We start from the raw sequence: 144,179 nt of genomic DNA, 5'->3' as shown, positions 1-144,179 counted from the left end.
TCTGGGGCTCAGCTTTCTGCACAGCTAAATTGCCCCAGAGGCCTCGGCTCCCTGCCTTCCTCCTAGAGCTGTTGTGGGAATCAAAAGTGGGCAAGGCTGGGAAAGTGCTTTTCCGGGTCTACAGCCCAAGTCAAAGGTCAGAGGTTGGGGGCCCCTCTGGGAAGGGACCAGGTTTGAGTGCCTGCACGTGGTCATGTGTGTATGTGAACACGTGGGACAGGGGCTCCAACTCACCAAATCCACACGTTTCCTCACCTGCCTGGGGAGGTCATTTGTAGAGGTCAGCCAGGGCCTCCAAAGAGAAGCTCCTCTAGGACAAAGAGGAGAGATTAGTTGGTGGAGGAGAAAGAGTCTGGCTTCCCTGAAATAAGAAAAGAAGCCCTCCAAAAACTTGACTTGGATTCCATCTCCTGCCGGAAGACTTTCCTAAGGACCCTGAGTCCAGGTCAAGACAGATGGCCCTCCTCTGCTTCAACAATGTTATCATACCTGTTGGATGATTATCTGTTTAGTTACCTTAGAACTTCTTAAGGGCAGATTTATGTTTGATGGTATCTGAATCCCCAACACCAAAGCATAATGCCTGGTACACAGTAGGTGTTTTGGTCAGTGTTTAGCGAATGGTTAAACGTTTGGAGGAATGCGTGAGGGTTGGGTAGAAACTATCTTGCCCCCTACCTCCTGCCCCCAAAAGTAGAGCTCACAGTTCTGCCCTCTTCCTGGGATGGGGAAAGGGGCCAAATATATTTCTGGGTCCACTGCTTCCTCACTAGACTTCAAAAGGTAAGAAAAAAAGCAAATGGAAAGCTTATGGTGTGGTCAGGAAAGAGACAGTCCCTTGGTCATCAGCCTCTTGGCACTTTGAACCTCGTTCCCTGCTCTTCAGCCTAGGTCCTGTCCAATCCAGATTTCCTGGTAGTCTCCCCTTTGCCCCTCAGTGGACTGAGCAACTTGGCACATTGAGGGCCTGGCTGCTTAGTTTTCAGCTTTGGCAATGCCTACTGTCCCCAAGCCTCCTCCCGTCAGTCAGAGGGATTAGTGAGGTGAAGAGCCAGCTGAGATATTAGAGTCTGAGCTGTGGAGGGAGCACAGAGAACAGGGGGGGCCTGGACTTCTCGTTTCCTTTGTTGTCCCAGTAACCCCATTAAGCTTGAGTTCAAATGACCAAGGCCAAGTTCCACTTACCGTTCATATTTATTTACTTCTTGTCCAGAGGAGAGAAGGGGCGATGGGTTTCCCAGGTAGGGCAGTGCCAGGGAGCCCTGTGCTAGGGCTGGAGCTGAGGCCAGAGCCAGGGCAGGGGTGGCAGCAGCGGGAGCAGGAGGGTCCATCCTTAGGGTGTAAAGGCCAGGCAGGCTGTGGGGGCTGCGATTCTTCAGTGTCCCGCACTTTTCTGGCTTTTCCTCAGAGACCTTTTTATAAGGTCTGCCTGGACTCATAAATTATTCAGGGACATGCCAGGATGAGATACCTGGGGAGCAGTGGGGGTGTGTGTGTGTGTGTGAAGATTTAGGAAAAGGGGCTTGGGAAGGGATACCCGTGTTCCTGGGTGTGAAATTTCTCCCAGTTGAATAAACAGAGAGTCAATAGGCAGGAGGGGGTGTGGTTCTTTATCTCCAAGTCAGAAAGGAAAACACAAAAGGGGCAAATCGAACACCATTTGTGCGAATTCCCCAGGTGGTAGCAAGGCCTGAGGGAAGGGAACAAGGGAAGCGCCTTAGAAACCACAGAAAGTTGTCAGGCGCTGGGGAGAGAGACCAGTAGCAAAGCTGGTTTCCAGTGAGAAGGGACAACTGAGGCCAGTGAGACTCACGTTATTTCAGTTCAAACTCCAAATAGATTGGCCAGGTGGACCGGATATGGGGTGACCACTATGAAGCATACCCCCCAGGTTAGAGAAAAATGGAGCATCTGGGTGGGGCTGGTCTGACTGCCTGTGGGTTGGACCTCAAGTCTTCTTTCCATGCCCACCCCTTTACTGGGCAGTACATTTGCAGAAGTGCCTGACTGAATCCCCTCTCCAGCCTCAGCCATCAGTGGTTTGAGAAGGGAGTGCAGGCAGCATTTGCGGGGGTTTCCAGGTAGGATTGCTGATCTCAAAGCTCAGCTTCCAGTCCGGGCGCCAGGGTGCTGGAGGAGGTCTGCTGAAAGACCATCTCTGACCCTGGCACCTGGATTCCCGGCGCCTCGGTTCCCTCTAGTGTGAGAGGAGGATGCAAGCCCAGTGGTTCCAAAGGGCCCCGTCAGGCTGAACACTCTGTGACGGGCGCTGGGTAAATGGGTACTGACCCCGGCAAGCCCAGCACCTGGGTCACAATCCTCTCAGCCTCAGACAGTCTTCTGGGCCTTTGCCAAAATGTTTGCAGTTACAACTACTGGCAGGTTCCTTATGCTTCAGAGGTTTGAAAATATGACTACTGACCTCAGTGTCGAGCACCGGTGCAGGTTTATTCAGCTCCTTGGATATTCATCACAGCCAGGCGTGTAATCGTCAAAAATTAGAAACCACCTCAATGTCCAATGATAGGAAACAAGTTAGATTATTTAGGGTAAGTCCTTACCACCGAATACTAAGCAGGCACTCATAATCATGTTCTAGGAAGTATAATTATCAACACAGAAGGTTTAGAAAAAAAGAAAGATGCGAAAAGTGTGAATAATTTGATCCCAGTGCTGTTTTTCTCTCTGTTCACAAAACCCCCATTTCCAATTTCAACCCCACTGTGTTCTTTGTAGCAAAGGAAAACTGGAAAGAAGCCAAATGTCTTACTTTAGAAAGGCAGTTAAATAAATCATTGAACAGTTATACAGGTTCATATTAAAACTGGCATGGTAGAAGACCGGGGAAAGGTTAATATATTGAAGAGTGAAAAAAAGAAGCCTGTACCACATAATTTGGAGGATGATCCTGTTTTGGTAAGAAAAAAAAGAAGAGTAGAATATACAGTGTGCAGGGGGGAAAAAAGAGTCTGGTTAGAAGAAAGGAGAAAGTTACAATGCTTTCTGGGAATAAGATTATGGTAGACTTTTATTTCCTTCTTTCGGCTTTTCTGAGTTTTCCCAAAAGTTCCACAAGCCCTGATACTGTTTGGGTAATAAAAAGCAAAGACACAAAATTAAAAAGAAAGAAAGAAATGTGTATCCACAGAGGAGAGAAAACTTCTGGGGAAATGACAGCCATTTTTAAATGTCTGAGGATTTGACTGAAATGGAATTACACTTGTTCTGTGTGACTTCAAAGGGCAGGACTGAGGCCCACGGGTAGAAGCTACAAAGAGATACATTTTGGCTCAGTCAAAGGAAAACTTTGTAACAGCCCAGCCGCCACCTAACCCAGAGACCTGGCACTGTACCGCTTCTCCATAAACAGAGCTTTATTACATGTGGTGAAATGAGTGGAGTCTTGGACTGGGCTAAGTCCTCTGGCCCTGAACTGCGTAAGTGCAGGCTGGATCAGGGATCCTGGATCTTGGAGTGGAAAATCTAGAGGGAGGGGGGAGTGGGGGATGGCGAGCAGAGCGGATGGGAAGCCTGAGTTTCCCTCAGTCTCTGAGGGTTCTTGCTAAATTTACCTCCAGGAGATGAAAATGTGCCTGTATTGTGCCACTGGCTCAAAGGAGGGGCGAGACTGAGAGGGAGCCTGGATGAAGAGGCTGGGCTGGAAGGAGGAAGAAGCAGACCTATTGTCAAACCTGGGGATATTTTTGACTTCTAGGGGCCCTGAAAATGGTCAGGAGCGGGGAAAGAGAGAAGAAATAGATATTCCTCCAGAGCCCAGGGAACATGCCCAGCCATCTTGAACTTGTGTTCATTCAGCCACAATCTCACAATCAGGGCCATCCAGCTCCTTCACTCCCCTGAGCTGCAGACCTGAGGGTTCCCCTCATGCCAGCTCCTGGCATCTTCTCCTAGAGCTCAGGTGGCATTCAGGCCTATGTCTGTGGATCTTTCTGTCTCACGACCTCTCTAAGAATTGCCTCAGCCTCATATAGCTTGTGGGAGATGAAGCCACTGGCCCCTCTTGAGGACCTCTCCTCAGTCGGAAGGATTTAAGACCCACAAGGCTTGCTGGGTAAGAATGGGAACCTGGCTGTTCTCCTTTGCCCTCAGCACATAAAAGGAGTGAGGTGGCTAGCAAGGTGGCACGAAAGGTCTGGAACAATCAAAACGAAGAACTTCCTGTCACAGCAGTTATGATCCTACCTCCCTTACCCCTAACAGCCTTATGGTGCCTCTGGGTTTTGTCAGTGATTGCTTTGCCAGAACATTCAGAGAGGGCTTGGTGCCTCCTCTGGGCCAGACACTTCTGGACCTTGCCAGGCAAGAGAATGAACTATAAAGAGGAACAGACCGCCTCACGGTGCTGACAGCTAGGGAGGGAGACAAGACCTGTACGGGACAGGCTCAGTCAATGTCAGTGGGGCCTGGTTCCCCCTACCACCCTGGAGCACGTTCCCTTGTCCACTCCTCAGCTCTCCCCAGCTCGAGTGTCCCTGTCCCCTGGGCCACATTCCAAAGTTGCTTCAACTCCTACCACGTTCCTGCCCCTCCCCTCTACCCACAGAACAACCTCTCCTCCCACTTCCCTGAGAAAACACGGGCTTTGAAGCGTGAATTACCTCAGTGCCCTGCCCCACTCCCCCCAAACTGGCCTGCCTCTCCAACTTCCTTCCCCTCCAGCCCTCCCTTCTCAGGGCACAAGGTGCCCCTCTCGTTAAAGACTAATCTGTTCACCCGGGCCTTGGCCTTATCCGCCCTCCTTCTCTGGGGCCTTCCTCCGGGCATTATGACCCTTCTCTTCAGGAAACTGCGGCTTCTTTATACCAGCTCTTTCCCTCCTGATTATAAAGTACCTGTCTCTGTTATCCCCCAGAATTAAGCCCCTCCTTTCCTAAATGTATTCTCTTGCTCCCCGCACTCTCAATATCTTTCTCTCTCTTCCCCTCCTCCTTTTCTCTCTTTTCTTTCCTTCATCCTCAAATTCGTTGAATGTAGAGTCTATACTTTTCTCAACTTCACATTCATACTTCAACTTACTGCATTTTGGCTTCAGGCGCATCTTCCTTGTGAAAGGACACTACCAAAGGTCACCAATGACCACCTAAGTGCCATGTTCAATGATCTCTTTGAACTCTGGGGCCAAAGGCACTCTTGACCAAGTCCTCTTTTCTGAGGCTCTCCTTTCTTTCTTGGTCACTATCTCCCTCCTACTTCTGGAACTACCCCCCTGTGTATCTTTTGCTGACTTTTCTTCTGCTCAGTTCTCAAATATGTGGCTGTCAATTACAATCCACAAACAAAGCTGATACACAGTAATGTTTTTAACGGGTCATGGCAAAAAGGGAAAAACATCAAAAGTAGAGTTTTTCGATAATCTCAATGTATCTAATTATAAACAATTGTCCTTTATTCTGACATTCTGCCTTTTTAAAACTTTTTGGTGGCAAAATATTCTCTCTTTCCTGAAATGATGGCAATGGTGGATATTAATTTATTTCTTTAACGTCCCTATTTGTCAAGATAGAAATGTCCAGTCCCATTAATGTGTTATTCAATGAATGAAAAATTGAGACATATTTCCAGCCTGAAATGTTCCTGATAGGTGTCTCAAACCTGTTCCAAAACTGAACTGATTTTGTTCCCACCAACCTCCTCTGTACCTGCCTCGATAACCAGTATCACATTGGCCCAGTCACTCAAGCTAAAAGCCTCAGCCGCCAAGTCCTATTGATTTGGAGCTTGAGAAAATGAGAAAACCATTTCTCACGTTTGTCTCCTCTGTGCTCACCATTCTCCTGGTTGTTTCTTCAGTTACGGTCTCATCCATCCTCTCTCACATGGATAGATAGATTCCCCCATTCTTGACTTGGTCTTTCCAATCATCCTCCTCCCAGCTCATCCTGTGATCTTCCTATAACATGGGACGAACTTTGCTCTTTCTGGGCTTAAACACTTACAGTGATTCCCAGTTGCCTATGGAAAGTGTCCAATCTCTTTTGTGTGGCAGTTGAAGCCCTTTGCTGCCTAAGCCCAGCCTTCCTCTCCAGCCTTCTGCCTCCAAGCCCCTCCATGCGCCCTCCGCTGCAGCTCCCCTTTAGAGACCTCCACTCTGTAAACAGGTCACGCCTTTCACCTGTAATCTTTTCATGGTTTAGAGCCTCTGAAGGTCTCAGTCCCATCTCATATAGGGTTAATCACAGGGAACACTGTGGGTCACAACCAGTGGCAGAGCTTAAAATTGATTGAGTGGGTTGCAGCCAGCATTTAACAAATTGACTGAACAGCAAATGGAAGAGTGAAACACATGAGGTAAGGGCATATATTATTCTGTGAGGCTTTTGCTTTAGTCATATATCTCTAGATCTAGATTGAAAGATATATAAATGCATGTCCTGGTTTATGCCATAACAAACATTTCCTACTGTGGGTCCCAGTCATAAAATTTGACCACACTTGAGGGACTAGATTGGAGCAGGAAATGGCAACACACTCCAGTACTCTTACCTGGAGAATTCCATGGACAGAGGAGCCTGGGGAGCTGTGGTCCATGGGGTTACAAAGAATTGGACATGACTGAACAACTAAGCACAGTACACACACACACACACGCACACACACACACACACGTGTGTGTGTGTGTGTTTGTGTATTGCTTGCTGATGCCTATCTTCTGAGATGAGCACGACTAAGCAGGCATGCAAGGGACTATATGTTATTCTGGGACTCATAATTAGTGCTGTTCATGCCAGAGTCCTTGCTTTCGCTGGGGAGTGTAATAGAGGTCAGGAGAACAGGTGGTGCCAGGGAGGCCTCATGGAAGAGGGATGATTGAGCAGGGTGGGGCTTATGTGGGCAGACAGAAGAGGGAATGTAATCCTGGCACAAGAGTGGATAGTAACAGGACAGAACATTTGTTAAACATTTATATAGCAGGCACTGTTCTAAGCATTTTGCATGGATTAACTGGTCTCACAAACAACCTTGTGAAGAAAATGCTATTTCCAGCCTCATTTATTGGTGAGATTAACACATTATTGACCAGGGGTTGGGGGGGGGGGACGGGTTGCAGAAACTGATGTCTGTGGCATTGAAATGCCTCTTGTGAATAACGTGTTAAGGTGCTTGCCTAAGGTCACTTCGCAGCTCCCCTGGTGGCTCAGTGGTAAAGAATCCGACTGTGCATGCAGGAGACATCGGTTTGACCCCTGGGTGGGGAAGATTCCCCTGGAGGAGGGCATGGCAACCCACTCCAGTATTCTTGCCTGGAGAATCCCATAGACAGAGAAGCCTGGTGGGCTTCAAGTCCAAGGGGTGGCAAAGAGTCAGACACAATTGTGTGACTGAACAACAACAAGGTCACAGAAACAAAAGTGACTAGGCTGAACTTTGAACTCAGGTGGTCCCTGTTCTCTTAACCACTGAGCTACCTGCCCTGCTACTGGGGATCTGGTGTGGAAAGGGGGCCAAGCAGGGTAAAAGGAGAGCCTAGGCCAGCCGGAAACTAGAGGAGGACTTAGAATGCCAGGTAGAAAAGTCCAGAAAAGGCTCTGCTCTCACCTCGGGAAAGGAGATGTTACTTGTTCCCTGTAGCCTTTGCCTCTTGGCCCAGGGTCCCTGGGTTCGCGGGGCAGGAAGCCTAGAAACCAGAAGGCGGGCCTCATGGAGGCGAGAAACAAGACAGCCTCTGCTCTGAGAGAGGAGGGACGGGGGCGATTCTCTTCCCACCCAAGCCTGTCGCCAGAGCAAAACTAGCAAATGGCTCCTGGGGCCTCTGCCCTCAAGTCCAAATGTCCCAAATGTGCCAAGCCTTGGACCCAGCCCCTTGGGTGCCTGGGATGGGGGTCCCCTCTGGAGAACAGTTTGTTGCTGGGTCAGCTCTCCTCCTACACTTTTTTCCCTCTTGGCTGCCATCCAGTCCAGGGCCTGTGGCCCATGTGGTGCTGGGCTCTCTGGGCAGAGCCCCTCGCAGCTCCCCATTTGCTCCTCATTTGGATGGCAGGGGCTTAGAAAAACAGAGCACTGAGGAAGCAGGAGGGTGGGAGGGAGGGTGCCTGGGAACGTCACTCCCTCCTCTATAATCTGTCCAGCCCTGGCTCCTCTGGCCAGCCTCCTTTCCCAGCCTGGCCTGAGGCCTGGGAAAGATGCAGTGATGCTGAATTGTCAGTAGTACTGAATTCTCAGTAGTGCAGTCTCTTCTCCTTTCTTTTTAGTCTTGGCATCCTGCAGATCCTGCCTAGGTAAATAACACATACTGGTAACCAGCGGCAGATATCTTCTTGGGAGGTGGGTCCTGACAAACTAGTGAGAATAATCACCACCACAACAAAAATGTTCTGTTCTGTGCTCAGTTGTGTCTGACTCTTTGTGACCCTGTGGCTTGTAGCCCACCAGGCTCCTCTGTCCATGGGATTCTCCCAGCAAGAATATTGGAGTGGGTTGCCATTTCCTTCTCCAGGGGATCTTCCCCACTCAGAGACCGAACCTGCGTCTCCTACATTGCAGGTTTCTTTACTGCAATTCTTTACTGCAAACCTGCATTGCAGGATTCTTTACTGCTGGAGAAGGCAATGGCAACCCACTCCTGTATTCTTGCCTGGAGAATTCCACAGGCAGGGGAGCCTTGTGGGCTACAGTCCATAGGATCCCAAAAGTTGGACAAGACTGAGCAAATAACACTACTACTATGGAGCACTTGTGATGTGCCAGGCACTGTGCTAAGCACTTTATTGCTTTATTATTTCATTTGCTCCTATGGAAGTCTTAGGAGGTGGATACTATGATTCCTCCCATTTAAAGACATGCAGGAAACGGGCACAAAAGATTAAGTGACTTAGCAAATAGCTAGTGGGGAAAAGATCTGAGATTGAGATTTAAGTCTGTTTTGTTTCAGTGCTGTCTGAGACTTTAGCATCCATCCGTGTAGGGTATGGTCCTTGTGACAGTTGCCCCGGGTGCCCTACTTTGAGGCCCCTGTGCTGCTATGGAGTTAAGCAGATGGCAGAGGGCGCCCAAGGAGGTGGGTGACTGGTGCCACAAGCCGAATACAACTCCACCATGACCATCACCAGTGCTCTGAGACTCGACCTGACCTGTCAACAGCACCACTTCTTGACTAGGAAATGGGGACCACCGGAAGTGCTGTCATTGCTTGCTTCATGATAGCTCTGTACTCAGCCTTCAGTAGGCACTGTTATAGAATGTTTGGTTACCACTCTAGCTCAGGCCCTTATCCTCTAATGTCAGTATTTTTGCAGTAGACCTTAAAGTGGAAAAGTTTGGGCTTTAGAGTTAGATCAATTTAGTGTGTGTCCCAGCTCTGGCACTTAGCTGTATGGCCTGGGGCAAACAACTTTTCATATCTCAATTTCCCCATCTGTGAAATGAGATAATAATGGTGCCTATCTCACAGGGCTGTAGTGAAGGCTGAATGAAAGAATGTGTCGTTTGTTCAACCAGACACATCTTTAGGATCCAGTATATGTTGGCTGTAATCAGTTATTGTAATCATTCTGTTTTTCTCCTCATCACTGTAGTTATTCAGAACATCGGCTTCAGAAGCCGGCCTGGGTTGGAATGCCTCCTCTGTAGTTTACCATCCAGGTGGTCATGGGTAAATCTCTCTGGGCCTCAACTTCCTGGAGATGAAAACAATAGTACCCATCTCACAGGGCTGGAGTGAGGATAGAATGAAATCGTATAGGTAAACTGGTATTAATTCTTTTTCTCCCACACACTTTCAGGTGTTTTCTGCACACATGGGCAGACTTAGTTTTCTAAAATACACCTTCCAGGCTGCTCGTACATCTGCCCTGGCAACCCATGACCAGATAAGTCAGGCATTCACAATTTCCCCTGTAACTTCAGCCTCACTTCCAATTCCACCCAGTTCCTCCTCTCACTTCCAGCAGGCTTGTTACTACACTCGCCCTGCACACGGCCATCTCTGCTCCTGCCTGCCTGCGTCTGGAATGCCTTCTCTCTTCCCCATGTCTCATATTCTACCTCTCCGTGCCCCTTTGAGCCACAGTTACTCCAGGACATGCCAATATCCACCTACTTCCATGGCTTATCATCCAAGCTCCCTTCTCAGATGTGAAGCAAGGCATCCTATTGAAGTGTCACTGTCGTCTCCCCACACCCCCTATCAGCACCCGGCATAGGACTGGGTACACAGAGGACACTCATTCCCTGTGACTGGGGAGCCATGCAACACAGGGTAATTGGTCCAAGAAGACAAATTTTAGTCAGCCTAGCAGAGCCTTAGGGGCTCTAGGGAAGGGGGACAAACAGCCATGACAGGTGCACAGGCCAGGATGGGTTTCTCTGTTTGTATTTTGGCCTTGTAAGACAGTATCCATGATCCCAGGATGGGGGAGTCCAGAGGGTAGCTGTTGACTTGGTTGGGACAGCTCAGGAGCAAGGCAGGTCAGAAGTAAAAGGAGCACAGCAGAGGTCCTTGGAGGGAAGGAATCGAGAAATTCTCTCCACCTTATCTCCAGTTGTCTCGTCTATTGACAGAACATTTCTAAGCATGTTTAAAGTTTCATCTTCACCTTCCTTCTTTCCCTCTCCTGTAGCCTCAGCCTAGACCAGCAGGCCTAAAAGTGTGATCCAAAGACATCTGGGGGCTCCCCGTATCAGGGGGTTCAGTCAAAACTATTTGCTTGGTAATACCGAGACATTATTTGCCGTTTTTATTGTGTTGACATTTGCACTGATGGAATAAAAGCAATAATGGGTCAAAGTACCTAAGCATGGATCAAGGCAGTGGCACTAAACTGCATTCACGTTATTCTTCATCATCAATATATTCCTGGTAGAAGAAATGTGAGTTTCACTTAAGAATGTTCTAGGGGACTTCCATGGCAGTCCAGTGGTTAAGACTCTGACTTCCAATGCAGGGGTTGAGTTTGATCCCAGCATAGGGACCTAAGATCCTCATGCCACAAGGTCTGACCAAAAAGGTAAAAAAATAAAAATAAAAAAAAAGCTTTGATTGAACAGTGAAATTTCATTTTTAATATAATAAATCTCAATCCTTTGAGTATATTTTGTTTTTAACAGTTTGTGTGACAAATAGGAAGGATATCTAAGGCACTTCTACTTCATATTGCAGTATGATGTTGGCATGAGGAAAAGCACTTGTTTGATTGAATTGCAAGCTAAACTAGCCAGTTTTTCATGGAACATTTTTTTTTTTAACTTGAAAGAACAATTGACAGGAAAACTATGGTTATTTAGACTTCAGTATTTGGCCAACATTTTGAAAATGAATCAAGTGATCCTGTCATCTCAAGGGAAATAACTGATAGTATTTGTTGTCAATGATAAACTCTAAGCTTTCAAGTAAGAAGTCAAATTTTGGAATACCTGCAACTGTTACTGTAAGCTTGAGAATTTCTCAATACCCTAAGACATTTTTGATAAGATTAATAGTTATATTAATGAATGTGAGTGTTTATATAGTATAATCACAAAATGAGTCAACAATTGGAAGATCTGTATAACTGGGTGAGTCATTTTCCAAATGACTAATGTATGATGTTACAAAATCATGGATAATAGGTCCATTCAAAGTGCAAGCTAGACCAATGGATTTTAATTTAACAGAGTGCAAAAGGTTCATTGATATGGTTTCAGATTCAACATTGCCAATAAACGTTAAGATATTACCACCTGTGAAGTTTAGATGTAGCATCAAAGAAGAATATTCACAGTGTATTAGTTTTCAATTACTGCCATAACAAGGTACCACAAACTTAACAACTTAATATGATAACCATTTATTATTTCATACTTCTGTAGGTCAGAAGTCCAGGGGGTTTCACCTGAGTTCTCTGCTTAGCCAAGTTGTCAGCTGGGCTGGATTTTTACCTAGAAGCTCTTGGGGGGAAATTTCTGCTTCCAAGCTCACTCAGAACATTAGAAAAGTTTAGTTCCTTCAGGTTGTAGGTTTGAGGTCCTTGTTGCCTTGCTGGCTTGTCATCTAAAAGCCACTCTCTGCTCCCAGAGGCTGCCCACATTTCCTCTCATGTGGCCCCTTCCATGTTCAAACCATCAATGGCATGTTGTCATGCTTCCAATCTCTCTTCCTTCTCTGCCCCTAGCCAGAGAAAGCAATCTGCTTTTAAAGGATTCATATGATTAGATGAGTCCCACTGAAAATCTCTCTTTGCCAAATAACTAACATAATCATGGGAGTGATAAACATCGTTAACACTCACTCTCAAAGGAGAGGACATTTATACACAGGTGAGGGTCATTTTGGGGATCATTCTTAGAATTCTACCTAAAAACTGTTAAAAACTCCCTTCTCTAATTACATATCTTTGTGAAGCTATATTCTCCTCATATACTTTAACCAAAACAACATATTGCAACAGACTGAATGCAAAAGCAGGTATGAGAATCCAGCTGTTTTTTATACCATCGGATATTAAAAAGAGATTTGGAAAAATGTAGTACAATGCCAGTTTTCTTGCTAATATTTTTTGTTCTGGAAAATAGTAATTTTTCATTAAATCAGTTCAGTTCAGTCACTCAGTCGTGTCCGACTCTTTTAGATCCCATGGACTGCAGCACACCGGGCCTCCCTGTCCATTACCAACTCTTGGAGCTTGCTCAAATTCATGTCCATTGAGTCAGTGATGCCATCCAGCCATCTCATCCTCTGTTGTCCCCTTTTCCTCCTGCCTTCAATCTTTCCCAGCATCAGGGTCTTTTCCAATGAGTCAGTTTTTCGCATCAGGTGACCAAAGTATTGGAGTTTCAGCTTCAGCATCAGTCCTTCCAATGAACACCCAGGACTGATCTCCTTTAGGATGGACTGGTTGGATCTCCTTTCAGTCCAAGGGACTCTCAAGAGTCTTCTCCAACACCACAATTCAAAAGCATCAGTTCTTTGGTGCTCAGCTTTCTTTATAGTCCAAGTCTCACATCCATACATGACTACTGGAAAAACCATAGCTTTGACTAGAAAGACCTTTGTTGGCAAAGTAATGTCTTTGCTTTTTAATATGCTATCTAGGTTGGTCATAACTTTTCTTCCAAAGAGTAGGCATCTTTTAATTTCATGGCTGCAATCACCATCTGCAATGATTTTGGAGCCCCCCCAAATAAAGTCTCTCACCATTTCCATTGCTTCTCTGTCCATTTGCCATGAAGTAATGGGACCAGATGCCAACATCTTAGTTTTCTGAATGTTGAATTTTAAGCCAACTTTCACTCTCCTCTTTCACTTTCATCAAGAAGCTCTTTCGTTCTTCACTTTCTGCCATAAGGGTGGTGTTATCTGCATATCTGAGGTTATTGCTATTTCTCCTGGCAATCTTGATTCCAGCTTGTGCTTCATCCAGCCCAGCGTTTCTCATGATGTACTCTGCATATAAGTTAAATAAGCAGGGTGACAATATACAGCCTTGACGTACTCCTTTCCTGATTTATTAAATATATGTTAACATGCAATAGGTTTATTATTGTGATTTTGAATTAAAAAGTTTTAAAATTTATCCATTTTAATTTCCATTATGTTAAATATCAAATGATATAACCCATTAAAAGTAAAGTCTTCTTAGAGTCTTTAATAATTTTTTTCAAACTTTAAACTTTTTATTTTGTATTGGGGTATAGCTGATTAACAATGTTGTGGTAGTTTCAGATGAACAGAAAAGGGAATCAGCCATACATATACATGTATCCATTCTCCCTCAAACTCCTCTCCCATCTAGGCTGGCATGTAACATGGAATCTTTAATAGGTTATTTATTTATTGTTAAATTGACATACATGTCATTCTATATTGTGTGACCAAATGTGAAAAGATACTTAAAATTCATTCTTTTGGGTGTACAGTTCCTTGAATTATAGACTTATGCAACGATCTTTACAGTTACAACATCCAAAACAATTCCCTGTGCCACATCATTGTAGTCAACCTCTGTCCCTACTCCCAGTCCCAGGCAACCACTAATCTGTGCTCCATTTCAATAGCCTTGTCATTTGAAGAATGTCATATAAATGGAACCACACAGTAAGAGGCCTTTTGAATATAGCTTCTTTCACTCAGCATAATACATATGAGCTTCATGCATGTGGTTGCCTGTATCAGTGGTATTAATACATCCTTTTTATTGCTGAGTAGTAATCCGTTGTGGGGTTCCCTGGTGGCACAATGGTAAAGAATCTGCCCGTCAATGCAGGAGATGCTAGAGACACAGGTTCAATCCCTGGGTTGGGAAGATCCCCTGGAGGAAGAAATGGCAACTCACTCCAGTATTCTTGCCTGGAAAATTACACGGACAGAGGAGCCTGGCAGGCTACAGTTGGAGGGGGAGGTTACAAAGAATCAGACTCGACTAAGAATGCAGACACATACATGGAGTATTCCATTGTACAGATGTGCCATAGTTTATTTATCCATTCAGTAGCTGAAAGAGATTGTGTTGTTTCCTAAATAGTTTTTAAAACTTTAAAGTGGTCTTATATGTGGAATCTAAAAAGAAATGATGCAAATGAATTTACTTACAAAACATAGATGGATTATCTAAGGAGAACAGACTTATGAATGCCAGAAGGAAGGATGGGGAGAAGGGATAGTTAGGGAGTTTGGGATGGATATGTGTGTATGTGCTTAGCCACTCAGTAATGTCCAACTGTTTGTGACTCCATGGACTGTAACCTGCCAGGCTCCTCCGTCCATGGGATTCTCCAGGCAAGAATACTGGAGCGAATAGCCATTCCCTTCTCCAGGCGATCTTCGCGACCCAGGAATCGAACCTGGGTCTCCTGCATTGCAGGCAGATCCCTGGGTCAGGAAGATCCCCTGGAGAAGGGAATGGCTATTTGCTCCAGTATTCTTGCCTGGAGAATCCCATGGACAGAACAGCCTGGCGTGCTACAGTCCATGGGATTGCAGAGAGTCAGACATGACTGAAGCGACTTAGCACACACACACACACACACGCACATCAGTAGTATATAAGGGTCTGGATTTCAGAGGGGATAAGATTGGAAGGATTTAAAGATCAGATGCAATGGGGTGTGGAGGGTCAGAGAAAGAGAAAAGAGTGAGATTAACTCTGAGGCTTCTGGCTTAAACAGCTAGCTTTTTCAAAAGGAAAAAACTGAGGGAGGATTGGTTTTAGTTCAAGGGCAATCCAGGATACAATTTTGAACATGCTGATTTTGAGATGCTTTTGAGGTATTTAAATGGAGATGTTTCCAGGTGGCATGGGCTTCCCAGGTGGTGTTGGTGGTAAAGAACCTACCTGCCAATGCTGGAGACACAAGAGACCTGGGTCTGATCCCTGGGTGGGGAAGATCCCCTGGAGAAGACAATGGCTACCCACTCCAGTATTGTTGCCTGGAGAATCCCCATGGACTGAGGAGCCTGGCAAGCTACAGTTCATGAAATCGCAAAGAATCAGTTGTGAATAAGTTGTGAAGCAACTTAGCACACAAACACAGATGCACATCAGTATATAGGGGTCTGGATTTCAGAGAAGTCTGGGCTAAAAGTGATGATTGGAAGTCATGAGACTGCAGAGGGTCATTGAAACCATAAGAGATAAATGAGAATTCCAAGAGTGGAGATGCAGAGTGAGAGGGGAAGAAGTCCTAGGTCAGACTCCTGAGAAACACATATATAAGGGAGGAGGAATCAATGAAGTAGCCAGAGAGATAGGAGGGGTATCAGGGGAAAGTTATATTACAGAGGCCAGGAGAAGAAAACATTTCAAGAAGGGCAAAGTTGACATTGAATTCTGCATGAAAGTCAAGAAATTAAGAATTGAGATGTGGCCTTCGGATTTGATGACTTTAGGGGTCATTCATGAACTTGATGAGAATTTCTTGGTTTGGTATGTGTCTGACCCTCTCTGCCATCAGCTGTGATTCCTCCCATGGTCTTTTCATGCCTCCCTCTTTGTCCCTAGAACCACTCTTTAAAAAAAAAAGTATTTGTTCATTTGGCTGGGTCTTAGTTGTGGCATGTGGGATCTTAGTTCCCTGACAAGAGACTGAGCCCGAGTCCCCTGCACTGGCAGGTGAATTGTTAAGCACTGGGCTACCAGGGAAGTCCCCGTAGAATCTTTTTTTATTTCTCATTGTTGCTCAGCTGCTAAATTGTGTCTGATTATTTGTGATCCCATGGACTGGAGCATGCCAGTCTTCTCTGTCTTTCACTATCTCCCAGAGTTTGCTCAAACTCATGTCCATTGAATTGGTGATGCTATCCAACCATTTCATCCTCAGCCACCCACTTCTCCTGCCCTCAATCTTTCCCAGCATCAGGGTCTTTTCCAGTGAGTCGGCTCTTTGCCTAACATGGACAAAGTATTAGAGCTTCAGTTTCAGCACCAGTCTTTCTAATGAATATTCAGGACTGATTTCCTTTAGGATTGACTGGTTTGATCTTCTTGCTGTCCAAGGGACTCTCAAGAGTCTTCCACCACCACAGTTCGAAAGCATCAATTCTTGGGCACTCAGCCTTCTGTACAGTCCAGCTGTCACATCCGTACATGACTACTGGAAAAACCATAGCTTTAGCTAGACAGACCTTGTTGGCAAAGTGATATCTCTGCTTTTTAATACGCTGTCTAGGTTTGTCATCGTTTTTCTCCTTCTAGACTCCTATTTTTATAGCACCATCTCCTCCCTCTCCCTCAAGACCTCACTTTATGCAGATCTCTCTTAGATTTTCTTTCTCAAAATCTCCACTCTTGCCTCTTCTCCTGCCGTCTTCCCTAAGCCATCTCTTCCCAGATCTAATGTTCCTCCTTTTATTCTTTCACCAAGGACTCCTCTCCTTCAACAGATACTTCTTTTCTCAGACTGCTCTTCTTTTTCCTTTCAGACTCATCTCTGTTCCCGTATATCTAGGCTCCCTGGATCTCAGCAGGTGTCCTAGCACATATAGCCTCCTAGCCTTAACACTGATGAATCAGAGCTTGGCACGATTCCATCAGGATCTGACAGTGCCGACCTGGAGGAAATGCAGCATTAGAACTTAGTCCTTGTGTGGTTGCCAATCGGCTAACCACATCCTGCCCTCATCCGCCCTGGCACTTGCCCCTAAGGTTCTGCCTTTTCCTCTCCTCAGTTGCATAGAATCACTGTGAGCTGATAAGGTGCCCTTCCACTACAAATTCTATCATGATTCAACCAGCATTTTCTACATATCAAAATATCTTCCTCTATGTAAGCTTCTTCAGCAGACTTGAGAAGTCAGCAGGAGAAAGATAGGAAGACTTGCCCCAGGTCACACAGCTGGGTCGAGGATGAGCACGTTCTCCCTCCTACCGCTTCGGTCTTGCTTGCTTTCATGCCCACAGGCCTCCTCAGGCCTGGCCTCAGGCATGGCTGCCCTTTTAGCTTGTCCCAGCCTGCCATAGGGTAGCCCCCTGGAGAGGCCCTGGCTCAGGAACATCATCTCAGGAACACCTGGAAGACAGTTATAGGCCACCTTTGGAAGAAAGATGGTTTCTGATTTGCTTTGTTGAATTCACACTAGGCAGCAAATCTCTTTGCTTTGATATTGCTTCCAAAATGGAGTTGAGAGTGACGATTAAGAGTCAGGCTCCAAGGTGGGCTCTTAATGCCCACACGTGGTTCTGCTCTGCAGTAGCTCAGTGAGATGGTGCACATGAAGCCCTGAGCACAGTGCCTGACACCTTGAAAGTGTTCAGTGAATAGTGGCCATTGGCCCTATCATTTTTACTGAGGAATTCTTGGTAGGGAGTCAGTGTGATGCACTGGCAAGTTTACTGAACCAGACACGGAGAGCCTTAGATTCCAGGTCTACCTATTACCGCTCAGCTTGAGTTTCTGGGTGAGTCATTCATTTCATCTCAGTGGGTCCAGGGTTTCTCATCTGGAAATATTAATAGCAGCCCTACTTCTGTAATATGCTATATAAGCCTTTAAAGCATTCATAATCTTTGACCTAGCAATTCTATTCATAGGAAATTGTTAGTATTACATGCAAAGATGCTAGGTTATAATAGTAAAAAATGGAAATTAAAAAATGTCTAATAGTTAATGGTTTAATTATATTCCTATATGATAGAGGGTAGCATATCCATAAGTGAAGTGAAAGTGAAGTCGCTCAGTCGTGTCCGACTCTTTGTGACCCATGGACTGTAGCCCACCAAGCTCTTCTGTCCATGGGATTCTTCAAGCAAGAATACTGGAGTGGGCTGCCATTTGAATAATGCAGATCTGATTTTCAACTGACATGAAAATAGGGCCATGTCAATGGATCCTGTCAATGTCATATTATTATATTATTTAGAAATGATAGCAGATTACAGAATTACAAAGAATAAAGTGATTCTGTTGTGGAAAAAATTATTTTCATGTCTTCTATAGTACATCAAAGTGTTATCAGTGATTAAAACTATGTTTCTTGCCTGTGATAGTACAGAGACCTCTATTTTTCTCTTTATACTTTTAAAAATTCTTTGCAATCACATCTAGCATGTTTCTAATCAGAAAAAGATAATAAGAAAGCTTTTTATTTTCCATTTGGAGAGGAAACCCATGGCCGTACTCCACTCCACAAAACTTTGGAGAGACTGAAGTGACATAGAGAGTGATACAAAGGGGAGGCCCATCATGATCATGGCCGCCTCACTCCCACCTTGTAGGGACCAGGACCTCCTCTTTGAAGCCACCAGAGTTTGACCCTACAGTTCACATGTCTGCCCTTGGAGTCAGTTTTAGGGGTGGGGTAGGGCTGGGGTTTGCTGGAGAAGAAGCTGGGTGGACAAGTCTGTGGGGTGTGGGCAGTGCAGGGTTGCTGAGGTACTAGCTTATGGGGGCCATGTTTATGAGGCTTACTTCCTGCTGGCCCTCAGGGCCACTAGCCAGGAACACATAATGGGGGTTAGCAGAGCCCCCTCCTCTCCCCATCCCAAAGCTGAAATGTTCCAAATTCCTTCTTGGGCCAAACCTCTCTCCCCCCAAGATCTTTCCTGGGCTTACAGAGGTCACCACACAAAAGCCCAGCTGGAGTTTTTGACAGGAAAAACACAAAACTCACCGAAGTTTTTTTTAAGTACCTCAATCTTTCACAGCCTCCAGGGGTTTAATTCTGATCTGTAATAAGTCTCTGACCCAAGGTTGAGATTTGCAGATGGATTTTGCAAAGCTGCAGCTAACAATTAGAAATCCTTTATCACCTCAGCCTGGGGCCCCTTGCACCTTCCTACCCTCCCTCAGGATCCCTTCCTTCCTCTCCAGGGCTATACATCTCCTCCAAGGCTCTGCAAAAGAACTGCTTCGTAAGTGTCTCCATTCTGATTTATTTGCTACCTTTTAAATTTCTAGTTGTTATCAGTTTGGCCTATGGTGAAGCCAGGCTGGGCCACTTTGGGTTTCTGACGGGAGGGTATGGGAGGGAAAATTCAGGAAGCACCTGGATTTGTAGTATTTGTTTCCTCAAGGAAACCACAAAGTTTCCAGTCTTTGAAACTGCGGGGCCAGAAGAAGCACTCTCCAAGTCAGATGATAATTTCTGGGTGGAGTTTTTCAGGGCAAAAGGACTGAGATCAAGGGATGGGATGAAGGAGGTACAGTTTACCCTCCTGCTTAACTGTGGGGGTGAGGCACCGAAGAGGACTGGAAGGGTGCTTTCTCATGACCAGTTCCAGTGCCTTGCTTGCCATGAAGGCTCACGGAGTCAGCAGAAGATGGATTTCTGAGTGAAGTCCTAAAGTCTCCTCTTTCAGCCCTTGGTCTCCCATTGGTCTCCAAGTGTCTCATTAGAAAGCCCTTCTTTGAAGAAAATCCTGTTATTTGCAATAACATGGATGGATCTTGAGGACATTATGTTGAGTGAAATAAGTCAGACAAATACTGTATGATCTCACTTAATGTGGAATCTAAAACACGAAAACAAACAAGGAGCACATATACACAGAGAACAGGTGGATGGTTATCAGAAGTTGGGGTGGGGATGGGTGGGTGAAATGGGTGAAGTGGGTCAAAAGGTACAAGCTTCCAGTTATAAAATAAATAAATCCGGGGGTTGTAATGTACAGCATGGGAACTATAGTTAATACCATGCTGTAGATTTGAAAGTTGCTGAGAGAGAAGATGATAGAAGCTCTCATCAGATGAAAAAGAAAAAAAGTGTGTAACTTTGGTGATGGATGGTAACCAAACTTATTGTGGCTATCAGTTTGTAATATATGAATGTATCAAACGATTATGTTGTACACCGAGAATTAATAATTGACGACTCTTTTGTGACCCCATGTACTGTAGCCCACCAGGCTGCTCTGTCCATGGGATTTCCCAGGCAAGAATGCTGGAGTGGTTTGCCATGCCCTCCTTTAGGGGATCTTCTCGACTCATTATATCTCAATAAAAATGAAATTCCTTTTTTGGACTGAGACATTATTCTCTCCAAGTGGCCTCTTTAAAAAATGGAACTGGAAACATTAACAGCACTTATAGCTAGGGAGGTTGTAGGTGAACTCTGTTTTTTAAAATTCTGTCTTTCTGTGTTTTTCAGCATTTTAACATAAGAATGCTTTACTTTGATGATCAGGACAAAAAGCAACTTCTTTTTTTTTGTATACAAAGTATAACTTTACTTTTATGAAACAAACAAAAACTTGTATCTAAATATATATGTCACTGAGGGCACACACAGAAGGGTGTATCCATGTGCAGAGAGAGTTGTAAAGGAATACCATGCTTCAAACATTGTTTTTCTCCTGACACTTTTCATTTACTTTTCCACAATTCTGTATACTGTAGTATTTTGTTGTTGTTGAGTTGCTAAGTGATGTCTGACTTTTTTGTGACCCCATGGATTGTAGCACACCAGGTTCCTCTGTCCATGGCATTTCTCAGACAAGAATATTGGAGTGGGTTGCCATTTCCTTCTCCAGGCGCAACTTCTTTTTAAAGCAATTAGAAAATCTCTCCATCCAGTTGTAGTTTGCTGTGAACTGCTCCAAGGACAAGCTTTCCAGAAAATTGGGCTGCAAAGGAATGGCTTTGCTACCTACCAGAGTGCTTGGGAGCTGAGGGTGGGGTGTGGAGTGGAAAAAGTGTCTCAGATTTCTGGGAGGGACTGTGAGATCAAGGGCTGGAGAAATGAGACTGGCGGACAGAAGAGGGTTGTGGTGGCCTCCATCTCCTCCATATCCTTCCTTGCACTTGAGGATCCACCTATCCCACAGAGTCTCATGAAAGTACCCTCAAAGAAAGGGTACCACTCGCAAGACTCTTAGAGCAAGAAGTGGGGAATGGCAGGGCAAGGACCTAGGCAAGAAGGGGTTAATTCAGAAATTGCTGTCAGTCTTGACCCTCTTAATCCTCTCCTGCAGTTCCAGTTCCTCCCCTAAGGAAGATTAAGTAAGAATCCTAAATGAAGCCTTCTTGCCCAGCCCCTGGACCATGGAGTGTGTTGGCCTCATGCCCAGAAGACAAGTTCAGCTGGCCAGACCCAGAGCTCTCTGTCCCTCCAAAGCCACCAGGGCTTGGCTTCTAGGGGGACCCCTCAGAGGGAGGAGTTTCGTTCAAGGAACAGCTGTTCAGTTTTCTAGTTTTCTGTTCAGTTCAGTTTTCTGCTTCTAGTGACAGCTGTTCAGCTTTTTCTATTTGTCCAAGTGGCTTCCTGTGCCCATGGCCTTAGTTGAGACTCAAAACTTCTCATCAAACGAGGGCCTGGAGAAGTGAGGGAGCTTCCTCAACAGGTTCCCGGCAGAACCGAGATGAAAAGTTAGTCTTGATTCTCAGGCTAGCACTGGTTCTCTAAACCCTCTACTGCTTATCACACAAACCAGAGCAGAATCTAGACTGGCTCACTGTTCAACCACTTGCTATTTTGTCCACCCCATGCCTTCCTGAGCCTGGCTGAAAATTGACCCTATTGGGCCATTTCTCCCAGTTGAATAAGTTCCAACAACTTGCTCTTCCTCCTGCTCAGCTCTGCCATGTCAGATTCTTTAGAGATTCCAAGCCTCAGTGATGGCATTTAAAAAACTCTTGTTGCTTTTTCCTTGCTGCTTTTACTATTTATTCTTTGTGTTTAATTTTTGTTAGTTTGATTAATAAGTATCTTGGTATATTTCTTCTTGGATTTATACTGTATGGGACTCTGGGCTTCCTGGACTTGGATGGCTATTTCCTTCCCCATTTTAGGGAAGTCTTTGACTATAATCTCCTCGAATATTTTCTCATGCGCTTTCTTCTTGTCTTCTTCTTCTGGGACACCTATGACTTGAATGTTGGGGCAAAGGAGACACAGACATTTTTGGACACAATGGGGGATGGAAAGGGTGGGATGATATGAGAGAATAGCATTGAGACATATATGTTACTGTGTGTAAAATAGATAGCCAGTGGTAGTTTGATATATGACATAGGGAACCCAAAGCCAGAGATGTGTGACAACCTAGAGGGGTGGGATGGGGAAGGAGGTGAATTCAAGAGGGAGGGGACATATGTATACCTGTGGCCAATTCATGTTGATGTATGGCAGGAACCAACACAATATTGCAAAGTAATTATCCTCTAATTGAAATACATATATAAATTCTGCCTACCCCTTTCCCCAGACCACTTCCTACTTACTCCTACTGAGCCAGGACTGGCTCTGGAGAGAGGCTCTCCTCTTGGGGACACTGTTGACTCTCATAGGAAACTTAAACCAGGCTCTTCTGCCACCATCCCAGGAAAGCTGAAGCAGTAGCTGCTCCTCTGGGAGGCAGGAAGCCTTCTTCCCATGAATCCTCAAGATAGCCCACCGATCCCAACGGAAAGCTCCGATATGGATAGGAAGTACAAAGAGGAAAGTGTTAAAGCCAACTTGGGGGGAAGAGTGGTACAAGGAAGGTTTCAAGGAGAAGATGAGTCCTGAAGATAACTAGCAATTACCCAGGCAAACGTTGGGTGGTTGAGTAGCATGCTTAAGGGTTTGGAGACACATAGAAAGGCAACTTCAGAGAAGTACACATACATGTTCAGGTAGCATTAGATTGTGTGTGTGTGTGTGTGTGTGTGTGTGTGCACACGCACACATAGGAGCATAAAGCATGAAGTTGTAGGTTTTTGGTGAGAGATGAGCCTGGGATGAAGAGCAGGAGTCAGACATTGGAGGGCTTTCCTGGCTTCCTGGGCTAGAGAGTTTTAAGTTCATCATGGAAGCAACGAAGAAGTCCTGAAGTTTTTTAAGTGTGGCCAAGAGATGAGGCGATACTAATTGTTTGATTTCCATTTCAGAAAGAGCCTTAGCTACTGGATGGATAATTGATCGCAGGGACAGGGCAGAAGTGGAATTAGAGGGACCAATTTGAGATCCATGTGAGGTTTGCAACTGGACAGAGATAATATCAGGTTTGAACTAAAGTCTAGCTAGTACAGATGGAACAAAGTGGATGCATTTAGGATATATTTTGAGGATAGATCTCATAGGACTTCATAACTGCTTATATGTCAAGAAGAGATGAGGAACCAAGGATGACTGACTTGGGTTGCTGGATGAATGATAGTCTCACTGAGCTAGGGAACACTGTGTGAAGAATAATTTGGCAGTGGAGAGAGAATAATGAATATGATTTCAACTTTGCAAAATGTTGAGTCTGAGGTGGCATTAAAACATCCAGATGGGGTCATTCCAAATGAAGTTGCATATAAAAATCTTGAGTTCAAGCGAGAGAGATATCTGTGCCAGATACATGGATTTAGGAGCCACTGGCATAGAGATGGAGTGCATGATGTCCCTCATGGAGAATGTAAAGAAAAAGAAGTCTAACTGAAACCCTGGGGGTGGGGGAATAGTCAGATTTATACAGTGGGTAGACGAGGAGGAAGTTATAAAGGAGACCTAGGGGAATCTTTTTGAGGAGCAGGGGAAACTGGGAGTGATGCTGCAGAAAACAAATGAGGAGATAATTTTTTGCAGGAGAAGGACAAGATGAGATGACAGAGACATGAGGGATTTGGGGACAAGCTTGGTAACCTTGATGAGAACATTTTCAGTGGAGGACTAATGGCAGAGACCAGCCTTCAAAAGTTGAGCAGTGAGTGGGAGGGGGAAGAAGTAGAGACACCAGTATTAAATGGCTTATTTAAGAATCTTGGCTGCAAAGAAAATGATGAAGAGAGGGTAATAGCTGAGAAGGGAAGAGGTAGAGTAGGAAGCTCAGAAAGTGGTAAGTATTTGAAGTGGTCACCAGGAGATGTTCACCAGGGACAAGTAGAAGGATTTCCAAACAGCTCTAAAGATACCACTGGAATACAGAATCATGATCAGGTAAAATTATGCCCATTTTAGCAATAAGAAAACCAATGGCTGGAAAAGAGTTACTTGCACAGCATCTCTGCTGATAAGGTGACAGAGCCGAGATTAAAGTAGATTTCCCTCTGTACCTCCCATTGAACGTTTTCTGGCCCCTGCTCTGCAGTGCTTTGCATCCACATTGGCATTGTCATATCCATCACTGGTGAATAGTACTGATTATCAACCATGGGTCCAATGCTGCAGAGGCACAATAGAGGTTTCATATGTGGTTTAGAATTTAGTTTGAAGAGACAAGATAGTCAACAAATGCATGTACTTATAAAATGGTGATGAGAAATCTCTTCAAGAAAATTGGAGATATCAAGGGAACATTTCATGCAAGGAAGGGCACAGTAAAGGACAGACAAGAAAGGACCTAATGAAAGCAGAAGAGATTAAGAAGAGGTGGCAAGAATACACAGAACTATACACACAAAAAAGTCTTAATGACCCAGATAACCACGATGGCATGGTCACTTACCTAGAGCCAGACCTCCTGGAGTATGAAGTCAAGTGGGCCTTAGGAAGCATTACTATGAACAAAGCTGGTGGAGGTGATGGAATTCCAGCTGAGCTATTTCAAATCCTAAAAGATGATGCTGTGAAAGTGCTGCACTCGATATGTCAGCTCATTTGGAAAACTCAGCAGTGGCCACAGGACTGGAAAAGGTCAGTTTTTATTCCAATCCCAAAGAAAGCCAATGCCAAAGAATGTTTAAACTACTGTACAATTGCGCTCATTTCACATGCTAGTAAGGTTATGCTCAAAATCCTTCAAACTAGGCTTCAACAATATGTGAACTGAGAACTTCCAGATGTACAACCTGGGTTTAGAAAAGACAGAGGAACCACAGATCAAGTTGACAACATTCAGTGGATCATAGAGAAAGCAAAGGAATTCCAGAAAAACATCTACTTCTGCTTCATTGACTACACTAAAACCTTTGACTGTGGATCACAACAAACTGTGGAAAATTCTGAAGGAGATGGGAATACCAGAGAATATCTGACTCCTGAGAAACATGTATGCAAGACAAGAAGCAACAGTTAGGACCATATATGGAACAACAGATTGGTTCGAAATTGGAAAAGGAGTACATCAAGGCTATATATTGTCACCTTGCTTATTTAAATTACATGCAGAGTACATCATGTGAAATTCCAGGCTGGATGAATCACAAGCTGGAATCATGATGACAGGAGAAATATCAATAACCTCAGATATGCAGATGATGCCACTCTAATAGCAGAAAGTGAAGAGGAACTAAAGAGCTTTTTGATGAGGGTGAAAGAGGAGAATGAAGAAGCTTGCTAAACCAATACAGTATTGTAAAGTAAAATAAAGTAAAAATAAAAATTAAAAAAAAAAAAACTAAAACTTTGGCATCTGGTTCCATCACTTCATGGCAAATAGAAGGGGGAAAAGTGGAAGCAATGACAGATTTTATTTTCTTGGGCTCCAAAATCACTGTGGATGGTGACTGCAGCCGTGAAATTAAAAGATGCTCACTCCTTGGTAGGGCAGCTATGAAAAATCTAGACAGTATATTAAAAAGCAGAGACATCACTTTGCCAACAAAGGTCCATATAGTTAAAGCTATGATTTTCCAGTAGCCATATACAGATGTGAGAGTTGGACCATAAAGACTGAGCGCTGAAGAATTGATGCTTTTGAACTGTGGTGTTGGAGAAAACTCTCGAGATTCCCTTGGACAGCAAGGAGATCAAACCAGTCAGTCCTAAAGGAAATCAGTCTTGAATATTCATTGAAAGGACTGATGCTGAAGCTGAGGCTCCAATACTTTGATGCAAAGAACCGATTCATTGGGAAAGACCCTGATGCTGGGGAAGATTGAGGGCAGGAGGAGAAGGGGGAGACAGAAGATGAGATGGTTGGACAGCATCATTGGCTCAATGGATATGAGTTTGAGAAAACTTTGGGAGATAGTGAAGGACAGGGAATTCTGGCATGCTGCAGTCCATGCGGTCACGGAGAGTTGGGCAAGACTTAGTGACTGAAGAACGACAAAATCAAATGGTGAAACTCTTTTTCTCTCTGCTGTGTTCCCCACCTCCCCTGCATTCCCTTACTCTTCCTCTGATTCTCTCTCTCAATCCTCTTTCCCAACACTGAGCAGCTCTGGTCCCTTACGCAAGTGTCATTGTTCATTCAGAAATCTGTATCTTATAGTCCCTCAAACCTCCTTACCACTTTTGTTTACTCATTGAGAGGATATTTTTGAACATCTGCTTTGCGTGTGAAATGGATGGGTAATGCATGGTGCAAGGCATTAGAGATACAGAAATGAGTAAGACACGGTCCTTGCCCTTGAGGAGCTCACAGACTAGTGGGAAAGAATAAGGATTTAAACAAGAGATTGCAATATAGTGAAATGAGTACTTTCTGTATTTCCTCAAGTATACAATAGGGATTAGTACCTACCACAAGACATGGTTGTGAATTAAGACGCATAAACTGTTTATAGTGGTTGCATAGGATATGAGTGCTGCTATTTTATCATCATTAGTAGTAGTAGTAGTCGTACTATGATGGAGGTAAGTAAATACAAGATACTATAAGAACACAGAGAAGGGGAACTTGACCTTGACTAAAGTCATCTGAGTTGAGCCTTAAACGGTGAGAACGTGCTAACCAGAGAGAAAGAATGCCAAGCATTCTGCATTGTAGGAACAGCCTGAGCTGAGGCTTGGAAGCAAAAGACAACAGGACATGACGAGGAACATAAAGTAATTTAGTTCAGCAAGAGCATAGAACATGAGAAGGGCAATGGCAAGAGATAAAGTTTGACAAGTCATAGAGTCCAAACATGTTTGAACTTTATCCTTTAGTAGATGGGGAGACACTGGAATGTTGTATGGAGAGTAGAGACTTGATCAGATTAATGTTGAAAGATCACCTTAGCAACGGCATGGAGAATGAATTGGAGGAGGCAAGACTGGAAGTAAGACCAATTAGGAAGTCATTGCTATAGTCCAGGGGAGAGAGAATGATGAAGCCCTGGACTGTGGAAGTAGCAGTGGGGATGGAGAGAAGGGTGCTATGGAATCACTGTGGACAGCGACTATAGCCACGAAATTAAAAGACACTTGCTCTTTGGAAGGAAAGCTATGACAAACCTGAAAGTGAAAGTGAAAGTCGCTCAGTTGTGTCCAGCTCTTTGTGACCCCATGGACTGTTTAGTCCATGGAGTTCTCCAGGCCAGAATACTGGAGTGGGTAGCCTTTCCCTTCTCCAGGGGATCTTCCCAACCCAGGGATCGAACCCAGGTCTCCCACACTGCAGGCATATTCTTCACCAGCTGAGTTACAAGGCAAAGTAAAATAAAGTTGCTCAGTCATGTCCAACCCTTTGCGACCCCATGGACTGTAGCCTACCAGGCTCCTCTGTCCATGGGATTTTCCAGGCAATAGTACTGGAGTGGGTTGCCATTTCCTTCTCCAGGGGATCTTCCTGACCCAGGGATCAAACCCGGGTCTCCCACATTGTAGACAGACACTTAACAGTCTGAGACACCAGGGAAGTCCTGAGTCACAAGGGAAGCCCATGACAAACCTAGATAGCATATTACAAAAAGAGAGATATTACTTTTCTGACAAAGGTTCATGTAGTCAAAGCTATGGTTTTTCCAGTAGCTATGTATGGATGTGAGAGTTGGAGACTGAGCACTGAAATATTCACGCTTTCCAACTGTGGTGGTGGAGAAGACTCTGGAGAGTCCCTTGGGCTGCAAGGAGATCAAACCAGTCAATTTTGAAAGAAATCAACCCTAACTATTCATTGGAGGGACTGTTGCTGAAGCTGAAGCTCCAATACTTTGGCCACGTGATGTGAAGAGCCTGATGCTCAGAAAGACTGAGGGCCAAAAGGGATATCAGAGGATGAGATGGTTAGATAGCATCACTGACTCCATGGACATGAACTGGAGCAAACTCTGGGTGATAATGAAGGACAGGGAAGCCTGGCATGTTGCAGTCCATAGGATCACAAAGAGTCAGACAGGACTTAGTGACCGAGCAACAACAACAAGGATTGGTGAGACTGTGACAGTAGAAGGTGACAAGTATGTGTGATAGAAGTGTCAAGAATCACTTCTGGGATTTGGGTCTGGTGCAAGGAGATAGATATCATAGGTATCATTCAGTGAACCCATGGAAGAACTGTTTGGGGAAGGATGCAGTGGGGGTGTGTGTGATGAGGCCTCTTTTGAACATGTCAAATTTGAGCTGCCCATGAGATTTCCAACTGGATGGTAGTTGGTCTGGAAGTCTTGAAGCTCAGGAGAAAGGTCTATGCTGGAAACACAGATTTGGGAGTGCCAGGGGATGGGTAGGAGGTTACATCATGGGGATGGATACATTTGCTCAGGGACAGAGTGTTGATTGAGGAAAGGATGGACTTTCAAATACTCACATTTAAGAGATGATTACACTAAGAACAGTCTTGAATAAGGCTAAAATTGAACAGCCAGATTTTGGTGGGTTGAAAAACAAGTGGCTCAGAGGGTCTTGAGGTGGATGGAAGCAAGGATGTGCCCTTGACCCTTAGTGTCTTGAACCTTGGTAAGAGTCAGGGGCGCCGGTGGGGGACGCTCCTTGAACACTTGAAAACCCTGAGCAGCTCTGTGATTCTAAAGGATTGACTTGGATGACTGCCTCTTACAAAGTCCTCCATTCTGGAGCAGCTGCCTTTTCCTCTGTCTACCTTAGTGTCCCTAGCAGATAGCCCAGGAATGTCAGGGCTCCCTCTAGGCCCTGGAACAACCTTCACTCTTGAATCCTCCCACAACTCCTGAGAGGCCTACGGGGTGGTGGCACAACTATTAAGAGAGCAGACAGGAAATGTCTGGGTGTGTGATACATGTGGGAGGCCTCAGGCTAGCCTGTGGAGGAGGACTGGGGCAGGACTGGAAGGACTTGAACTCTGAGAGTGTGGACAGATGCCCCGTTGTCTGCCCCGACCTGCCCTGGAGTCGACTTTAACCTTGGACAGGGTGACCCAGGGCTATACCACTGATCTCTAGGCTGCTGTAGAGTCAAGAGGCCTCTGAGAACATAGAGTCCAAGGTTATATTTAAGGGTCTGTTCTTCCTGCTCCTTTGCCTTGGAATTTGGCCCCAAGGTACAATTGAGGGGCCCCGTGGCACCACTGCTGGGCAATGCATTAAACCGTGGGCCTTGGAGACAGAACCAGCTGACAGCGTGATCTGGAGTTAACATAGTCACCACAACCGACCCTGCCGTTGCCACCTTCTCGGAAAGCAGCCACCTGTCTGGCTCTAGGTTTTGTCTGGCTGCCAATATAAAGCATGTGCCTACGCAGGAGCTGATGACATTTTGGCTCCACTTTCAAAGTTTTTTTTTTCCTTTGTTTCTCATGTGTTTTTTCTAAAGATAACAAAGGTCAAAAGGCACCCAGCATTTTCTGGTTTCTCATAAGCTTCTGGTCAATATTTAATCTGGTTTATGGATTTTTTTTTAAGTCTTCTAGATGCCTTCTTGAGCCTGCTTGTGGCCACCCACAGACACTTGTAAGGAGGAGAGAAGTCAGCCTGGCAGAGACACTGTGAAATGAGGGACTAGAGGCCGGGATCCAAGGAGCCAAAGCTACAGCCAGCAGACAAGGGAGCCTGCCCTGAAGCCGCGTGTGAGAGGTCTGCCATGGCCTCTCTTGGCCTCCAGCTTGTGGGCTACGTCCTGGGCCTTCTGGGGCTGTTGGGCACCCTGATTGCCATGCTGCTCCCCAGCTGGCGAACAAGCTCCTATGTTGGTGCCAGCATTGTGACTGCAGTTGGCTTCTCCAAAGGCCTCTGGATGGAGTGTGCAACACACAGCACAGGCATCACCCAGTGTGACATCTACAGCACCATGCTAGGCCTGCCCGCTGACATCCAAGCTGCCCAGGCCATGATGGTGACGTCCAGCGCCATGTCCTCCTTGGCCTGCATTGTCTCTGTGGTGGGCATGAGATGCACAGTCTTCTTCCAGGAGTCTCGAGCCAAAGACAGAGTGGCGGTGGTGGGCGGAGTCTTCTTCATCCTTGGAGGCCTCCTGGGCTTCATCCCTGTTGCCTGGAATCTTCACGGGATCTTGCGAGACTTCTACTCCCCGCTGGTGCCTGACAGCATGAAATTTGAGATCGGAGAGGCTCTGTACCTGGGCATTATTTCCTCCCTGTTCTCCCTGGTAGCTGGAATCTTCCTCTGCTTTTCCTGCTCACCCCAGGGAAATCGCTCCAACTACTACGATGCCTACCAGGCCCAGCCCCTGGCCACTAGGAGCTCTCCAAGGCCTGGTCAAGCACCCAAAGGCAAGAGTGAGTTTAACTCCTACAGCCTGACAGGGTATGTGTGAAGAACCAGGGGCCAGAGCTGGGGGTGGCGGCTGGGTCTGTGAACACCAGTGGACACCCTCCTCTCCCAGGCCCACAGGTGAGGGATATTGGCACTGGATCGTGTCAGAAGGTGCTGCTGGAGATAGACTGACTTTGGCCACTGGATCAAACAAAGGCAGAAACAGGAGCTGGTGTGACAGCATGCGGGTTAAACTGTCAAGACTCTTGCTAAGCCAGACTTTCTGTTTCCTTCATCTTGGCACCCTCCACCCCCCAGCCCTCGAATACCCAACCCTCAACTCCAGCCACCCCCCACCAGAAGCCAGGCCCCAGCATCTACCCTTTACCCTTTGATTTACCTGGGAGTCCATCCAAAAGCCCACTAAGTACGTCCCACTGACTGACCCTCTCTGTGATCAAAGACCCTTCCTCTTGCTGAGGTTGGCTCTTAGCTCATTGCTGAGGGATGGGGGTGGGTGCGAAGGGGTGGTGGCTCCTGTGGGCATGGCGCTAATCTCCTTTGCAGGCCTCCCTCCAAACAAACTGATTGGCCAGTAATGGGCCCTGGAGCCTCCTCCATCCCACTCTTATGACTCCACATGTCTAGACTCAATGTGTCTAACTGAATGTGTATGAACTGAAATAAAGCCACCCCACTGTACTGAGGGAACAGAGAGCAATGGGGTGGAGGATGAGAGGGCAAGGACCAAAGCTGAGGATCAAAAAAAAAAAGAGGCCAAAATCTCGGCCCAGGGACCTAGCTCCCAGAGAGAGGAAAGCACAAGGAAAGAACGTGCGACAGAGCCCTCAAGGCGGCAGCAGGTTCTGACTGTACCGAGGCGCTCCCTCAAAAGCTACAGCGCCAACTTGCACTGAAGCCCCCGTCTCCCTCTGACCTGGCGTCCTGCTAACAACAGGTGAAAGGGCCTGCACAATGGTTTCTGTAGAGAAAGGAAACTGGTTTGGTTTAGAGATGGCCCTTGGCTGGGGGTGACAGCCTGGGAGCACGGGTGGACACGGGTGGGAACTACAATGAGTGTTTCTACTGGGCCAGAGAGAGGCAGCCCCCGGGAGAGTCTTCAGGCTTAATGGAGAAGCAGTCTGGAGACTGAGATCAGGCCCCCGAGGTCTGCCCACAGAGCACAGTAGCACCTCTGAAAGACCACAGCCCCAGATGAGCCCCTGTCAGTCACCTTCCTGTTCTCCCCACCATCCTTTATCAGACATGGTGGCATTGCTAGAAGGCATCAAATGGCTCCAGCACGGAGTCATCCTGACCCAGGTGCCGTGGCCCTCATCTGAGTGACAGCTGAATTGCCACCTGGGATTTTGGTTGAGATGGAAGAGTAGAGGATTCCCAGGCAGACAGTTTCAGCTCCAAGATTTCAAAATGCCCCCTTTCCCCTGGGGGTGGAGGTGGGAGTGACAGGCACAAACAAACCAAAGGCTTGAGCATGACTAGCTTCTGACAAACTCCAGTACACTGCCCTAAACCGCAGCGCCAGCAGGAGGGGTCCAGTCATTGCCTGGAACATGTCTTTCACAGTTCTTGCCTGTATTTAAGCTCCTCTCCCAAGCAGGAAGGCCCTCTCTCCTTAGCTAAGTTTTCCTCATGCTTGGAGAAGCTGCTTGGCACCGCTTCCTTCACCGAGCCTCCTCTGACCACTCCGTCCCTCTCCTACCCCTCCATCCTCCAACCCTCAATGTAAAAAAATCACTCTTTGATGCTTATTATTCACAATGTTTGATGGATAATTATCTTTCTATGTGTATGTAACCGATTTCACAAGTACATTGTAAACTCTTGAAGGGTAGGGTCCATATCTTAGCCATGTGTATATTTCCCAGACTGTCTGTAAGAGTGCTGAGCACATAGTAGGTGATCAATAAACACTTGTTGATTGAACAACTGTTTTATTAATTCTAATTAATTCAGACAGGGCAGGTATGACTGAGGGAACTGGGCGAAGGGGAGGGTAGAATAGAAACTGGTCTTTCTCCCCACTAGGTAAATAGAAAATTCTAGACCTTACTGGAGACATTAAGAAAGCAGGATGTTCTTGCCCCTTCTTAGGGAAACATTAACCTTTTCACAATGTCCAGGGACCCTCCCTTCTTACAAGTTATTTCCTTTAAGTTATTTGTTAAATGCTTACATATTTATTCTACTCATCTCTGAACCACCATTATGAGGAAGGTGAAATAGATCAGCAAATCTCCATTTGGCGATGGAGAAACTAAGGTACATATCAGTAAAGAGATTTTCATAGGGCCACACTGCTTGTATAGGTGCCTGAGTCTCCTGACTCCCCAAATAGGACTCTGCCAATCAAACAATATTCACAGCCAGTACTGAAAGCCTGCCAGAGGTTGCAGGTTGTCTGAGGAAAACAACATGTGGCCAGTAAGGTAACACTGGGGACATATAGGATCTGCTGGTCTCCCATGAGAGAAATCTGGGCAAGTAGCACCAATTCACTGAGTGAACCACTTGGAACTGCCTGTCCTGCCATGCTGGCCAGTTGGCCAGCCTGGGTCCAGCTAACTGGCCCATTAGGGGGAATGCCAAGCTTACATTTAAATAAGACATGACACCTCAACTCCAATTCCTCTACCGCTGGAGGTGTGGGAGTTTGGAAAGCCAATGATTTAGCACTGCTCTAACCTCACTGGGAATTAACCACGTTTGATGTGTAAACATGTTGACTGTGGCAACCCTAACAAGAATGGAGCCCTACAGGACTCAGCCTCCCCAGTCCCTAGACCTGGTGGCCTCAGCACACAGGAGTCTGTTAAAAGACACACTACCCTTGCATTCCTGAGGTGAGCCTTCTTTGTGGCAGAGGCTAGGACGCTACCATCCAATCCCGTTTAGAGGGAATAGTGGCAGGCAGGAGTAAGGGCAGTGGGGAGAGGGCTCTCCAAACACATGTTTAATAAGTGGTCATATCTCTGGCCTGGTACCAAGAACCCCAGAGCCCTTGACTAGAGGCCGCTGGAATTTGGAAAATGGATTAGCCTTGCTGACTCTGCTGGGCTGTGCGTGCTTAGTCACTCAGTCGTGTCCAACTCTTTGTGACCCCATGGACTATAGCCCGCCAGGCTCCTCTGCCCATGGGATTTCCCATGGTGGGTTGCCATTTCCTTCTCCAGGGGATCTTTCTGATCTAGGGGTCGAACCTGCGGCTCCTGCCTCATCTCCTGCATTGTAGGTGGATTCTTTACCATCTGATCCAGTGGGTTGCAACCTGATATGGACTCTGATGACCCACCACCTGGTAGCCAAAGCCCTTTCAGATCCATGATTTCACTACCTCCTCCAAATACCCCCAGTGAAGCAGGTCTTTTACAGGAGACAAAAGGGAGGCCCAGAGAGGTGAGTAAATTCCTTAAAGTCAGTGTCAGAATCTGAACATAAGCTTGGAAACCCATCCCACACCAAACGTGGGTCTGGGATTCTGTCTCAGAAGGTGTAAGTGGGGGGCAGCCTGTGACTCTTCAAATTCCTGCCACCTTCCTCCTCCTGTCTTTCACTCAGAATAAGGGCTTTTGAGGAAAATAGGGCACAGAGCTTCCAGCCATGTTAGGTTGAGGCTTGTCTGAGAGATCCTCCTTCCTTTTAATTTGGGAAGATTCTATGGAAGGAGTTAGACTTTCATCGTCAACTAGAAAAACTGGAACAGGCATGATAAAGAGCAAGTGATCCTTTTGGGTGGTTGAGCAAGAAAAGCCTTGCTCTAGCTACTTTCCCAGAACTCTGAGTTTGGGTCCAAGTTGAACAGCTTTCAGGTCACCCCATTGCCTTCCGTCATAAAGTAATTTAGATTAGCCACAGACCCAGGGACAGTGAAGGCCATTGCATCTATTCCCTGGCCTCACGGTTCTGACCCTTGCACAAGAAGAGATGTTTCTGCCTTCCCTCATTCCTCTGATAATGGTGTGACTCATGGTTCTTCCCCCTGGGGGCCCTACTGACCCACGGCTATGTGATTATTAATAGGGGGGGAGGAGGAGGCCAAAACTGGTTTCTTGGTGGAAAGACGAACTCCAACTTTCTGAAAGACCTTCATTCAGCCAGTCAAACAGCCATCCAGCCAGCTCTCCAGCTGGCGAGCTACCAGCCGGCACACACCAACTGCCCTCTTACCTGGTGGCAGGCAATGTGCTGAAGGCTTTGACAGTAACAAGGGTGAACAAGGTAACGTCTGTGCCTAGTAGCAGGTGATACTTGATCTATGGGAGATAAGACATGCACACCCACCTGTGGTATAAGATATAATATGGTCTATCTTGTGAGAGATAAGGAAAAGTGTCACAAGATAGGGGTATATCAGGGGCTAGTTAAAAACGGTTTGAAAATCCCCTAAATCCCAATCCATAGGAAAGAAGGGTCTGGCACTACTTGAGCTTCTGGGGGAAGGATGATCAAACAAACAAAACTGCTTCCTCCAGCTGAAGGACCACAGGGAATAGAGAAGTAGGGGAGAGGGCTGTACTAAGAAAGAAACAGAGATATGCTACACAGCTAACCTGCGAGCTCCATGAGTTTGTCTCACAGGACCCTAAGTGGTTCTAATGGAGAGAGAGAGACACTGGGGCTCAGCCTCTCCCTCCTCATCTCCTTCTCCTGGTCAGGGTTCCGGAAACTGCTGGAAGCAGCAGAGGCAGTGTCCATCCGGGTAACCTGAGGCCTCTGGGCTCTCGACCAGAGGAGAAACATGTCTGTATGTGGGAGAAGGGAGAGAAGAGGGGCCCAGTCCTAAAGGAAGCCAAATGAGGCCTCACAGGGTCATCACGCAGCCCTACACTCATGGATGTGGCATTCTTTCATGCCTGCAGCTGCCTGCTCTGGAACATGCAGACCCCAGGCTGGAAAGTCCATGTGCTTCTCTTCGGTGGGCTTTGCGCTTATCTAAAGCCTTTGCCAAGTCTTGTGGGCCCAGCGAGCGGCTCTCAGCTTTGATGAGAATTTCTGTTATCTCAATGGGAAGGTGGGGGACAAACGTCAAACAGGAAGTCCAGCAGGTTATCTCTCTCTCTTGCCCTAAAACGTGGCTCCCTACATGCTATGATATGATCACTGATAAAATATTAACAGGATGTTATCAGGAACAGTTATACAAAAACTATAATCTGACCACCCCCTCCACCTCATACGGCCCACCACCTTCCTGAGAATTGCAGCCCAGGAACCACCTTCCTGAGAATTGCAGCCCAGGAATTCCTAGTTAAAACTTTCCTACCATTCCCTGCTCTAGGCCTCATTTCTCTTCAAGACAAGCAGGAGGTTCTTAGGGCTTGACAAAGCAGGAAGTCACCATACAAGAGCAAACCAGGAGGTGCTGCTTTCCTGTCATCCTGAAAGTCCCATTCCTCCACTACAGCACCCTCATCACCTTATAAGTCACTTCTTAGGAGGGCCTTGAAGAACTTTCTCTTCATAAGTAAGGCCTTGTGGAGAAAACCTTGAGAAAACTCACAGGCTTTCAAACAGACATTAGGGAGTGAAATTTGGATGTGAAATTAGATGCCAAATGAGTGTGAGTAGTGTGGCAGGCAACCCAGCATTTCAGTGGTTAACTCCTTTTCTCCAATATGGCTTTCAGTTGCTGTTTAGTCGCTAAGTCATGTCAGACTCTTTTGCTATCTTCTGGACTGTAGCCGGCCAGGCTCTTCTCTCCATGGGATTTCCCAGGCAAGAATCCTGGAGAAGGTTGCCATTTCCTTCTCCAGGGGATCTTCCTGATCTAGGGATTGAACCTGCATCACCTGCCTTGGCATGTGTATTCTTACCACTGAACCACCAGGGAAGCCCTGTGCTTTCAGAGTCTGTGATATTTGACAGAATTCTGTGTGGGTTGCTCAGGAGAAGGGCCAGTCACACCAAAAGTACAAAGAGAAGATGCTCTTGACTTGATTTCTGGAATTATACAATGGGATGCAAGAGGATGGATCAGCAACCCCACAAAGGATATCTGAGGATATTGTGAGGACTCTGCTCCCCTGGTTTTAAAGGCACTGAAGGCCCTGATTAAAAAGTAAGTATATTTTCTGGGAAGAAACATACATTCAGTCATAGATTAACCATTAACACCATAATTTGCACTAGTTTCTCAGTTTAACCCTTAAAAGAGCCAAAATGAGATGAGGCCAATGAGTTTAAAAAATATAACATTAATTCAGAGACTATGGACACGAATTTGGGGGGGGGGGGCAGGGGACGTCTCTGAGTAACACACACACACCCTTCAACTAAATGCTTCAACAGCTTTAAAAATGGAGATGAGGTAGGAATCAAAAAAAAAAAAAAAGAGACAAGATGAGAAAGGCAGAGCCATCTTCGCCTTGGCAATTCCAGACACATCTTGTGTGGTTAATTTTACTCTTCTCTGTGTAATAATAAACCAATATGTTCTCAAGTGTCACTTTCTCACTCCCCAAGACTTGCTCAACTCAGCACTGTCTAGAGGGGGTGGTACAAAGGAGCCAGTGGGAACACTCAAAAGCAAAGGCCAACAATTCCAAGACCTCCTGGAGTGTAAGAATAGGATCTTGGTGGCTGTTTTGGTATCAGGAAAGCTGCCAGGCAACGGCCGAGTAAAAACCCAGTCAAGAGGAAATGAATCTTCACATTGTTTGGAGGCATATTCGTTACATAAGTGAACGATTTCCTGATCATGAGGGCAGTTAAACATTGTGTGGGATTATAGAACTTTCTTCCTTGGACATTACTATTAGTGTGGGCTGGCGGTAGCATTTTCTTATCAAGAGGAAGAAGACGAGACTGATAGTTTTTAAGATAGTAGGGGATAGTGGGAAAATAGTCTGGGCTTTGGGAGCTCTTCAGCTGCACTCTTAGCTGTGTAGCCTTGGGGAGTGAGTGAAAGTCGATCAGTCATGTCTGACTTTGTGATCTCATGGATGGTAGATGGCCAGGTTCCTCTGCCTATGGAATTTTCCAGGCAACAATAGTGGAGTGGGTTGTCATTCCCTTCTCCAAGGGATCTTCCCAACTCAGGGATTGAACCTGGGTCTCCTGCATTGTAGGCAGATTCTTTACCATCTGAGCCACCAGTCACTTTTAATTCTTTACACTTTAGTTTTCTCATCTGTAAAATGGGGATTATACCTGTCTCTCAGTGTGGTCATGGCATATAGTAAGACCTCAATAAATGGTTAACTGTATTCTAAGCATCAGTTCAGTCAGTCAGTCAGTTCAGTTGCTCACTCATGTCCGACTCTTTGTGACCCCATGGACTGCAGCACACCAGGCCTCCCTGTCCATCATCAACTCCCAGAGTTTACTCAAACTCACATCCATTGAGTCGGTGATGCCATCCAACCATCTCATCCTCTGTCGGCCCCTTCTCCTCCTGCCTTCAATCTTTCTTAGTATCAGTCTTTTCAAATGGGTCAGTTCTTCACATCAGGTGCCCAAAGGATTGGAGTTTCAGCTTCAACATTAGTCCTTCCAATGAATATTCAGGACTGATCTCCTTTAGAATGGACTGGTTGGGTCTCCTTGCAGTCCAAGGGTCTCTCAAAAGTCTTCTCCAATACCACAGTTCAAAAGCATCAATTCTAAGCATATTGGTGACCTAAAAAGTCATGCCAAAGTTCACTAAAATGTGTCATGTGTCTGGGGAATGGAGACAGACAAAGTACATTTTCTACCATAGATCAGAATCTACATTAACAGGGGGATATCCTTTTTTCCAGGCCAAAACTTCTCAAGATTCTTCCCAAAAGTCTGAATTAATACCTTGAAGACTTTGAATAGGCATCTACTCATCAAATTCTGGGCTTCCCAGAGGGCGCTAGTGGTAAAGAACATGCCTGCCAATGCAGGAGACATAAGGGATGTGGGTTCAATCCCTGGGTCAGAAAGATCCCCTGGAGGAGGGCATGGCGACCCACTCCAGTATTTTTGCCCGGAGAAGTCCATGGACAGAGGAGCCTGGCGGGCTACAGTCCATGGGGTTGCAAAGAGTCGGATACGACTGAAGCAACTTGGCACACAGGCACATCAGATTCCATTAACAGAAGCCAGGGGCAAAACAGACTTGAGAAGCTGGAGAGGAGAGAGGTGGTGATAGTTTTTGACCTTGATCCAGATTTAAGAAAATGTGAGGTGGAACAGAATCATGATCTATCAGGTCCCACTGCTAGAGAAAAGCTTAGTCCAAGGGAATTTCCCGAGCTCAATGACACTAGGGGAGACTTCGTTAGCCACTTTCCTAATTCATATCAGACCAAGGCTCCATTGCTAAAGAAATTTAGCATAGCCCCCTTCTTGCCGGCATTTCAAGCCCTTGGTCCATTCTGTTCCTTATGCCCCAAACCGGTAATTCACTATTCCTCAAACCCTCGGTGTGTTCCCTAACTTACCCGACATCCAGTCTTATGATTTTGCTTATGCCATTCCCTACACTTGGAAACCCTCCCTACACACCTCCATCTTCCCAATCCTCACAGGTTTCCACATCCCATCTGGAAAATCAGGCCTTTGGGAACACTTTCCTGAGCCTCTGCCTAAAGACATCTTGCTTGTCCCTGAGGACTCAATGGCCAAACATATGGAATGTGTTTGGCACCCAAACATTTGAAGAATTCTAAAAGTGGGTTAGGGATTTCTGATGATTCACATCAAAACTCTGGGTATAGGTATAGAGGCAAGTAACAAAACACATGTCTCTTACAGATTTTATTTTCCATTAGAAAATGAATGCTATTTATGTCTCATTTAATGGCTAAAGCTTTAACATAACCAACAGTATCTAAATCCATTCCAGTGATGTAGTTTATTGTCCAACCACGTACCCTGACTTTGGAATCAGAAAGTATGCTTCCTGAATTTCCTCTCAGCCTAAGAGAATTTATGAGTCAGGGATGTCCTTGTCACCTAGCAGGCTTCCCTGGTGGCTCAGACAGTAAAGAATCTGTCTGCAGTGCAAGGAGATGCAGGTTCAATCCCTGGATCAGAAAGATCCCCTGGAGAAGGGAATGACTACCCACTCCAGTATTCTTGACTGGGAAATCCCATGGAGAGAGGAATCTGGTGGGCTACAGTCACACAGAGTTGGACACGACTGAGCAACTAATACTTTGTCATCAAGTACAAGTTACTCTTTTGGGGAAATTACACTTGACTTAGCTTGAGCTCACCCCTAGCTTTCCTGAGCATACTTCCATGCTTCACTCATAACATAGTACTACAGAAAGAAGTTTTAATACATAGTACAGAACTCTGAAACATATTCTACCTGGAGATTACCTGTATGAACCAGGAGCCTACCAATTAAGCCTCTGTCTCTAAATTTTGTCACCCCGGATTATTTGCAATCAGCGGACTTGGGTAAGCAAAATCTTCCTCCCTGGGGCCACAAAGTCTCTGACCTGGTTCTCTGAAAGGTCCCCATTTGTTCATCCAACAAGCATGTACATACAATTGTCTCTCTGTATCTGTTGGGGATTGGTTCCAGGATCCCCATCAGATACCAAAATCTGAGGATGCTCAAGTTCATTATATAAATTGGTGTTTAATTTGCATAAAAACTATACATAGGCTCCCCTACATTTTAAATAATCTCTAGATTACTTATAACTAATTCAATGTAAATGCTATGCAAATAGTTGTAAATACAATGTAAATGTTATATACCTAAATGAGGCAGATTCAAGTTTTGCTTTTTGGAACTTGCTGGATTAAAAATTTTTTTTTCCATCTGTGGTTGGTTGAATTTGTGGATGCAGAACTCAGGATTTGGTGGGCCAACTGTACTTGCACTGACTTTCTAACATGTTCTGGAAACTTACCAGCATACCTCAAAGATATTTCACACTCGATTCTAGATCATTACAATAAAGCAAATATCTCAATAAAGAGAGTCACAGGGAATTTTTTGGTTTCCAAGGGCATGTTGAAGTAAGGTTTATACTATATTGTAGGATATTTATGTACAATAGCATTATGTCTAACAAAACCATGTACATGCCTTAATTAAAAATATTTTATTGATAAGAAATGCTAACCATCATCTGAGCCTTCAGTGAGTAACAGCAAAGATTATTGATCACAGATCACCATAACAAATATAATAGTGAAAAAGTTAGAAATATCATGAGAATTGCCAAAATGTAAAACAGAGACATGATGTGAGCAAATGCTGTTGGAAGAATGACACTGATAGACTTACTCCACACAGGGTTGCTACAAACCTTCAATTTGTTAAAAACAAAAAAACAAAAAAACAAAAAACCCAAAGAGAACAAACCAAAACATAAACAAACAAAAAACCCACGCAATATCTGCAAGGCGCAATAAAATGAGGTATGACTGCATTTCCTTGAGGTGTGTTGTCTGTCCTTTGAAAAAGGATAGCTCCTCTTCCCTAGAAATAAACTATCACTGCTCTTGGAAAAAGTGAGAAAATTCCTCAGAATTTTTTTTTTTCCCTTTTGAGTTCTCATTCTCAAGATCTGGTCTCTATAAGCTTCTTGTGATTATATTCTATAATTCTCAGTATTTTAAAATTGAAATCTAGGGAGCCTCCTTGTGATAATATTCAAATACTTGTTATAAAGAACACCCGTATTCCCTTTCTCCTGGTAGCCTTTCTAATTATTCTAAGATCAGCTAAGGAGAAACACTAAGCCACTCCAGCTCACAGTGTTTGCCTCCCATAACCTGCAGAAATTACTTAGTCTTTCATTTTCAGAGTTTAAGGCCCAGGATTATCTACCTCACCCATATTGCATTTTTCTACCCCCTCCTTATAAACGAGGCACTGTTTCAGGTTCTTGAAGGAGATGGAGATAGGAGCAAAATGCACATTCCATCATTAACTCATTCATGAACAACTACTGGTTATCTACTCTATACCAGGTATCATTGGCAAAAACAGGCATGGTCCCTCCCTTCATGGAATTTACTAGTGAGAGGCAGGCAGAAACTGGAGAAGGAAATGGCAACCCACTCCAGTACTCTTGCCTGGAAAATACCATGGAGAGAGGAGCCTTATAGGCTATAGCCCATGGGGTCGCGAATAGTCGGACACGACTGAGTGACATCACTTCACTTCAGACAGAAACTGTGTTGTGTTCTCCACTGTAAATCACACATCACACATTACTGGGTAGTAGGTATCCAATAAATATTTGTTAAATAAATGAAATCAAACAGCCAAATCTATAACAGCAAATTGTGAGAAGTGTTATGGATTAAACAAAACCAGACACGTGACAGAATTGGGTAGACAGAGAAAAATGGCTGCAGGGGAAAGCCTGTCTGAGAAAGCTGACATTTATATAAAGGCCTGAAGGATGAGAAATAGTCAGCCATGCCAAGACTAGAGATATGAGCATTCAGAGAGGAAATAGTCTGGGGAAAGGCTCTACTGAAGCAAGAGCATGAACTATTTCTGGGGGAAGACCACCATGAGCAAGAGGAAAAGTGAGACAGGATGGATGAAGAGTTGGAAGACACTAAGTAGAAGCAGCAGGCAGGGGTCTTCATAGGACATTGTAAGGAGTGAGAATTTTATGCTAAGTGCAATGAGGAAGGGCTTTAAACAGGGAGCCATGTATTCTGACTTGTATTTTTTTTTTAATCACTCTGGTTGCAGTGTAAGACAATTGTGGGAACAACAATGGAAGCAAGGAACCAGTTAGGAGTTGCAGGCACTAGTGGTAAAGAACCTGCCTGTGAATGCAGGAGACGTTAAGAGACATGGGTTCGATCCCTGGGTCGGGAAGATCCCCTGGAGGAGGGCATGGCAACCCACTTGCTTAGAGGATGCCATGGACAGAGGAGCCTGGTGGGCTATAGTCCATAGGATTGCAGAGAGGCGGACAGGACTGAAGCGACTAAGCAGAACTGCACATGGAAGATGATAGTAGTTTGGACTAAGCAGATGTAGTAAATATGAGTGGAGTCAAGATATACTTTGAAGACAGAATTGACAGACTTTCTGACAGACTGGATGTGTAGGACTAAAGGAGGAAAATTAAGGATAACTTCCAGGTTTCTAGCTTAAGCAACTGAGTGGGTGGAGGTGCCATTTTCTAAAATGAGTAAAATTGGGGGAAGGAACAGTCCCAGAGTGTGTGTGTCACTGTTTAACAGTTTTATTTGAAATGTCTGTGAGACCTGGAAGTGCAAATGTCAAGTAGGCAGTTGACTTTATTAAATGTGGAGCTTTCTAATGGGAAACCTAGGACAAGGTCACTTGCGATAAGAGTCTAAGTGACAACAAACTTCTATGCTCAAAGGAAATTCTTATCTGGCTAGGTTAATCAGAGGAATTTCCAGGAAAGAAGGTGATATTAGAGCCAAAAGAAAGATGATGAAGGAAAATAATCCAGGCAAAAGGAATAGAATGGCAAAGATGGAACAGAAGAAAAATCTCAAGGCAGGTTCAGAAACTGAAAGAGTTCAGCTTGGATGGAACATGGTCTCTGTTTGGAATGTGAGAAGAATCTACTGAGCTTGGTTGAAGTCAGAAGGGAATTTGCATTGCACTCGGTGCACAACTGAAAGCACTCACTAGAACAAGTTGTTGAGCAGAGGCCTAACTCGATGAGGGCATTAAAAGCAATTTAGTGACAGGGAGGCCAGATATGAATCTAGTTCAGTTAGGAAGGCATGAGGTAGTAAGAACCTAATTGTTGACTGTGGAAATGAAAAATTAAAGGGCAAATGTGAGAGATTTTTGTAAGAATTATATTAACTTGACAGGATAGCTAAGAGAAGGCAAACAATTTTTTTTTTCTTTTTGCCTCCACAGTACATCATAATCTCTGATAAGGCTGGGTGACACTGTTCAAGATCTCCACCGCCTCATTTAACTTTGGTTAAAGGGACTTCGTACTGGTATAGTTTCATTGTAAACGGGCAACAGAGGGGTAGCTCTAGTATCGTAGAGACTGAACTCACAGAGCTATCTGTTGCTGGAAGGAGCAGTTTGGGGTTGAGACCACAGATTAGCACATGGTCTGAGAGTAAAAACAAGTAGAGTTGAATGTTTCTACCCTTTTCATTCTAAAGCCCAACTGCCTATACTCTTTCATATTCTGCCCCACTGCTGACCCCGCCCCCCCCGCCCCACCCCACCCTACACGCATGCATGCCACATTCTTTCTCAGGCTGAATCTTCAATGCTCTGAATCTTCCCCTATACCACTCTCCCCTCATATTGTCCCTCTCTGTGCAAAGTCCCACTGTTTCACAGCCCTCATCTGAAGAGCAAGTATCCCTGAGAGAGTGGCTCAAAGTACCACCTGCCTTCCCTCAGTACATTAGACAACCAGGGCCTTTCATATCATAGTCTGACATAAGAATTCATCATTTGGTAGCAAGAGCAGCAGTGAGGTAAGGGAAGAGGGCAGGGCTATCTTTAAGCACCCATTCTACGGGTGAAGTGCACCTCTAGCCTCCTCTTACTTCCTTGCAGTCCCACAAGTATCTATGATGGCTCTCCTGAATTTCAAAAAAGTTAAAATAAGTTTGGGAGAGTCTTGTGAAGTAACTGCAGAGGAGAAATAAAATGAACATCCAAAGCCTCCTTCAGGACTAGCTAATCCTTTGCAACTGCTTGATCCCACCTCTCTATAATTTCTTCATTATTTCCTATTTTTCACTGTTTGTATATTTTTACGTATTCATTGGTCAATGTCTTTTGAAGACTACCTTTAACTCTTTGGAGAGTATGCACTATACCAATACAATAAAGAAGAGAATAAATAAAATGTCTACTTTACAGGAGTATGTTTCACTATTTCTGATAATATGAGATCTATCCTTCACTCAGCAGTACCCTGAAGAGTAGGTAGGAGGTGTATTCTGAGGGATATCAAATAGACGTCACTGTTCTACAATACCTCCCCACTTAACCTTAGAGCCCACAGTCGTGGTGATATGCGTTTTAAAAATTGGAGCCTTGAAGATTTCTTTTTCAAGAATTCCTTATTAAAATGCAAACGCCACAGAGGAGGGTGGGTAGATGGGTCATGATTTAACCTTGAAAGTTACTCAGTAATGTCTGACTCTTTGCAACCCCATGGACTATACAGTCTGTGAAATTCTCCAGGCCAGAATACTGGAGTAGGTAGCCTTTCCCTTCTCCAGGGGATCTGTCCAACCCAGGGGTCGAACCCAGGTCTCCCACACTGCAGACAGATTCTTTACCAGCTGAGCCACAAGGGATTTAACCTTATTTCCCTTATATTAACCCATCACTCCTACAAGTCACATTTTTTACATTCCAGCTTTTTCCATGCTTTCTTTCATGTTATTTTTCCAGAGGTAATACTAAATACAACATAAATTATAAGTATAAAAATTACCTTATATTTTCACACAGTCTCTCACTTGATATCTAAATCCAAGCCTATTCATTTAAAAAATGATTTATTTTTTCCAATTTAAGAAGAATAACAGGTTTATAGTAGAAAATTTGAAAAAGGTAGGAAGACAGGAAAAAGAAACAAGTGTCAACCACAGTCCTACCATGTAAAGAACAGCCATTGTTAACAATGCTGTCATGCCTATTCTTTCAGCAAAACTTACTACGGCCCCATTTCCGATACGATGCCTTCCTTGCCCTTCCTTCTCCAGAACTTCTCTATCATGTTTGTTCCACTCATTTGTACAAGTCTGTTAACTTGGTGTGGGTTTTGTGTTTCCAACTAGAATGTTAGGTCCTTGAAGGCTGAAACTGTGAGTTATACTTCTTCACTCATCCTCAAACACCTGGTACATTGGACCCAATATTTGCTGACTGATTTAAGTTAAATGAATACAAATCATATCAGAAAGAATATGACATAGGCCAAGTATCTGAGTCATTAAAGCTTTCTGGTCACCTGGTTTGGTGATGACTGCTTTTCTGTTCCTGGAACTCTTGAAGTCTATTAAGCCTCTTTTTCTACACCAAGACTGTGCAAAAAGCAGGCTGATTAAGAGCCAGGATTACTCAAAGATTCTCCTTGTGAGGCATAAGGATGAGAGAGAGAGAGAGAGAGAGATAGCAAGCGAGAGAGGGAGGGAGGAAAGGAGGGGGTAGAGAAGGGGATATAGAGTATCTGGTGCTCAATCCAGTATGTGATTTGCCTCCAGCACTGTATACAGGATACCATCCACTTGTTCTGAGTCAAACCCGATCTCACGAAGCTCCAAGTGAGGGAGGACAGAAGTAAGGAGATAGCTGACGTGGATACGCAGCCGCGTAAGCTTTGCCAAAGCCCTGTATGATGGAGTGAGGGACAGAAGAGATGACATGAGGTCATTAGCCAACAGAACAAAATGAAGCTCCTTCAAAATGGGCCTACATTTCTCAACAATTACGTTTCCATTAGCTAGAAAGAAAGAAGAAAGCACAATGCCACCAAGCACTGGGAGATTGGCTGCAGCTCTCTAAGTGACTGCTCAATCCTTGGTGGCCTAGGAATTAATTAAGGCTTCTTCTTATCTATGATCAGTAACCAGGGGTCCTACGGGAGGCTTCCCATTAGCACTCACAAGCTGATAACTAAACCCTAGTAATTAACCTTTCTAGGTCATCTCCCTCTGGGGTCCGGTAGGAGACCTGAGCCTTCTGCAGCACTTCCAGGTGTATCTCTGTCTCCTTCAGTTTCTCTTTTAGTTCTTGCTTCTCCTCTTTGGTTCTTTCCAGCTCAGCTTTCAGAATCTGGAATTCAGCTTGGCGATAGCCCATGTGTTTCTTGCTCCAATACAAGCCTTCCGTCTCCTGGGTACTATAGGTTACCAATTCATGTTGGACTTTCTTGAATTTGGAATGCCAATGATTCCTCTCCTGTTCCAGCTCCTCCACCTGCAGTCCAAGAAACAGAAATTCAATGACCCCACATTTCACTGAAAGCTAAAGAGTGCCCCCAGGTTTCCCGAACGTATTCACCCTGTGATTCCCCTAAACGTATTCTTCTGTTTATGGACCTTTTCAAATCCCCAATATGGGAGGGAAGCCCATTAGGGTTCACTTGATCTGAGATGTACCACAGAATCATTCAATGGCTTACTGTTTACACATGAGATCATCAGTTCTATCTCTCTGGTCCCTTAGTTACAATAGCCTCTCATTCCCAGTAGTAAGATGTTACCCTAACCTTTTGCTGGAACATATTCCTTTCCGCCAAAACACGTTCCAATTTTTCTGCGGTTCTCTTCAGTTCTTCTAGCTCTCTTTGGTTCTTCATCTTTGGTATATTACGACCGCTGCTCTCCTCGTAGCCTCTTCCTTTCTCTGCAATAGCTGCAGCAGGAGCTGGAGCAGAGGCCACAGAAGAATAAGGCACTGGATTCAAGGATTCAGCTGCTTTTCTTCTCTCAGCAAGCTCCTCTCTGTTAAAAGGGATCAGCTGAATGGGAGCTCCTGAATCTCTAATACCTTTTGCAACACCGACAACAGCTACAAAAGGTCCCTTGCTCACTTCTTCCTTGTTTACATGTGTGTTGCCTCTGTTAGAATCTTCTGCCACCAATCGGGGCATTTGATCTTCTAACTCTTCAGGGAGCAAGGAACCCTGGTGTTGGTCCTGGGCCCCCGAATACAGAACTGAGGCCTCCCTACTCTGACTGGTACTCTTGATTGCTTCTGGGTACTCTGGGGAAAGGTATGGTGGTGTGCTTCTCTCAGAGCTGGTCTTCTCACGGCTGTTCTCCCCTTCTGGGTTGGCAACTGCTGCCTCCACTCTCCTGTAAGGGCCAGGCATGGAATAATCTAGAGGAAGTGTTGTCGTCTCATTCTGGAGCCTTCTTCGTTTCTCCACAGGTTCCTCACCTAGGATCCATTTGTACTTACTGCAAGAAGAAGAGGAAATTCAATTTTAAGCCATCACAAAGAAGCTAAGTATATTCTTATTCTATGGAGGATATGATATATCTTATCCTATGGACACAGATACTCATCTTCAAATTTCCTATATTACAACCGACTCTAGCTGTTATTCACAGATCATTTCATGTTAGCAATACATTTTTACCCCCAAACCCCAACCCCTTCACTCATGCAATTTGCTGAGATAGTGATGTGTCTGTCTTAAGAAAGCGGAGAAATTGAGAGGTATGAAGAAAGTCAGCATCTGAATATAGCAGGACTAGGCTGACCTTGGTAAAATTTCTGAAAATAGGATTGAAACGAGCCTGACTTAGAAGTTTCCGAAAGGCAAATGAAGGAAGAAAACCAAAAAAGTACACATGCAAAATCCCCTAACAAGAGAATGGAGAAAAGGTCATAAAAAGCCTCGTGGAGTCAGTGGAGGAGACCGAGCCAGCTCGTTAATTTTAAAGTGTCACAAAAACCTTCCAGTATCAAAGACTTATGAACATTTTTATATTGCAATGGGACACCACACAGTGCCTTTGCCAGCCAACTGGATTGTGGCTATTGCCCATCATCCACTTGTAAAAGTTAATTAAAATACAGGGCCCTAGTCAGAAACAAAGAAACCAAATCAGCTAGTTCAAGTCATTCCCCACTTAGGGCTAAAGAATTCCCCTCTTTCTGGGCAAACAGGCACTCCCTCAATTCTTCAGGGAAGTTTAGGATAGTGACTCAAATCACCTTCCATTTCTGGCTGCCATAAACAATAATGGTTGAAGGAACTAATAACAACAACAAGAAAAACAGATGCCACCAAAATCTATAGGCAATTTTATATCAAGCAGGAGGATGGGATAACTATCCTTCTCTCTCTCCAGAAAAATCAAGAAATTTCAAGGTAAAAATTAACTTTTAAGTTTTCAATGAGAAAGAACCAGGCATGTTATTGGCCACCATAGCTCAAGGCTGCCCGTGTTTCTCTGCCAATTTCAGAGAACATCTGTAAAACATCTCAAACCTTAGCTTCTTAGAATGCCCTAAATGTTCTTCAAAACTTGTGTTTGCCCAGAGATAAAACTGGTCTGTCATCTCAAGAGGGCTTCCCTGGTGGCTCAGATGGTAAAGAATCCACCTGCAGTGCAGGAGACCCAAATTCAATCCCTGGGTTGGGAAGATCCCCTGGAGAAAGGAATGGCTACACATTTCAGTATTCTTGACTGGAGAATTCCATGGACATAAGAGCCTGGTGGGCTACAGTCATCTTAATAAGATCTTGTTGTATCAGCCTTAAGGGGAAAACAAAAGGCCTTAGGGACTATGTAAGAACAAATGCATTCATCTTTAAACCACTGTAGATGGTCCATTTAGCTGCAGCACTGAGGATGATAGAACAAGAAGCTTGCAGGTATGATGGAAGCATATATGATACCAGATAGCAACCACAAAGTTTTACAAAAGGCAATTAACATCAAAGTATTCTTTTCATTTTCCTACTTCAAAAGTTCTGTCTTTATTTTTTTTTTTTAGTTTTTTTTATTATTATTATTTTTTTTAAATTTATTTTTAATTTTAAAATCTTTAATTCTTACATGCATTCCCAAACATGAACCCCCCTCCCATCTCCCTCCCCATAACATCTCTCTGGGTCATCCCCATGCACCAGCCCCAAGCATGCTGCATCCTGCGTCAGACATAGACTGTCGATTCAATTCACATGATAGTATACATGTTAGAATGTCATTCTCCCAAATCATCCCACCCTCTCCCTCTCCCTCTGAGTCCTTTTTTCAAGTGCTCATGGAACCTTCTCCAGGATAGATCACATCCTGGGCCATAAATCTAAACTTGATAAATTCAAAAAAATCGAAATCATTCCAAGCATCTTTTCTGACCATAATGCATTAAGATTAGATCTCAATTACAGGAGAAAAACTATTAAAAAATCCAACATATGGAGGTTGAACAACACACTTCTGAATAACCAACAAATCACAGAAGAAATTAAAAAAGAAATCAAAATATGCATAGAAACTAATGAAAATGAAAACACAACAACCCAAAACCTGTGGGACACTATAAAAGCAGTGCTAAGAGGAAAGTTCATAGCAATACAGGCATACCTCAAGAAACAAGAAAAAAGGCAAATAAATAACCTAACTCTACAACTAAAGCAACTAGAAAAGGAAGAGTTGGAGAACCCCAGAGTTAGTAGAAGGAAAGAAATCTTAAAAATTAGGGCAGAAATAAATGCAAAAGAAACAAAAGAGACCATAGCAAAAATCAACAAAGCCAAAAGTTGGTTCTTTGAAAGGATAAATAAAATTGACAAACCATTAGCCAGACTCATCAAGAAGCAAAGAGAGAAAAATCAAATCAATACAATTAGAAATGAAAATGGAGAGATCACAACAGACAACACAGAAATACAAAGGATCATAAGAGACTACTATCAGCAGTTGTATGCCAATAAAATGGACAATGTGGAAGAAATGGACAAATTCTTAGAAAAGCACAATTTTCCAAAACTGAACCAGGAAGAAATAGAAAATCTTAACAGACCCATCACAAGCACGGAAATTGAAACGGTAATCAGAAATCTTCCAGCAAACAAAAGCCCAGGTCCAGACGGCTTCACAGCTGAATTCTACCAAAAATTTCGAGAAGAGCTGACACCTATCCTCCTCAAACTCTTCCAGAAAATTGCAGAGGAAGGTAAACTTCCAAACTCATTCTATGAGGCCACCATCACCCTAATACCAAAACCTGACAAAGATGTCACCAAAAAAGAAAACTACAGGCCAATATCACTGATGAACATAGATGCAAAAATCCTCAACAAAATTCTAGCAATGAGAATCCAACAACACATTAAAAGATCATACACCATGACCAAGTGGGCTTTATCCCAGGGATGCAAGGATTCTTCAATATCCGCAAATCAATCAATGTAATTCACCACATTAACAAATTGAAAAATAAAAACCATATGATTATCTCAATAGATGCAGAGAAGGCCTTTGACAAAATTCAACATCCATTTATGATAAAAACTCTCCAGAAAGCAGGAATAGAAGGAACATACCTCAACATAATAAAAGCTATCTATGACAAACCCACAGCAAACATTATCCTCAATGGTGAAAAATTGAAAGCATTTCCTCTAAAGTCAGGAACAAGACAAGGGTGTCCACTTTCACCGCTACTATTCAACATAGTTCTGGAAGTTTTGGCCACAGCAATCAGAGCAGAAAAAGAAATAAAAGGAATCCAAATTGGAAAAGAAGAAGTAAAACTCTCACTGTTTGCAGATGACATGATCCTCTACATGGAAAACCCTAAAGACTCCACCAGAAAATTACTAGAGCTAATCAAAAGTTCTGTCTTTAGTTATCCTCTTTTCTCCCTACACTTTTCTTTGGTAATCTCATACAATCTTTTGGCTCTAACTTCTGGAAGATAACTTCCAAGTGGTGTTCCCAGCCCAGAATCTCCAGTACTGAATTTCTGACTGCCTGTTACACATTTTTTTTTTTTTTTCCTGGAGGTCCCACTGGTATCTCATTCAGTATGTATAAAACTGACTTCTCTCTTTCACCTTCAAACCTGCTCCCTCTACTAAGTTTCCTATTTGTGTTACGACATCAACAAACTCTCAGTAATTTTATATGGTTCTACCACTATCAATACTCAAGTTCAAGCTCTCATTACCTTTCCTGCGCTATTGCAATGGCTTTTCCAGTCTCCCCTTGTCACACCTCCAGATCACCCACTGCCAAGTTAATCTTCCAAAGGCATTGCTTCAATCATGTCACCTCCCTAATTGCAATCTCTAGGTATAATTCCCCACAACATAAAGTTCAAATATCTTGGCTTGGTATTCAAGCTTTTCCATTCCAAAACACAGGGAACATTTACTGAGCACTTACTCTGTGCCAGTTTGGTGAGTCAATGTGTATGAGGAGATACTTTTATCTTCATTTTAAAAAGACAATGCTCAGGCCTAGAGAGGTTAAATAACTTTCTGAAAGTCATGTAGCTAGTAAGTGACAGAACTGGGACTTAATTTGGCCCTAGCTTTCTCTCTTACTACTTCCCTTCAAAGACACCAGCCAAACAGAATGCCCCACGATTTCTCAGACTGCTTCTTTTGATTGGAACACACTTCTCAACACAAGACAATTCAAATGCCACTTTTGAATTCCCATAGCACTTTAGCACTCTCAGTATAATAAATATAATACAATAAATATATATTGCTTTCTACTGTGTATGTGTATTGCAGGTTTCCCACTAAAGTATAAACTCCTTAACAGAAGGTAGCTTAACTAACTGTGCTACATGGGGATGAGGGAACAAAACTTTGCAAATAAGAGGCAATCCAAAAGGAACTATGATGTTAATGAGAGACAGTGAATGGGTTTTACTTATTGGCTCTGTAAATACTTCTGATTCTTCCCACTAGGAATCAACTCTTATTCTAGATCTGAATTCACTGGTTTAGTAAAGATTAATTCAGGGTTTACATACCAGGGATTATTTTCCAACTACATAGTTTCTTCTCATTTTTTTTCTTTCTGTCATATTTCTCCATTGGTTGCCTGCAGAGAAGCCAGCTGATGTTTTGATAGGGACTGCACTGAATCTGTAGCTCAGTTTGGGGAGTACTGCTATCTTAACAACACTAAGTCTGCTGACCCACAAATATGAAATTCGTTTTCATTTTAGGCTTTCTTATTCTCATGTAAAAGACGCTTACTCCTTGGAAGACAAGTTATGACCACCTAGACAGCATATTAAAAAGCAGAGACATTACTTTGCCAACAAAGGTCCATCTAGTCAAGGCTATGGTTTTTCCAGTAGTCATGTATGAATGTGAGAGTTGGACTATAAAAAAAGCTGAGCAATGAATTGATGCTTTTGAACAGTGGTGTTGGAGAAGACTCTTAAGAGTCCCTTGGACTGCAAGGAGATTAAACCATTCCATCCTGAAGGAAATCAGTCCTGAATATTCACTGGAAGAACTGATGTTCACTGACTCGATGGATGTGAATCTGAGCGAGCTCCGGGAGCTGATGATGGACAGGGAGGCCTGGTATGCTGCAGTCCATGGGGTCGCAAAGAGTCGGACACAACTGAGCGACTGAACTGAATTCTCATTTAAAAATATTTTGTAGTTTTCAGTGTACAAGTCTAGCTTGTACTTCCGTTAAATTTGTTAATCCTCTATTTTTGAAGCTACTATAAATGAAGCTAGTATAAAACTTCTCCTCCTGCTGGGAGAGATTGAAGGCAGAAGAAGGGGCCGACAGAGGATGCGATGGTTGAATGGTATCACCAACTCGATGGATATGAGCTTGAGCAAGCTCTGGGAGTTGGTGATGGACAGGGAAGCCTGGCATGCTGCAGTCCATGGGGTCGCAAAAAGTCGGACATGACTGAGTGACTGAACTGAACTATAAATGGAATTGCTTTATTAAATTTTTTTCTTAATTTTTGCTGTTCTTTTCAAAGAGCCAATCTTTGGTTTCACTGATTTTTCTATTGTTTTTCTATTCTCCATTTCATTTTCATTCTGATATTTCCTTCTTTCTGCTTGATTTGGGGTTAGCTTGCTCTCATATCTTTAGTTTCTTAGGATGGAAGTTTAGGTTAACAATTTGAGATACTTCTTCAATTTTAATATACGCATTTACAGATATAATTTCCCCTCTGAATACTTCTTCAGCTTCAAGGTGTAATTTTTTGTATATTTCATTTTCATCTTAAGGTATTTTCTAATTTTCCTTGTGACTTCTTCTTTTACTCATTTTTAAAATTTTGGAGCATGGTATTTAATTTCTACATATTTGTGAATTTCCCAAATTTCCTTCTGTTGCTGATTTCTAATTTAATTGCTATGGTTGCAGAATATCCTTTATATGATGTCAACCCTTTTAAATTTGTTGAGGCTTGTTTTATGGTGTAACATCTGGTCTATTCTGGAGAATATTCCATGGGCACTTGAGAATAATATTTACTATGCTGTTTGGGGTTGAATTGTTCTGCATGTATCTGTCAGGTCCAGTTGGCTTATAGCATTCTTCAACCCTTCTATTTTGATCTTTTACCCATTATTGAAAGTGGGATACTGAAGTTCCCAACTGTTACTGTTAAACTGCCTATTTCTCCCTTCAGTTCTGTCTACTTTTGCTTCGTGCATTTTTTGGGCTCTGTTGTTAGGTCCATATATGGGTATAATTTTTGAATCTTCCTAATGGACTTTATCAATATGAAATGTCCCTCTTTATATCTGGTAACATTTTCTGTTTAAAGTCTATTAGTTTGTCTGATATTAGTACAGCCACTCTTGTTCTCTATAGTTGCTGTATATACGGTATGTCTCTTTTCATCTTTTAACTTTCAACCTATTTGTATCTCTGAACATAAAATATATAGATATTATATTTGTGTATGTAAAAAAATCCAATTGGATAATCTCCAGCTTTTGATTGGATTGTTTAATCTTATCACATTTAATGTTATTATTCATATGTTAGAATTGATGTCCATTATTTGGTTTTCTGCTCTCTCTCTATATGTCATGGTTTCCTTCTTCCTTTACTGTTCCTCTTTTCATGTTATGTGGGTATTTTCTAGTTTAACATTTACAAATCTAATAATACATTACTATAATTATTACTTTATATAATGTTATGTCTTTTGAGGAAGCTAAGAGAAGAAAGTAGAGCAAGGACATATTTATAGTTTGTTAAATTAACCTTATCTTTCCATTTTAAATTTTAATTTCTTACTATGGATGTGAGTTACCATCTGGTATTATTTCCTCACTCCAATACAGCTTTGCTCCCACCCACTTATTTTATGCTATTGGCAAATATTTTATATCTGTAGATAATCCCAACAATAAAATTATATATATCTATGAAATTATATACATATACATATTGTTTATGCAATTATTCTTTTAATCAGTTAAGAACAGAAAGAGGAAGAAACATGCCACTGTATTTGGATGTGAGAGTTGAACTATAAAGAAAGCTGAGCACCGAAGAATTGATGCTTTTGAACTGTGGTGTTGGAGAAGACTCTTGAGAGTCCCATGAACTGCAAGGAGGTCCAACCAGTCCATCCTAAAGGAAATCAGTCCTGAATATTTATTGGAAGGACTGATGCTGAAACTCCAATATTTGGCCGCCTGATGCAAAGAACTGACTCATTTGAAAAGACCCTGATGCTGGGAAAGATTGAAGATGGGAGGAGAAGGGGATGGCAGAGGATGAGATGGTTGGATGGCATAACTGACTCAATGGACATGAGTTTGAGTCAATTCTGGGAGTTGGTGATGGACAGAGAGACCTGGCATGCTCAGTCCATGGGGTTGCAAAGAGTCAAACATGACTGAGCAACTGAACTGAACTGATTATCTTTTTATAATAAATTATAGTTATCATTGCCAGTGCCGTTTTTTCCTGCAAATTTGAATTACTATTTGGTGTCACTTGCTTCCAAGCTGAAGAACTCTCTTTAGCATTTCTTATATGGCAGTTTTTCTAGAAACAAATTCCATCAGCTTTCATTTATATAAGAATGTACTTATTTTACCTTCATTTTCTAAAAATAGTTTTATTGGATTTATGACTTCTGGTTGAAAGTGTTTCTTCAAGTACTATGAATATCATCCCACTGCTCCTGGTTTCCACTGTTTTTGATGAGAAGCCAGGGTTATTGGGGTTCTCTTTTACGTGACAAATATTTTTCTCTTCCTGTTTTCAAGATAATTCTCTTTGCCTTTGGCTTTCAATATTTTCACTATATGGCTGTAAATCTTTTTGCATTTATTCTCTTTTGAGTTACTTGAGCTTCTTAAATGTGTAAATTAATGTTTCTCATCAAACTTGGAAAGTTGTCAGCCATTATTTCTTTGAGTATTTTTTCCACCTCTTCTCTTCCCTCTCCTCTCTTTCATGTTCTCCAAATTTGTATACGTTGGTGCACTTAATGGTGTTCTACATTTCTCTGAGGCTCTGAGGCATTTTCCTTCATTTTTTTTCTCTCTGTTCTCCAGAAAGCATAATCTATAAAATCTATCATTGGTATATTTTCAAGTTTGCTGATTCTCCTGCCAATTGTAATGTACTGTTAAGTCCCTTTAGTGAAATATTCACATTAGTTTTTGTCCATTTTACCTCAAGAATTTCCATTTGGTTCTTTCTAAACATAATTTCTGTCCCTTTTACTAATATTCTGCAGTTGATGAAACATGGTCTCCTTTAGTTCTTTGAACATGTTTATAATAGATGCTTTGAAGTCTCTGTTTGCTAAATTCAACATCTGGATCTATTTAGGGGCAGTTTCTATTACCTGCTTCCCTCCCATCTCATGCACAGGTCACATTTTTTTTCTTTGCATGTGTCATAATTTTTTTGTTGACAATCGATATTTTAGATAATATAGTATAGCAAGCAATTTCCACCTCCCTGAATGGCTGTTGCTATTGTTTGTTTGGTTTTTTTTTTCCCTTCCAGTGATTTGGCTGAAATGACTCCATGAAAACTGTTTCCCCTGTAATATACAGCCTCTAATATTCTTGCTCAGATTTCTTCTTGATTTTTATCTTTTACCTAACAATCTAGAAGTTACCCTGAGTCAGCATAATTATGCCCCCTTAGCCAGTTAGAGTTTTACCCTTTACCACTGAATGTATGTGTGGCTTGAAGGCTACTATCACAGATCAAAGAATTCACGTTTCCTCTCCCATTCAGCCAGGTAGTAGCAGCTTGGATTTTCCCTCTCCAATCGTTTCTGAGGCGGCACAGCCTTCAGCATGTGCAGTTTCCCAGACTAACAGGGATGTCTGTGATTTTACTTTTGAGCCTGGCTTCAAAGGAGTGGCCCCTGGGCCAGTCAGTGCTTGCTTAGAGGCTGTGCTTAAGTGTCTAGTACCAGTGAAACTTCCACTCTGTTGTTTGATCTGTGTGAGGCTTGGGAACTGCTTGCAAGTTCACCTTGTGTCCTCATTGGGTGTAGTCTCTTGTTCACGCACAGCCTTCCTAACCCACAGGGTTGACTATGATCCCAGGAGTGCTTGGATGTCTTTTTGCTTCCTTCTCTCTATTACCAAACTTATGATTTCACAGTCATCTCGCTTGTTGTAACTTGTATCATGGAGCTATGATAAAATTGTTCTTAATTTTTCCCCACTAAGATTTCCATTGTCTGACAATGCCCTTAGGAATGGCATTCTCCATGATATGTTCCGAAGTCAGTTCCTTTGGGTAGTACTAAGGAGTTCTTCATCTGTTAGACCTTCCTCTCTCCCTAAACAGAACCTTTGTGCCACCGTGCAGGGTTGACAGCAGGGACAGAGGCCCACTCTCTAAGAGTGAAACCTTTTCTTTACAAATGGGTGCTGGGATGGTTTTTAGCTTGCTCCTTCAGGCATGAACCTCTGCACTAAGCGCAGGCAGCTGTGACCGGCTGGCGCACTAAGCGCAGCCGAGAGGAGCTACCCTGTGTCTGAGGTCAGGGGCGACATCAGAGAGGAGCCACCCCACGTCCAAGGCCAGAGATGGCGCCCGAGAGGAGCTACCCCGAGTCCGAGGCCAGGGGCGGCAGCCGGGAGGATCAACCCCACGTCCAAGGAGAGGTGGCTGCCTGGGCGCAGGAGGGCCTAGAGGAGCCATCCCACATTGAAGGTCAGGAAGGGTGGCAATGAGGAGACACCCCTCATCCAAGGTAAGGAGCAGTGGCTGTGCTTTGCTGGAGCAGCTGTGAAGAGATACCCCATGCCCAAGGTAAGAGAAACCCAAGTAAGATGGTAGGTGTTGCAAGAGGGCATCAGAGGGCAGACACACTGAAACCATACTCACAGAAAACTAGTCAATCTAATCACACTAGGACCACAGCCTTGTCTAACTCAATGAAACTAAACCATGCCTGTGGCGTAACCCAAGATGGGCGGGTCATGGTGGAGAGGTCTGACAGAATGTGGTCCACTGGAGAAGGAAATGGCAAACCACTACAGTATTCTTGCCTTGAGAACCCCATGAACAGTATGAAAAGGCAAAATGATAGGATACTGAAAGAGGAACTCCACAGGTCAGTAGGTGCCCAATATGCTACTGGAGATCAGTGGAGAAATAACTCCAGAAAGAATGAAGGGATGGAGACACCAAAGCAAAAACAATACCCAGCTGTGGATGTGACCGGTGATAGAAGCAAGATCCGATGCTGGAAAGAGCAATACTGCATAGGAACCTAGAATGTCAAGTCCATGAATCAAGGCAAATTGGAAGTGGTCAAACAAGAGATGGCAAGAGTGAACGTTGACATTCTAGGAATCAGTGAACTAAAATGGACTGGAATGGGTGAATTTAACTCAGATGACTATTATATCTACTACTGTGGGCAGGAATCCCTCAGAAGAAATGGAGTAGCCATCATGGTCAACAAAAGAGTCCAAAATACAGTACTTGGATGCAATCTCAAAAACGACAGAATGATCTCTGTTCGTCTCCAAGGCAAACCATTCAATATCACGGTAATCCAAGTCTATGGCCCAACCAGTAACGCTGAAGAAACTGAAGTTGAATGGTTCTATGAAGACCTACAAGACCTTTTAGAACTAACACCCAAAAAAGATGTCCTTTTTATTATAGGGGACTGGAATGCAAAAGTAGGAAGTCAAGAAACACCTGGAGTAACAGGCATTTTGGCCTTGGAATACGGAATGAAGCAGGGCAAAGACTAATAGAGTTTTGCCAAGAAAATGCACTGGTCATAGCAAACACCCTCCTCCAACAACACAAGAGAAGACTCTACACATGGACATCACCAGATGGTCAACACCGAAATCAGATTGATTATATTCTTTGCAGCCAAAGATGGAGAAGCTCTATACAGTCAACAAAAACAAGACTGGGAGCTGACTGTGGCTCTGATCATGAACTCCTTATTACCAAATTCAGACTCAAATTGAAGAAAGCAGGGAAAACCGCTAGACCATTCAGGTATGACCTAAATCAAATCCCTTATGATTATACAGTGGAAGTGAGAAATAGATTTAAGGGACTAGATCTGATAGATAGAGTGCCTGATGAAATATGGAATGAGGTTCGTGACATTGTACAGGAGACAGGGATCAAGACCATCCCCATGGAAAAGAAATGCAAAAAAGCAAAATGGCTGTCTGGGGAGGCCTTACAAATAGCTGTGAAAAGAAGAGAGGCGAAGAGCAAAGGAGGAAAGGAAAGATATAAGCATCTGAATGCAGAGTTCCAAAGAATAGCAAGAAGAGATAAGAAAGCCTTCTTCAGTGACCAATGCAAAGAAATAGAGGAAAACAACAGAATGGGAAAGACTAGAGATCTCTTCCAGAAAATTAGAGATATGAAGGGAACATTTCATGCAAAGATGGGCTCAATAAAGGACAAAAATGGTATGGACCTAACAGAAGCAGAAGATATTAAGAAGAGGTGGCAAGAATACACAGAAGAACTGTAGAAAAAAGATCTTCATGGGATAATCACGATGGTGTGATCACTCAGCTAGAGCCAGACATCCTGGAATGTGAAGTCAAGTGGGTCTTAGAAAGCATCACTATGAACAAAGCTAGTGGAGGTGATGGAACTCCAGTGGAGCTATTCCAAATCCCGAAAGATGCTGCTGTTAAAGTGCTACACTCAATATGCCAGCAAATTTGGAAAACTCAGCAGTGGCCACAGGACTGGGAAAGGTCAGTTTTCATTCCAATCCCAAAGAAAGATAATGCCAAAGAATGCTCAAACTACCACACAGTTGCACTCATCTCACATTCTAGTAAAGTAATGCTCAAAATTCTCCAAGCCAGGCTTCAGCAATACGTGAATCGTGAACTTCCTGATGTTCAAGCTGGTTTTAAAAAAGGCAGAGGAACCAGAGATCAAATTGCCAACATCCGCTGGATCATGGAAAAAGCAAGAGAGTTCCAGAAAAACATTTATTTCTGCTTTATTGACTATGCCAAAGCCTTTGACTGTGTAGATCACAATAAACTGTGGAAAATTCTGAAAGAGATGGGAATACCAGACCACCTGACCTGCCTCTTGAGAAATCTGTATGCAGGTCAGGAAGCAACAGTTAGAACTGGACATGGAACAACAGATTAGTTCCAAATAGGAAAAGGAGTGCGTCAAGGCTGTATGTTGTCACCCTGCTTATTTAACTTATATGCAGAGTACCTCATGAGAAATGCTGGACTGGAAGAAACACAAGCTGGAATCAAGACTGCCGGGAGAAATATCAATAACCTCAGATATGCAGATGACACCACCCTTATGGCAGAAAGTGAAGAGGAACTAAAGAGCCTCTTGATGAAAGTGAAAGAGGAGAGTGAAAAAGTTGGCTTAAAGCTCAACATTCAGAAAACGAAAATCATGGCATCTGGTCCCATCACTTCATGGGAAATAGATGGGGAAACAGTGGAAACAGTGTCAGTCTTTATTTTTTGGGGCTCCAAAATCACTGCAGATGGTGACTGCAGCCATGAAATTAAAAGATGCTTACTCCTTGGAAGAAAAGTTATGACCAACCTAGATAGCATATTCAAAAGCAGAGACATTACTTTGCCGACTAAGGTCCCTCTAGTCAAGGCTATGGTTTTTCCAGTAGTCATGTGTGGATATGAGAGTTGGACTGTGAAGAAGGCTGAGTGCTGAAGAATTGATGCTCTTGAACTGTGGTATTGGAGAAGACTCTTGAGAGTCCCTTGGACTGCAAGGAGATCCAACCAGTCCATTCTAAAGGAGATCAGCCCTGGGATTTCTTTGGAAGGACTCATGCTAAAGCTGAAACTCCAGTACTTTGGCCACCTCATGCGAAGAGTTGACTCATTGGAAAAGACTCTGATGCTTGGAGGGATTGGGGGCAGGAGGAGAAGGGGACGACAGAGGATGAGATGGCTGGATGGCATCACTGACTCGATGGATGTGAGTCTGAGTGAACTCCGGGGGTTGGTGATGGACAGGGAGGCCTGGCGTGCTGCGATTCATGGGGTCCCAAAGAGTCGGACACGACTGAGCAACTGAACTGAAAAGGAGTTCTTCATCTGTCAGGCCTTCCTCTCTCCCTAAGCAGAACCTTTGTGCCACTGTGCAGGGTTGACAGCAGGGACAGTGGCCCGATATCTTAGAGTGAAACCTTTTCTTTACAAATGGGTGCTGGGACGGTTTTTGGCTTGCTCCTTCAGGCATGAACCTCTGCCCTATAAGCAAGCTGGGGGTGGAGCAACAGGAGTCTAGGCTTGTCAGCATGCTGTCCCTCGGTGACTGCTGCTACCTGTGGATGGGCGAAGAGAAAGCTGGGTGGGAGAATAAAGGCCCAGTGCTCTTGAGTCTGCTTGGAACAGAACAAGACAGACCTGGAGGATATAAGAAATGTCAGAGGCCTGCACCTCCCAGGTGAAACCATAGCTCTAGGCTAGGAGCTAGGGAGAGAGGAAGCCCCCAATTTCTTGACCACACCCCCCCGGATTAGAGCTTCCTGAATCGTTTTCATAAAAGAAAACTTAGAGGGAGATGAGAGCAGGTTAAATGCCCACCTTTCACTGTACTTTCTGAGATTTAAGAGATTTTCTTGAACAAATGTCTCTGTACTTGCTGTGTGCCCCTAGGACAATTTCCAGGAACTAAGAATGATTGCTTTGCTTTGTTTAATAATTTTTTTCCAGTTAAATGGTTACTTGTTGGTAAAAGAGTTCATTACACTACTCATTTTGCTATTCTGGAACTCTTTCTCAAAGATCGTATTTTAAAATGTTAATACTGACCCTTGAATCAATTTTATTCATTTGCAAAATTGTTTTTCTGTTTCTACCTTGTGTCTGTTGTTTCAAATATTCCTTTAAATATATTAGGATATCTTTCCTCCTCTCTTTTCACCATTATAACGTATTTTGAATTTTTTCTGGCTATCCTTTTAATATATGAAATAATTAGCCTTTGATATATAGTTTACTCAGAGTAACCGAGGTAGCGTTAGTGGTAAATAACCTGCCTGCCAATGCAGGAGATGTAAGAGATAAGGGTTTGATCCCTGGGTCAGGAAGATCCCTTGGACAAGGAAATGGCAACCCACTCCAGTATTCTTGCCTGGAAAATCCCATAGACAGAGGAGTCTGATGGGCTACAGTCTATGGGGTTGCAAAGAGTCAGACACGGCTGAAGCAACTTAACCACGCAGTATAGCTTACTCAGAGGTTCTCTAAATATCTAAATAAATTACAGGCTGTAATTCTCATCTTTGTCTATATGTTCATGGCTACTTTAGACCTTAGTTTATATCACTCATATGAAACCTATCATGTATCCGGGGTGCTTACATATGTAACTTGGAGTACCATAAGCTCCTTCATCTTAGATGCCATCAGTGCCTTAGAATACTGCTTTCATATAGTAAGGACTCAAATATATGTAGAATGAATGAACAGAAAGGGGACTATTTCCTTTAAGCTGTCTTGCCCTAAAAGGTTATGCTTGTTTATATCCTAGCTGAACTTACTCTTTTTTGCAGGTTTTCCCCTATCTTTGCTAGATTCGTGAAGACTCACAAAGCTGTTTCCAATGACACCTCTGGAACACCTTGTAGGTCTTATAACCTACTCCACTAGAAAATTTTAAAACACTCTTGGATAGTGTAGGCTTTATTTTATCTAGAATTAAAGAGCTGTACTACATGACCCAAGGACCCTTATCAGCTTTAGGTTTTGATAGCAAGGGAGATCTTCGTTAACTCTTGACTAAACCTATTATTCCCTTTACACAGTTTTATAAGAAAACCTTGCATATTTTATTAGACTCTTGAGCATCTAATTTTCCTCTATAAAAAAGGTAGACTATTTCCAATCAATCTGAATCCCCCTATACGCGTAGCTTGAAATGACAGAATCATCATTTACTGACCTTACATAAAACATGACATTAGCAGTATCAATTATCACATATCTCTTGAAGAAATATTATTCTCAAATTAAAATTACACATAAATATTCAAGAGTATTTTACCTGAACTCTAGAGCTAAAACTCAACTCTGGATAGCGGAGTTCCACAATGACTCATACAGAGATCCTAATTAAGACTGATGAAGTATGCCACCCAATGGATGTACTGTCATACTGCACTCATAAAATACACACATAACAGAGGTTAGCATTTGTTATCTCCTTCAGGTTACCAAAATCCACTGGACAGTATCAACAGAAACACTGAAGAGAAAGCAAAGGGGGTCACAGCAGGGAAAGGACAGCTTTCAAGAGCAGTGACATCTTAATACTCCAGTATCAATTTTGATGCATGACTATCTCAAGGAGATCAATGTAGAGAGCTAACAACGTGCTTAACAAAACCACAACACTTTTATCTATACCCCTCCCAACCTAAAATGGGAGTTGATTAACTGTGGATGAAACAGTAGAATTAAGACCAAATCCCTGAGACCAACAAGGATATGTTCCTTAATCCTTTGCTGCATGGTTCTATCTTAGAAATAGCTCCTTCAATATGACTGAATTCAACTATCAGTTTCTGCACAGCTATTCTCTTCCAACTATTCTTGATGCTTTTGTATAGATTCTCATTTACTTCCTTTAGAGTTCTATTTCTTTTTCTCCTAATAGCCTACCTCCTCTTGAGACTCTTTGTTCATGCTCAGGGGGATGTGAGGTTCTTTCAATATCTAGGGGGCTTAATTGTGGAAGACCAGGGGACTTGCACATATAAAGAGATGTTTGTCTGGGTGAAAGCTGAAAAGACCTACTTAAGCAGCAAGAAAGAGGGAAAGAAATCAATAACATTGGTAGAGGTGGGGGCAGGAGTAATTTCCCCCTATTATATATCCCGTTGCGTTTTTCCTACCGTATGTTAAGAAGATATCCAAACTGAAAAGGGTTCATAAAAATTTCACAATCTACTATGTAACAGTCATATTATTGTGGACTCTAGAAGTTTCTACCACTAGAGAGCAACTCTGTACCTTCCCCATGGCTTGGCCCTGCCAGAAGTGAGAAACACAGTAGCAAGGAGAAAGCAAGTCATAATCAGCAGTCCTGAGTTCTAGTCTCATGACAGCACACAGGCAGTCATACCTTTTAGTGCTTCAAATATTCCTGATATTTAAGAAAATTTCTGTTATAAAGATTGCTGTGTGTGCTTAGTTGCTCAGTCATGTCCAACTCTTTGCAACCTTATGGACTGTAGCCTGTCAGGCTCCTCTGTCCATGGGGATCTTCCAGGCAAGAATACTAGAGTGGGTTGCCATGCCCTTCTTCAGCGGATCTTCCCAACTCAGGGATCGAACCCAGGTCTCCCACATTGCAGGCAGATTCTTTACCACTGGTGGCGACTCTAAGCCACCAGGGAATAACAAAATAATATTGCTGTGGTGCTAAACGATGAACAAGTAAATTCTAAGACTAAACTTACACGAAAAATTTACCCTAGGAAACAATGGACTACAAAGCTCACTTAATGGCACAAACTTCTAATACTTATTTTTATATGTGGCCAACAATGGCAACCCACGCCAGTACTCTTGCCTGGAAAATCCCAGGGACGGAGGAGCCTGGTAGGCTGCAGTCCATGGAGTCGCAAAGAGTTGGATACGACTGAGCGACTTCACTTTCACTTTTCACATTCATGCATTCGAGAAGGAAATGGCAACCCACTCCAGTGTTCTTGTTTGGAGAATCCCAGGGACGGGGGAGCCTGATGGGCTGTCATCTATGGGGTCGCACAGAGTTGGACACGACTGAAGCGACTTAGCAGCAGCAGCAGCAGCAGCAACATGTGTTAGATCTATGGGGCCCTGCAGGATTTCAATATTCCTAAACTTAAAGAAAGAAACAATGCTTATCCAGGTAACATTACCTTACATTTGTATAATACATTATGCTTTGCGAAGAGTTTTCATGTCTATTACTTCATTTACACAATTTCCAACATAATGGGAATACATAATCCATAAAAAGAACATTTGTCAGAAAAGTAAAACCAAAAAGACAGAAAAATAGACTTGACATGACAGTTACAATGTTGAAAAATGGGAGGTACATGCAACATGCAAGTCAGTTAATCCCCAAATGGTATTTCTCCTTCTGAATTCCATGCCAGGCTTTAGGAGAAACTCAAACACGATAACCATATCAATTTAGTTTACAGGAAAGCAAACCCTGAGGCTCATTACTGAAGAGAATCTATATTTTTTTTACACACCTGGAGAACTGAAAAATGCTGGAATCCAGAGGCTTAAGTTGAAGAGAAGTTGTTCTGCTTTCTTCTCCAACAGATGAAAGCCGGCTGGGGCTATCAGTTCCCTCATACCCAGTCATCTTATTATTCAAGTCATCCATATCTTGAATAGAAGGGATCTTCAGCGGATTAGTGAATACCTAGCAAAGAACGAAAGAATTTATACAAATCCTAATTTCAAACCAAATACCAAAGGATGAGTCAATCCTTCTGATGCTAGGAAAAAACACTTGGCCAAATAAAAAGAAACTGTTTCCTACACAAAACAAACAGCGCGCAGTAATGTACACTAGAACACTGACCCCAGGCATGTTCAGTTATAACCTTATCAGCTGGATACCAACAGACCTCCCCAACTCACTGATTGGCTCCTGGAATCATCCCATCCACAACACAAACCCAGGCCCCCGAATCACTTTCTTATTCTCTCTTTTGACCCAGTGTAAGACTGGGTTTTCACTCCTCTGAGATCTGTGATGAGGGAAGGAATGGAGGGAATAAGCACTGCAGCAAATGTCTGTGCTGGTCTTGGAGAAATGCATGCGAGAGACTAACATATACTGCACACACAGAAACATGCATCTGGGATCTTCTGGGAGAGCCAGCTTATGAAGACAGCATGAATGATGAAGGTGAAGGAGTATAAGGGGAGGTAAACTGAATGAGGACAGGGCAGTCCCAGGAAATTTCCCAGTCTCTAGATCAGACTATAAAGCCAAGATAGGAGGGTTTGCAACCTGTTTATTAATACACCTGGGTCTTGGTAGAGTGTCAGAAGAATTAGTATTTAATTGCCTCTATCCTCACCAGCCTGACCTACCCTGACTGAGTGGGTGGAAGGTGAATCTAACATGCTGCTAGCAGATATCTCTGGGAAAGAGGGTCAAGAGGAAAATCATGCAGAAAGGCAAGGTTGGGTGGGGGAGATAAATGGGTGCTATGGTGGCTGTCAGGAAAGGAGGGTCCCTGAAAGGACGGCCAACCTTATTGCACCCTTCAGCGTCCGGAGCTGGGCAACCATGTCCGAGAGACAGTGCTCCTGAAAATTCAAAACAGCAGAGTCTTTATAAAGCCAGCCAGCCTGAAAGCAGGGAGGGGGGAAAGGGCACAAAGAACCACCCCTTCTTCCCAAGAGGAAAGCAGAAAGGAGTCACCCGTGAATCCTGGAAGGAAGGAGACTGAGGAAAACCAGACACTCAACAGGAGCAGCCTGTATGAGGATGCAGCGTAACCCTGAACACTCTGTGACTCTGAATGGGACATTCACACTACCCAGAATCAGTACTGAATCCAACTCTGGGCAATAAATGATTTGGCTCTTCCAGTTTTGGTGATCTGAACATCAGTAACAGCAGATCAAAGCAAAAATCAAAAGATCCTGTCAAAAAAAAAAAAAAAAAGACCACCAGAACAAATGGCTCGTTAAGAGTGCTGCTTTCTTCAGCCTATGTCCTCTGTTGGGGGAAATTCTGTGTAAGGAAAGGAAGAGGGTGGACCATCTCTCACCTGGTGGCTCTCGTTTTCTGTTGGTACCTCCTTCTTGTCAACAGTTTGATCTCTAGGAGAATATAAAAGTGCTATTTAGTTCACTCATGAATTGTAGATTTAGGTTATAATGTTCCTTCTAAACTAGAAAGAGTGTGAGCCTTGTCGAGTAGTTAAGAGTTCCTTCCTGGACTGTGCTACTAAAGAGAGATTTCAAATGCTCTATCAAAAGAGGGGTGGGGTGGGGGAGAGGGAGAGAAACTAGAGCCAATCTCTAGTTGAGACATTCAGGAGATAACTAGAAAGAATAAAGAACTCTAAGAGCAGAGAGGTGAATAGGAAAATCATTTGAAAAAATCATCTCTCTTCTCAAAATTCCTATCCTATTAGGAAGGGTCAGGCTCCTCTATCAAAGGATACAGATCACCATCTCGGGTAAGGTATACTCAACTGTTTCTTAGCTCTGCTCAAGTACAGGTCTTCATCAATGAGTTCTTGTTCCTCTGGAACAGAGCACCTCCTGCAGTACATAGAAGAAGTTACCTTTTGGAAAGAAAATGTGCCCTTGACTTTCACCCTTCATTTTCCTCACAAGTATGACAAGGCAGATTAACCACCATCTAACATTATAGTGTTCAGATCGCACCCACCTTACAAAACGTGTGGGCAGGCTACCAGGTAGCAATTCTTTTTTTCAATGCATGAGGTGAGGTGAAGTTGCTCAGTCGTGTCCGACTCTTTGCGATCCCATAGATTGTAGCCTACCAGACTCCTCCGTCCATGGGATTTTCCAGGCAAGAGTACTGGAGTGGGATGCCATTTCCTTCTCCAGAGGATCTTCCCAACCAGGGATCGAACCCAGGTCCCCTACGTTGTAGGCAGACGCTTCACCGTCTGAGCCACCAGGGAAGCACAGTTTCAATGCATACCTTATCATTATTTTTGGTGTGTATATCACCCTTCTCCCAAGATACTCAAAGTACTTGACAGCTATAAAATTCATATGATGGTAGAGAGCATGAAGCATAATCTCTATTTTCACACAGTGAAATTCAAGCACAAGGGAGACTTGCCTGGGCTTCTATAGAAAGAGAATATCACTGAGACTAGAACCTAGGTCTCTACCTCTCATGTACTCAGAAAGCAATCCCCAAGGTACAGGCTAAGCAGGAATATCCATAGACTATGTGATGATCCCTGAAGAGGAAAATCAGAGGCTATGATAGAGAGCAGCACAAAGGGATGAGGAGCTGACATTGTAAAGAGATAGAACAGAGGCTAGCAAAGAAGGGAAAAAGAGGATTCTATAAATGAAAAGATGATTGCTATATGTAAAGCATGAAGAAGAGAATTTTAGGAGTACAAGCTGAAAGAAGTACTAGAAAATGTATTCAGTGGACAAAGGCAATCCTAGAAAGAAATAAACAAAAACTAATAATAACTGGAAATCCTATGTTATATCCATTTTATTAGGGGGCAAAGTGTCCTGGAAGGTTATGTCTCCTGGACTAAATATAAACTGACAGCATATACAGAATTTGAAAAGGAGACTTCTAAGTTCTCAGTCTCACATTTTAATCACACCACCCTAAGAGGTACTTAGGCACATCTTTAGTCTATGGGGGAATCCATGCTTATTACAGAACTGGACTTCATTGTTTTATATTTCCTCCATTTTCAACATTTTTTCCCCTTAAAAAGCATACTGTTTTAGTACCTTTTTCTCTATTAACATTTATACCATAGAAAACAGTTAAGAGAGTCACAGGTGAATTGAAACACTGAATTATTATTATAAACCTATGTTACTGAGTCATATAAAAATATTTGTTAAATTGAAATGATGTCCATGATGTGAGAGTTTGGACAATAAAGAGGACTGAGCGCCAAAGAACTGATGCTTTTGAACTGTGGTGTAGGAGAAAACTCTTGAGAGTCCCTTGGACTGCAAGGAGATCAAACAAGTCAGTCCTAAAGGAAATCAACCCTGAATATTCATCGGAAGGACTGATGCTGAAGCTGAAACTCCAATACTTTGCTCACCTGATGCAAGGAGGCGACTCATTGGAAAAAGACCCTGATGCTGGGAAAGATAGAAGGTAAGAGGAGAAGGGGACATCAGAGGATAAGATGGTTGGATGGCATCACCGACTCAATGGACATGAGTTTGAGCAAGCTCCAGGAGATGATGAATGACAGGGACGCCTGGCATGCTGCAGTCCATGGGGTCGCAAAGAATTAGACATGACTGAGCGACTGAACACCACCACATCTAGATATTAGCTGCTTCAAGGAACAGATGAAAGTGAAAGTGTTAATCACTCAGTCGTGTCCAATTCTTTTCGATCCCATGGACCGTAGCCCACCAGGCTCCTCTGTGCATGGAATTCTCCAGGCAAGAATACTGGAGTGGGTTGCCATTTCCTTCTCTGGGGGATTCTTCCAAAGCAGGGATCAAACCCAGGTCTCTTGCATTGCAGGTGGATTCTTTACAGGCTGAGTGATGGAATATTAGAAAGACAGACATGTAAACAATCTAAATTGAATGTACAATAGGTACTTCAACAGATTCAAATATAGGAAGCATATGAAGAAAACTGTCACTTCAACCTGAAATATAAATCCCTTGTTCTCAAATAGTTTATAATCTCTTAAAGAGCCCAAATGTATACATATGAAAAACATCCCCCAAATTCAAACAGTACGCGAGCAAAAGTGAAGAAGTAAATACTACAGTCAGCCAGAGTAAAATCACTGTAAACTACTGTCAACAAGAGAAGTATCACACAAAATATTTCTGCTTCCCAGACGATATGATCAGATGGAATACAGAAAGTCATTCTAAGCAACTGGAATGACAGTATAAAGTCATGGAGAAGGGAATACATGCAGCATGTGTAGGGAAGAGTGAAGCCACAGGCCTGCTAAAGCGGAAGGCCTGTGTTAACATACAAAGAATAGGTAAAGACCAGTTAGCACAGGGGCTTGAATGCCAGGCTGAAGAGTGTGGACTTGAGATGAGAAGTGTTTTAGAACAGAGACAAATCAGGACTTATCTCTGGCATAATACTGAGTCTTAACCTTACCTGTACTTTGGGTGGGAATTATAGTAGCAAAACCATCTTGCAGGTAATGTGGATGGATCAACCTTGCCAGGAAGCCTCCTCCATTTCAGACACTCATCACACTGTACCCATGTCTGGTCAGGAATCTTCCTGAATGGAAGAAAACAAAAATATGACTGTCTATATAGTTTTATACTTTATACTAGCTTTATACTCTTTCTTACATTAGAAAGGCTATATTCTAGCTCTATACTCTTACATTAAAAGGCATACCCTAAAATTGAAAAAACTGAAAGAAAGAATTGAATATGACATGTGTTAGAAATGTTATAATCCAGGTGTCTAAAATATATAATCTTAAACTTCACAGATAAAACAACGATAGAACCAGACCAGATATGAAAACAGTAATAAGTATTAATGTGGTAAGCCACCAAATTATAGAGCTCAACAGTATTTATCCTGGAACCTTATTTCTTGAGTTTAACAAAAGGATAACTTTAACTCTAAAATTTAGTAATCAGCAAAAATTTTATATATATTACAATATTACTAAAAAGAAAACCCAAAGAATCATTTTATTTGCTTCTATCCAATCCCATGATAGATTTGAAATGCATCTGTGAGAGTCATTGAAGCAATGTCATCAAAACGTCTCCTCTATTTCCCCACAGGCTCCCTAGTCCTTTTTTTCCCTTTCAAAAAGTCTTTGTTTATACTTAAATCAAAATTTCATTACATAGATATTTCCAAAGTTAATCTTAAAAAGTAGCATAAATTTGATTAAATTTTGTAACTAGAAAAAGTGGCTCCAGTCCAATCACTGGGTTATTAACAGAGAATTCTCCCAGAATTCTACTCTTAAAAATTTTTTGGCTGCACCTTGCATTATGTCAATTCTTAATTCCCTGACCAGGAACTGAACCTGTGTCCCCTGCATTGGAAGACAAGAGTTTTAACCACTGGACTGCCAAGGAAGTCCCCAGAGCTCTACTCTTAAAACACATACTCATTCTCATCTCCCTCAGAAGTGTAACCCAGTCATCCACATCTTGGAGTAAATTTGTTTCCCTGTAAGAAGAAATGATCCATATATTTAAGACAAGTAGTGTGCATCTAATATGTGAAAGGCAGACCAGACTGGGAAGGGAGAAGGCTAGAGAAAAGACAGAGAGAGGGTAGAGGGGCACCTAGGGCCAATTTGAAAAACATGTCATTTAGCCTAGGACAGATTCTGTGTTCGTTACATTTATACTGCTCTTATGCTGCTGCTGCTACTGCTGTTAAGTCACTTCAATCGTGTCCAACTCTGTGCGACCCCAGAGATGGCAGCCCACCAGACTCCCCCATCCCTGGGATTCTCCAGGCAAGAACACCGGAGTGGGTTGCCATTACCTTCTCCACTGCATGAAAGTGAAAAGTGAAAGTGAAGTTGCTCAGTCGTGTCCGACTCTTCCCGACCCCATGGACTGCAGCCTACCAGGCTCCTCAGTCCATGGGTTTTTCCAGGCAAGAGTACTAGAGTGGGGTGCCATTGCCTTCTCCATGCTAGACATTTCAATTGAGTGATATGATTCTTTTATGTCTTAGTTCAATATTTTTCATATCTTTTTAAATGGTGCTTTTTTCTAGTTATAAAAGCAATATAAACCCATATAAAAAAACTATAAAATACAGAAAGAAAAAGAAAATCTACCAATAAGTCTACTACTCAAATACAATGTCTTCTTGTTTAAAATGCTGTTTTAATGAAGAGAATCCATACACATTCTTGGATATACAGCTTCCTATCTCCTAGCTACAGGCTGCTCCAGCCTTGCAACTCTAAACTCCAAGCTCAGGCCTGACCTCTGGTGTCTATATATTTCTGTACAGCCACTGTTTTATTTGAGGCTTCCCTCATAGCCCAGTTGGTAAAGAATCTGCCTGCAGTGCAGGAGACCCGGGTTCTATCCCTGGGTCAGGAAGATCTCCTGGAAAAGGAAATGACAACCCACTCCAGTATCCTTGCCTGGAAAATCCCAAAGACAGAGGAGCCTGGTAGGCTGCAGTCTATGGAGTCACAAAGAGTCGGGCATGACTGAACAACTAACACACTGTTTTATTTAGAGTCAGAGAAAGCAGTTTCAGCAGTAGTGCTAAGGGGACAGAAAAGGTCATATTAGCTTTGGTTTTACATGCACACACACAAGAGTCTCTTGCAGGAGCACGTCAATATTACTCTCTCGGGAACAAGCATTAGAGACAGTAATTCTCTACCTCAGGTTACATGCAGACCATGGTAGATCCTCCAACCCAGGCAGACAGAAGAGGCTTTTTGTGCGCAAGCCTAAATAGGCAGCTGAAGGGCCTATGCTATATTTTTCTCATTGCATCCTTACAGAAGACTGTCGTGGTTAAGAACGTGGGTTAGGGGGCCAGACTGCCTATATCTGAAAATGATCTACCACTGTGTATTTATCTAATTTTGAACAAGTTACTTAAGCTTTCAGTGTATAAGTGTCTACATTTGTAATGAAGTAACAATATCATCTGCCTATCTCACAGGATTGTTGTGATGGTTAAATATACATGTAAAGAACTTAAACCAGTGTCTGACAGGTAAGTACTAAATAATCACCATTAAACTTCCAGAAAAGGCTGTATAACATATATACACACACTCCAGCAATATATGAACATCTGTTCCATTGCATTAATCGGTTATTTAAAAGGCAAAAAAGAGATATCTCATCTTAATTTGCATTTCTTTGAAAACCATGGATGTTGGACAGGAATAGAGATCTTCATTTTTATTTTTTTAAATATAAATTTATTTATTTTAATTTGAGGCTAATTACTTTACAATATTGTACTGGTTTTGCCATACATCAACATGAATCTGCCATGGGTGTACACGTGTTCCCCATCCTGAACCCCCCTCCCTCCTCCCTCCCCATCCCACCCCTCAGGGTCATCCCAGTGCACCAGCCCAGAGCACCCTGTCTCATGCATCAAACCTGGGAAAACAAAATTTTATATCAAACATTTGATGATTTCCATTTAAAAGAAACACAGTGCGTTCCCCCAAATGAACTTTCAACACCCTAATCTTTGTTTTGATGGTATAATTGACTGTGTGCATATTGTCACACATTCTGCGCTCTGTATTATGCTTCTTTCCTGGCCTCCTGAAGCATTTCATCCTGATCCACCGTTCTGTATGTGATTTTGTGTCTTAGATTCAGTAAATTCTACATTTTTTCCTGATATGTTGGGTTCTCTATTTCTATTCTCAAATTTCTTGATATGGTTCCAACAATGTTCATTAGAATAAAGAGAAGGGAAGTTTGCTAATATTTCTGAATGCCTACTATATGCCAGGTACTGTGCTAAAAAGGTTAGATGATCTAACTTAACACATTATTGGCTGGGGATTTTTGCAGAAATTAACACCTGTGGCTGGTGATTTGTTATGTAAGCGAATACTGATACGTCTCCAGTCAAATGTAAACTAATTTTCCTCCAATTAAAAAATTTAAAAATATAACATTTGGGTAATAAGACATATTAATATGTCTCTGTTCAATAATGAGTTAATATATGCAGAGAGATGAAGTAAACCACTACAGTATTGTAAAGTAAAATAAAGTAAAATAAAAAGATGAAGTGAACCAATACAGTATTGTAAAGTAAAATAGAAAAAGAAAAGAGTTAAATGTACCATTTAACGCAGTACTATCTGAAACAATACTACAATAAAAAAAAAAAAGAGAGAAACAAAGGAGATGGACTAGACCAATAATTATAGGAAAACCTGAAGGGTAAGCAAAGATGTACATATCCACCTCTCATCACCCTTACCATCCTCATGACTACCAAAGACTTGTGCCAAAATGCTGCTACCAAACCTGCAAAGAAAGGATCATTTCTCTCTATATATACTCCTAAAAAGATCGATATATATTCAGATTCATATGTATTCAGATATATGTTTCAGATTCTTTTCCATTTTAGGTAATTACAAGATATGAGTAATTCTGTGAAAGCGAATCACATTTGTGTAGTGTTTATAATCAGCTTTTCCCACCTTTTAATAGCATTAAATATTTCTATAGTATCATTTTTAAGGGCTAAAGACAGACTTGTTTTTAAATAAAAAAATTTTAAAAATATAACATTCAGGTAATAAGACATATTAATACATCTCTGGTCAATAATGAGTTAATATACTCAGAGAGATGAAGTGACTTACTTACCTAAGCTCATTCAACTATTAAGAATCAGATTTAATAGAGAACAGACTTGTGGTTGCCAAGGCGGGGGGGTGGGGCGGGGCATTGGGGTGGGGTAGGGGAGGAAAGGAATGAGAGTTTGGGATTAGCAGAGGCAAACTATTATACATAGGATGGATAAATAACAAGGTCCTACTGTATAGCACAGGGAAATATATTCAATATCCTGTTTCAACCATAATAGAAAAGAATATGAAAAAGAATATACATATGTATAACTCTGTCACTTTGCTGTATAGAAGAAATTGATATAACATTGTAAATCAATTATACTTCAATAAAATCTAAAAACAAACCAAAAGTAAGACTTTTACCCATGATTTAATTTCATGATTTTTGCCTAATTATTCGGAAATAGAGAATACAACATTCATATATTTAGGTTTTGAAGTAATACTCATAACATTTATAGATCTTATGACCTGAAAACAATTGTAATACATTAGATAATATATAGTAAAATTAAAAAAAAGAAGTAGATCTAAATTTTCAACCAAGGAGTAGCTGATTCAAATGGTCATCATCTTCCATTATATTACACTGACGACAGGATAAACTGATAATACTAAACTCGTCATATTTATGATCCAAACCATACAAGTGTTAAACCAGAAATGAAGAGGTTTAGAGAATGATGAAATTAGTACCTGTGATTTCCTGTTTTTAGTTAATTAAACTTCCTTATGTGAAAAGCATCATCTTTTCCTATTCCTTCCATTTGCCCTAGAGATGTTACCCCTGATACTTTTATATTCTAAATTTACTACTCACGGTATTGGCCTGACTATGGCCGAGGTCTCCAGATTCTCTTGGGAGGTCTTTTCCTTCCAATAAGCATTGAGCTTCTGGGCAAGGGCATTTATTGTCAACCTGAAAGAAAAAGAAAGAAGCATGTCAATGTTAAGAATTTGTTGAATAATTTTGTAATCTTTAAGATGCTCCCACTTAACGGAACCCAGCCATTTAGAATATTCAGCATAGGTTTGAGCATCTATACTTCAAGCAACTAGGATGGGAATCTACTGCCTTTGTAAATTATGTGTCAAAATGACAAAGTTCATAATGTTGAATAGTCACTTTGGTTGAAAAGATAAGATGGTCAGTTCAGTTCAGTTCAGTTGGTCAGTCATGTCCGACTCTTTGCAACCCCATGGACTGCAGCACACCAGGCTTCCCTGTCCATCACCAACTCCTGGAGCTTGCTCAAACTCATGTCCATTGAGTCAGTGATGCCATCCAACCATCTCATCCTCTGTCATTCCCTTTTCCTCCCACCTTCAATCTTTCACAGCATCAGGTTCTTTTTCAATGAATCACTTCTTTGAAGCAGGTGGCCAAAGTATTGGAGTTTCAGCTTTAGCATCAGTGCTTCCAATGAATATTCAGGACTGATATCCTTTAGGATGGAGTGACTGGATCTCCTTGCAGCCCACAGGACACTCAAGAGTCTTCTCCAACACCACAGTTCAAAAGCATCAATTCTTCAGAGCTCAGCTTTCTTTATAGCCCAACTCTCACAGCTACACATGACTACTGGGAAAACCGTAGCTTTGACTAGATGGACCTTTGTTGGCAAAGTAATGTCTCTGCTTTTTTTAAAAAAAATTTTTTATTTTTACTTTATTTTACTTTACAATACTGTATTGGTTTTGCCATACATTGACATGAATCCACCACGGGTGTACATGCATTCCCAAACATGAACCCCCTCCCACCTCCCTCCCCATTACATCTCTCTGGGTCATCCCCGGGCACCAGCCCCAAGCATGCTATATCCTGCATCGGACATAGACTGGCAGTTCGATTCTTACATGATAGTATACATGTTTCAATGCCATTCTCCCAAATCATCCCACCCTCTCCCTCTCCCTCTGAGTCCAAAAGTCCACTATACACATCTGTGTCTTTTTTGCTGTCTTGCATACAGGGTCATCATTGCCATCTTTCTAAATTCCATATATATATGTGTTAGTATACTGTATTGGTGTTTTTCTTTCTGGCTTACTTCACTCTGTATAATCGGCTCCAGTTTCATCCATTTCATCAGAACTGATTCAAATGTATTCTTTTTAATATGCTGTCTAGGTTGGTCTTAGCTTTTCTTCGAAGGAGCAAGCGTCTTTTGATTTCACGGCTGTAGTCACCATTTGCAGTGATTTTGGAGCCCCCCAAAATAAAGTCTCTCAGTGTTTCCATTGTTTCCCCATCTATTTGCCATGAAGTGATGGGAACAGATGCCATGATCTTAGTTTTCTGAATGTTGAGTTTTAAGCCACCTTTTTCACTCTCCTCTTTCACTTTCATCAAGAGGCTCTTTAGTTCTTTCTCGCTTCCTGCCATAAGGGTGGTGTTATCTGCATATCTGAGGTTACAAGTCCTAAAAAATACTGTGTTCTCCACATTTTAGAATCACAGTGAGGAGAAATGACATTAGAGACAACGACAGAAGACTACACTGCAGATAAGTATTTGGGGAGTTATTCAACTGTCAGATCACTACACGTAAACAATTCAGGACCAAGTTCAAAGTCAGAGGATCACATACTGTACCCTACCTATTACAAATCAATCAAACAGTAACTTAAAACATGTCTATATAGTTCTTCTTTATCCAAATGCTGATCACAGCAGTTACAGCAGCAATCGGTAACAAAGTCCCCTTCAACCTTATGACACAGCTGTTAGTAGAGGCTATGCCCCAATTATGGCTCTTGCCCTTTCTCCTTTATCTCTCTTCTTAAATGAATAACAGCAGACCCAGGGTAAAACAGTATGATGTGTAGAAAATCTGAATTTTACTTTGAAAAACTGGCAATTTCTAGTGACTAATTTCTGTTTAATTCTACAATTCAGGATTACAATTTAATGTATAGCTGTGCATACATACTTGAAATATCACAAATTTAGTATTTTTTAAAAAATCTCTTGACTCCCCAGATAACTCCCCATAGATTTTGTAGACCTTTCCTTAAGAGGAATTCTTCCTTAACTCCACCTTGCTCATATTAGATTCTGACTACACAGAGATTAAATGAACTTTCTTATAAACTCTTATTCCCCCCTCTGAACTACCAGCGTACCAAACTCTATGTTTATATTCTTTCCTGAAGTCACAGATGAAGAATTATTTCTTGCTTTCTATTAAAGTTTTATGTAAAATCTACTTTTTAAAAAAGATTACAGGGGCTTCCTTGGTGGTCTAGTGGTTAAGAATCCGCCTGTCAATGCAGAGGACACCAGTTCGATCCCTGGTCTGGGAAGATCCCACATGCAGAGGAGCAACTAAGCCCGTGCACCACAACTACTGAGCCCATATGCTGCAACTACTGAAGCCCACATGCCTACAGCCTTTGCTCCACAACAACAGAAGCCACTGCAATGAGAAGCCTGCACACTGCAATGGCAAATGAAGCGTAGCCCCTGCTCACTGCAACTAGAGAAGACCCACGCAGCAATGAAGACCAAGCATGGTAAAAATTTTAAAAATAGTTAAATAAATAAAAAAGATTCCATGGGATTCTGGAAAGCTGGTGGAGTAGGAGGCAGGAATCTGCCTTCCCATAAAGACAACATTTACACTGGCAGAACCTGTCTAATGTAACCATTTGGAATTCTGGAGTCTGTCGAATGCGTGTAATTTTCAGGGGAATGCTTGGATGACAAATTGGGAAACCTCAGCTCTTAGCTCAGTAGTAGTTACCCATCTCCTACCCCAGCTCCATGGCAGATGGCTATGCACACATTTCAAGAGTAGCTTACAGGAACTAGGATAGGCAAAAAGGACCTCTCCCTCCAAATATTGGGGATCTGTGCTCTGATCTCTGTTTGCTGCTTCTGCTCACAGCATCATGTAACCCCACGGTAACCCCAAAGAAAATAGCTATAAATATACATAAAAGGAAATGAGAATAATTCAAATGTTTCACTACAAAAAAATCAACATAAAAGGTGACAGTAATATAGGAAATGAAGGACAAAATATAAGATGTATAGAAAACAAACAGCAAAATGACAGACATCCTTTCTTATCGGTAATTACTTTAAATGTAAATGGATTAGAGAATGTGGAGAAAAGGGAACCCTCTTACACTGTTGGTGGGAATGCAAACTATCATAGCCACTATGGAGAACAGTGTGGAGATTCCTTAAAAAATTGAAAATAGAACTGCCTTATGACCCAGCAATCCCACTGCTGGCCATACACACTGAGGAAACCAGAACTGAAAGAGACACATGTACCCCAATGTTCAGTACAGCACTGTTTATAATAGCCAGGACATGGAAGCAACCTAGATGTCCATCAGGAGATGAATGGATAAGAAAGCAGTGGTACATATACACAATGGAGTATTACTCAGCCATTAAAAAGAATACATTTGAATCAGTTCTAATGAGATGGATGAAACTGGAGCCTATTATACAGAGTGAAGTAAGCCAGAAAGAAAAACACCAATATAGTATACTGACACATATATATGGAATTTAGAAAGATGGTAACGATAACCCTGTATGCGAGACAGCAAAAGACACACAGATGTATAGAACGGACTTTTGGACTCTGAGGGAGAGGGAGAGGGTGGGATGATTTGGGAGAATGGCATTGAAACATGTATACTATCATGTAAGAAACGAAGTGCCAGTCTAGGTTCGATACAGGATACAGGATGCTTGGGGCTGGTGCATGGGGATGATCCAGAGAGATGGTGTGGGGTGGGAGGTGGGAGGGGATTCAGGATTGGGAGCTCGTATACACCCGTGGTAGATTCATGTTGATGTGTGGCAGAGCCAATACAGTATTGTAAAGTAAAATAAAGTAAAAATAAAATTTAAAAAAAGAAAAAAAATGTAAATGGATTAAACTCTCCATCAAAAGACAGAGAGATGGGTAAAATGGGTTTCAACAAAAAGGCCAAAATATATGCTGTCTATGTGAGACTAATTTTACATACAAAGACACACAGTGAAAATGAAAGGCTAGAAAAGGATATTCCCTGTAAATAATAACCAAAAGAGAGCAAAGGTAGCTATTTAATATAAGTATCAGACAAAATAGACTATAAATCGTAAGAGCTAAAACACTGAAGCAACCTATGTCCAGTGATAAATGAATGGATAAGCAAACTATAGTACATACAAACAAAAGAATATTAAAAAAGGAAACTCAGCCTTAAAAAAGTAAATTCTGACATATGTACAACATAGATGCAACTTGAAGACATTAAGTGAAATAAGTCACAAAATGAGAAATACTATGTGATTCCACTTACATGAGGTACTTAGCATAGTCAAATTCATAGAGACAGAAAGCAGAATGGTGGGAATGAGGAGTTATTGTTTAATAGGTACAGAATTTCAGTTTTGCTAGATGAAAATAGTTCTGTAGATGACGGTGGTTGTACGGTAAGGGAGTTAGAGAAGGCGAGGTTCGGAAAAACAATGAGACCAGCACTTTATAGGAACAGATTACCTTTAATGAGGCCAGAAGGGGCAGCAGTCAGATTGGTGAGCTGCTGCACTAACCCAGGAACAGATTTAGTATATATAGGCACATAAGTGGAAATCTACTGTCTTACGGGGGCCTGTTCTTCTCCAAGGTTGTTTGGAGTAGTTATCTCTTAAATGGCTGGGGCAGGGAATTCTGGAGATCAGCCAGAGGCTGGACCGGCTGGGAGATGGACGTAATCAACCTTAATGTCCATTTTTTTTCCTTCCGGTGAGATAGTTCTTTGTTTTGCATAGAATGGTGGGAAGGACCCAGAGGGGAGTTTTAACTCCAGGCTATTTTGAGCCATGTAACTTTCCTTCTGGTGATGGTTGCATAACAATATGAATGTACTTAATACCGCCAAAATGCACACTTAAAAATGGTTAAGATGGTAATGTTATGTGTATTTTACCACAATTTAAAAAAGGAAAAAAAAGGAAATAGATTATGTGGTCATTAGGGGTTGAAGAGGAGGGGAAATGAGGAGTGACTGCTAATGGACAAGATGTTTCTTTTCGAGATGACAAAAATGCTTTAGAATTAGATAGTGGAGATGGTTGTACGGACCTCCCCGGTGGCTAAGATGGCAGAGCGTCTCCCTTCTATGCGGGTGACCAGGGTTCGATCCCTGGTCAGGGAAGATCCCCTGGAGAAGGAAACGGCAACCCACTCCAGTGTTCTTGCCTGGAGAATCCCATGGATGGAGGAGCCTGGTGGGCTATATAGTCCACATACTTTGTGAAAATACCAAAACCAACAAAGTAGTCATTTTTAAATGGTGACATTTATGGTACATGAATTATATCTCAATCAAACAAATAAAAATAAACCTCTGTTCTCACGTACTTGGGCAAAAAATATTGAGGCGAAATTTACATAGAGTAAAATGTATCTTTTTAATGTGTAGTTCTGTAAGTTTTAACAAATGCACACAGTCATGTAAATATTAATACCACCTCAATCAAAACACCATTATCATGAATTTTGACACTCCATTCCTTCTTGCAAAAACCTGGTTTGATTCCACTGTTCTACTAATCTCTTTCCTTTCACTTCCCCAATCCTGGTATATGTGGTCTATATCCACCATCTTCTCTTCATACTCCTGTCTTAATCCCCTATGATCTAACCATTGCCATTACACGAAATTGTTCTTTTTCCCAATCTCATTATTCTATCTGCCAATATCTACTAAATTTGAGACTTTAAAGTGACCTTTGAATCTTCCTCTCCTTTATTTTCCTTCTCCCATTATTAATATATCACCAAATTTTTACATCTTTTTTTCATAGTATCTGTCATATATTTCCTTTTTCACAGCTGTCTTATTTCAGACCTTCACCTCACATCTAGATTACTCAAATAGTATATAATTCTTTTTAACCTACCCTGCACCCTGTTTCCAGGTTTATCAATTGATATAATTCATGTAAAACACTTTATAAGACATAGAGCAGTACATAAGTATTTTATTCTTAAGACAGAATTATTTCAAGTCACCCTTCTATTCAAGAATAAACCATGAATTCTCACTGCCTAAAGTATCAACTACTCTAGCCAACGTCCCTCTAAGACAGAAGCTCTCAAACTGTCTCGGTTCATGGTACTGTACTGTCTCAAGTTTTTCATGGCACCCTTAGGTCTAAAGAAACATGTACTAGTTCCATTTACTAATGTACAAACAACAAGTATGGACTAAAATGTAGCATCCATCTGATTATATATATTAAAATATTTCTATTTCAATCTTAAATAGCCACAGTTACTTATAATGGAATGGGTATGCCTGTTGGATATCGAACAGTTGTTCAAACCTTGGAATCAAATTGGACACAACATCCCTAATTTCTTACTCAACACTGAATTTTTTGTGTATTGCTTGCTTTTTATCACAGTAATCACAAAAATTCAGATTCACAAAGATATGATGTAATCAAAAGTAATTAAATATTTTTATACCTAAAAGTGCGGTATTAGCATAACAAATACCTAAAAATGTGGAAGTGGTTTGGAATTGGGCAGTGGGGCAGAGGCTGGAAGAATTTCAAGAACATTACACAAATTGCCTGGATTGCCTTGAATACTGTAGAAATATGGATGTTAAACACCCCACTAGTGGGGCGCTCAGACGTGCAGATCATGGTAGAAAAAAATACAAACTTCCTCAGAGTATATCTAAGTCACTGGGAACAGATTGTTAGTAAAATTATGGATGTTAAAATTGTTGCTGGTAAAGGCTCAGAAGGAAATTAGCAACATGTTATTAGAAAACTTGAGGGAAGGTATTCCTTGTTATGTAGTGGCAGAAAGCTTAGCAGAATTGGATCCAATACAAGGTGGGAAGCAGAACTCCTAAATGACAAAACTGGACATTTAGTTGAGATTTTCAAGCAAAGTGCTAAAAGTGTGGTCTAGTGGCTGCTTGCTTACATAAAATGTGAGAAGAAAGAAATAAACTGAGGGAAGAACTGTTCAGTAAGAAAGGAACCAGGACTTGATGATTTTGGAAAGTCTCAGCTTATTCAGATTGCAAAAGATGCTAAAATGTAAATCCAAGGCAGGGGCTGGACAACCTTTTGCTAATATCTTAGGAAGATCAAAAGGTCAACGTACTCAGTCATACAAAAAGTTCTCTGAAAAGACTGAACATATGAATTAGATCTCCACCACCATCTCAGCAGAAGAATAGAAATAGGACTATCTAAGAAAGATCTGTCAAGAATCTCTTGTCTGAATCAGCATCCATGATGTATACCTGAGACCCACAAGGTTCTTGAGAATGGTACATTAATACTAAGACATTCATGTCAATGTATGGCAAAAACCACAATATCATAAAGTAATTAGCCTCCAATTAAAATAAATAAATTAACTAAAAAAAACCCTGCTAGATTGGCCTGAAAGGGACAGAGAGAGTGTGAAAGAAGGTTGTTGGACCCCCAAAACTCTACAGTCAAGAAACAAGTTGAAACAAGATGAAACTACTCAGCTACAAATACACGCTTGTGTGTGCGTTTGTGTTCAGTTGCATCCAACTCTTTTGTGACCCCATGGACTATAGCCCACCAGGCCCCTCTGTCCATGGGGATTTTCCAGGCAAGAATACTGGAGTGGGTTGCCATTTCCTCCTCCAGGGGACCTTCCCAACCCAGGGATCGAATCCATGTCTCCTGCATTGGCAGGTGGATTCTTCATCACTGAGCCTCCTGGGAAACACACATAAATACATGCTATCCTTCAAGAAAAAGGAAAGTCGAGTCTGAGGGTGGAGCCATGAGGACAGAATAGAGCCTTAAATCCAAAGGGTGCAGCTGAAAGCCCCAGAAGAGTAATTCTAGGCCTTGAAATTTAATGAAGTTAGCTTGCTTGGATTCCTTTTTCTGTCAAACTTTCTCCCTGTTTAAACTGGAACATCTATAACTGGTATCCTATGCCTGTTCCACCATTGTATTTTGGAAGCAAAATACAAAAAAATTTTAAAAGACACACACCTGCAGATGGAGAGGAATTTTACCCCAAGATGCATCAGACTCAGTATCATTCATACTTGATTTAGATGAGATTTGGGAATTGTGAGTTGAGGACATTAAAAACTTAGACTAAGTTGCTCTAAGAGTTGAGAGTTTGGGGGATGCTGGGATGGGATAGATGTATTTTGCATGTGTGATGTAAGTGGATCTTAGGAGGCCAGAGAGCAGATTGTTGTAACAGAATAATAGTCCTCCAAAGATGTCTATGTCCTAATCCCTGAAACCTGTGAATATATCAGGTTACATGTCAAGGGGGAAATCAAGTTGCAGGTGGCATTAAGGTTACTCATCAGCTGACCTTAAGACAGGGAGATTATCTTGAATTACCAACACAGTCATAAGGGTCCTTAAAAGTGGAAGAGTGAGGCAGAAGAGTCAGAATCAAATGAGATGTGATGACAGAAGCAAGGTCATCGGAGTGATACGATATGAGGACCTGACCCATCATTGATGGCTTTGAATATGGATGGAGGAAGAGGACCATGGGCCAAGGAATGCTGGCAGACTCTAAAAGCTTGAAAAGCCAACAAAATAGATTCACCCCTAGAGCCTCCAGAAATAAATGCAGCTTTGCAAACACCTTGATTTTAGCCCAGTGAGATCTGAGATGGACTTCTAACCTACAGAACTCTAAGCCAATAAATCAGAGTTGTCTTAAGGCACTAAGTTTGTGGTAATTTGTTACGACAGTAACTGAAAACAATTTCTACTGCTTATAGGCAAGAGTCAAGTACCACTGTACTCCCCTCAAAAATTTTAAATATCCTGTGGCTCCCCTGTGACTTCATTATGTGCAGCTTGGCACACAGTTTGGGAAGTGGGGCTTTAGGGAAGGGGTCAACAAACTACAACCTGTGGGCCAAATCCAGGCTGCTGCCTGTTTTTGTAAACAAAACTGTACTGAACACAGACATGTTCATTCCTTTACTTACGTCTGTGGCTGCGTTCATACTACAGCAGAATTGAGTACTTTCATACTACAGCACAGCTGAGTAGTAGTGACAGAGACCACACCGCCTATAAAGCTAAAACTATTTACTTCCTGGCCCTTCACAGAAAGATTTGCCAATCCCTGCTTTAGGATAGGGCCCTATGTTATCCATCTGACTCTATTCCCCTTCACTCTAGTTACATCCCCTTATCCCCAACTCCCCATATTCTTCCCATTCTGAATTTCTGTCATTGCCTTATTTAGCTCCTGCTATAATTTCATCCTGGAATTCCCCTCCCTCCCTTTTCTAAACCCTGTATCTTTAAGGCAAATCTTAAGTCACACTGTTTACTTAAAACCTTCCCTATCTGTTCTATCAGCAAATGTTTCCTGTACCATACCACTTAGTTCCAAATGATCAAACAGTTTATTGCTCTGTTTCATGTTGGTGACAATCCGTCATTACAATTAGACTGTGAGCTCCTCAAAGACAGCAACTGTGTCTCGAATATCTCTGGAAAATTCCACAAAACCTAGCCACTGTGCCATGTACCAGTGAGGTGCTCAGTTAGTATGTGTTGTTTGCATTTCTTAAGCTGAAATTCACTCTAAAAATGTTGTAAGCTTGAGCTCTGGTAGTTGCAGCTGAAATTTGATACCCACAACTATTAAAAGTGATATTACAAGTGATTTATTTGTAGACATTCCAGCAGTGTGATGGCTGAAACCTCTTTTAGCACTTTTGAGATCTATAATAAATACTCTTAGGATGACTTTGTGATGGCAGACAATCTTCTCTAATGACCCTCTCAAATTCCCTCATATATTAACAAAACACTTTTTTCAGTGAATATAAAACAGAGTGAAAAGGGAAATGATGTCAGAATTGGGGTGAGTTACACAAATTTCTCACCCTCAGAAGACTCTGTATGCAGGAGAGTATACTAGTTTTCTGTTTTTAATAAAATGTGCAGCAGATATTTAGCTACTTAAGCCCATATATTTAACTGAATAAACCTACTTTGTATGGAATACCTCCATTTGGATTCCCCTGCCATCACCTAAAACTCATCATACTGAAATGAAACATCACAAACCAAGGGTCTAATACCTCTAAAATTTAAAAGGTAGATGCAGGGGTGGCAGAGATGGCATAAGAGGATGTTACATAGTTTTAGTATCTAACATTTGGATTTCACAAATCTCAACTATTTGGTTAATCACCAGAAATTCACTACTCCTTTCACTCAAGAGAAATAGAATGACTTGGCTCTGGACTTTTGCCAAACTGATGTCATTCCTAAACTCTCATTCTTGTGAGTCAAGTCCTAATCAAAGATCTCCATTATGGGTCAGACTCATGTTTAAAAGACTATTTTAAACTAAGGGCAGGCAGTTATCATAATCACTGACTAGCCCTAGGGACCAAGAACCAATTACCCTGAAATTAATCTGAGGTTGTCATCCAAATAGTTATCAGTCTGTCAAATATTAAACCTAAAATTCTTATGGTTTCGTATAAATTAAGGCACAACCTTTAACTAATTGTATTATAGTTTTGGACACAAAACAAAAAAGGATTTGGGGAATTACTTTCCCCCTACTCTAACAAAAGATTTGCTACTGAGATTTCAAGGAAAACAACACCAAAAGTCCTCACGCCTCCTTTCTCCATACTCCCAGAACACCCTTTGCCCTTTCACATACTTTCCTCTGTTTAGAATGTCCTCCCCTCGCTTTGTTCACCTAGCAAACTCCAATTTTTCCTTGAAGTTCCAGCTCAAATGTATTCCGGTTTGTAAAGCCTTCCTTGACTCCTTTAGGCTTTATTTAAAGCTGCTTCCCATTTGGCATACAACCCTCATTAATACAATTATTTTATAGGTATTTAACTTTCTTATTTACATATAGGGGCTTCCCAGGTGGTGCCAGTGGTAAAGAACCCACCTGCCCATGCAGGAGAACTAAAAGATGCTGGTTCAATCCCTGGGTTGGGACGATCCCCTGGAGGAGGAAATGGCAACCCACTCCAGGATTCTTGCCTGGAAAATCCCATGGACAGAGAAACCTGGCGGGCTACAGCCCATGGGGTCACAAAGAGCCGGACATGACTACATGCTGTGTGTGTGACTTAACACACACACAGCATTTACATATATCTCATCCCATTTGTTCATAGGCATCTAGGATTGTTAACTTTCATTCTTATGTCCGTAATGGCAGAGGGGATATCTCATAATACTTGATGAAAGAAGAATGTATCATCTAGCCCTCCCTACAAGTTTTAAAACAAACTATTATACTCTGGCTTTAACGACTCCTTTGTCTCCTAAAAATAAATGAATGAAATATATAATGCTATTTGCAGCAACATGGTTGGACGTAGAGAGTGTCATACTGAGTGAAGTCAGACAGAAAAGAAATATCATATGATACCCTTTATATGCGGAATCTAAAAAGAAATGATACAAATGAACTTACGAAACAGAAACAGACTCACAGACTTATGTTGCTGGGGGGAAGGATGGGGAGAAGAGATATGTTGCGGAGTTTGAGATGGGCATGTACACACTGCTATATTTAAAATGGATGACCAACAAGGAACTACTGTATAGCCCATGGAACTCTGCTCAATGTTATGTGGCAGCCTGGATGTGAGTGGGGTTTGGGGGAGAATGGATACATGTATATGTATGGCTGAGTCCCTTTCCTGTTCACCTAAAATTATCACATTTTTTGTTAATCAGCTATTTCCCAATACAAAATAAAAAGTTTTTAAAAATTGTTTCACCATAAGTATTTTACTAAATAACCCCTATGCTCTTTCCATAATTTTTAAAGTTTATTTCAATTGGGCTCCATACATCATGCATCAGTGAGGTTTAATTTAAAAATCAAATCATTTTATTTATAATCTTAGAAAATAGATTTGAAGGAATTCTCAGTTAACTTATCTGGCTGGTTTTAAGAGATGATTTGAGAGTTTTCAGAGAACAGAATTATATCTGAACAAACCATTAGAAACACCTCAGGTTGGGAGTGACTCACCGGTACTCCTTGGTGTATTCAAAGTCTTGCTTATTGTAGGCCGGTTTTAAGAAATTGCACTCAATGACTCCAATTACTCCCACACCTTCTCCATGAGTTGGCTTAGAAGAAAAATAGTAATTTCAACACTTACATTAATGTTGACTGCCTAGAGGCACTTCCTTTTGATTCCAAACAATAACAGAAAGGTTATATAACATTCACGGGCAGGGAAAGGCCAGTAATATCTAGAGAAACACTGGGAATTTACTCCAATAGACTGCAAGTATTACAATGAATTGGAATCTCTGCCAAATTTTAGGGCAGAGATTTTCAAACTGTGATCCATAGATTCCCTAGGATTTTCCAGGAACACTCTACTTCACCTATGCTACCTCAAGGCACTTTCATATGTTTTATATTAAGGGATTGCCCTAAGATTTCGTTTGAACAAAGAATGACAATACTAAGAAAAAAATTAAGGTTATATACTCCTGGTCTAAGGAACTAAAACCAAACTCCATCTGAAAAAAATTAAGGATGCTATGTAATCATCACACTCTATTAAAATAAAACAATGTTTATATATGTAAGGCCACCAAACAACTGTGAAAGAGTCACACCTGTAGTGATTAATTACAAGTTGATACAAAAGATTTTTGGACTTAAAATCATTTTTGTATTCTTTAATGGAAGGAACTGAGTCAAAGTGTAATTAGACTGGCACACAAACAAGTTGTATAAAGATGATACAACAATAAAAAGAAATACAGGCTGCAAACTAGCTCTCCTGGGTCATATGTAAAACTTTGTCCTACTGTGTAACATAAAGCAGCTTATCATCCTTTGTGCTTTAGCAATCTCATCTATAAAATAGGGATGAATGGGATACTTGTGGATATTACCACTTTAAGCTGTCATTAAAACTTGAAGATGATGGTAATATTTCTATACTTCAGTTATAAAGCACTTTTGCATGATTTATTCCATTTAAATCTCTCAACCCTGTAAACTCTAAGGTAGGTAGAGCAAGTAAAACTACTATTGTTGTTTCCATTTTACAGGCAAGAAAATTGAGCCGCAGAGAAATTAAACAATGTAGCCAAGGTTACATGGCTTTTAGTTGGAAAAGCTGGGACTCAAATCCTGGTCATCAAACACTAAATTTTACGCATCTTCCACTTTGCCTTACTGTATCCACAAGAAAATGGAAAGCGCTACCTCAAACGTTAGTAAACTTATACACGTGGCAGATTTGCTGGTGCTCTCATTCTACCTCTTATTAACAGTGACCTAAAAAATGCATTCAGTAAAGCTCCCGGGTTAACATTTATGAAGAATGGTAAGTAGAAAGAGCTTCTGAACATAAGACAGCTCACTGATAACACAGAATTCCAGGATCAGATTTAGCAACCATCTCAAGATGGCAGTAAAAAGCTATTCATTAGTTTATCACTTTTGCAAAATTTAAATCTTCTTCCTACTCTTTTCAGCCTTCTATGACAAAGAAACATTAACTACTCACCTTCACCTGGCACCCCACCTTCTCAAAAGACTTTATGAGGCGGTTGTTATGATACATCATTACTCCAAACTGGTTATTATTCTTGCAAGAGAACCCAAAAGTTATTTTCACCTGCTTATTCTGAGAAGAAAATCATTAAGGAGACAAACACCAGAGGCTTTAGCACACAAAATGTTGCATTATATTATAGCAAATAAACATCAACCACCACTGTATATGAACTGGTACAAACTTCACAAAGCATTTTAAAAATCTGTATCAACAGCTTTAAAAATATTCTTAACCTTTGACCAAGTAATTCTATTTCAGGAATTTATACTACAGAAATAGTGAGAGAAGACCATAAAGGCTTATGAGTTATAGAGATTTATCAATGATTTATAATGGCTTAAAAAACAAATAATTTATATGTTTGACAATAAGGGAATGACTAAATAAATGTTAGTGTAGCCACATGGTCTGTTACACAGTTCTTAAAATTATGCCCTTGAAAAATATTTGGGAATATTAGGAAATGTTCAGAATATAATAAGTATCACTGAAAAATATGTACTATAAATATATGCATAAAAAGACTATAAGAAAATATATCAAAGTATCATCAGTGATCTAAACATTCATAAAACATAAAACATTACCTAACCTTTGCTAACTGCCTAATTTACTACTAGATAAATACATGGCACAACACAATTATAAGCAATTAGGTGTGTCCAGCTAATCATACAAAACACAATGAAAGCAAAAGCACAAGGAACAAAATCACTTTCAAAAGTAAAGGACAGTAATTCTGCTGGAAGGCAGCTATGCTCACCACTATACCACCAATGCACACTAATCCTGTTGTAATCTATTTCATGGGAAGAAGCTAACAAGCTTGAATAAATACAACAAAGAGAACTAATTATATATAAACATGAATAATTATGAATTTTTAGCAAGTCATATTTGATTTAAAAATCAAGGTAAGGGAGTGAGAAAGATAAAGGGGAGAGAAAGAACCAGAGATTTTCATTAAAACAAATACTAAAAAAAATCTTCATGTCTAAATGAGTTAAAATTTTTGTTACTTTTGCAAAAACTGATCTCCATTATCATCTCTAAGTAACAAGCTACTTGCATCAAATCCATGTGATAAATGGACCAGGTATGATATGAAGGCATAACATAAGTGATACATAACACAGTAATATTTGGCTCACAACATCCCATGTTCTGGTCTCCAGAAGCCCAATTCAAACCACAAGTAAGACCCCATTCCAATGCAAAAATGAAACAGGGCAAAAGTGCCCAAAACAAAAAACCAAAATTCTACACCACAAAATTAACACTTTAAAGATAAAGACTGTCAAATTGTTTCCGTTATACACTTTTAAACTCTAAATTATGATGTGGGAGTACACTGGAGTAGAAGGTTCCCAAATTATTATGAGGGGAAAGGACAAGAGGGGAGAAGAAGGCTTTGATAACTGAGAAATAAATAAGTTAGCATCAGTATCTTTTTCCTCAGTGACCTTTGGAGAAATTTTATTAGAAATTACATTTTACTCATAGCTGTAGTGAATTCATTTAGTCCAAATTCTAACAGGGGAAGGTAACTAGTTTAATGGGAAGGGAGGCTGAGAAGAGCTGAGGTATACACAGAATGAATGCTTAGAAGTATCCTGATAGAAACCCATAAGAGAAAGAAGCTGAAGGCAGAAATATAGTATATCCTGAAACAGTAGTTGAAAAGCACTTCTTTAGACTGGCTCTGTTAAACTTAAGGCACTAAGATCCCAGCTCCATACAGTGATATTATAACTAATTTACCTACATATGTTAATGATGTTAGCTCTGGCTTTGTTAAGCTGGGTGTGGGTTTTGTTTTTTTTTTTTAAACTTTCATAGTAGACAAGGATTGTGTTCTCCAAAAGGAGAAAATCAATCTGCTTATAAGTAACAACCATATGGCTATTTTAAAAGGGAACAGCATTTTCTAATTTTTGGTCAAGGGAAGAAAGACAAAGTAAGCTAGATAATGCCTCTGATAAAGTAAACAGTGTGTGAACAGGTTTCTTGGGCCAAGAGCTGAGCTTATTACTAGAAAGTAAATGACAAGAGCAATTCTTCAAAAGTACTTATGAATTCTCATCCTTTCAAACACTTGTTTGGCCCCCAAATTCATAAACAAAGACGGACCTAATTTCCATAGTTTGCCTTAAGATTCCTCAAGTGTCTGAAATCCATTCCCAGGGCAATCAGGGGGCAGAAGTGAAAGTGAGTAATTAATTTCTCTGCTGCTGCTGCTGCTGCTGCTAAGTCGCTTCAGTCGTGTCTGACTCTGTGTGACCCCAGAGACAGCAGCCCACCAGGCTCCCCCGTCTCTGGGATTCTCCAGGCAAGAACACTGGAGTGGGTTGCCATTTCCTTCTCCAATGCATGAAAGTGAAAAGTGAAAGTCAAGTTGCTCAGTTGTGTCCGACTCTTAGCGACCCCATGAACTGCAGCCAACCAGGCTCCTCCACCCATGGGATTTTCCAGGCAAGAGTACTGGAGTGGGGTGCCATTGCCTTCTCCAAATTAACTTCTCTGAATGGCTGCAATTATGAGAAGTACAAGGAAATCCATGTCAAATCTGTTGAAGATTACTCTCACCCTAGGTTTCCCATCTCCTAACTTCTATCAACATAAGTCTGGACTTCTTACAGCAAAACTCATAGCCTATTCAAAAGATTAACAAATTTAAGTCAACATTTTGCAACAAATTTAAGTCAACATTTTGCATATCAAAAATATGTAATAAAATTCCTGTACAAACCCAACAATGTGGATCATTCCTTATAGTAGAGATTCTCAAACTTGGTTACTCATTATAATCTGTGGAGGATTTTTAAATTAAAAAATATTTCTTATTTAAAAAAAAAAAAGAGATTTCAGAATCTACTGAACCAGAATCTCTAAAGACTCAGGATGCTGTATTATTTTAATAATTTCCAGGTGATCTCTGATAAAACTGGTGCATAGGTTGGTTTTATAAATACCTCCTTAGGATACAGTAAAATAGGGTTTGTCCTATAACACACATTTTTTAATAGGAAAAGGAAAGAGTTCTGTTTTTCTGTGCCAACTTGGAAATCTAATCCTGAAACAAAGAGGTCAGTTTCACGTAGTTGAAAGGATACTGTGAAGGTAGGTTTATATATATCATATCCTACGTTGGCCAGGCTCTTGGCAATCATCTGGGTAGTCACCTTCTTCTGACGCAGAAAAATTTTCATCCGTGGCTTCATGTATAGAATGCCACAAAATGCCTATGGAACAGTGAAGGGAAAGTTATTACACAATATTGCCAATTCTACTGACATCCCCATAAAACGCTGCTAGCATCTGAGATCTCATCTGGGCAAAGATTTGGCTCAGTTTGTATACTTTGTTATTCTACATCAACTACCATACTAAGTACTGCTGACTATATTAGCTACACTGTTTGACGGTGAAAAGGAATCCGAGTATAGGGTTAAAAGGTTGTCATCTTTATATAACTAAAGTGAGATTTTGTTCTGTAATATTTTCATGTTACAGGACATCTTACCTCTCACTGTTGAAGAAAAACCACTCTTACTCACCCGTAATGAGTACTCTGTTTCTGGCAGCTCAGAGGAAACGCCACCAGTCTCTTTTTCATCTGTGCCAAAATCTGTTACCAGGATATCATACTGATCTGTATCAAAGTCCAACTCAGACTTTCCATCTTTATTTCTGGGTAAAAGAGAGAAGTACCAATCTAACAAAAACTGGCTCCAAAGGACAAAAATGCACTAGGAACCCAAGAGAAAAGAAACAACATGAGCCAAAACTCAGATACCTATTTCTTTCCCTGACTACCAGTTCAAAGGAACTATGTGTTACTTGCTTTGAAGATCACACAATATTTAAGGGTATTTCCAGTCTAAACAATTCTGATATGTTTCATAGAGGTGTGATACTAAGTAGCAAAGGAAAGAAAAAAACAAAGGTGGGAATGTCTGTGATCTGATAAATCAAATGGATACATCAGCTATTCTTGAGGCAGGATCTTAATATAGAATTGTTAGGTAGGTCATTCAACAAAATTCCCCCCAAATGAATAAACAGATGAATCAAAATCTACTCTTTCTAACTTCAGTAATAGTGTAAGGACTAATAAGATTTCCCCAGATCTAATTCTATTTCTTAGAAGAAAAAAAAAAGGTTGTGATAGAAACAACATATCCTTATTAGTCTTCTAGGAGATCATTTATATAATTGTCATTTAAATATAATAGTACTCATATTCCTTTCCTAAGGATATTTCTTCTCATAATCCCTTCAGGTCACTTAAATATGGTCTATTCCTAGACCCTGGGCTACATCACTAACAACCGCCAGAAGAAAAAAGGCAAAACTCATCTTTGTTACTGGAAAAAACTCCAAACAAATGATGGATTACAGAGAAAAAACATATATCAGAATAACGGTCCCCCAAATTTGTTCTGTGTAATGGCAGTCCCCCAAGATACTCTTAAATATGAAATAAAGATATAAAGTCTGTATAATCAAATAAAATTAGAGAGACAGTTTCTGATTTCCAGAGCCAACTCTAGCTCTAGGGACACCTTCTTCATACTTCAGGCTCCAGAGGCTCAGAGTTGCTGTGTTGAAAATGTAGCTCCTTTTTCAGGGCTGAACCAGAGCCACTATCATATGTATCCTGTATAAAGCTCAGGTCATTATAACAGTATATTCTATATTTTCCAGGATAATCCTGATTCCTGCTACCCATCCCACTCTAACAAATGTACTCTGAGGAGATTCCTGTCCCCCACGGCCCTCACCATTCACTGTCCAAGGAAAAGAGGTCTGGAGAGACAGTTTTTTAAATTTGGAACTGCACACTATATTGCTCTCTTAAATATTTTCACTGTATGTTGAAATAACGTTAACATATTAAAGCCTCTCAGAAGTGCTATAATAAAGTTATGTGGTAAGCTCTGTTTAAGCCAGCTTTTCCCAAAGTTATTTGACCATGGAATCTTATTTATGTAACACCTAGTACCATATAACTGAGAAACAATATACAAAGAGAAATGTCTGCTGAGAATGTGTTTAAATCACTGGGAATACTTCATGAAAATGATCCTTTATAATATAAATTATATTACTTGAGGTTTTCCTAGTAGGACACAGGAGGATGTAAATTACCTTACTTTTTTTTCTTTTTAATTCAAAGTACTTTCTTTTTTTTAATATACACATGTATACCTGTGGCGGATTCATGTTGATGTATGGCAAAACCAATACAATACTGTAAAGTAATTAGCCTCCAATTAAAATAAATAAATTTAAATTAAAATAAATAAATTATATGGACCACCACAGTTTTTTAACTAAGTTTTACCCAACTAAGAAATGAGGCAAAATACCTGACCTATGGAGAAAAAGAAGAATGAATATATCTGATACTGGGTTCTATTAAACATAAGAGTAGCACTTCTATTTTATATTAAAGATTTTTTGGTTTCAATGGACACTATTTCATTTAACATGATGAGGTGAGACAAATGACATATCCTAAACTATTTCTAGGTAGCTTTATTAGCTCTAAATATATGACCTGAAGTCAACTTCATTATAGTTCAAATTTATCTGCTTCAAAGATTTTTCTATTTCTGATCCAACTACTCTGAAGGCACAAATACACATATCCTTATTATTTTAAGATTGTGTTGTGCTTTGTTACCCTAAATTTTCTTCCTTATACTTCATTTTCACTGTCAAATAGGTGAAATACCTATCACTGACCTATCTTTAAACAGTGTCTGTGAATATACAATAGATATTTATAATGGACTTGGAAGATTTTAGAATAATATTGAACTATCTTGATGGTAACAGCTTCAGAATATGTATACAGGTCTTTGCATTATTAAGCTGCACATTTTACCACTGTCTCAAACAGAGCTGTGGTTCTAAGAAAGTAAAGGAAAAGTATGCAATGAGATACAAACATGTATCAAAATTTATCTACTCTGCTTCTCTATAGAAGAGATTTATTAAAATATGCTTCATTGTATTGCTTCTGTTTATTAGAATCTATCACTCTTGGATACTATACCTGCGGATGTTCCAAATGAGAACACGAGTGCCTTTTTTGCCTGGGATGGCATCAAACTGGGACAGCAGGTCATTTTCACTGTTGAAAATTGAATAGTTCAAGATGGCTTCTAGGCTAGGCAAGGAATCCTCAGTAATAATCATTTTTTGTAAAACCAAGTATAGTCAAAGAAAAATTATCATCTTCAGAGGATGCTATCACAGGAATATCTGCCTTTTGAGTTGCATGTTTAGACAAAATATAGACATAAAAATATAAAGCATGGACATTACTGCTTCAGAAGAAAGGGAAGCAGGTGGGGGGGGGTCAGAATGCAGAAAGATTATAGAGACAAATACCAAAATCAGTTACCCTTGCAGGATATTGCTTCAAAAATTTCATGTAAATTAAGACAATCCTATACTTAAGAAACAGATCAAAGTCTGAATTTTTAGACTCTTTGGAAGCAATGAGTTCAAACTTTATTGCTATACTGTCTGCCTAAAGAGAACCTGGTATCTAACAAAAATAATAGCTTGCCCAGTTATAGAAAAATGAGCTATTCAGCTGTCAGATAAGCTAATGAACAGTATGTTTCTAGGAGGGTGACACAAATATAACTACTTTCATGGGGAAAAAAGAGAGAAGGCCCCAGGGAACTGGACCGTAGGAGTAGGGGGGGGAGGGTGGAGATAGTATATAGATCAAATCATGTAACAATGAAAACTGCAAAATAACAAAAACATTTCTCAGTTTCTTCCAATGATCCATTTATTTTACCAATGTTTAATAGGGTGAAATTCTAGTTAACTTTAAGACATCTGAATACCTCTTTAAATATGAAAACTTTTGATAGCTGGATTTGACCTAAAGAAAGAGGTTTCTATCAAAATTGTCAGGTTAGACTAATTTTTAACTAGCATTTCCCATTTCCAGAAAGGATATTGTTCTGCTGGTTGAATGGAACAATTGGTACAATAACTGCTTGGGCCTGGACACATTCCAGATACGTCTGTGATAGGAGTCCAACAGTGAGAGTGCCCCCGTTCTTGGTGAAGACAAGAGCATCCTTTCCTAGCCGCATGGAGCCTGACTTGAAACCATTACCAAAAACTCCGATGGGACACTGGCTCTTCTTTATGACTTTATCTGTAAAGCCAAAGCTGCAATTATACAAGAAAAAAGAAATCAGAAAAAATCAGAAAGGCAAAAGAGCATCCTAAGAAAGGTAGGCCGAATGTTTGGCTTACAAATGAAGAACACTTATAAAAAGTTCTTCCTTTTGGTATTTCTGGGCAAAACTATTAAGTGAAAACATAGGAAATAACCATGGGGTAATGGCACTGATTTTCTTGTGTGGTTTGTGTGTACATAAACACTTCCACTGCATTAGAGTCACATATTATAAAGGTAAAGGTAGCCTCTTTTCACTAACAGAGGCTATGGCGCAGCTGCCTTTCTTGTTTAGATAAAAGAGCTCTGTTTGCTAATAGAAAAGTTAGGGGAAGATGAGCAGGGTAGTTGTCTCAGAGTAAACCTGACAGAGGGTAACAAGAGTACCAGATACTGACACTAGTCAGGTACGAGGCAGAGAGTAGGCATGCCTAACCTGGTTATATCACTCTCTAGAAATTGGAAAGTCAGAGGTTATGTATCTTGCAAATTTTAACTATTCACTCAAAGGATAACACTTCCAATTCTTACCCTCTGCTCCATCTGCTGGGGCATTTCATTGGAATGTGGCCAAGGGATGAAAATAGGTAGTTCTGCCTCTGAATATCAGCAAACAGCTGCAGTATAAAGTCTCTCGTTTTACCAAGGGCCTTTCACAAAGCCACCTCAACAATCTCTGTAGCCCCTTAGGATCAGCTTAATCTAGGAGCTAGATTCTTCCCCTTTCTTCTATTTCCATTCAAATACACAACAAAATGACCAAACCAAACAAAAATTAAAGACAAGGAAAGCTAGAAAATAAGTATTACCTTCATGTATCTTCTTTCATGACAAATAAAACTAATTTTTTAAGGATGAGTTCTCTCTAGATGGATTAAGTTTTCAATATTGTACACTACCATCCATTCCATAAATATTTACTGAGTACCTACTATGTGCTGTGCATCATGCTAAGCAGTGGAGACACAACTGTTAATAATAAGAGACATAATTCTTGCCCTCATGGTTTACAGTGTAAGGAAGGATTTCATATATTACAGATCAGATGTTTTTCCAACATTAATAAAATAGGTGCTCTACCTGCCATGGCTGAGCAGCTTGGCCTTGGCTCTAACTCTTTTAATTGGGTTGAAGTACAATCCCTGGGTTGGGAGGATCCCCTGGAGAAAGGAATGGCCACCCACTCCACTATTCTTGTCTGAAGAACTCCATGGACAGAGGAGCCTGGATGGCTACAGTCCATGGGGTCACAGTTGGACACAACTGAGTCACACACATACATACACCTGATTTCTACTTCCTGGAGGTGGGGGTTTGTGTTTACTCGCTAAGGAAGGAGGATCACTTTTTAATTTTCAAGTGTTACAGGATACCATTGTGTCCCTTGAGATGAGACACTTTAAAAGACCTTTGTGTATCCAGCAAATAAATCCAATCACATAAAAAGGTAATTTCTAGGGTAGAAATTCCTTTGAAAATACCAAAAGAGCATTGAGCTTCTGCAGTCTATAGGCCTTAGCAATCCAGAAAGTAAACTTAAAGAAGTTGGTTAAGATTCAAGCATTCCTTTTCCTCCTGTGACAGAATTACCTAAAAACGACAGGGTTTTGAGGAGGATTAAATGTCACACTATGTGTATAATATATTATAACTTACAAAGTAGTGTTTAAACTTCAATTTTAAACCCTAGAAGTCATTCAGAATGGTCATATGCTATCATCTACTTCTACTTCAGATCTAATGTCATATCTAAAACTCAGAGCTCTTTATAAACAGTAATCTTACCTACCATGTGAAATGGATCTACAGGGTTATTTGGACTTTAACCTTCTCTAATGCTACCAAGATGCTCCAAAATCAGATGGTGACTGAGCCATGAAATTAAAAGACGCTTGCTCCTTGGAAGAAAAGCTATGACCAACCTAGACGACATACTAAAAAGCAGAGACATCACTTTGCCGACAAAGATCTGTCTAGTCAAAGCTATGGTTTTTCCAGTAGTCATGTATGGATGTAAGAGTTGGACCATAAAGAAAGCTGAGTGCTGAAGAATTGATGCTTTTGTACTGTAGTGTTGGAGAAGACTCTCAAGAGTCCCTTGGACAGCAAGGAGATCATACCAGTCAATCCTAAAAGAAATCAGCCCTGAATATTCATTGGAAGGACTGATGCTGAAGCTGAAACTCCAATACTCTGGCCACCTGATGTGACGAACTGACTCACTGGAAAAGACCACGATGCTGGGAAATACTGAAGGCAGGAAGAAAAGGGGATGACAGAGGATGAGATGGTTGGATGGCATCATTGACCTGATGGACATGAGTTTGAGCAAGCTGTGGGAGTTGGTGATGGACAAGGAAGCCTGGTGCACTGTAGTCCATGGGGTCACAAAGAGTCAGACACGACTGAGCGACTGAATTGAACTGAATGCTACCTAAGCTTCAATTAGGTGGTCAAGGGAAAGTGGTGAAAATAGGGAGATTATATTGCTTCTTTAATTTCCTTACCATTTCTGCTTGTTCTGCCATCTATCATCTTTTCCTCTTCATAACTATAAACTTTCATTGTATTATAGCTTATATGGTGGTGGTGGTGAAGTTGCTAAGTCATGTCCAACTCTTGTGACACCATGGACCATAGCCTGCCAGCCTCCTCTGTCCATGGGACTTCCCAGGCAAAAATACTGGAGTGGGTTGCCATTTTCTCCTCCAGGGGACCTTCCCAACCCAGGGATCAAACCTGGGCCTCCTGCATTGCAGGCATATTCTTTACCGACTAAGACTACCTAAGGTTGGAAAGATAGGTAGTGGCACAAGGCAAGAACCAGAAACGCCAATGGATGAGAACGAGGTGAGAGGAGCTGGAGGCTCAGTTTGTTTTTGTTGTTATGTTACCCTTAACTCTTCCTCTGTGCTCTTTATTCCACTTGCATTCCCATATTAGGTATTCTATTTAACTGAAAAATCTCAGAATACATGCCAGATACCAATCAAATCGTTGCCTAACATAAATGTATTCACAATAAATAACAGAATTGTAGGAATGACTCCTATATAGTTTGGTATGTGTGTTAGTTTCTCAGTCGTGTCCAAGTCTTCGAGACTTCATGGACTGTAGCCCACCAGGCTCCTGTGTCCATGAAATTCTCTGAGCAACGATACTGGAGTGGGTAGCCATTCTCTTCTCCAGGGGATCTTCCTGACCCAGGGATTGAACCCAGGTCTCCTGTATTACAAGCAGATTCTTTAATTTTCCATAGATATTTTGTCTTAGGTGGTTTCTCTTCACTAAGTAAGTCCTATTCTATCTCCTTAATGAAATAGACAACAGTATTTGCACACCAAGGGGGCTCTGTGAGTGGAATCCAGGAATATAGCAGCTTCTTTTCAAGTTCCTAAAAAAAGTCAACTTTAGAATCTAGAGAGGTAAATTTAAACTGGGACTCTGATCAATTAAAAAAAAAAAACCTTAGCAAATTCATGGACATAAAAGGGAAAGTACTGCTGTTCTCTAAATGTACTGGTGATATAATGTGTAGCATAAAATAATAAAAGGATACTCAGCATACTGCTAGTCTCTGGCTGTTGTTTTAGAAGAACAGACCTACTAGGAAATATACTTCTTAAAAGAGGTTTTTCAACAAAGGCAGCTGAATATAGACTAGTTGGTTCACACACTATCCCCATAAGCTAAACAGAATTAATTGTGAACCTTAAAGGAATTTAATGATAGGCTTTTTCTTTTTACCTTAATTTTCATGGGATTTTGTATTTATGGGAGAAACTGTTACTTACTCACATAACTATTTTATTAGTCTGAAAATAGAAGAGTAGCATAAAAAGTTGGAAAATTTAAATAAGATTATAACAAATGCTATAAGTCAAATAGAATATCTGTAGGCTTAATAATTTTGTATGATTACCTCTGTTATTTTTTCCAAATACAAAAGTAACATGACCCCAAGTAGAAAAATTAATATATTTCATAAAAGTTTTCAATGCTACCTCTAAAATTCAACTATTTTAGAAAAAATTGTGGTACATGGAATCCCTGGCTGGAATTCTGGACTAAATAATCTCTTTTAAATAAATGGGACCTTTTAACTGATTCAAGTTTGTTTCAAGATATGATCAGAAATAAAGTCCAATACATATATTATACTTAAGTCAGGACTCATTTTTTAAATTCTCTAAAATTAAACAGACTTGTGGTTGCCAAGGAGAGGAGGAGGGAGGTATTGGGATTTGGGGATCAGAAGATGCAAACTGATATGTATAGAATGGATGGACAATAAGACCTACTGTATAGCACAGGGAACTATATTCAATATCCTGTGATTAAACCATCATGGGAAAGAATATGAAAAAGAATATATATACATATATATATATGTATATATGTATAACTGAGCCATGTTGCCGTACAGCAGACATTAACACATTATACACCAACTACACTTCAATAAAAATTTTTAAAATTCTCTAAAATTAATTTTTAAATATAAGGAACAACTGCCCACCTCAAATTAGTGGGAAACACATTTGGCATGATAATGTCAACAAAAATCCTAAGGTTACTGTAGTTTCTGCCTGTTTTGTTCTTTGTGAAGGAAGCAAAATTTTGAATTAATGATATTCATCCTTTATATCTGAACTCAAATGTCATTTCTACATGTTCATCTTTTTTGATTCCATAGACTAGATTAGATCCCTCTGCTATATATTCTCATAGAAACTACTTTTCCTTCACAGGACTTACCACTAGTAGAATAACCTATGAAACTGTACTACTAGTCAATTATTTTGTATCCTTTTCACTAAACTGTCAGCCCCTTGACAACAAGGATCATGTCTGTCTGGTTTCTTTATCTCCAGTGATTTTCACATAGGTAGGTGTTCAGTAAAAATTTGGTTAAAGAATATAGAACAAAAGAGACAGTGTTAGTCGCTAAGTTGTGTCTGACTCTATGACCCCACGGACTGTAGCCCACCAGGCTCCTCTGTCCACGTCATTCTCCAGGCAAGAATACTGGAATGGTTTCTCATTACCTTATCCAGGGGATCTCCCTAATCAGGGATTGAACCCAGGCGTCCTGCACTGCAGGCAGATTCTTTACCATCTGAGCTACCAGGGAAGCCCAGAACAAAAGTTGTTGCAATTACTGTTGCAATTATTTTGAAGCCATCCTCTTCCTTCCTCCTGCCTTATAATTGTAAGCACCAACTCTCACATATCTAGTTCCACAAACAAAATAGAAGGTGGTAAGATTTGTTGTGCCCACTATTTGACACCCATGTCACTGGGATAATATGTGGTGGGAAAGAATCAATAAGAAGATGCGTGATTTTAGGAAAAAAACTAGTACATACAGATTTAGACATATAAATATTTTGGTTCCACCCCACCTAAAATCCTATTTTTCATAATATAAAATATTAACTTTAGGTGATAAAAGTGAGGCTGTAAGCTCAAAAATAGGGCCAACTCCATACCTTCACCAACATACTGGCCATATTCTTATTTCACTTTTAGAAGCTTTCCCCAGATATTCTTCTAATTATGAGGATCTGAGACATATGGTACACAGATTGCTGACTGGTAAAACATAACCAACTTTATAATTGGTTATGCCCAAATTTCACTTCTTTGATGACTCAAAAAGATTTCCCTAGAAACAGGGTTAGAGAATTAGAATACCTTCAAGGAGAACTATAACCAAATAAATCTCTTCCATTTTTATAGTTCAGAGCCCTTTCCCTCCTCCACTGGTACTCATGCTTTGCAGGAAGCCACATGGAGAGTAATAAACCTCATTTGCTCAAAAAGGAACTAAGAAGGAAAGAGTTAAGGAAGCACTTATCTTTCACTGAGTGATATGTGAAGATAATAAAGTACAAACTTACATTCTTAATTATAAACCTTTTAAAGTAATTAAATGAACTGACAGTGGCAACAGAAATCTATATTACCAGCTTCAGCAGTTAGAAAAGAGAATTTCCTAACTGTAATTCTCCTGCAAAACTTTCAAAGATTATGTGTATGACATCTTCTGTATCTTTCGTGGGGCTTGATTATACCTGGGAATGTTCATGGTTCTAATATATAAACTGTTATAATGCCAATACTTCTGCTCTAAGAGTGAATTTAAGTTAATACAAATTGGAGAAGGTCTCAGATCAATAAAGACCTCCAGGTCTTTAGCCTTGCTGTTCTTTTTGCCTGGACTCTCACCCTTGCCCTCTTGTACCTTTACCTCATTAAATTCTACTAATCCCCCCTTAGATCTCAGCCTAAACATCATCTCATCTAAGAGGCTTTGCCTGACCTTCTAGATCAGATAGGGCTTCCCTGATGAGTTATCTCATTGCATCCTATACTTTTGTATCATCATACCTATGATTTTTTGTTATTACTACTTGACTGTCTGAATTGCCAGCTAGACTCTAGTCTAGACTCTAGTTCCACAAAGTCAAGAAGAGTGTCTATTTCATAACCTGTGTCCTGGCACATAACAGCTGCTCAATAAACATTTGTTGAATGAAGTAAGAGGAAGGAAAATATTGAAAGAAAATTATTAAGCCTTAAATAGAGTTCATAAACTCAAGACAAGAGAAAAAGAATGAAGATATCTTTACCTGAGCATTCGGTGTAGTTTATGAGGTGTCATCCCACATCCATCATCAGTAAAGGTCAAACAAGTTTTATTCTTGACCTCTTCAACATCTATAAAGACCGTCCTGGCGGATACATCTGGATCTACAGCATTATCTGCAAAAGGTAGAAATCTGCGATATTAGATCTCTTTTTCTAATATTCTATTAAAATCTCTAGTTCAGTGCCCCTAAGACATAGAAACTGTCCTTTATTCCCTTCATGTGAATGTCCCAGAAGGTGAGCAGGGAGCATTAATGGTATGGGGAAAGAAAGGTACGACAGCAGATCGGTTTATGAAGCTGATTTCTAGATTTCATATAATGACTGATGTGCAATCTGCCTTTTTCTCTTCAAACTTCACGGATTATGGGAAAAGTAAGTCCTCCATATACAAAGCATTTTGCTCCATTTTTGTCTTATTACTTCTTATCTTTTAGCCACTTTACTGCTCACAGACATATACAGTAAAGGGTGGTTATGGAGAAGAGTTGAATCTGCAACTTTGTTACAAATAGATACACAGCACACACATTCGAGTTTATTGCGAAGATTTTATTTTCTACTTTTCTTTTACATCACTCTTCCATTAAAGAACACAGATATTATCACCATCCCCATTTACAGCATGAGAGGCACTAAAAGAGTTAGAGGTTAAAACCAAAACACTAACTGCCTGCCTAGATCCAAAGGCTGTAACAAGCATGCTTAGAAGAGTGAGTCTGCTTAGGTATTCTGTAATAGTCTTGAAGGTGAGACTGTCTAATTCTCATTAAATGGAGAACACAGAATTAAAGTAGGGAAAAATATATAGAAAGTTTTACAATTCTTTCTGGGTTAGGTCTTCACAATGAGTTATTTATCCAAGAATCCAAAGACATCAAATATAGCCATATTCTAATATGTGTGCCATGACTGCAAGCCCAGGGGACGACACTGGCTAAATAGTCACATCTTTTTGCCACAGGTGCCAGTTTACATAATTGCCAGTCATCGACACACGTGGTACAAAAATCTCATTAGGGCTCACTGGCTGGAGTGGGAGGGCAGTTTGTGCAATCTGTTGGACTGGTGTCTCAAGCACTCCTGTCTTTACTGGCTCTTTAAACAAAACAAAGGCCTTCCCTCCCACCCACTTCCCTTTCCCTGGGATCCTACATTGATTTACTGATACCATGTGGCTGGGCTGGGAGATCTGGGTGGGGCTCTGGTTGTATACTCATCCCACTACCAATGTTCAAATCATGGCAGTTCTTTGTGGGGAACATCACTTACCAGCAAGAGAAGTGTTGCACATATTCAAAATATGTTTTTGTAACACAATTAACAGTATCAGTTACAACCACTTAAATGTGTGGAATGTCCATCAAATGAAACAAGACAGATTAATTTCAAGGGCCACAATAGTGTTGCCAGAATTACTGATAAAATTGTCACTGACTGTAACCCAGAAAGTCTTAACAGCGTTAAGGCATCACAGATAGCCCCAGAAGGGGATTAAAAGGTCTGATAGAGTCAATCTTTAAGGACTACATGGGGCCAAGCCTTGTGTCATGTGATAAATCAAGTGGACCAACTTTTGGCAGGAACTGTTAAGTCTGACATGCAATAGTGCCTTTGTCAGAAAGACAGTGTTTTACTTTGTAATAAGAGGCAGCAGCTTTTTTTCTTTAACTGACAGGATCCAACACTGTGAAGGCACCTACATTGTTTCAAAAAACTACTTGGCAAGTAGGCCCTGAATTGTTTTAGGACCTATCAATCATGGCTACTGGCAGCCAAGGCCATTGAGACCAGTGCCCTTAACTTGTCAACCAACAGGACATCATTTCTACTTTGAAAACTTTGGATATAGAGGGATTTTTTTCCCCTAACACTTAATGAACATTTACAATTCAAACATATAATGCATATCAATTCCAATTCTGCATTTATATAAACCACATAGTCAATGAACCAGCTTACAGGCCTCTCACAAAAATCACTTTTTCCCCCCATTTTATTGTCAATTTCACCCAAACTTTACTAGGTGCTTTTTTTAAACAGAAACCTACCAAAGAGTTTTAAGGTAACTACCAGGAGCAGCCTGAAATTTTATCTCCTTGGCTGGAAGCAGGTAGAATACAGGGGGGAGAGGGCACAGCGGAGGCCAGGGTCAGCTGGGGCAGCAGGGGAAAAGAGATCAGCAGACAGACCAGCAGCAGTAAGCACAGCTTTGCACTTATTTTTGGTTTTAAGTGCCCTTCCACTTGGCCTCAACAAATGAAGTTGTAATAACAGGTTGGCCTCAATAAATGAACTTATAATAAAAAAAGGCACCAATCTGGCAGCTGGTTTCAATTTCTGTTTAACCTTTCAAATGTTATCAACACATAGCACATGCTATCAAATCCTATGGAATCTATCTTCTCCCGTGGCCCAGCCCACCTAGCCTATGACTACGCAGGGCAGAAAGAACTCCTAGTTAACTCCCTTGGCCCACCACTTAGGTGAGAGCTATACCACCAAATCCTGGGATGTCCTATCCCCTCACTTGGCTCACATAGTCTCCTGTGCTCTCAGATCCCAAGTAATCTTATCTCTCTTAACCTAGCCCATGGTACCCTCAGTGGGAGGACTCTAACTCCCCTCAGCCACCATGTAGGTAACAGCATGAGAAACCAAGTCTCAGGGACTTTATGTTATCCCCTAACCATGTGACCCATGGTCTAAAAACAATCATAACTGAACCTTCACAGCTCATTCTAACCTGGGAGGCAATGAGAAAGTGTCCCAAACAGCATCCCTGGAGAGACAGGATGGCGAGTGGGAGATAGCTGGTTTTGATATAGCTCTTCCCCCCATCCCCTCCTGTTCCAAGCAAATGGCCAATGACGATTCCTGCAAGGTTGTCAGGGCCAAGCTGTGGCCCTCCCAGACATCCAGTAAGAATCTAAAACTGTTTTCATCTAAAATTAAGGTCATCATCTTCTGACACAAGCTTATTCTTCCTCTCTCCTCTCTCTCATACACACAAACACACACGGTGTCAGCATTCACATGCCAAGTTTGAAATATAAAAGTCATTTTTTGTCCCTCTCTTTCTTACCCTATACACCCCTAGTCTCCGTCACATCTTCGTATCTCTATTTCCATTGTCACTTAGTTTACAGAGTCTGTTCCCTCTCATCTGCATTGTTGTGATAACCTCCTGCCTAGTCCTTCAAAACTTTGTCCCTCTTTGCTCCAATTCATCTTATACAATGTTGCAAGATTAACTTTCCCTAAGCTCAGCTCTGACCACAATATTCCCTTGATCAGAAAACTTCAGGTTAAAAGCCCAAGTACCCGAGCCTCCCAGTCTCATTTTGGTCACAGCTCGCCATTCTAACCTCATTCCCTACTTAGTACTTAGGGTTAAAAGACCTGCATTTAAGTCCTGGGTCTGCCACTTAATAAACACACAATCGTGGAAAAGTCAACTAAATTTTCTGAGCCTATGTATCCTTATCTACAAGATGAGAGTAATGATGACAATGGTGATGCTACTGCTGTTTACCCCAAAAGGTATAGTTAAAAATATATTTGTGAAAGCTCCATGTAAACTCTCTAAGGACCTATAGTTTTAACTCTTCATGACATCCATGTTCCAATCAAACTCAGCTACTCAGTATTCTTCATGACTTTGTTCATGCAGTTGTTCCTTGGAATGCCCTCCCCTCCCCACACCCATGCCCACATGTCCCAATCCTTCAAATCTCAGCTCAAATGTCACCTCCTCTCCAAAGCCTTTCCTAACTCTCCTTTTCCTGGTAAGCTGGATGTCACCCGTCCTTCCTTTGGACTCCCACAGTACCCAATGTGTCCATCTTTGCCGATATATCACTTCCTATTTTGCAGTTATACAAAGAATAAACCTTCTGTATATGTTTTCTCTCCCCTACTAGAAGATGAACCTGTCATATTCATTTTTGTATCCAGCACAGTGAATGCTCAATAAATATTTATCAAATGAATGGTTCACCAGAAAATTAATGCATAAGTGGAGAAGAAAACTACTGAAGGAAAATCTAAAGTGAAAGCTTCAGATTACTAGTTAACACTTTGCTCTCCCTTTTCTCTATTATTAATAGGACAGATAGTTGTGATTAGGTTTTAATTTGTGTTGGTATCTACGTGTGCAGGCATGTGTGTGTATGTATATAATACACCTGTATACTTGCACTTGTATGGGTCAGCTTAGACCAGAATTAGGTTCTTTTAAGTTAATGCTTAAGGCAAGAATCATATATATTAAAATTACAAATGAAACACTTTAGAGATCACCCATAAAGTTCAGTACACAGTATAGCATAGGTACACATGATTCTGCACAGTGCTACTGTGAGGGAACAAGCTTCTGTCTCTCATTTCTCACTAAGTAAATTGGTGGCTTTCCCCTCTCTTTCTCTTTTGTAAGTCACATGCACCTAGATCTCACTCCACTGTGAATTTCCCTCAAGGCATGGCGCAAAGTCTTAAAAATACAGTCTAGGATTCAAAATGGGTCAATGTCAGTTTTTCTCCTTCACCTTCTAACGAACAGTCATATACATACTGTAAGCATTCTGTGTTACCGTGAAAATAATCACCCTAGTTCCCCATCACCCCTGCAAGTAACTCTCCTGCTGCCCACTGACTTCTCGCTCAAGACAATTCACACTGCAGGGCCACAGCGATTGCTTAAGTGGAGCCTGGAACTCATTTGGGGGAACTTTGAAACCGTTTTCAAGATTCTGTTCTGTGCTACCTTGCCCCAGAAACACCTTGCCATATTTTAAATTTTGAAACATTTGCAATGTGCTCGGTATGCTTCTGCCATTTTGTCCAGGAATGTTTTTCTTCTTTGCTTTCCACACAGTATTTAGCACACTACTGCAAAAGCTGGTGTACTTGGCTTCAAGGGATCAACTAAAAACGCTTTAAAAGCAAACATCGGTGGAGCGAGAGGTTAAGTGCTCAGTTATTCATTCCAGCGGTGCGAGGGCGCTCTTGGATCGCGGACCCAGCGCTCCACGGTCGCAGGGAGCCAAATGCACTCGTGTCATCTCTTAAGAGATGTCCCATCATTCCCAGACTCTCTGGTCCCAAAAGTTAAAGAACTCCGTTTTCCAGACTTTTCTTCATGCCCCTTTGCTAGCCTGGCGCCCTCCGTCTGTCGCGGGCCCCCGTGGAGCCCAGCTGCCTCAGGGCCCGAAATTTGTGTGCATCTCCTTTTGATTATTAACTAAGCTACCCTAAAGCGCCTGGAACGTCACGGGCCAGAGAGAAAAACCACACGGGACTAACTCTTGGGTCACATCTTGTTTCCTCAGCTTTATCTGCGGAACTTCATCCCTGGCGACGGAGCCGACCCTCTCCGCCGCCTGCGAAGCCGAGACCAGTCCCGACGCCCCCACCCCTGCCCCGGCCCTCCCCGCGCGGCTCTGCACATTCCTCTCGCGTCCCCGGCACCACGTTGGCACCTCTGCCTCGGGCGTTCGCGGCCAGGCCCGCCCTCGCCACTCACCTAGCAGCTCCGCGATGGCACTGAAGGGTCGCGTGTGGCTGCTGGAGTTGCTCTGTAGGTAGCGAGGGCTCATCTGGGGGCGAGAGAAGGTCCCGTCCCGCGTGAGGCCTCGGCCCGCCGGGCCCTCCCCGCGCGCCCCCCGCAGCCCCGGGGCCCGCGCGCGCGCGTCCGCCCCCTCGGGCCCCCGACCTACCGTGCTCAAGCGGATCCCAAAGGCCTGCGGGCCGCTGCCCGGCCTGGCCAGCGCGCTACCCGGCGCGCCAGGGCCCGCGGGGGCCCCTCGGTACAGGAGCATTTTTTTGGCCGCCACGATACTCTTTTGCCGCTGCCGGACTCCTCGCCCGGCCGTCCGGCACTGGCTCTCGCTCCCACCCGCAGCTGGCGGGGGCGGGGCGCGCTACAGCCACCTGTCCGGGGCGGGAGGGGTGAGGCCGGCAGAGCCGCGCAGTGGCCCCGCCCTGTCAGCACCTCTCCCAACCCGCCGACTGCCGAGCCGGCAGCGGGGCCGTACAGAAATATGGCGACCTCCTGACAGCCGCTCCTTGATCCCCGCCCCTAATTAATTCTTGGCGTTTGCCATAGGCCAGGACGCCGAGCGGGAAAGCGCGCGGGGGGGGGGGGGGGGGAGGGGGGCGGGCGCATGGGGAGGGGCAGGAATGAGACGAGGGGAGGGAGAGGGTGTAGGGATTTCTGGAACAGAGTCCTAGTTCGGAGGCATGACTAACGGGCAGGATAAGACAAGTCTTAGAAGTTCTGAAAACTACAGTTTTGCTATCTGGGGAGATAGCAGGCAGGCTCGCCTGATGGGAAAGCATCCAGACTATTTTGCCTCAAATGCCTCCAGAAGCAGCCAGAACTTTTCAGAAGGCAATTGGCAAATCATCTTCAAATCTTTGCAAGCTTGCAGGGAGGCTGTTTATGAAAGAAGAAATTGGAATGCACTTACATACCGCAAGTAGGAGATGGGGGTTAGGTTATGCAGTATCCACAAAACGGAATACTATGGAGTTCTTAAGGACCGTGTTTGCAGATGAAAATTTATTCATGTGGAAAATATTTATGAGGAAGTTAAGGAAACAGGAGGTCACCGAATATTGTGTAACGTGATACCTATGTTTATTGGAAAAGCAAGTGCATACATATATGTATAAATATGCATGTAGTCTCTCTCTCTCAGACACACACACACACACACACACACACACACACACACACCCCACAATGAGAAACACCTGAAATGATGTATTTCAAGATGTTATCTCCAGGTCCAGAATTATGAGTTTTTCCGTTTTTTCTTACTTGCATTTTTACATTTTTTGTACTATTAAACAAACACATACTATTTCATTATAGAAAAAATATTTTATTTATTTTTTAAAATATAATGATCCCTAATACAGATGAACCATTATTTGACCATTCCTCTGTGATATTTCATGTTGTTTGAATTTTTTTCTTATCGTGATCTGTACATCCTCATGAATTTCTGGTACAATTATTTCTACAGAATATTGTTATGTCTATGTGTACCCCAATGGTCATCACAGCACAGTTTATAATAGCCAGGACGTGGAAGCAACCTAGATGTCCATCAGCAGATGAATGGATAAGAAAGCTGTGGTACATATACACAATGGAGTATTACTCAGCCATTAAAAAGAACACATTTGAATCAGTTCTAATGAGGTAGATGAAATTGGAGCCTATTATACAGAGTGAAGTAAGCCAGAAAGAAAAACACCAATACAGTATACTAACACATATATATGGAATTTAGGAAGATGGTACCAATAACCCTGTGTGTGAGATAGCAAAAGAGACACAGATGTATAGAACAATTTTTTGGACTCTGTGGGAGAGGGGGAGGGGAGATGATTTGGGAGAATGGCATTGAAACATGTATAATATCATATGTGAAATGAATTGCCAGACCAGGCTCGATGCATGATACAGGATGCTTGGGGCTGGTGCACTGGGATGACCCAGAGGGATGGTACTGGGAGGGAGGTGAGAGGGGGGTTCAGGATGGGGAACACATGTACACCCATGGTGGATTCATGTTAATGTATGGCAAAACCAATACAATATTGTAAAGTAATTAGCCTCCAATTAAAATAAATAAATTTATATTGAAAAAAGAATATTGTGTCTAAAAGCATGTATATGGTTTACTCTTTTTTTTCTTTTTTCTTTTTTTTTTTATTTTACTTTACAATACTGCATTGGTTTTGCCATACATTGACATGAATCCACCACGGGTGTACATGAGTTCCCAATCCTGAACCCCCCTCCCACCACCCTCCCCATATCATCTCTCTGGGTCATCCCAGTGCACCAGCCCCAAGCATCCTGTATCCTGTATTGAACCTAGACTGGTGATTCATTTCTTACATGATAGTATACATGTTTCAGTGTCATTCTCCCAAATCATCCCACCCTCGCCCTCTCCCACAGAATCCAAAAGTATGTTCTATACATCTGTGTCTCTCTTGCTGTCTTGCATACAGGGTTATCATTACCATCTTTCTGAAATCCAGTATACTGTATTGGTGTTTTTCTTTCTGGCTTACTTCACTCTGTATAATCGGCTCCAGTTTCATCCACCTCATTAGAACTGATTCAAATGTATTCTTTTAATGGCTGAGTAATACTCCATTGTGTATATGTACCACAGCTTTCTTATCCATTCGTCTGCTGATGGACATCTAGGTTGCTTCCATGTCCTGGCTAGTATAAACAGTGCTGCGATGTACATTGGGGTACACGTGTCTCTTTCAATTCTGGTTTCCTCAGTGTGTATGGCCAGCAGTGGGATTGCTGGGTCATAAGGCCGTTCTATTTCCAGTTTTTTAAGGAATCTCCACACTGTTCTCCATAGTGGCTGTACTAGTTTGCATTCCCACAAACAGTGTAAGAGGGTTCCCTTTTCTCCACACCCTCTCCAGCATTTATTGCTTGTAGACTTTTGGATCGCAGCCATTCTGACTGGTGTGAAATGGTACCTCATTGTGGTCTTAATTTGCATTTCTCTGATGATGGGTGATGTTGAGCATCTTTTCATGTGTTTGTTAGCCATCCGTATGTCTTCTTTGGAGAAATGTCTATCTAGATCTTTGGCCCATTTTTTGATTCGGTCATTTATTTTTCTGGAATTGAGCTGCATAAGTTGCTTATATATTTTTGAGATTAGTTGTTTGTCAGTTGCTTCATTTGCTATTATTTTCTCCCATTCCGAAGGCTTTCTTTTCACCTTGCTTATAGTTTCCTTTGTTGTGCAGAAGCTTTTAATTTTAATTAGATACCATTTGTTTATTTTTGCTTTTATTTCCAGTATTCTGGGAGGTGGGTCATAGAGGATCCTGCTGTGATTTATGTTGGAGAGTGTTTTGCCTATGTTTTCCTCTAGGAATTTTATAGTTTCTGGTCTTATGTTTAGATCTTTAATCCATTTTGAGTTTATTTTTGTGTATGGTGTTAGAAAGTGTTCTAGTTTCATTCTTTTACAAGTGGTTGACCAGTTTTCCCAGCACCACTTGTTAAAGAGATTGTCTTTATCCATTGTATATTCTTGCCTCCTTTGTCAAAGATAAGGTGTCCATAGGTGTGTGGATTTATCTCTGGGCTTTCTATTTTGTTCCATTGATCTATATTTCTGTCTTTGTACCAGTACCATACTATCTTGATGCCTGTGGCTTTGTAGTAGAGCCTGAAGTCAAGCAGGTTGATTCCTCCAGTTCCATTCTTCTTTCTCAAGATTGCTTTGGCTATTCAAGGTTTTTTGTATTTCCCTACAAATTGTGAAATTATTTGTTCTAGCTCTGTGAAAAATACCGCTGGTAGTTTGATAGGGAGTGTATTGAATCTGTAGATTGCTTTGGGTAGTATACTCATTTTCAGTATATTGATTCTTCTGATCCGCGAACATGGTATATTTCTCCATCTATTAGTGTCCTCTTTGATTTCTTTCATCAGTGTTTTATAGTTTTCTATATATAGGTTTTTAGTTTCTTTAGGTAGATATATTCCTAAGTATTTAATTCTTTTCATTGCAATGGTGAATGGAATTGTTTCCTTAATTTCTTTTTCTACTTTCTCATTATTAGTGTATAGGAATGCAAGAGATTTCTGTGTGTTGATTTTATATCCTGCAACTTAACTATATTCATTGATTAGCTCTAGTAATTTTCTGGTGGAGTCTTTAGGGTTTTCTATGTAGTAATAAATACTGTATGTAGTAATACATACTGTAAGATGGGGACAATTTGCCCTCCTAGAAAGTTAGCTGTTTTGTTACATTTATAACAACAAGCGCTATGATCTTACTTTGATCCTTTAACCTTTGACCAAGTTTTGATCTTTTAACCTTATGACCAAGTTTTGATCTTTTAACCTTTTTCCAATATTTTGAATAAAAATTACTGTCTCAATGTTTTAATTTGTGTTTCCCTTTCAGTAAAACTGAATATTTCCTCAAATGTTTACTGTATATTTATGTCCTTTGAGCATTATTTCCCCTCCTGGGTCATTTGCATTTTTTTTGGTATCTTAAAATTTTTTTAAATACACAAAAACAAAAAGAATGATATGAATTCCCAGATACTTATTACTCACATTCAAAAACTGAATCACTTTGCTGTATACCTAACACAACATTGTAAATCAAGTATATTTCAATAAAAATTTTTAAAATTAAAACCTTTCTATACCTGCTTTATATATTCTTTTCTTCTTTTTCTGTTTGTATATTTTAGAACAAATTTCAAACAGCATGTCATTTTATCCCATGTAATTCATTCTTCTCTGAAAATATGGACATTTTCCAAAAGATATAGCCACAATGCCACTTTCACCAAAACAAAATTCATAACAGTTCTTTGATGTTCTCTAATACCCAGCCCATAGTCTGATTTCTTCAATTATCTCAAAAAATGTCTTTTTACATTTGGTTTGTTTAAATCTAGATCCAAACAAGACGCACACATTGTACTTGGTTATGTGTCTTTAATCTAAAATAGTCTCTCTCTCTTTTTCTTCCTTCTATTGAGCTGTTGAAGAAATCAAGTCACTTGTATTGTTGAAAGTCCTACATTCTCATTTGTCTCTTTGCTTATTTTTGTTGTTAACTTTTTGGATGAGCGGCTGAGAGCACTGTTGGAAAGCTGCCTCCAGCTGTTAGCTCCTTCAGGGATTGCCTCAGATACGAAGTTGACTCACTCAAGGTAACAGAGCTTTCTGGGGGCAGCCCAAAGAAGGACTATAAAGGTTTAACCATCTCAGCTCAGCTTGGGATAATTCTGAAGGGTCATTCTAACTTCAGATCTCTCTGTGGGGTTGACTGAGGCTGTTATTGGGCCTGCAGTGCAGCTCAACTCCAGCCCCCACCCTCACTCCCTGTCAAGGCCTGCTCTTTTCACAGGTGTTAATCCAAAAGACATCTCTTAATAAGCATCTAGCGTGCTACATTCTGTCTTAGAGTTGGCTTCCTAGGGAACACAAATTATGACACTTGAGATTGAGTGTAACTCAGGAAAGCCAGCACTTCAATGGGATTTGGGATCTAGAACACTCACTGCCCAATTGGCAAGGAGGTCCACATTGCAGAGGGGTAGGTAGAGAACGGATACATCTCTGCCATGAGGTGACACTCCTATCATTGTAGACTTTCACCAGGTGGTGAATTGTGATGGTATACTGGTAGAAGGGAACATATGATCTGCTGTGCTATATCACGTATTTGAGAAATAGGGTGAAATAGTAGCTGTGAGACCAATAGCATTCAGTGGTTGGTGCTGCTGCTGCTGCTAAGTTGCTTCAGTCGTGTCCAACTCTGTGCGACCCCAGAGACGGCAGCCCATCAGGCTCCTCCGTCCCTGGGATTCTCCAGGCAAGAACACTGGAGTGGGTTGCCATGTCCTTCTCCAATGCATGAAAGTGAAGAGTGAAAGTGAAGTCGCTCAGTCGTGTCCGACTCTTAGTGACCCCATGGACTGTAGCCTACCAGGCTCCTCCACCCATGGGATTGTACAGGCAAGAGTACTGGAGTTGGTCACCATTGCCTTCTCCAAAGATTAACTCCTAATGGAGACAGGTTTACCGCATCAAAATCAGGATGCTCCCTGGGGAAAGAATAGGACCCTGACATACAGTTTGGGGATATCTAGAGGGATACCACCAAAATCTTGAATCCCCAGATTTCCCTGAACTCTCTAAGCCTGTAGAATTTGGCCTGATTTTCCTACATTTAATAGTCCCCACACCTCTTACTTGGAGATAATGCAGAACTTCCCCCCCTAGAAGGCAAAACATGCATTTACTTCCCCTCTAGCCACTAAGCCTATAACAACATTTAAGGCACAGCATGAACACGCTAGGCTTGATGAAGGAGGAAAGTAACAATGCTCCAAGTAGCTGCACAGCCTAGCTTGTATAGATTGGCAGGAGCTGGAAGAGTGCACATGAAACTGATTCTGTGAGGGCTTGATCAAGGGAGCTAGACTATAAGGTTGGAAAAAGGAGAGTTTATTAACGTGAGAACACAACCCTGGAAAATAGGATTGAATACCCTGGCAAGGATCACAAGAGTTAGTGCAGACTCACTAAGACAGCTTCTCAAAGTATAGAAAACATGATGACCCACACTAAATGAGGTCAAAATGCCAGCATTTCTATGGCAATAATGGAATATGGGACGAAAAGATTTAGAAGCGGACATATTGGAGTGGATATACTGAAAGAGGGGTTGTCCCTCATGGGTCAGACAATAAAGAATCTACCTACAATGCAGGAGACCTGGGTTTGATCCCTGGGTTGGGAAGATCCCCTGGAGAAGGAAATGGCAGCCCACTCCAGTATTCTTGCCTGGAGAATTCCATGCACAGAGGAGCCTGGCAGGCTACAGTCCATGGGGTCACAAAGGGTCAGACATGACTGAAAGACTAAAACATACTGGAAAAAACTGGAAAACTCCAATAGAAAGACACAGGATACACCATTTACCACGGCCCTGAGGAACTTGCTGTGAGAAGGGTACACCGGCACTGCTAAGAAACGCAGTGGTGGTTCTCCTCTGTAGGTTAGGCCTGTCCGGAGGAGGGACCATTACAGAAGGCTCATTAAGGCAGTGGGCATTGTAGGGCTCATGTAGGAGTTCATGATCAAGAGCTCAGGGCTCTTACTCTAAGGCTGAGTGTAACCATCAAAAAAGAGGTGGGTGCAATTATCATAATGAGTGCAAGGTTAATGGAGAAGCCTGAGGAGCCCAAAGTGAAGTGATGGAAATGGGAAATAGAACATGGCATCCTACTGGAAGGATAAAAGAGCAGGGACAATAACTGTCCATCCTGGTGAGGTTTTAACCAGTGCCCTTCTGTCTGGATTGAGCATTTGTAATCTTCCCTACAGACTGATCCCCAGCCATTTCTCCCTCTCAGCCCAGCACAACACATTTGAAAGCCTTGTTTGGCCCTCACTCTTATTTGAATCAAGTCTTGGAACTTCTAAAACTGCCCATTTACTGCCTTCTTCTAAGGTGTGTTTGCATTGATCACTAAGGACGGCTTTCTTATCTCACCTTGCTATTCTTTGGAACTTTGCATTCAGATGCTTATATCTTTCCTTTTCTGCTTTGCTTTTCACTTCTCTTCTTTTCTTAGCTATTTGTAAGGCCTCCCCAGACAGCCATTGTGCTTTTTCGCATTTCTTTCCATGGGAATGGTCTTGATCCCTGTCTCCCGTGCAATGTCATGAGCCTCATTCCATAGTTCATCAGGCACTCTGTCAGATCTAGTCCCTTAATTCTATTTCTCACTTCCACTATATAATCATAAGGGATTTTATTTAGGTCATATCTGAATGGTCTAGTGGTTTTCCCCACTATCTTCAATTTAAGTCTGAATTTGGCAATAAGGAGTTCATGATCTGAGCCACAGTCAGCTCCCGGTCTTGTTTTTGCTGACTGTGCAGAGCTTCTCCATCTTTGGCTGCAAAGAATATAATCAATCTGATTTCGGTGTTGACCATCTGGTGATGTCCATGTGTAGAGTCTTCTCTTGTGTTGTTGGAAGAGGGTGTTTGCTATGACCAGTGTGTTCTCTTGGCAAAACTCTATTAGCCTTTGCCCTGCTTCATTCCATATTCCAAGGCCAAATTTGCCTGTTACCCCAGGTGTTTCTTGACTTCCTACTTTTGCATTCCAGTCCCCTAGAATGAAAAGGACATCTTTTTTGGGTGTTAGTTCTAGAAGCTCTTGTAGGTCTTCATAGAACTGTTCAACTTCAGCTTCTTCAGCATTACTGGTTGGGGCATAGACTTGGATCACTGTGATATTGAATGGTTTGCCTTGGAGACGAACAGAGATCATTCTGTCGTTTTTGAGATTGAATCCAAGTACTGCATTTCAGACTCTTTTGTTGACCATGATGGCTACTCCATTTCTTCTGAGGGATTCCTGCCCACAGTAGTAGATATAATGGTCATCTGAGTTAAATTCACCCATTCCAGTCCATTTTAGTTCGCTGATTCCTAGAATGTCGACATTCACTCTTGCCATCTCTTGTTTGACCACTCCCAATTTGCCTTGATTCATGGACCTGACATTCCAGGTTCCTATGCAATATTGCTCTTTACAGCATCAGACCTTGCTTCTATCACCAGTCACATCCACAGCTGGGTATTGTTTTTGCTTTGGCTCCACCCCTTCATTCTTTCTGGAATTATTTTTCCACTGATCGCCAGTAGCATATTGGGCACCTACCGACTTGAGGAGTTCCTCTTTCAGTATCCTATTATTTTGCCTTTTCATACTGTTCATGGGGTTCTCAAGGCAAGAACACTGAAGTGGTTTGCCATTCCCTTCACAAGATAGAGGGAAACAACAGACTATGAAAGACTAGAGATCTCTTCAAGAAAATTAGAAATAGCAAGGGAACATTTCATGCAAAGATGGGCTTGATAATGGACAGAAATAGTATGGACCTAACAGAAGCCGAAGATATTAAGAAGTGGCAAGAATACACAGAAGAAATGAACAAAAAAGATCTTCATGACCAAGATAATCATGATGGTGTGATCACTCACCTAGAGCCAGATATCCTGGAATGTGAAGTTAAGTGAGCCTTAGAAAGCATCACTACGAACAAAGCTAGTGGAGGTGATGGAATTCCAGTGGAGCTATTTCAAATCCTGAAAGATGATGCTGTGAAAGTGCTACACTCAATATGCCAGCAAATTTGGAAAACTCAGCAGTGGCCACAGGACTGGAAAAGGTCAGTTTTCATTCCAATCCCAAAGAAAGATAATGCCAAAGAATGCTCAAACTACCACACAATTGCACTCATCCCACACACTAGTAAAGTAATGCTCAAAATTCTCCCAGCCAGGCTTCAGCAATACATGAACCATGAACTTCCAGATGTTCAAGCTGGTTTTAGAAAAGGCAGAGGAACCAGAGATCAAATTGCCAACATCTGCTGGATCATGGAAAAAGCAAGAGAGTTCCAGAAAAACATCTATTTCTGTTTTATTGACTATGCTAAAGCCTTTGACTGTGTGGATCACAATAAACGGTGGAAAATTCTGAAAGAGATGGGAATACCAGACCACCTGACCTGCCTCTTGAGAAATCTGTATGCAGGTCAGGAAGCAACAGTTAGAACTGGACATGGAACAACAGACTGGTTCCAAGTAGGAAAAGGAGTACATCAAGGCTGTATATTGTCACCCCGCTATTTAACTTATATGCGGAGTATATCATGAGAAACACTGGGCTGGAAGAATCACAATCTGGAATCAAGATTGCCGGGAGAAATATCAATAACCTCAGATATGCAGATGACACCACCCTTATGGCAGAAAGTGAGGAGAAACTAAAAAGCTTCTTGACGAAAGTGAAAGAGGAGAGTGAAAAAGTTGCCTTAAAGCTCAACATTCAGAAAATGAAGATCATGCATCTGGTCCCATCACTTCATGGAAAATAGATGGGGAAACAGTGGAAACAGTGGCTGACTTTATTTTGGGGGGCTCCAAAATCACTGCAGATGGTGTTTGCAGCCATGAAATTAAAAGACACTTACTCATTGGAAGGAAAGTTATCACCAACCTAAAAAGCATATTAAAAAGCAGAGAAATTACTTTGCCAACAAAGATCCCTCTAGACAAGGCTATGGTTTTTCCAGTGGTCATGTATAGATGTGAAAGTTGGACTGTGAAGAAAGCTGAGCACTGAAGAATTGATGCTTTTGAACTGTGGTGTTGGAGACTCTTGAGAGTCCCTTGGACTGCAAGGAAATCCAACCAGCCCATTCTAAAGGAGATCAGTCCTGGGTGTTCCTTGGAAAGAATGATGCTAGAGCTGAAACTCCAATACTTTGGCCACCTCATGGGAAAAGGTGACTCATTGGAAAAGACTCTGATGCTGGGAGGGATTGGGGGCAGGAGGAGAAGGGGACAACAGAGGATGAGATGGCTGGATGGCATCACCAACTCGATGGATGTGAGTTTTAGTGAACTCCAGGATTTGATGACGGACAGGGAGGCCTGGTGTGCTGTGATTCATGGGGTCACAGAGTGTCAGACACGACTGAGCAACTGAACTGAACTGAAGGTGTGTGGTCCACTCATCTTTTCTTGCTGTGGGGCTTTGTGAATGCTGTACTAAGTATTGGTGTGTTTACTACTTGGGGGATTTGTTGTTTAAACAAAAGCTTTGTGACTCCCTAAGTACTTGGCTTCCTGATTGTCAGCTGGGGTCAGAGTCCTCCTCTTAGCCCCTCTCCAGCTCCCCAAGACAGAGGGCTGATCCTGAGAGGCCTGGGGAGCTGCTGAAAATCTAGGTTTGGCCTCCTTTGGGTCTCACTGCCTCTGCACAGCAGTAAACAAAAGCAGCAAAGGAATCCATACAAATTCCATCACTGTGGCTCCACAGGGCAGTAAACAGGCCATAATGCGAGGTTCCACATACTTCACCACCAAACAAGCTGCAGCAGATCCTGTAGGTGGGCACAGCATGGATGTCAGTTGGGAGCCCCTGGGTCTTGTTGCAAAATGAGAAGCAGGGAATTGCTTCAGCAGGGTTTGGTGTGCCTCTGAAAACCCCTAGCACACCTCTCTGTCTTGGGGCAGAACTTAGTTCTGAAGGCTAGCCCTACATGGCCCAAAGCCTTGGATTCCAAGCCCTGAGCCACCTACATGATCTTTATTATTTCAGCCTGCTCCAGGTTGAGTTCCTTAGCCACAAACCCATGCAAATGGAGGAGCCCCCCAGGGAGCCAGCAAGGCACCTCCCATTTTCACCCTGCAGAAGAACCTGTAACAGCACTAATTGTTCCACCTGCACAAACTCTTTGCCCTGCGGGGTGCTCCTGGGGCAGGAGGGACGTTTCTCCTAGCAACCTTTGACCCACTCTCTAAGGTCACTTGTCCCAAATCCCTGGATGGATGTTACAGAGAAAGAGCCTAAGAGGAATCAATCAGTGTGGGAAGTCAGCCAGGTGTGATAGAAAGGTCCAGAGTCAGAAGACATGGGTTCCTGTCCTGACTCCACTGAATTGGCCTGTGATCTTAGGGAAGCATCATGGGCTGCGTTCTCAGGAAAACAGTGTGACACAAGCTTTGTGGGCAGGAGGTTTCTTGGGGAGCACCGTCAGAATCAACACTCGTGAGGAGTGAAGAAAGCAGGACCAGTCAGAGGAGGAAGTTGAACTCTGATGAAGCCATAACATGGGCAGCTCTGGAGCCAGTGTGGCCCCTCAGAATTGTCCTAAATGGTGGTAAAGGAGCCAGGGCTTTATGTCCCCCCATTGACCAGTCACTAGATGCAGGCTGCCACCTGGGATTGGTGCGCAGCCTTGGGAATTATGGCTACTTTCAGCTGAAGGTTGTTTGCTGCGAGGGGCCCAGCCGTGTGCTGTCAATCACCAACAGGCTGAGGGCTCCAGCATTGAAGGGGGGGGGATGGAGCAGAGCTGGGCAGTGCCCCACAGCATCCTTCCAGCAAGTTACTTCCCTTCTCTGGGCCCCAATTTTCTCATCTGTCAGATTCCAGCTCCAGGGCTCTGATTCCATCAAGCCACTCTCTCTCTTACTAACACCTCCCTTTCTCTTAGGCTACACCCAATTTAACATCCCACCCCTTCTACAATGTCTGTAGCACCTCCTTCTTGACTGTCAGTTCAGTTCAGTTCAGTTCACTTCAGTCGCTCAGTCGTGTCCGACTGACTCTTGGCAACCCCATGAACCACAGCATACCAGGCCTCCCTGTCCATCACCAACTCCCGGAGTCCACCCAAACTCATGTCCATCGAGTTGGTGATGCCATCCAGCCATCTCATCCTCTGTCGTTTCCTTTTCCTCCCACCTTTAATCTTTCCCAGCATCAGGGTCTTTTCCAATGAGTCAGTTCTTCGCATCAGGTGGCCAGATTATTAGAGTTTCAGCTTCAGCATCAGTCCTTCCAATGAATATTCAGGACTGATTTCCTTTATCATGGACTGGTTGGATCTCCTTGCAGTCCAAGGGACTCTCAAGAGTCTTCTCCAACACCACAGTTCAAAAGTATCAATTCTTTGGCACTCAGCTTTCTTCACAATCCAAGTCTCACATCCATACATGACTACTGGAAAACCATAGCCTTGACTAGACCTTTGTTGCCAAAGTAATGTCCCTGCTTTTGAATATGCTATCTAGGTTGGTCATAACTTTCCTTCCAAGGAGTAAGTGTCTTTTAATTTCATGGCTGCAATCACCATCTGCAGTGATTTTGGAGCCCCCCCCCCAAAAAAAAATAGTCTCTCACTGTTTCCACTGTTTCCCATCTATTTACCATGAAGTGATGGGACCAGATGCCATAATCTTATTTTTTTGAATGTTGAGTTTTAACCCAACTTTTTCACTCTCCTCTTTCACTTTCATCAAGAGGCTCTTTAGTTCCTCCTCACTTTCTGCCATCAGGGTGGTGTCATCTGCGTATCTGAGGTTATTGATATTTCTCCCAGCAATCTTGATTCCAGGTTTTGCTTCATCCAGCCCAGTGTTTCTCATGATGTACTCTGCATGTAAGTTAAATAAGCAGGGTGACAATATACAGCCTTGACGTACTCCTTTCCCAATTTGGAACCAGTCCGTTGTTTCATGTCCAGTTCTTTTCTTTTTTAAATTTATTTTAACTGGAGGCTAATTACTTTACAATATTGTAGTGGTTTTTGCCATATATTGACATGAATCAGCCATGGGTGTACATGTGTTCCCCATCCTGAACCCCCCTCCCACATCCCTCTCCATCCCATCCCTCTGGGTCATCCCAGTGCACCAGCCCTGAGCACCCTGTCTCATGCATCGAAGCTGGACTGGCAATCTGTTTCACACATAATAATATACATGTTTCAGTGCTAGTCTCTCAGATTATCCCACCCTCGCCTTCTCCCACAGAGTCCAAAAGACTGTTCTATACATCTGTGTCTCTTTTGCTGTCTCTCATACAGGATTATTGGTACCATCTTGCTAAATTCCATATATATGTGTTAGTATACTGTATTGGTGTTTTTCTTTCTGGCTTACTTCACTCTGTATAATAGGCTCCAGTTTCATCCACCTCATTAGAACTGATTCAAATGTATTCTTTTTAATGGCTGAGTAATACTCCATTGTGTATATGTACCACTGCTTTCTTATCCATTCATCTGCTGATGGACATCTAGGTTGCTTCCATGTCCTGGCTATTATAAACAGTGCTGCGATGAACACTGGGGTACACGTGTCTCTTTCAATTCTTGTTTCCTCAGTGTGTATGGCCAGCAGTGGGATTGCTGGGTCATAAGGCAGTTCTATTTCCAGTTTTTTTAATGAATCTCCACACTGTTCTCCATAGTGGCTGTACTAGTTTGCATTCCCACCAACAGTGTAATATGATTCCCTTTTCTCCACACCCTCTCCAGCATTTATTGTTTGTAGATTTTTGGAGAGCAGCCATTCTGACTGGTGTGAAATGGTACCTCATTGTGGTTTTGATTTGCATTTCTCTGATAATGAGTGATGTTGAGCATCTTTTCATGTGTTTGTTAGCCATCTATATGCCTTCTTTGGAGAAATATCTGTTTAGTTCTTTGGCCCATTTTTTTTATTGGGTCATTTTTTTTTCCTGGAATTGAGCTGCAGGAGTTGCTTGTATATTTTTGAGATTAGTTGTTTGTCAGTTGCTTCATTTGCTATTATTTTCTCCCATTCTGAAGGCTGTCTTTTAACCTTGCTTATAGTTTCCTTGGTTGTGAAAAAGCTTTTAAGTTTAATTAGGTCCCATTTGTTTACTTTTGCTTTCATTTCCATTACTCTGGGAGGTGGGTCATAGAGGATCTTGCTGTGATTTATGTCAGACAGTGTTTTGCCTATGTTCTCCTCTAGAAGTTTTATAGTTTCTGGTCTTATGTTTAGATCTTTAATCCATTTTGAGTTTATTTTTGTGTATGGTGTTAGAAAGTGTTCTAGTTTCATTCCTTTACAAGTGGTTGACCAGTTTTCCCAGCACCACTTGTTAAAGAGATTGTCTTTTCTCCATTTCTATGTCCAGTTCTAACTGTTGCTTCTTGACCTGCATACAGATTTCTCAGGAGGCAGGTCAGGTGGTCTGGTATTCCCATCTCTTTAAGAATTTTCCACAATTTGTGGTGATCCATACAGTTTGTGGTGATCCTTGACTGTGATAAAGTGCAAATGCCTTGGGTGACTTTCAAGGCCCTTGACAATCTAGTCCCAACCTACCCCTTCAGCCTCCCTCCTCATTACTTATTCTCCATGGCAGATATTTTGTTTCTATTATGATTTCCCTGAAAACACTCTCCCTTGTTTCCTCTGCTCTTTCAGTGAGGATGCATTCATGAGCAGGGTATACTGGAAAGGACTCTGGAGCCAGACCTCAACTCAGGTCCAGCTCTTATCAGTTGTGTGACCTTAGGCAGGTCATGAGCTCTTTGAGGCTCATCTGAAAAAAATGAAGACTTTTAAAAAAATTGATGTCTTCTTCCATTTGTTTGTTTTGAGAAGCAAATGAAGTAACATGTAAAGGGCCTACCGCAAGCCTCTTCCCTTTGTTGAAATAGCTGAATGTAAATAACATCATCCATATATATTAGTTTCAAATATACTTAGAATGAGTAAATACTGTATATAATTTGGTGCTTTTCTCAGTAATCTGTAACTCTACAAAAATCCAGTCAGTCAGAATTTTTAGTCTGGTACCAAGTAAATTCCCAGTCTCTGCTCAGGCTCTCCTGGTCTACATCTTTCTCAGCAGCCTCTCTGCCTCAGTCATAAGAACCCAGAAGCCTTTTTATTCTCTTGGCCAAGAGGCATTGGTCAGCATCACCTGGGAACTTGCTGGAGACTGACATTCTCAGCCACCACCAGTCTAGACCTACCATCCCAAAGTTTTGGGGGGGTGGGCCCAGCAATCTGGGGTTTTCCAACCACCCCTGCCCCAGGGGATTCTGACACATGCTCAGTCTGAGAACCACCCTTGCTCAGCAGCAGGGAATTAATCTTAGGCCACGTTTCCTTAGGTTTATTTGTGTCTCAGTTCCCTCCACCGTCCAGAAAGAGGGAGGCATGAGGACGGGAGTTAGATAACTCCAGAAGAGACCAGGCCTTTGACAGGAGGTCCTGGCTCTAACCTGTGCTCTTCGGCCACTGTAGGAGCCCCAGGAGCGGGTTTGCTGAACTCTGCCCAAGGCCCGGCCTCATTGAGCTAGAATCTCCTCTGGTTCACATGCTGATCAAGTTTTTCCAGGACCAGAGACTCCTGACCTTCAGGCTGACTCAGCACAACCCCAAAAGCAGTGGTTCTCAGAAGTGTGGTCCTCAGACCAATAGCATTAGTTCCACCTAGGAACATGCTAGCATGAAAATTCTCAGGCCCTGCCCCAGAGCCATAGGTGCTTTGATTCAGGTTCAGCTTTGAGAACCATTGGCCTCAACTTTGCAAACTAGTTTAACTTCGTTTGCTTTTTCAACTGCCCCATTTTCTGGCTACTTCTTTCTTCCCTATTACATGGAAGATAAAAAGGAAGACAAAAATATGTTTATTGAGAGTATATATAAAACCCTGTTTCCTAATTAAAAGGAACTCCCTTTCCACTTTAGTCTTTGACTTTGTTCTGACCAGTCACTTCAAAAGGACCCATGGCTGGTCTAACTTGATTTACATTTAGTACATATTTCTCCAGTGGCTTGTTGCTAGTGATATAAACACATGAAATAAAACGTTTGGAATACAATATGAATAAGCATTTTTGAACAGAGATTTAGTTTCATTGCAGCCACTGACATGATGTGCTTTATGGTTCTAATATCAATTGTGAAGACTTGGGAAGGCAAACAGGATTCAGAAAATAAAGGAAAAAAGGGCAGAGGTGGGGGAGATATACTCTCCAACTGTCATATCAATTAGAGATCTAAATAGATCTAAAGAGCTAAATTAGGCAGGCAGTTTTACAGCAAGGGGAACAGGGGAATGCAGTGCTGGAGCATAACTAAGCTATGAAGTCCTCACCAGGGAAGGAGAGGCCGGAGGACAGCAGGGCTGGCTGAGGGCCTGGATAGGAGAGACCAGGGATGAGGGGTGGTAGGGGGCTCATAGGCAGAAGCTTAGACGGCAAATCAGGGCCAGGGGCTCAGACCTACGGGCCAGAGGCATGGGCGACTAATAGGACTTCCCGGCCAGAATGATGGCTCCACAAAGTCTTGCTTGGAGTGGAGTCGGCACTATCCCCTCCCCACCATGTACCTGCCAGTCTGAGGATGATGGCAGGAACAAAATGCTAAATGAGAGACTTCCCTGGTTAAGACTCCTTGCTTCCACTGCAGGGGACACACGTTCAATCCTTGGTCGGGGAACTAAGATCCCACATGCCTCAGCCAAAAATCAAAAAACACCAAATGGGCCTCTTGTTCTTCTTCCCAGGGCCCCCAGACCTACCCCTCACTCAGTCAGGTCTGTGGCCGTTCCATCCCTTCTCCCAGGTGTGGGGAACATGGCTACTTTCCTCCAGCTCAATGCCAAGCATAAGCCCTTCCTGCAGAAAGGCTTGGTTGGCTTATAAGTGAACTCTTGCTCCTTCTTTCTCTTCCCAGGGTCTTCCCAGAGGCCTGAGTGGACCTGCCCTGAGACTGGCGCCTTGGTCAGCCCCAGTGCTCTGTGATCATGGTTTCTGATTTCCCGTCATAACCAACCTGGGCACCTACCTCCTGGCTCCAGCTGACAAGAATCCCAGAGCATCTCAGGGGGAAGGAGAGGGTAGCTGTAGCTATGGGAGGGGGTACCTGTGGTGGGGGGCGGGCTCTTCAGACCAGGCAGGTGTATGCCGTTAGCTCACCTGAAGCTGGTTGTGCTGGGAGAGCTCATGGTGCCAGCTGGCCATTGTGTCAGTCATCAGTCAACTGTGAATCAAGGAGATGTGGTCCCTGGGTCCATGGGGTTCAGGGGGAGGGAGGCCCTTGTCTAACCTATGTGCATATGACTAGATAAGTAGCTTGTTAGCTCAGCCAGGTGGGGCTTGTCCCACGTATGTGTATGTGCTGTGCATGGGAGGTACTTAAATGGTATGAAACACAGTGTTATAGGCATTTGTCAAAGTCATCAAATGGTGCACTTGAGATTTGTACATTTCACTGTATGAAAATTTTACCTAAAATAAGAACTGTAAACAAACATCAATCTCTAATGAGATGCATATTGAATTGTTTCAATAGACATGTCCTGGTGTTTACAGCTTACTTTGAAATGCATCCAAGAATTAAATGGCTTGATACATGGATAGAAGAATGGAATGGATAAATACATGACAAAGCAAATATAATACAATGTCAAGTTTAGAAGCTAGTTGGTGTCTACATGAGTGTTCACTGTATCATACCTTAAACTTTTAGAAGTTTGAAGTATTTTCCATAATGGAACAGTGGGAAAAATAATAGTGTCATTCTTAAAGACTTAAGCATGCAGGGGTGTTAGACTCTGTCACATCTGTATTTAATTCACCAATCTTACCCACAGGGAAAAAGATAGATCTTGGAAAATGACAGGCTATCATAAGCTCAACCAAGTAGTGGTCCTAACCTCTGCCACTGTGCTAGATGTAGTATATTCGCTAGAGCAGATCAGCGTACCCTCAGGCACATGGTGTACTGCCATTAATTTTCTGAATGTGTCCTTTTCTACACTCTTCAGAAAAGAGGATCAGAAAGTGTTCAGATTCACGTGGGACAGACAACAATTTACATTTGTGATTTTGTTACCATGCTATGTTAACCCTCTTGCCCTTTGTTGTAATATAGTCTCAAGGGATCTGGGTACCCCCACAGAACATCACATTGATCCATGGAGAAATTATGCAGATAAATCTGGATGAGCAAAAAGTGGCTCACACATTGATGGCCTTGGTGATAGACAACATGGGAGACAAATCCTATGATGATTCAAGGGCTTGGCACATCAACACATTTCTTAGGTATCCACTAAGGTTAGGGACATTCTGTGTAATCCCATCAAAGGTAAAGGACAAATTATGACAGTTTGCATCTCTCACCACAAGGAAGAAAAGTGCACCATTTGGTTGGCCTCTTCAGGCTCTGGGGGCAGTATATTCCTCACTTGGGAATACTGCTCTGACCCATATGCTAGATGATGTTAAGACTGATAACTTGAGTGGAGGTCAGAGCAGGAAGTGCTGAGCAGCAGCCTACACTACAGTACAAGAAGCCTTTACTTGAGCCCTGTGACCAGAGTACTCTATGATATTAAAGATAGGAAAAAGCTGGTATGTAGGATTTGTGGCAAATCTCATGGGATAATCACAGTGCGAACTCCTGGGGTTTTGGAAAAGGGCCATGCTACCTTCAGAGAATTGTATGCCTTTGAAAAGCAACTCCCAGTGTGATGCTGGGTCCTAGTAGACACAGAACAAGCTAATCATGGGACACCAGGTAGTATGTGGCCACAGCTTCTCATCATGAACTGGGTTCTTTCTGACCCACTAAATTCTAAGGTCAAATGGGCCTAACAGTAAGCTCTTGTAAGGAAGTAGTAAATCCAGTACAAGTAGGGCCAGAGAAGTCAAGTAGCTATATGAGCGGGTGGCCCAGACTCCCGTGTCATCGACCACTATTTCACAAGCATCACTTCCTATGTTCACACTTCTATGCCGGCATCTGTGAGTATCCCTTGAGACTAATTGATGAAAAAGGAAAAAGCCTGAGCTTGGTTCATGGATGGATTTCTGTGGTGCATGGGTGTAAACTGAAAATGAATGGACAGCCACATTGCAGACCCGCTCATGATGGCCATGAAAGAAAGTGATGAGGGATAACTGCAAAGGGCCATTCTACTTGAGATTATCTTTGGGCCTACTACACAGCTCTACTCCCTCTACTCACTCCTGTTTCCTTTGTCTCCCTTCCACAGGTATTGATCCAAAGGTTACTTAATTAACATGATGCATACTAATACGATCTCAGAGTCCACCTCTTACCACAACAGTGCCCCTTTCTTTTTAAACTTCTTTATTTCTCTCGCTCTTTTTTTTTTTAGCTTCTCAATTTGTAAGCCTTCTTGTCTATTAAGAATATTAACCCTTTGTTATATATGTTGCAGATTTTTTTCTCCTAGTCTGTCTTTTGCCTCTTAACTTTTCTTACAGTCATTTGTAAACCAAATAATTTGATTTTGTTTTGGAATTGAATTGGTTAATCTGTCCATACTCCTACCAAGAGATAATGACTTCGACATATAGGCATGAACCTGAAAGGCTAACTGTGGTATACTGTCAAGAGATAAAAGCAAGTTGCAACATTTATCAGACTCTTCTGATTATAAAACTCATTAAACTTCTTTGAAAGTTCAGATTCAATAAGTTTAAAGTGGGGCCCAGGAATCTGTATTTTAAAGACAAACACTCAGAGTGAGTCTAAGGGCAGATTCATTTGGAAGTAAAATATCAACCCAAGAAAAGAAAATAAGCAGGCAAGTAGTATTTGTGTGTGTGTGTGTCACAGGTGGTTCAGTGATAAAGAATCTGTCTGCCGATGCAGGAAACATGGGTTCCATCCCTGGTTTGGGAAGATCCCCTGGAGAAGGAAATGGCAACCCACTCCAGTAATCTTGCCTGGAGAATCCCTAGACAAAGGAGCCTGGCGGGCTATAGTCCATTAGGTTGCAAAGAGTTGGCATAAAGTTGCAAAGAGTTGCAATGTAGCGACTAAACAACAACATACTATTTGAGCATATAGAAAAGTGTATATGAATATACTTCAGAATAATGTTGGTTTTTCCAAGTGGATGCAACCTAAATAAGCAAATTTTGTCTCTCTTTATATATTTTTGTTATTCTTATTATAATGGGCATTAGCTACTTATAACAGTTTAAGAAATCTACTAGGAGGCGGTCCTAAGATGGCAGAGGAATAGGATGGGGAGACCACTTTCTACCTCACAAATTCATCAAAAGAACATTTCAACGCTGAGTAAATTCCACAAAACAACTTCTAAATGCTGGTAGAGGACATCAGGCACCCAGAAAAGCAGATTATTGTCTTCAAAAACAGTGAACCTCTCTGGGTGTCCCTCAATGTGGAGAAACTTTTCATCTTTAACCTAGATGTTTTATCATCGGTGCTGTATAGATGGAGAAGTCTTGAGGTTACTGTAAAAATAAAACTGAAAACCAGAAGCAGGAGGCTTAAGTCGAAATCCTGAGAATATCAGAGAACTCCTGACTCCAGGGAACATTAATCAAGAGGAGCTCATCAAACGCCTCCATACCTACACTGAAACTAAGCACAACCCAAGGACCAACAAGTTCCAGAGCAAGACATACCACACAAAATCTCCAGCAACACAGGAACACACCCCTGAGTTTCAATATACAGGCAGCTCAAAGTTACTTCAAAACCGTTGACATCTCATAACTCATTATTGGACACTTCATTGCACTCCAGAGAGAAGAAATCCAGCTCCAGCCACCAGAACTCTGACACAAGCTTCCCTAACCAGGAAACCTTGACAAGCCACTGATACAACCCTACCCAGAGCGAGGAAACTCCATAATAAAGAAAATTCCACAAACTGCCAGAATACATAAAGGCTACCCCAAATGCAGCAATATAACCAAGATGAAGAGACAGAGGAATACCCAGCAGGTAAAGGAACAGGATATATGCCCACCAAACCAAACAAAAGAGGAAGAGATAGGGAATCAACCTGATAAAGAATTCCAAATAATGATAATGAAAATGATCCAAAATCTTGAAATCAAAATGGAATCACTGATAAATAGCCTGGAGACAAGGATTGAGAAGATGCAAGAAAGGTTTAACAAGGACCTAGAAGAAATAAAAAAGAGCCAATATATAATGAAGAATGCAATAAAGGAGATCAGAAACACTCTGGAGGCAACAAATAGTAGAATAATGGAGGCAGAAGATAGGATTAGTGAAATAGAAGATAGAATGGTAGAAATAAATGAATCAGAGAGGAAAAAAGAAAAACGAATTAAAAGAAATGAGGACAATCTCAGAGACCTCCAGGACAATATGAAACGCTCCAACATTCGAATTACAGGAGTCCCAGAAGAAGAAGACAAAAAGAAAGACCGTGAGAAAATACTTGAGGAGATAATAGTTGAAAACGTCCCTAAAATGGGGAAGGAAATAATCACCCAAGTCCAAGAAACCCAGAGAGTCCCAAACAGGATAAACCCAAGGCAAAACACCCCAAGACACATACTAATCAAATTAACAAACATCAAACACAAAGAACAAATATTAAAAGCAGCAAGGGAAAAACAACAAATACACAAGGGGAATCCCATAAGGATAACAGCTGATCTTTCAATAGAAACTCTTCAGGCCAGGAGGGAATGGCAGGACATACTTCAAGTGATGAAAGAAACCTACAGCCCAAATTACTGTACCCAGCAAGGATCTCATTCAAATACGAAGAAATCAAAAGCTTTACAGACAAGCAAAAGCTGAGAGAATTCAGCACCACCAAACCAGCTCTCCAACAAATGCTAAAGGATCTTCTCTAGACAGGAAACACAGAAAGGGTGTATAAACCCGAACCAAAAACAATGAAGTAATGGCAATGGGATCATACTTATCCATAATTACCTTAAACGTGAATGGGTTGAATGCCCCAACCAAAATACAAAGACTGGCAGAATGGATACAAAACCAAGATCCCTATATATGTTGTCTACAAGAGGCCCAGCTCAAAATAAGGGACACATACAGACTGAAAGTGAAGGGATGGAAAAAGATATTCCATGCAAATAGAGACCAAAAGAAAGTAGGAGTAACAATACTCATATCAGATAAAATAGACTTTAAAACAAAGGCTGTGAAAAGGGACAAAGAAGGCCACTACATAATGATCAAAAGATTAATCCAAGAAGAAGATATAACAATTATAAATATATATGCACCCAACATAGGAGCACCACAATATGTAAGGCAAATGCTAACAAGTATGAAAGGGGAAATTAACAATAACACAATAAGAGTGGGAGAATTTAATACCCCACTCACACCTATGGACAGATTAACTAAACAGAAAATTAACAAAGAAACACAAACTTTAAATGATACAATAGACCAGTTAGACCTAATTGATATCTATAGGACATTTCACCCCAAAACAATGAATTTCACCTTTTTCTCAAGTGCTCATGGAACCTTCTCCAGGATAGATCACATCCTGGGCCATAAATCTAGCCTTGACAAATTCAAAAAAAATTGAAACTATTCCAAGCATCCTTTCTGACCACAATGCAGTAAGACTAGACCTCAATTACAGGAGAAAAACTATTTAAAATTCCAACATATGGAGGCTGAACAACACGCTTCTGTAGCAAAATCAACAAAGCCAAAAGCTGGTTCTTTGAAAGGATAAATAAAATTGACAAACCTTTGGCCAGACTCATCAAGAAACAAAGGGAGAAAAATCAAATCAACAAAATTAGAAATGAAAATAGATCACAACAGACAACACAGAAATACAAAGGATCATAAGAGACTACTATCAGCAATTATATGCAAATAAATTGGACAACTTGGAAGAAATGGACAAATTCTTAGAAAAGTACAACTTTCCAAAACTGAACCAGGAAGAAACAGAAAATCTTTCACTGTTTGCAGATGACATGATCCTCTACATAGAAAACCCTAAAGACTCCACCAGAAAATTACTAGAGCTAATCAATGAATATAGTTAAGTTGCAGGATATAAAATCAATAAACAGAAATCTCTTGCATTCCTATACACTAATAATGAGAAAGTAGAAAAAGAAATTAAGGAAACAATTCCATTCACCATTGCAATGAAAAGAATTAAATACTTAGGATTATATCTACCTAAAGAAACTAAAAACCTATATATAGAAAACTATAAAACACTGATGAAAGAAATCAAAGAGGACACTAATAGATGGAGAAATATACCATGTTCGTGGATCAGAAGAATCAATATACTGAAAATGAGTATACTACCCAAAGCAATCTACAGATTCAATACACTCCCTATCAAACTACCAGCGGTATTTTTCACAGAGCTAGAACAAATAATTTCACAATTTGTATGGAAATACAAAAAACCTTGAATAGCCAAAGCAATCTTGAGAAAGAAGAATGGAACTGGAGGAATCAACCTGCCTAACTTCAGGCTCTACTACAAAGCCACAGTCATCAAGACAGTATGGTACTGGCACAAAGACAGAAATATAGATCAATGGAACAAAATAGAAAGCCCAGAGATAAATCCACACACCTATGGACACCTTATCTTTGACAAAGGAGGCAAGAATATACAATGGATAAAGACAATCTCTTTAACAAGTGGTGCTGGGAAAACTGGTCAACCACTTGTAAAAGAATGAAACTAGATCACTTTCTAGCACCATACACAAAAATAAACTCAAAATGGATTAAAGATCTAAACGTAAGACCAGAAACTATAAAACTCCTAGAGGAGAACATAAGCAAAACACTCTCCAACATAAATCACAGCAGGATCCTCTATGACCCACCTCCCAGAATACTGGAAATAAAAGCAAAAATAAACAAATGGTATCTAATTAAAATTAAAAGCTTCTGCACAACAAAGGAAACTATAAGTAAGGTGAAAAGAAAGCCTTCGGAATGGGAGAAAATAATAGCAAATGAAGCAACTGACAAACAACTAATCTCAAAAATATATAAGCAACTTATGTAGCTCAATTCCAGAAAAATAAAAGGCCAAATCAAAAAATGGGCCAAAGAACTAAATAGACATTTCTCCAAGGAAGACATACGGATGGCTAACAAACACATGAAAAGATGCTCAACATCACTCATCATCAGAGAAATGCAAATTAAGACCACAATGAGGTACCATTTCACACCAGTCAGAATGGCTGCGATCCAAAAGTCTACAAGCAATAAATGCTGGAGAGGGTGTGGAGAAAAGGGAACCCTCTTACACTGTTTGTGGGAATGCAAACTAGTACAGCCACTATGGAGAACAGTGTGGAGATTCCTTAAAAAACTGGAAATAGAACGGCCTTATGACCCAGCAATCCCACTGCTGGCCATACACACTGAGGAAACCAGAATTGAAAGAGACACGTGTACCCCAATGTACATCGCAGCACTGTTTATACTAGCCAGGACATGGAAGCAACCTAGATGTCCATCAGCAGATGAATGGATAAGAAAGCTGTGGTACATATACACAGTGGAGTATTACTCAGCCATTAAAAAGAATACATTTGAATTAGTTCTAATGAGGTGGATGAAACTGGAGCCAATTATAGAGCAAAGTAAACCAGAAAGAAAAACACCAATACAGTATACTAATACATATATATGGATTTCAGAAAGATGGTAATGATAACCCTGTATGCGAGACAGCAAGAGAGACACAGATGCATAGAACAGTCTTTTGGACTCTGAGGGAGAGGGAGAGGGTGTGATGATTTGGGAGAATGGCATTGAAACATGTATACTATCATGTAAGAAACGAATCACCAGTGTAGGTTTGATACAGGGTACAGGATGCTTGGGGCTGGTGCACTGGGATGACCCAGAGAGATGATATGGGGAGGGTGGTGGGAGGGTTCAGGATTGGGAACTCATGTACACCCGTGGCAGATTCATGTCAATATATGGCAAAACCAATACAGTATTGTAAAGTAAAAAAAATAAATTAAAAATTAAAAAAAGTCTACTAAATGTTAAAGCCATTTTCAAATTGCCTTGTTATCTTTTTTTAAAAAAAATTCTACCCAGTCCTTTTATTTTATTTAACAATTTTTAAATTTATTTTTGACTGCACTGGTCTTCATTGCTTCATTGCTGTGTGTGGGCTTTCTCTAGTAGTTGTGCTCAGGCTTGTCATTGCAGTGACTTCTCTTGTTGTGGAACATAGGCTCTAGAACGTGTGGGCATCAGTGGTTGCAGCTCGTGGGCTATAGAGCACAGGCTCAGTAGTTGCGGTGCACAGGCTTACTTGCCTTGCAGCATGTGGAATTTTCCCAGCAGGGATTGAACCTATGTCTCTGCATTGGCAGGTAGATTCTTAACCACTGGACCACCAGGAAAGTCCATGCCTTGTTATCTCTTAAGAGAATAATATGAAGAAGAAAAAAGTTTTCAGAAGAGTTGTCTTAATTTTTAGCTAAGCCTTTCCTGCACGCTCCATCACAGTATCAGGAATTTCCCTTCTATCAGGACAGCTAAACCTGGCCAATGGTGGATGAGATTTACACCTAGGTGACCATGAAAGAGTTAACAGAGTTTCTATGTTGTTAGAATTTTGGTTCACACCAAAAATAGTTTATACAGGTTGTGTAACAGCTGCTGTTGCAATTATGTCTAATGGAAGGTTTTGATTCACACCAAAAACACTTACATGTGTTTTGAGTGGCAAAAACTTCTGGTTTCCAAGGAACTAACTACACAAGTCTCCCCCCGGGGACTCTGAAATCATCCTCCTTACTTTTGCCTGGTTCACTGCCTTGGAAACTTTCAAAACAGATTTCTGATCTGCTTCTAGGCACTGAGCTTTTGAGACTTGCTTGTCCCTTTTACTTAGAAAAATGTTTTTCTGATTATACAAGTAATTACATGCTTACTGTATAAAATTTGAAAAAGACAGAGAAGTATAAAAAGAAACAAGAATCACTCATAACCCTACCACCCAGAGGCAACCACTGTTAATCTTTTGGCATATTACCTTCCAGTTTTGTTTCTGTGAACTTTTAATGTTATTTTTTTAGTTTGCTTCTGTGAACATTTAATTTCATATACTGCTTTTATCATGTAATGTGATAAAATAAGCATTTCCAACAAACCATACTTTTATAAGATTCCATTTATATAGACGTACTCTGATTTACTTTGCTATTCACCTTTTGGACAACATTCGTTTTATTTTGCTATTTTAAGTAACATTTAAGCTTATATATTTAATATTATTCATGTCTGAATTTGAAGCTATTGCCCATTTCTAAGCAAGAGAGTTCCAGAAAAACATCTATTTCTGCTTTATTGACTATGCCAAAGCCTTTAACTGTGTGGATCACGATAAACTGTGGAAAATTCTGAAAGAGATGGGAATACCAGACCACCTGGCCTGCCTCTTGAGAAACCTATATGCAGGTCAGGAAGCAACAGTTAGAACTGGACATGGAACAACAAACTGGTTCCAAATAGGAAAAGGAGCACGTCAAGGCTGTATATTGTCACTCTGCTTATTTAACTTACATGCAGAGTACATCGTGAGAAACGCTGGGCTGGAAGAAGCACAAGCTGGAATCAAGATCGCCGGGAGAAATATCAATGACCTCAGATATGCAGATGACACCACCTTTATGGCAGAAAGTGAAGAGGCTAAAAAGCCTCTTGATGAAAGTGAAAGAGGAGAGTGAAAAAGTTGGCTTAAAGCTTAACATTCAGAAAACGAAGATCATAGCATCTGGTCCCATCACTTCATGGGAAATAGATGGGGAAACAGTGGAAACAGTGTCAGACTTTAATTTTGGGGGCTCCAAAATCACTGCAGATAGTGACTGCAGCCATGAAATTAAAAGACACTTACTCCCTGGAAGAAAAGTTATGACCAACCTAGATAGCATATTGAAAAGCAGAGACATTACTTTGCCAACAAAGGTCCGTCTAGTCAAGGCTATGGTTTTTCCAATAGTCATGTACGGATGTGAGAGGTGGACTGTGAAGAAAGCTGAGCACCGAAGAATTGATGCTTTTGAACTGTGGTGTTGAAGAAGACTCTTGAGAGTCCCTTGGACTGCAAGGAGATCCAACCAGTCCATTCTGAAGGAGATCATTCCTGGGATTTCTTTGGAAGGAATGATGCTAAAGCTGAAACTCCAGTACTTTGGCCACCTCATGCAAAAAGTTGACTCGTTGGAAAAGACTCTGATGCTGGGAGGGATTGGGGGCAGGAGGAGAAGGGGACGACCAAAGATGAGATGGCTGGATGGCATCACTGACTTGATGGATGTGAGTCTGAGTGAACTCCGGGAATTGGTGATGGACAGGGAGGCCTGGAGTGCTGCGATTCATGGGGTCGCAAAGAGTCGGACATGACTGAGTGAACGAAGTGAACTGAACTGAATGCTGATGAAGGTGTTGCCTAATAGCTCCTCTCCAGTAAGGTACTTGGAACTTTTCACCTTGTAATCATCATAGCGACCTTCAGGATATCTTAAGGCCATCAGCTAGGAGGCAGCTGTCATGAACATAGGGAACAAGGAAATAAATGAAATCATAGTTCCAATGACAGAAAGGACAAATGTGTTATCTTAACACCCAAATATATTGAAATTCCCTAACAGTGACAACAATGGTATCCTTTATATTCAGCCCAAACTCTTATGTGTCTATTTCTAGGTTGTGCTTTGTTCTTATTTGAAGTGCTCAGTCAAAAAAAAAAAAAAAAAAAAAAAAGCTTTTTCATTCTGTTTGCTCTGGCAGAACCCTTTCAAAGGGAGGAGGGCCAAAAGAAATCTTGTCTGCTTGAGCTGTGCATTGCTAGCTGAGCTAAGGCCATAAAAGAGATTTCACTAAAACTGGAAGAGTTTTTTTTTTTTTTAATCATGCTGGCAATTTAATTAGGGCTAAAGACCCATGAGGTTTAGAAGGACATATATTTCTCTTTCTAATTTCACACCTCTTCAAACCCTTCTCAAAAATAAGACAACAGTTGCTTTAAAATACTCCAGAAAAAGAAGTTTGGCTCTTTGAAAAAAATAGATGAAACAGGATCAGTGAATTGTTGAAACTAGATGATGGGTATGAGTTACATTATTCTCTCTATTCCTGGGTATGTTTGAAATTTTCCATAATAAAAGAAAGAAGATAGACACAAAGAGATAAATAGCGAGATAGAGAATATTAAAAGGCATGTAATAATTAAAAATTAAAAGTAAAAAACAAAAACCCATAAGACCCCTATGCAAAAGGTTACATTTGATCTTGTTTAATTCAGAATTTTCTCATCTGTAACTCACTTTCTGAGCTTCCCTGGTGGCTCAAACAGTAAATAATCTGCCTGCAATAGAGGAGACCCTGCTTCAATCCCTGGGTTGGAAGATTCCCTGGGGAAGGAAGTGGCAACCCACTCCAGTATTCTTGCCTAGAAAAGTCCGTGGACAGAGGAGCCTGTTGGGCTACAGTCCATGGGGTCGCAAAGAGTCAGACACGACTGAGCGACTAACACTTTCACCTTTCAACTCACTTTCTAAAATAGCTAGAAAACTACATAAGCAATTTGAGGGGGCACATTTGATTATATAGTTTCTCACCTATAATAATTTAGCTATTTGTGATAAACAGGAATCCTATTGGTTCCTATATAATTGATGAACTGATACTGCATTGGTTTAGAAAATGTACTTTGATTAATTACTACTGCCTTTCACACCTTGCAGGAGGGAGAGGTAGATGAATGTGACTGACTTTACAATTTTCCAAAAGCCAGCTAGCCTATTAGCTGCTGAACACACAAAGCAGATATTCCAGAAGCATGGACAAAGCATGGCCTTTGAGTTGTCTGTGACACATGGCCTCCTTTTGATGCTGGCTCCCTGAGTAGAACTAGTTATTCTACCCAGTTTGTCCAAGGATCTATCCCAGGATCTGGCATCTGATATCATGATATATCCTTCTGCTGGTTTTTCTTCCCCTCTAGAATGTCAGCTATTTTGAAATTGAAACTGTGTTTTATTCAGTTTTTGTTTTCATAGTACCTGGTACAGTCTCTGGAAATGGGTAGGGAGCATGAATGTATGCTAAATAAACAAAGGTATAAATATACACAGTGACTGGAACTGGAGTATATACATGGAGGATTAGGATGTAGCTTATATTTATTAATTGTTCAATCTCCAGAAAGTTCCTTAACCTATATGAAGGTTCCTTAACCTCACTCACTCAGGCCCAGATACACACACACACACACACACACACACACAGATACACACACATACATCTATCTAAAGATGCACATAGGGGAAGGGAAGGAACAGCAGAGTGCCAAGGGGCCAGAAGGGTCAATCACATCTGCAGTACTTTCCAGTTTCTACAGAGCTTTCTCACACAGTAGCACCCTGCGAATTGGAACCTAATGCTAATGAAACTGGATATGACACTGAGGGCCCAAACCACATTTTACTTCAGTGGGATGCTGAGCAGAGGTGCAAAGTTGCCCTCTCTGGAAAACAATTTCAACCCTCAGAGTATAATTGTACCTCCAAGAGCTATACATTTGAATAGCCCAATTAGCCCTTCCCCTCAATTCATCTGTGGATGATTTCATTGTGTTCACTTTATTTCAGAGACCTGAAAACCTTATTTAAAAGCTGAAAACATTATTGAACTTCCAAGTCAGAGATTTGGCTTCCCCTGAGAGCTCAGTTGGTAGAGAATCTGCCTTCAGTGCAGGAGACCCTGGTTTGATTCCTGGGTCGGGAAGATCCACCGGAGAAGGGATAGGCTCCCACTCCAGTATTCTTGGTCTTCTCTTGTGGCTCAGCTGGTGAAGAATTCACCTGCAATGTGGGAGACCAGGGTTCAATCCCTGGGTTGGAAAGATCCCCTGGAGAAGGCTACCCACTTCAGTATTCTGGCCTAGAAAATTCCAAGGTCTGTATAGTCCATTTTAGATTATACATGACACCCACGAGGAAAAGTGGCAAAGAACTCAAGGAGCATTAAGCAATCTTATGTTTGCATTTTATTTCTAACTTTAGTTGAAAGGTGATAAAAGAGGCCTTTTCCTAAAAAGTTTTTTTCAGTGCCCATAATGTTGCCTCCCAGATAATTCATATTGGGGAAAAAAGTAGCTCATATACAAAGTTAGAAAGTTCAAACATAACAAGGCACATTATGAAAAGTGGAAGCCTTCCCTCCCCTTTCCGCCAGCACCCCTTCCTGAGGATGACTGTTTTTTAATCATTCTTAGAGTTCTTCCCAGAAAAACAATATTCATTTTAGTCAAGTCCTTAGCAACATTTGTCTCATAATTGATCACGCCCTCCTCCAGGAAAAAAAAAATATATATATATATATATATATATATTCACTTAACTTCCAGGCTCCCACACCCATTTGTTCTCTTCCTCCCCCCTTGAGGCACCTCTTCAGTTTCTTTTGTTGGTTCTTTCATCTTTGCCTAAAGCAAACGATTATATTCTGTTTCCTTTGACCTTGGACTGTAAAAGGAAATACAGCCATATCCAAATCTAAAGAAGACAATTGTGTTTTGAATTCAAAGGCTCACAAACTATCTATGGTACCTTGTTTACAAAGAGGCCTATGAAAATCCCCCCAACCCTGCAGGTCCATTTCTGAATTTGCTGCTGCTTTCATCAAGCACAGAGTCCCTAGTGGCTCAGTGGTAAAGAATCTGCCTACAGTGCAGGAGACTTGGGGTCAATTCCTGAGTCAGGAAAATCTCTTGGAGAAGGGAATGGACACCCATTCCAGTATTTTTGCCTGGAGAATTTCATGGAGAGAGGAGCCTGGTGGGCTACAGTCCATGGGGTCACAAAAGAGTTGGGCACGACTGACATACACACGCACACTCAGAAATTGTACAGCATCACTTCTGCCACATTCTACCTGTCAAATCCAGTCACAGAGCCAGCCTAGAAAGAGCAAAGAAAAGAGACTTGTGTTTGATGAGAGGTGGTGATGGTTTAGTCTCTGAGTCATGTCTGACTCTTTGTGACCCATGGACTGTAGCCCACCAGGCTCCTCCGTCCATGGAATTCTCCCAACAAGAATACTGGAGTGGGTTGCCATTCCTTTCTCCAGGGGATCTTCCAGACCCAGGAATTGAACCCATGTCTCCTACACTGCAGGTGGATTCTTTATCACTGAGCCACCTAGGAAGCTCACAATTTCTGAGATTAGGCCTAAAAAAGCCTTAATAATTTCCATCATTGCCCTTTGGGAAGCTATCCTACTGGAAAGAGAAGCTACATGAAGGAAAACCAAGACATGCCACCAAAGAACCAGAACCAAGATCCCAGGCATGTGGAATGGGGCCATCTTGTATCCTCTAGCCTCAGTTGAGCTGCCATAGCTGACAACATGTGGAATAGGGGCAGCTACCTCCTGAGCCCTGCCTGAATTTCAGAGCCTCAACGAGGTGAGCAAATAAATGGCCATTCTGACATATTTTGAGATTGTTTATTATGTACCAACTGACAACTGAAACAATAGTGCAAAGAATCCATATTCAACCAAGTAGACATTACTCTGACTCCTACAAGCTATGGCCCATAGGTGCAAGTCCAACCATTTTTATCACAGCTAGCCAGACAAGCCTTGAAAAAAGGGGAATCATTTCCAATTAGTCCAGAGATCAAACAGAATGACTTTTCAGTCAATCTCTGCTGTTCAAAGTAATCAAAGACAAGTTCTTGAAAGTTAAGATCTCAAAAATACTTTTTGATGAGTTCATTACATTCTGTTTAGTCCAAGTGAGAGGTAAAAATAGCACATTAATCAAGGGCTGTGCTGGGCACATTACAGGTCCTAACACATCAAACCCCACAGCAGCTCACTTTAAATAATTAATGTTATTCCCATTTTACAGACGAGAAAACTGAGACCTAAAGGTAACTAAGTTGCGCTCAAAGTCACACACACCCCTGGAATAAGTTGGAAGACAAAATTTTATTCAAGTTTTCTAATTCCAGTTATTCCACCCTCTTACCCAGTATGCATATTACTTCCCATTCATTGAGAAGGTTCTTAGCATGTCAAGACTGTGCTGTGGTGAAAAGTAGGTCAGAGTAGAGGGAAAGGAAGAGTCATAGCAGCTTCATCTTGCCTTTCCCCAATGTTGTTCTCACTGCCCACCCATCCCTAACGTCAGATGGAAAACTCACTATCTCACCTTCTGTATACCAACTAAAACCCACAGTTACATTGGCCCCAGGAAACCATTATTTTACCAGTCCTGTAATCAATCAGACAGAACTCAGGTGCTTAAGTGTACCAGGAGACACGTATAAGAATATTCATGGTAGCACTGTTTTGTGACAGTCAGATACTACAAACAGCCAGCTATTGCTATTGCTAAGTCACTTCAGTCGTGTCCGACTCTGTGCGACCCCATAGATGGCAGCCCAGCAGGCTCCCCTGTCCCTGGGATTCTCCAGGCAAGAACACTGGAGTGGGTTGCCATTTCCTTCTCCAATGCATGAAAGTGAAAGGTGAAAGTGAAGTCACTCAGTCATGTTCGAGTTAGCGACCCCATGGACTGCAGCCCACCAGGCTCCTCCATCCATGGGATTTTCCAGGCAAGAGTACTGAAGTGGGGTGCCATTGCCTTCTCTGACAAACAGCCAGAATGTCCATCAAATCAGAATGGACAAATTGTGACAGAGTCATATGATGATACACTATACAACAATAAAAGTGAACCAGCTGCAGCTGTCTGCAACAATATGGATGAATCTCACAATGTAGAGTAAAAAAGAGAGTTGCAAAATAATACAGACAGCTTGCAAGTATATAAAGTTCAAATATCTGCAAAACAAAACTGTGTTGTTTAGGAATGCTTATATGTAAGATAAACATATAAAAAAGCAAAGAAATAATTATCACAATAGAATAGGGGTTATCTCTAGGATAGGTGGAAGAATGGCATCAGTGGCAGGGGCCTGGGAGTCGGGAGAAGTGAGGGAGTCAGGATTATCAAGGTGCTTTATTTTGTGTCCAGAGTGGTCATTAATGAGTGTTAGCTTCATAAATGCTCTTTTAAAAATTTTATTTGTGGCTGTGCCTGGTCTTTCTTGCTGTACATCTGGGCTTTCCCTAGTTGTGGCAAGCAGGGGCTACTCCCTAGTTGTGGTGAGTGGGCTTCTCACTGCAGTGGCTTCTCTCGTTGCAGAGCACAGGCTCTAGGCACACAGGCTGAGTTTCCCTGTAGCATGTGGAATCTTCCTGCACCAGGGATCAAGCCCACGTTCCCTGCATTGTCGGGTGGATTTTCATCCACTGTATCACCAGGGAAGTTCATAAAAGCTCTTTTAACTATCAGCTCTCCTCTTAATGTTTCTGTTTCATTAATGAAATAAAAAGCAAGTTTATTAGCTGGGATTGAGAACAAGGGAGGAGGTACTGAAGATTTTATAAGAAGAAAATGGGATGAAGGAAACAAAGACATTAAAGAGTGAACAGAATTGGGAAATATAGTATTATTTTTCTTTTTTTTAAAGAAATCTTTTCAATTTCTCCTCCTGATTTACTATGTTTTTTTCCTCTCATATGTAATGTTATGTTATTAACCTCAATACAATATACTGTATGTAGTTACTCCAATACTTAAATTATAATGCTATTTAATGTATAAAAATAAAATTTAAAAGTATTACTGTCATTAAAATACAGAATTGAGAGAGTGTAAATATATTAGTTATTGATTATTTCACTTTGAGCTTTAGAATAGCTGATGTAGTTTATATTTAGGCAAAATACATAGAATTCACTCAGGACTTGTATGGTAGCTTTTCATTCTTTTTCTTTCAACTTTTTATACCAAGTATCTTTAGTAACATATCCTGTGCTCAGTCGCTCAGTTGTGTCTGACTCTTTTCGACCCCATGAACTGTAGCCCACAGGCTCCTCTGTCCACAGGATCTTCCAGGCAAGAATATTGGAGTGGGTTACCATTTTCTACATTTCATAATTATTTAAACAGATATAGGTAATGATTACCTCTCTATTTTATTGTCTTAAGTCTTGAAATCATTTTTTAAATTTAGACAATATATTCACATTGAGGAACACAGCACAAAATATTAAAGTTGATTTTTTAAAGTCTGAGAAAATAATTACATTCTTAAAATTCACTCAGAAGATTTAAATGGAAATAGTAGCTCTATATGATACTTTATGAGTTTTTATATGAACCAATTTATAAGAACAATTATTTAAATGATAATACATTTTAGTTGTAAACCAATCTTTATAATTAGATAGTTTCAGCTGCCAGCTTACATAATGTAAATATAGTGAGTTTAAACAATTACCAGTTGCTGCAGCTCAGCTTGCACTATCTGCCATACCAGCTGTGGGCTTGCTGCTAAGTTGTGATTATAAAAGTAACTGAATGGTGACCTGAGTGGGAATGGCAAGTAAGGATCTCTGAAAATTCTCTCTTCCATAAAACCAATAAGAATGCTATAAACAATGGTCAAGATAAAATTCTTATAACTCTGGAAATTAGTCAAAGGCTCGAAATAATCTAGGGAGAATTTATTTATGAAAAATGGATGAATTTCATTAAGAACAGCGAGTCTTGTGTCATTTTATCCTGCCCCACTGCCAGCTCCCTTTCCTCATTACCATGGTAGCCTTGAAAACGAAGGCCACACTATCTCAATGAAAAATCAACAGCCTAGTGGCCAACTGGAGGAGGCAAATAAGGTCGAAGCTCCTATAAACCTCCATGTCCAGATAACTGTCATTATTTGCCCTATCTGATAGTTTGATATGCAATAAGCAATCAAAAGGCTTCTCTTTACTTGACCAGATTCTGATCTCATCCACTAAGAAAAGCCTTTTCCCTGGGAGCATTTGTCAAAAGCAATCAGGAGTGATTGTTTAACATCACAGTTGCCTGAGGCAGTGACAATAGCTGCAACACAACAAACCATTCAAAAACTTAGAAAAGTTGGAAAAAGATGTACCAGGGAGCTTTAAAGACTGTCTACATATTTCTGGAAAACTAAAAAGTGATGCACAGGTATAGGGCTGTATACATGCCCAGGGCTGTACATTTCCCACGAAAGATCTCAGAAGGCTGTAAGTTCTCTCCTCTGGCTGACATTGAGGCTCTGCATAAGCAGGAAATGAAGCCCAAGGCCTGGTTGTTCACTGCCTGGCTGAGTGCCAAAAGTATGCCCCAACATGCACACAGCTCCATGGCAAAGGCTGGGAATTACTGTTTCCAGGCATTTAAGGAAATCATTCACCAATCACTAACTGACCACTAAACTAACTGAGCAGAGACTTCACTGGCCACACACAACAAAGAATACAGATTTTACAAAATTAGCTCAGAAAAGTCACTAAACAAACAAGTCCTGCGGAGGGAAGGATCTGATTTCCAGAGTAGCCGTATTACATTATTTCATATGTCTAGTTCTCAACACACAAAAAATGAGGCATACAAAAAATGTATGGCTTATGCATGAGTGCGTGCTCAGTTACTTCAGTCATTCAGCCCGCTAGGCTCCTCTGTCCATGGGATTCTCCAGGCAGGAATACTGGAGTGGGTTACCATGCCCTCCTCCAGGAATCTTCTTGACCCAGAGATCGAACCCACGTCTTCTGCATCTCCTGGACTTCAGGTGGATTCTTTAGTGCTGATCCACCAGGAAAGCCTGTATGGCTCATACATAGAGTAAAAAGCAGTTAATAAAAGTTGTCCCTGAGGAAGTCCAGGCATTGGATTTCCTAGACAAAGATTTTAGTTTAAATGTATTTCAATAACTAAAGGAAACTATGTTTAAAGAAATAAAAGAAAGTATGAAGAAGATGTTACATCAAGCACACCATATCATCCAGCAATTCCAATTGTAGGTATATATATCCCCAAGAGAAATAAAACATTTGTCCATACAAAAACTTGTGCTTGAATGTTCATAACAGTATTATTCACAGGAGCCCAAAGTGGAAATAACCCAAATGTCCATCCACTAATAAGCGAATAAACAAAATATATTATAGTTATACAATGGAGTATTTTCCAGCTATTACAAAGAAATGAAGTTCTGATATATGTGATAACAATGATAAACCTTGAAAATAATACACTATGTGAAAGAAGTTAAAACAAAAGACCACATATTTTATGATTCCACTTATATAAAATGTTCGTAATAGGAAAATCTATAGAGACAGAAAGCAGGTTAGTGGTTGATTAGAGCTGGGGAAAACGGAATGGGGAAGGAAATGCTAATTGGCATAGGGTTTCTTTGGGGGTTAAAGAAAATGTTCTAAAATTGTAGTGATGGTATATAAATTATATCTCAATCAACAAAATAATAATAATAATGATTACATGGGCAGAACCCTCAAGAAGAGCAGGATTTCTT

General features: G+C 41.6%; 3 protein-coding genes across 8 annotated transcripts in view; 1 reads left to right on the top strand and 2 right to left on the bottom strand.

Moving 5' to 3' along the window:
• Window positions 1-5,920, bottom strand: part of RIPPLY1 (ripply transcriptional repressor 1) — a 7,744-nt gene extending 1,824 nt beyond the window's left edge. The window contains exons 1-4 of one of the 4 annotated variants that reach the window (XM_060408107.1): window positions 5,789-5,920; window positions 2,423-2,509; window positions 1,186-1,471; window positions 235-310 (exon numbers count right to left, since the gene is read on the bottom strand). In XM_060408107.1, the coding sequence (XP_060264090.1) occupies window positions 235-310; window positions 1,186-1,439 (330 nt within the window). In that variant the 5' untranslated portion in view covers window positions 1,440-1,471; window positions 2,423-2,509; window positions 5,789-5,920. Of the gene's footprint in view, window positions 1-234; window positions 311-1,185 lie in introns of all 4 variants that reach the window. The other 3 variants (XM_042241859.1, XM_027963057.2, XM_027963056.2) reach the window with 3 other exon arrangements.
• Window positions 5,921-29,836: 23,916 nt separating this feature from the next.
• Window positions 29,837-32,556, top strand: CLDN2 (claudin 2). Its single transcript, XM_027963236.3, has one exon. It carries the CDS (start codon window positions 29,975-29,977, stop codon window positions 30,665-30,667), a length of 693 nt encoding a protein of 230 aa, XP_027819037.1. The 5' UTR covers window positions 29,837-29,974; the 3' UTR covers window positions 30,668-32,556.
• Window positions 32,557-40,639: 8,083 nt separating this feature from the next.
• On the bottom strand, window positions 40,640-108,019 carry MORC4 (MORC family CW-type zinc finger 4). Of its 3 annotated transcripts, none has more exons than XM_015105109.4 (17): window positions 107,726-108,019; window positions 107,533-107,605; window positions 101,990-102,122; window positions 95,127-95,344; window positions 94,203-94,350; window positions 91,696-91,828; window positions 91,252-91,380; window positions 88,088-88,207; window positions 86,584-86,684; window positions 74,361-74,459; window positions 69,337-69,465; window positions 66,702-66,770; window positions 66,272-66,323; window positions 64,730-64,905; window positions 46,770-47,463; window positions 46,194-46,477; window positions 40,640-45,889 (listed from the first exon to the last, which is right to left on the bottom strand). In XM_015105109.4, the coding sequence occupies exons 1-17, from the start codon at window positions 107,825-107,827 to the stop codon at window positions 45,736-45,738; spliced, it is 2,814 nt and encodes a 937-aa protein (XP_014960595.2). In that variant the 5' UTR covers window positions 107,828-108,019; the 3' UTR covers window positions 40,640-45,735. The 3 variants fall into 3 exon arrangements, with proteins under 3 accessions (XP_014960595.2, XP_014960596.2, XP_042097523.1); XM_015105110.4 differs by having other exon boundaries at window positions 46,232-46,477; XM_042241589.2 differs by lacking the exon at window positions 107,533-107,605 and having other exon boundaries at window positions 107,726-107,889.
• Between the last annotated feature and the right edge of the window lie 36,160 nt (window positions 108,020-144,179).

Source organism: Ovis aries, chromosome X (genome assembly GCF_016772045.2).
Source record: "Ovis aries strain OAR_USU_Benz2616 breed Rambouillet chromosome X, ARS-UI_Ramb_v3.0, whole genome shotgun sequence".
Classification (NCBI taxonomy): Eukaryota; Metazoa; Chordata; class Mammalia; order Artiodactyla; family Bovidae; genus Ovis; species Ovis aries.
This window is presented reverse-complemented; position numbering and strand designations above follow the sequence as displayed.

What these genes read in the sequence shown, in the direction of transcription:
- CLDN2 (XM_027963236.3), top strand. Translation starts at nt 29,975, where the DNA reads ATGGCCTCTCTTGGCCTCCAGCTTGTGGGCTACGTCCTGGGCCTTCTG.
- MORC4 (XM_015105109.4), bottom strand. Translation starts at nt 107,827, where the DNA reads ATGCTCCTGTACCGAGGGGCCCCCGCGGGCCCTGGCGCGCCGGGTAGC. An exon ending in AGGTGGGGTGCCAGGTGAAG is followed by an intron (nt 86,685 to 88,087) that starts GTGAGTAGTTAA and finishes TTTTCTTCTAAG; the next exon opens with CCAACTCATGGAGAAGGTGT. An exon ending in GAGGGAGATGACCTAGAAAG is followed by an intron (nt 45,890 to 46,193) that starts GTTAATTACTAG and finishes TCCATCATACAG; the next exon opens with GGCTTTGGCAAAGCTTACGC.